Here is a 138,216-nt window from a genome sequence, read left to right on the forward strand (position 1 = left end):
TGGGGCCACTGGGGCCACTGGGGCCCTGCCACTGGGGCCACTGGGGCCACTGGGGCCACTGGGGCCACTGGGGCCCTGCCACTGGGGCCTGCCACTGGGGCCACTGGGGCCACTGGGGCCCTGCCACTGGGGCCACTGGGGCCACTGGGGCCCTGCCACTGGGGCCACTGGGGCCACTGGGGCCACTGGGGCCCTGCCACTGGGGCCTGCCACTGGGGCCACTGGGGCCACTGGGGCCCTGCCACTGGGGCCACTGGGGCCACTGGGGCCTGCCACTGGGGCCTGCCACTGGGGCCTGCCACTGGGGCCACTGGGGCCCTGCCACTGGGGCCACTGGGGCCACTGGGGCCACTGGGGCCCTGCCACTGGGGCCACTGGGGCCACTGGGGCCACTGGGGCCCTGCCACTGGGGCCTGCCACTGGGGCCACTGGGGCCACTGGGGCCCTGCCACTGGGGCCACTGGGGCCACTGGGGCCTGCCACTGGGGCCTGCCACTGGGGCCACTGGGGCCCTGCCACTGGGGCCACTGGGGCCACTGGGGGCCTGCCACTGGGCCCTGCCACTGGGGCCACTGGGGCCACTAGGGGCCTGCCACTGGGCCCTGCCACTGGGGCCACTGGGGCCACTGGGGGCCTGCCACTGGGGCCACTGGGGGCCTGCCACTGGGGCCACTGGGGCCCTGCCACTGGGGGCCTGCCACTGGGTCCCTGCGTGCAGCAGCAGCAGGGCTCACGGCTCGGCCTCAAAACGGCATTCAAGAATCGATTCGCTTCTTTCTCTCATTGATATGGTCTCGATATGTCATGCATTATTGTCCTTCTCGTTAGTCTTGTTCAATTACCCTGAAGGTACATTAACACAAATGAGCATAACATGTGCATAGTTCAACATAATTTGTTCTGAGGAGCACAATTCCACGTACATACCATGGGTTTATTCACTGATTTGATGATTTGCTAATTGTTCCATGCTTATTCAAGTGGACTCGTGGCTGTGTTTGGGAGTCGATATGTCTGGCTCGTTTCATGGAACGAGTAAATTCTCTGTAGCAGAGACGTTGCGAACCTTCTGTCGATCACTCACGCGAGCACGGCTCGACCCTCTGCTCATGCAAGAGGTCACCGGTCGCCTAAGGTCAAGAAGGCGCCATGGCCAGTGACGTGAACGCCACTGCACCTCACCATCACTGTCTTGCCCGCCTCCATCCTGCACAGTCCTTTACTCACCACAAACCTTTTCTCATTACATTTGAACCCAACTACCAAAGCTGCCCCCTCTCACGATCGCCCACGGACCATCCTCTTTTTCTACTCATAACGAAATTAAGCGCCTGCCAGCTGCACGCACCTCGTGGCTTGTACTCACGGAAGGCTGTTCCGTGGGGGGAGGGGGGGACTGGAGTTGAGACACCGCTGGCCTCCAGCAAGGGAGGCAGAGCTCGCCCATGGGGGGAATGCGCGCGAGTGCAGCCCGCACAGCTGTGGGACAGCCGCGCAGCGTTCAAGGCTGCGCGCCCTGCGTGCGGTGAGCGCGTTGCGTGCGAAGGTCACAGCTCTGAAGGATACGTGCAGCTGGTGGTGAGGCTTCACTGCGCTTGAAAAACGTACAACTACAATAACCACAAACAATATCATTACTGTGCAGGGTTTCAAAGACAATGTTAAAAAAAACTGGCATATAATGCGTGTCACCTTAAACCAATAGCATCACTTGTGCCGCAGAGCCAAAAAAAATCGGTCGATTGTAATATAATGCCTTGGGTGCTTTCCACGTGATTCCCACAGCTGATTGGTTTCATGTTTTTATTACAAACCACAAACCTGAGCAATATGATTTACAAAATGATTTACACCAAGTGTCACATACATCTATCGCTGCTTCCAAATGGCACATTATTCATGCCTTGCAGACACCACGTCCTACGCAGCAGCCTGGATGCACTATTGTGGCAATCCGCGTTCTACACGTTACTTTGTAAATATGCTAGATTGTTTACAAGTGAAAACGCATCATGCAGCATCTTGGCGGTGACGTCCTAATGGGGCTCGTTTTTGGCCGTGATCCGTCCTTCCTGCAGAGGCTGGGTCTGGCTGCGAGTGACATCTGCAGCAGCAGCGCTGAGTGATGCATCAAAGTAAGTAGCTGTCAGCTCCGCCTGCAGTGGTCTCCGTCAGGCACCCGCACTGGAGTGTGGCGGGAGGAGACACTCAGCGGCATCGAGCAGTGCAAATGCAGCGGCAAGAGAAGTGTTCCTATCGGAGAACAGGCAGCCAGACTCTCGTCGGACACACGACGAGCTCACGGGTGGAGAGTCGCGAGCACTCTTCACCAGATGAAGCCACGATGGGACCCCACGCGCCACCTTCACAATCCACCAGATGGCGCCTCAAGCAACCCCCCAATTCAGCACTCGACGCCAGACACCAAACCAGGTGAATACCATCCAGAATCGAAGCTCGATCTCCAGAGGTACAGCTCACAATCAATGCTTTACCCCAGTCCATGGTGCAAGGGTTCCGCTTCACGGGAGCACGCAGTTGCGCCGCTTTTCCCTTGTCATAATTCACTGCCCCCACGTGCAAAAAGTCGTAGAAAGTGGCCCCTCCCCCCGACCCAGATGTCGGGGTAAGAAGTTGATCCAATAGGTTTCCAAAAATTATCGACCCCCACCAAATGTTTTTCTCACCCCCCACCCACCCAACCCAAAAAAAGAATAATATCCTTTGCAGGCATATATACCTACACACCCTACATACAATAGAGTCAGACGTATCTGCACACATGGGCAGGGGGGAAGAGGACACACATGGGGCGACGGGCGAGACGTGGAGAGTCGAGAAGCCCTCCCCGCAGGAGCGAGAATGTCGTCAGCCGCAGGCCGATTGTGGACAAGTGACCAGACGAGTACACGTTGGTACGCCGAGACAATACTGTGTACTCACAATACAATACTGTGTACTCACAATACAATACTCTGTGCTCTCTATAAAATACTGTGTACTCTATAAAATACTGTGTGCTCTCTATAAAATACTGTGCACTCTCAAGACAATACTGTGCTCTCAAGACAATACTGTGTGCTCTCAAGACAATACTGTGTGCTCTCAATAAAATACCGTGTACTCTCAAGACAATACTGTGTACTCTCAAGACAATACTGTGCACTCGCAAAAAAATACCGTGTACTCAATAAAATACCGTGTACTCTCAAGACAATACTGTGTATTCGCAATAAAATACCGTGTACTCTCAAGACAATACTGTGTACTCTCAAGACAATACTGTGTACTCGCAAAAAAATAACGTGTACTCAATAAAATACCGTGTACTCTCAAGACAATACTGTGTACTCTCAAGACAATACTGTGTACTCGCAAAAAAATAACGTGTACTCAATAAAATACCGTGTACTCTCAAGACAATACCGTGTACTCTCAAGACAATACTGTGTACTATCAAGACAATACTGTGTACTCGCAAAAAAATAACGTGTACTCAATAAAATACCGTGTACTCTCAAGACAATACCGTGTACTCTCAAGACAATACTGTGTACTATCAAGACAATACTGTGTACTCGCAAAAAAATAACGTGTACTCAATAAAATACCGTGTACTCTCAAGACAATACCGTGTACTATCAAGACAATACTGTGCACTCGCAAGGCGTGCGCCGAGGGGGGGGGGGCAGCAGGGCCCGAGGAGAGGGAGGCGCCACGTGGCGTCTCAACACGTTATTTTATTTGGCACACATTGGCTCGTACAGCATCAATCATAAAGGTTTGCAACATTTTTACAAAAAAATTAGAACAAGGTTGGAAATTATTCAAGCATTAGTCTTGTGTGAAGCAAAAAACCACGTCACGAACTCGGGTCGTCGTTTGGTTTGCCGACAGCCGCTTCTCGAACTCAGGACAATCCCCCAAAGGCACAAAGCACGGAGATCAATAGACCTGCGGTGTTTGCGGACATCCCGTAGAATGCACTTGCGAAATCAAATTCCGTAATATAATGCGGACATCTCGAGCTGTCATTGTATTCTCTTAGACAAAATTTAATTAGTGTTAAAAATACAATTGCATAAAAACACAAGTAGCAGGCAAATAAGGAAAGCGTTAAAAGGGCTTCATCAAAGGCCCTCTCGGGGCGCGCGTCGTGGGCGCACGGCGGCAGCACAAGCTCTGAATCGCCCTCTCCCTGCACATCGACCACGAGCAACGATGCAGGGCCAAGTGACCTCGGACACTTTCCCTGGATGGTCGCCTGAGCCTTTTCGTCTCGAGATTTGCCCATGACGGCTTCCCTCAAACATCACAGCTAATTCACGTCATTGTAAGACGTGGCTGTGATGGCAAGTCTTAAGACGACGGGGCTGAGATGACCATGCGCTCCTGTCGACGGGCAGAAGCACAGCAATATCTTACAATGAGACGAGCGGGCTTGCGACCTCGCTACGCATGTACCTTAGCGTCTGTGCTCTTGGTATGCACCGTGGCATTAGCGAATCAAAACGAATGGCGAACGGAGACAACGTTAGTCAATGGCACATATATACTTGCACAATACTACACGGTAGCAAAGCGTTGTACAGTACATGTTGGATCATAAACCAGAAATACGTTTCCAGCGCCGAGTTTCCAAACACAATGTAACTTATTTCATTCATTATTGCTTTGGTGGGCTGACAGTGTCATTTGTATAAAGGATTTGTGACCAAAATAACAGGATCCGATACGGTGTTTACTTTGATATGCACGTGTAAACCACGCGTGCATGTCGCGTGCACCGACTCGACTGCGGATGAGCGGTTCGCGTAACGCGCGCGAGCTCCGCGGAGCCGCTGCGCGCGTCCTGCTGTAAACAACGCGGGTGTGGGGAAGGGCGTGCGGAGATGACGACCGTCTCATAAAGCCGAGGGTAAGACACCGCTGAATTACCTGAGCTACACGAGTGTTTTACAAAGCGACGCAATAGTTCGGTCGGATTTTATTATTTTAGTTGCTTTGGATTACGGGCAGGCTTCCTGTCATACAAGTCTATTTCAGTATTCCGTTGTGGCGATCTGGCACGTGCAAATTCAGTGTTAATTCAACGATAGCGCACGGCACGAACACTCGGACCGCTCTGAACTCCAGTGGCAGCCGTGGCTCCCCCACGCCACAAGACAACCCAGTTCGACGGAAGCAACGCTGTTTTGGAAATTTGTGATTGTGTCAGTGCATAAAGTCTGAATGCATATTTAGGGCTTCAAAAGATTACGTCATTAATTTTAAGTGTTTGGTTTGTGCAATCAGCGGTGAACATAAAGCTGGTGTGCCGGTGTTCCAGGAAGAAATGGAGGCAGGCACACCGGGTGCCGCCACTGCCATGTAAACGCACGAGGAATGAATGTCCATTGAGGCAGCGAGCCCACTGCCGATGTCACCCCACAACAGGTTATTGCTGACAGCACCAACTCACAGCAGTAGGCATTTACATCAACTACATAAAGTCACGTGGTGGCCCCTGAGAACAGTTTTCCATGGCCTTTGTGACATTACTATCATCGTCTGAATGGACGCAGGGCGGTAAAAGCAGGTTTGTTGTTTGTCCAAAGGATGTCGCTTGCAGATTATGATTATTTTATTGTACGGAACCGTGCGCGTTCTCAACCTCGGCGTGCAATCTCACGGCCCTGATCTCGCCTTGGGCTGGCACTATCTCAGCGGCAGCCACTGGAAAACTCCCTCCTCTGCTGCAGCTCCACGCTAATGAAGATGCGCCTGTGTCCGCACAATGCCCTCCTTACCGTGACCGACTTCCATATATATATTTAATAGTCAATCATACGCCTAGGGTCTGCACCGCAAGAACGAGGCGCAGAGTTGCTGGGTAATCACATGTGCTTTACTTGTAAACGCATTATATGTCGATGTGCTTCCTCGGTGGTTAAATTACAAAATTAAAAATTCGCAAACAGGTCACATGTCATGTCGACAGCGGCCTGGAGAAACTGTGGGGGAGATCTTCTGTGCATGCGGGCGTCCTCATGTTTCCGTCTTTGGCACGGCTCGAAGGCATCGACTGCATGCACGTGCATGCGTGTAAATGGCCGTATGCATGCACGTGTGCGTGTGCATTACAGCTGGGTGGGTTCCAGGCACTTCTCAGCATTTGTACTTCTCCGCGAGCTGCAAAAGGCGAGGGACAGGGAAGTGAGACAGCAGCACAGAAACGTGAAATCTCAAGAACACGACAACAACTACGAGCCTTTAGTCAGAAGCCGCCCACTTGTAAATGACACCGCAAGAAAACATGTTAATTCCCTAATGCCAAACAGTTAATGAGTTACAATAATGTAAATTTTATATCGCATCATCGTTCATTCAAATTTGATTTCACAGTCACTAAGGAACCAGCAACAAGTGGGAAGCCAGCCAAGCTGTGAGCCGACGCCAACAATTGCCCAAGCTCTATGCTCCTATATATATACCGACCAGAAAAAAAAATACATCGATAATGTAACATTTGTTGGACAGAATTCCTGATTTTAACTCCAATGCCCAATAAGAGGCTGAATGACGACACCCTTACTCAAACGGGAAAAGTAGACGGCCGATATAGAGAGCGGCTCATTACACCGTGGGTTCGGAACTACTGCGGGGCCAGTCATGCCCCAAAAAACGAATCACGTGAGCTTCGCGTTAATATTGCTTGGCTTCACATTGCTGAGAAGAGCGGTGTAGGTCAAGGCATTCTATTTTAAGCCATGACCTTGTAATGTGATGTACAATACTGTATACGTTTTGAAATGTATAGATGTGTGGCTGTAAAGCACTGTACACATCGATAAATGCACGCCTTGCGTAACCTGGTCGGGCTACTGGCACTTTAAGCGGCGCTGCACCGTAAAGACACGAGTGCGGCTGGGAGAACGTTGTGAGTGCGTGTCCCGCCGTGATGGGGGGAGTCGCCCCGATCGACGCCTTTCAAGGTCTTCTCCTAAATGCCGAGCGTCATCGATCCAACAAATATTCAAAACAAATGTCGCGGCTTGGGACTGCCGTGCCATCGCAAGGTACAGATCAAACTATCTGCAGTAAATAGAAACACATTACAAATTGGGCTATAAAGTAAATTACATCGTGATTTAAATAGACCAGAATTCAATACAAGTTAAATAATAGTTATAAAGCAGTGCGCATTTGACATTGCCAAGGTATTTCTATAAACCTTGGAATCATCATGGTATACGAAGAACCAGGTAAGGTTTTATTGCTGAAGGAACAAAGCATTCTTCAATTCCGTTTTGCATGGGTCCCACAGCAACACAATCATCCAGTGTAACATTAAAAGAGCGCTTACGATAAGATTTTTTTTTAAACCCAATTTTCCAGATTTATGAGTGACCCATTAAACTCGACTATGGCTGAGAAGAATCTAATGAAGCGTGCAGCTAATGGAGGGAGAGGCTAATGAAAGGAGAGGCGAATGCAGGGACAGGCTAATGCGGGGAGATGCTAATGAAGGGAAGGGCTAACGAAGGGACAGGCTAACGAAGGGAGAGGGTGACGAAGGGAGAGGGTGACGAAGGGAGATGCTAACGAAGGGAGATGCTGACGAAGAGAGAGGGTGACGAAGGGAGATGCTAACGAAGGGAGAGGGTGACGAAGGGAGAGGGTGACGAAGGGACAGGCTAACGAAGGGAGAGGGTGACGAAGGGAGAGGGTGACGAAGGGAGATGCTAACGAAGGGAGATGCTGACGAAGAGAGAGGGTGACGAAGGGAGAGGGTGATGAAGGGAGAGGCTAACGAAGGGAGATGCTAACGAAGAGAGAGGGTGACGAAGGGAGAGGCTAACGAAGGGAGATGCTAACGAAGAGAGAGGGTGACGAAGGGAGAGGCTAACGAAGGGAGATGCTGACGAAGGGAGAGGGTGATGAAGGGAGAGGCTAACGAAGGGAGATGCTGATGAAGAGAGAGGGTGACGAAGGGAGAGGCTAACGAAGGGAGATGCTAATGAAGGGAGAGGCTAACGAAGGGAGAGGGTGACGAAGGGAGAGGGTGATGAAGGGAGAGGCTAACGAAGGGAGATGCTAACGAAGAGAGAGGGTGACGAAGGGAGAGGCTAACGAAGGGAGATGCTAACGAAGAGAGAGGGTGACGAAGGGAGAGGCTAACGAAGGGAGATGCTGACGAAGGGAGAGGGTGACGAAGGGAGAGGCAAACGAAGGGAGAGGTGGCGACCTTTTGGGACTGACCTTGTGGGCGGTGTCAGCGAACTGCTGGGCGCTTTGCGCCATCTCGGCCGTGCGGTCCTCGGCCTCTCCGAGCCGCTCCCCACGCTCGCTTAGCGCCTGGCTCGCCATCGCCACGGCGCTGCTCATGCTGTCCGCCGCAGAGCCCAGGATACTCACCCCTGCATTCGCACACCACACGGATGTGCACCGCAAACAGACACAATAATCTCAGTCTCCGTGTTCACTGAATTGATCTTATAACAGGGTCAGACATCCACATTGTTACCTTGCACACTGCAATCTGTGCAGCGTCCAAATAGAACTGCATCTCAAGACGCTGCAACACCGCAGGGCATGCGCACAAAGGAATTTGGCATTAAAAACTATTTTTAGAATTGGCCTACAGTTTCAAAAGATAAAAAGCCTGCCTCTGAGCATTGGAACCTGAAGGGAAGGTGAACCCAGCGCTCTTAGCGTGGCAGTGCTCGTTCCAGGTCTCGGCGGCGCAGTCGTAGCTCAAGACAACCAGAGTGAAGGTTCGACCCACGCTGCCCTTGTGCGTGCACTACAGTGGGACCTGCGATGACAGCCACTGTAAGCGGCAGCACCAGCGCGTCTCGCCGTACTCCCATACTCCCTCTGGACGAGTCCTCACCAATCCCCATGCTCCCTCCGCCTTTCCATGGTGATCAATTATTTTCTCTTCATGTATGAATGTAGCCAATGCAGCTGACGGTCGGTAACTACGGGAAGCTGTGTGACACTGGAGTCGAGAATGCTTGCTGGAAAGCCCTGCGGTGCTCCTGGGCAAGCTAGGAGGTTTTCTGTTAATTTTCTCCAAGCAGTATTTGACATCTTTCACACCAAAGTGTGAAAGTATGGCCAATTAACACACATGACTGAAAGTGTATGGCGAGGCCTTCGTTCTTAATCAGCTTGCGTACCTAGCAGAGCCTCGCTGACTCTTAAATCTCTCTCAGGAAGGTCCTGCCAAGTCTTGGCAGTCAGGTGCGATGTTGTGGAGTCCCAATTGAGTTTTTCAAGGTTTTTTTTAGCAATGAAATTCAGACAGCAGTGGGTATCTGGTGTGGTGTGTCTACTTCGGCTCTGGCGATGCAAAAGCAGCTGGGCGTAGTACTGGCCAAGTGCTCAGCATCGGCACTTGGGAGGCTGCTGTTGCGTTTTATTGCTTAACAAGGACCACTCAAGGCTAGTCAAGTGGACGATTATTCTCGAGGCCTGCACAGGGGACTGGCAAGTGGAAATGGGTTTGCGCAATGGTTAGGAAGCTCTGCTGAATCCCGGACGCAGACCCCACATCATGGAAACCTGCCATGAGAATCCCCCTGGGGCGACCCAATTGCCTCTCTGAAATGGTTCAACACCAGAACGCTGGAAAACTACCTGCAAATCACTCAACTGGGATTACACATAGCAGCAATGTTGCTGCTCACTGTGAAAATATGTCAGGACAATCCTGAAAGAGGATTGAGACTCTGTGAGGCCCTTCCTGTGTAAAAACAAACGGTATAATGACAACAAATGACAATTTAGTAAATTCGACACAGATGCCATTCGCACGGCCACTGCGAAATGGCGCGCTCGTATCTCAGGTGCCCGTCTCACCTGAGATGAGGCGGGCGGGCACGTTGGTGAAGGCGGGCATGCCGTTGGTACGGTACCGCTGGCACGTGTTGTGCAGCACCTGCAAAAACGTGTTCTTCTCGGACGTCGAGCTGGCCACCCACTGGTCCTGGGCATTATCGAACAGCAGATCCAGCTCCGGACAGTCCTGCACACGACACAAACATATGCACCTTGCATGGCATCACGGTGCTGTTGGTGCTGGCTGCTGTACACGAATGCATCCTCACAATGTCAGTCAGCCTGATTTGCGTGGCCATACTTCACGACACTAGTCGGTACAGGTTTGTGAAGAGAAGTATCGCAGAGGGCCAATTCAGATATCGCTCACCACAGATATCAGCCGTAGCGGTCACTGGGTTCATAGCACAATGTTCTAACCTCAGTGCCACCACTCCCCTGCCTACATATATAGGAACCCAATGTCAAGTTTTATTTGATCAGGTCCCACGTTACGTGAAGCAGATTAATCTCGAGACTTACACAAGTTGTTTAAACGTTTATCGAAGTCTCTTGTATATCTGTACAAGGGTTTGGTTTCATAATACACTTCATCTTCAGCCATTATCTATCCACTGGTGGATTAAGGCCTCCCCAAGCAAACACCACGTGTCATGGTCATTGCAATGTAGTAATCCATCTTACACCTGCACACGTGCCAATTTCATCGCTCCATCCCCACGGATGACATCACGTGTGTCGTATAGTTTGCTAGGTATAGTGTGTATGGTGTATACTGTGTGTGTGGTGTGTGCTGGATGTGTGTGTGGTGTGTCCTGGCTGTGTGTGTGCTGTGTGCTGGCTGTGTGTGTGCTGTGTGCTGGCTGTGTGTGTGCTGTGTGCTGGCTGTGTGTGTGTGCTGTGTGTGTGGGGTGTGCTGTATGTGTGCTGTGTGCTGTGTGCGTGCTGTGTGCTGTGTGTGTGGTGTGTGCTGTGTGTATGCTGTGTGCTTGCTGTGTGCTAGCTGTGTGTCTGCTGTGTGTGTGCTGTGTGCTGGCTGTGTGTGTGGTATTTGCTGTGTGTGTGCTGTGTGTGTGTGTGCGTTGTGTGTGCTGGCTGTGTGTGTGGTGTGTGCTGTGTGTGTGGTGTGTGCTGTGTGCGTGCTGGCTGTGTGTGTGCTGGCTGTGTGTGTGCTGTGTGTGCTGTGTGTGCTGGCTGTGTGCTGGCTGTGTGTGTGCTGTGTGTGTGCTGTGTGTGTGCTGGATGTGTGTGGTGTGTGCTGTGTGTGTGCTGTCCGCGCCGTGCCTGCCACGAGTGCCGGACCTGCTCAGCGCCGATGCCGTTGACTTGCCGCAGCTGCTCGAGTCCCCAAGTGGTGCGCTTCACGAAGCCAGCCGTCCCATCAAACTGCTTCACCTTCGTGATGAACCCTTGCGTCGGTTTTCGGTTCGTTACTGGGTATACACACGCCGTGGGCACGTCGGGAAAACATTTTGTAAACATCGTGAACAAAATATGAAGAGATTGAAACCAAAAATGCAACATGTCATCCTGCCTCATCATTTGCCAGAAACTAATATATCTTAAAGAAATTAATCGTCTATAAAACAGTTGTAAAATGCACCTATACATTGTTAAATCTTACACGCAGGGCCGGGTCTCGCTGTGGCTCCATTGCAAACCCGGCCCTGCTCACTCTGTGCGGTCTGCGTGATGTTCACATGGAGGGAGCTGTCCCCCTCCCCGTGCTTCTGGCTCCCGAGGGTTCCGTGAGATGCGTGACTTGGCGTGAGACCTCCCAAAAGGGGCAGCTGATGTCACCCGGACACAGCGCTCCATTAGCCTTATCTCTTGCGTGGAGATATGTGGCGCGATAAGGTGAGCTGGCGAACGCGAACAACTTCCTGCGCCCTGCGATACCGCAGAACAGGCAAACTGCGCCCCCTTCGGGGTGTGAGGTGCATTTCGTACGCGCGATGTAAAATGACGTGCACCGAACCAGGCACATAACACCATAGCTTGCAAGGTCCACGCACCTTTTGTGTCTGCTCTGTACACACGTGGGCGGTCGTGAATCGCCCAGCATTATTACACACGTGCAATTACTGAGAGCACACACCGAGTACATTACAGGCTTCTCAAATCAGCATCTCTAGAGACTTGGGAGCATGCAATTAAACGCCCAATTACATGTTTCCTGTAGCGTGTAACCGAGCACGTATGTGGTCGCACACTGCAGGCATGCCGAGCCACGCATCGAGAATGGAGGAGAATGCAAGGCGTACAACGTGTGACAATCACGTGGACTTCCACGGCTAGGATAACGACCACTCATTTCGTCTTGGTCTCATGATCTCGACGGGATATGGAAAATCAGCTCCCTGTCACTGGGCGACACAGAGCAGATGTCAGTCCTTGCCTGTGTAGAGGTGTAATTGCGCATGGCTACGGATGTTGAGGTGTGATTATGCATGGCCACGGATGGCCAACAAACACAAGGGGCGGGGTTACGGCCGTACACAAGGGTGGCGCTCGCACCGACGTCCGCATGTGCATCCCCCACGGGCCCCCCCTCGGGGGCGAGTCCTATAAAAGGTGATGAGCTCGAGGGCTCGAGGTCGGGGGCTCAGCTTTAACCAGAGAAGAAGGAAGACCTGCTAGAATAGGCCCCAGAGCTCCCCTGGCTCGCTGTCCTTATAAGAGCCGACCAGGGCAAGCCGGTGGCGTGGCCCCGAGAGCCCAGACTAAGCTGGTCTGGAGACTCAGGGTGCCGGGATCCCAGCTTAACCAGGCTGGGACAGATAGCCTCCCCTAGCCCCGTAGTGGAGGAATGGGCATAGGTTAGAGGGGTTAGCTGTTGTGCAATCCCTGTAGCCAAGTGACCTGTAATTACTGTGTTGGTGTAATAAACAAGTGTGCCTCCGATCCTGTCGTCAAGCCTCCCATATACTTACTACATCTGTGTTGGGTCTCATGGAGCTCCCATAGAATCACAGTTCTGCCGGCCGTGCTAACAAACAGGGGTTGCAGTTAAGAAAAGAAGTTTTTCAAATTATACAAAGAAAAAATATTTTGAAAAAGCAAGTTAAGTATTCCAGAAAAACAGCAGAACCTCAATGTTAAATTACGCCTGGGAATGTAACGAGATCAGAATGGATCAGATGTTCTCCTGTTTCAATAATTCCAGTTTACAATGCATGGTCATGTGCATGCCTGTAAGTATGCACATCCAATGCTCGCAACTCCCAAGCCCTGTTCAAGACCGGGCTCAAGACTCCTCTTTCACTCCGCCTGCGACTGACGACTGCCTCTCGACAAAATACTGCCACTGTTCCTGCACAGCGCATGTAGGTGCTATGCCAATCCATAATACACTATACAAGTGTCTCACCGTTGTGTATGTGGAGAAAGGGTGTATTCAGAATTTAGTCATCTCGTATATGAATGCCATGCGTCCATTACAACGCGATGAGTATGCTCGTGCGTATGAGTTTGCGCGTGTCAGTGGGTGCGGTGCAAAGTGCTTAACGCACGGCGCCACGCAAAACCCAAGTTCAATTCCTGGCCACAGCCAAGTGATATATATAATTGCCTGACATACAGATGGAGGTGACAGTCCCCGTGCGGGCGAGTACCTGACACACAGATGTAGGTGACGTATTCCCCAGGGCCGCCTGTTGCCAGGAAGGGAATGCGCTTCTTGCCACGTCGCTTCACCTGCATGGCAGCCAGCATACGCTCGTCATTTGTCCCAAACACCTCCTTGCTGATCACCGCCTTGGAATTCATGGCCATTCATGCACCTGGCAGCACACTCCTGCGCATCACGCGCACACACACGAGCACAGGCACTCAAGGCGCACGCGCAGGATATCGTGCAACAGGACACGCAAGCACACGTGTACACTAACATCACCCGGCATCCGCACACGGACGCACATGTAGACAAGTGTTCACGCTTCTAAAAGTATGCATGCCCAACAGCAATTCTCCAAGGGCCATCGACAGACCACACCACTCATCGAGTTTGTTTTAATCCCTATTACCCATAACAAATAACTGATCCTGTTGACACAAATGTGTGAGGCTTCTCGAGCTACGTGTGCACGCACACGTACCTCCCGCACCTCCAATTAGTAAGGTTGGCTACATAGAGAACAAAATAAATTCAACTTACATAAACACGCGTGCAGCAGTCCTCATGGCCTGGACTGTAACCATAGAAAGCAACAAGCGTTCCATCACGCACGCCGCGCCGTGCGGCGTGCGCGATGGAACACGGCGATCGTATATCGCAGGATAAGCAGGATTACTGGGCATGTGTGGCCGGGTGACATAACCCACGTGTACAGGCAGAGCTGCCTGTGGGGGTTTTTACCATCATTGTTTTTCGGTAATTGCAAGCAGGGTGCAAGCGTGCATCGCATCTCGTGATGCGCGCCATGTCCCCGGTCACATGGGAACGTCGCTCAGAGGGAAGTTCACAGGAACCGCGCGCGAATCCCAAATGGGCACGGAGAGAACGTCAGCCCGCACGGCAATGCTGGTGCTCTTATACGAGACAGCAGGGATGACAGCTCCTCTGCATTTCATTATTTCACCAGTCTTATGCACAGCTAGTAATTTGTCAAGATTTGGCAGCTTAAGCTAATTTCTCTTGCTCATTTACATAATGGGATTTTTTTACCCATGCATTTTTTTGGTATGTTTTAAGTTCACAGCGTTTTCTTTTCCACCATTGTTTGTAAATTTGCTGTTTTATGCTTTTCAACTTTGGTTAAAAAGCATAAATGCACCAGCTTTCTCCATCTTCCATTTGTGATGGAGGGTGGGGAGGCGTAACCCTCGTAGACACTCAAATGAGAACGACGCTGAAGTGGGACAACTTGCATTGTCAATCGGGACTCACCCGAGAGGAAACTTAAAACACGATTTCAGTGGGTTTGCCCACAACAGGGAACAAACTTAGATCAGAAAGGATGTTTTTGCAAATATTCAAATCAAACTTTGACCTGACAGCTGCCCATCGGCTTCCATACTGCTGATTAAATATGTACCACGTGCGACTGTGTGATTAATCATGCAGCGTGAGCTCTGCATGAACGTGCTGCGTTATTTAGATGTCGCCAAAGCGCTGGGCTAGCCGTGCCAGCATGCCTCTCCAACGCCACGTCACCCCACGGCGTGTCGCACTGCGGGTGCCAAGCAGCCCGTGTTCTCCGCTTCCAGACACTCGTGAGAGATTACTCTGGCTCAGAGCCAACCCCCTTCCCCACGAGAGGACTCTTTGAACCACGGTCGGCTCAACGCATAACCAGGATTAGTGCCCAACACAATCCTTCAGCACACAAACCCGCAAGCAGAAAGGTCAAGCTCACAGCCACGATATCGATGAACACCTGCTGGTGCTGCACTGCAACCACCAACCCTGTCCTCCCAAGGTCATTAGGTCCTTCACCCTCGCGGTCAACATCACATGGAGACATCTTTTAGTCACTCCACTGCTGGATGAGACCCTGCCGACGCCCTGCATGTCATGGGAGTTTATTTGACCATCATTCCCCGGCACTAGTCAGTGTGGATTGGTAACGGTGGAGAGCATTGAGGCGGGAGCATAGGAGTTCACTACAAACATCAGATTTCACTGAAAGTCCACCTGCTGACCACTGTGCCACATGGCCCCGCAATTTAGTAATTTTCAACTCGGGCAGCACAAGGAACCCAATTTTTAGAGCAACAGTAGACGCCACAGGCCATTCTTCTGCAGAGCAACCATGTAGCCCGAGAGATGATATCAGGTTTGTGAGTGGCCCAGTTTTGTAATTTGTATGACTCTTGTTTACCCAGGAGAGCCTCAGTAGGAGGTGATGATGCTGTGCGTAATCCCAACTGGGCACTGCTTGGCAGATGTCACTTTCATAAAACTCCCGAAAGAAAAGGTGATGATGCATGTGCATCCTGTTTGTCAATCCACCGCTGGGTGAGGGCTCCCAAAACCGTGTGGGTTAATGGGGTTATTTAACCATACTTCACCACGGTTGGTAAAGGTGGGGAGGATGAATGTAAGAGTGTACAAGAACAGTTCAACAATGGAATTTTCCTGCACGGGCTGCTGCTGCCCACCACATAGTCTCACATTCCCCACAAGACAGCCTCTTTGTGCGTGGTGGTCACCCGTCCAGCGAGCGATATCCAGGCTCCAACCTGTTCAGATTCCGAGAGCTGATGAGGGTTGACGAGATTGGGCGCATTCCTGCCGATGTGGTCATCGACAAGCGGTAACAGTCAGAACATCAAGCGGCTTGCTGGAGATTGCTAAACAAGGAAACCGCTTCATGAAGGTTTTATGTGAAGCTATTCAAAATATGAATTTCTGCTGCACCCCACCCCAGCGCTCTCCGCGCCGTGCAGAGCGAGAGAGACGTCGCTTCCTCGAGAGCAGCGATGCGAGCGAGGACAGCTCTCCCCATTCCTCAACACAGCCTCGCGTTACTCGACTGCACGAGATACGATCACACATGCGTGAGTGCTGATATGAGCCTCTGCAATGCAGAAGCGAAGGACTATGGACCCTTAATGATGTATTGCACCACAATTGAGTTGAAACCATAAATACCGAAACGTAAAAAAAACCTTTCTTGTTACATAAAGTCTCGGAGAATATCTCTACAGCCACAATGCAAGTAACTCGATAACGAAATGTACCTGGAAATGAGTCAATAGGGATGAAACCCAGCACATTCGCCCCCTACTGCGAAAACTCGACAGGGCTCTCCTGCACAACAGCCCTGAGACTCGGTGAGGTTTTCCTGGGTAAATACAAAACATAACGCTCGCTACTCACAATACACCATTAACACTCCTCACTCGCTACTCACAATACACCATTGACACTCCTCACTCGCTACTCACAATACACCATTGACACTCCTCACTCGCAGCTCTTCACTGGACTCGCTACACGTGGGAGCCCGACCCGTCACTGAACCCATCGCAGCCTCCGGCTCCTCGCACAACATCGGCGCCTCACGCAGAACGCGGCAGCCCCAGGAGGAAAATCGCGGTGGGTGGAGGTGACAACGGTGACGAGGTTAATGAAGAGGTGATGATAATAGTGAATATGATGGTGACCACCCATGGATGACGATGAAGGTAACGGTGATGGTGACGATGGAAACGGTCATGATGATGATGATGGACATAATGGTGAGGTAAATTGTGAGCATGGCTGTCCAAGATGCTGATGGTAGTTTTGGCGATGGTAATCAACAGGATAACGATGGCAATGTGACGAATAATGATGGTGCTGTAGTGATGGCAATGCTGGTGATGTCGCTGCTGATGTTGGCGATGTTGTTTGGTGACACTGGTGATGTTGTTGATTATACTGGCGATGTTGTTGGTGCTGGCGATGTTGTTGGTGATGTTGTTGATGATACTGGTGATGTTGTTGGTGATGTTGGTGCTTGTTGGCGATGTTGTTGGAGATGTTGTTGGTGCTGGTGATGTTGTTGGCGACCTTGTTGGCGCTGGCGACCTTGTTGGTGCTTGTTGGTGGTGCTTGTTGTTGTTGGTGCTTGTTGGTGGTGGTTGTTGGTGGTGGTTGTTGGCGATGTCGCTGCCCCGCTCTCCGCTCCGCACTGAGGCGGCTCCTCGGCCCGCCCCGCCAGGGTGCGCGAGACCGGATGTGGGGGCCGGAACCGGATGTGGACCAGATCTCGGGCACCTGTGCCGGATGAGACCGGAACCGATCCAGGATGTGGGACCGCACGTGGGGCACGGAAGGGCGCGGCGATGTTGGTACCGGGGTCCAGTCACGTGGTGAAAACAACGAGAACGGCACGCACGTGTCACGCGCCACGCGGTTTGACCTGCGTTGGAACGTGCGGAGGAGGCCACGCAAGGGAAGGCCACGCGACTGGGAGCAGAGCTTGCTCCCTCGGGTTTCAATAGGGCGGGAGGGGAGGGGGGAGAAGAGAGGTTTGGAGGGCCACCACAGCAGAAAGCTGCTGTTGGCGAAGAGTTGAACGTGGACAGCGTAAACGCCTCATTCAATAGCAATACATCATAAGCGGAGTTTCACTTCTATTTTGGGGGGGGGGAGGGGGCAGGGGTTCACTTCGTTCCTGACATTAGAAATCGCGGGTGCATATACTTATTTTTTTTACTTAAAACTTTCGTGACTGCAGGAATTCATATTATTGGTTCTTTCGGTAAGGGCCGTCCATAAATGACGTCACGCGATTTTGGACGATTTTTACCCCCCCCCCCCCATTCGTCACGACGTCACAAAACGTCAGACCCCCCTAAAAAAAACCTAAGAGTATAGTCAGACCCCCCCCCCACCTCAAATATGGCGACAAAAAGCTCTGCCCCTCCAAAAAAATAAAACACGCTTCAAATCGCTTTAAACTATTGTCATTGTAGTGCATATTTAATGTGGCGCTGCACTCTCGTGTTGTAGGAACAAACATTAAAAAGTAATTAAGTAGAACGTGTTCATATTTAAAGTTGCGCATTTTGATGTGACGTCACTTTTCTAAAAAAAAAACCCTCATCACATCGTCACAAATGTCTGACCCCCCCCCTAGGTGCGTGACGTCATTTATGGACGACCCCTAAAGTCACGTAGAAAATAAAAATTACAGAAAATAAAATAAGAATACTCAAAACATTTAAATGTTTGTATTATCTGTTATTTTTATTTTCTATCTACGTGACTTTACCGAAAGAACCAAGAATATGCAAATAGTAATGTATTTTTTATCTTAATTGTAAACTACTGAAAATAAATTAATAAAGGTGTCCAGTTCTGGGGGGCGTTGTCCCCATGTACCACCCACCACCAAACTCCGCCCGTGCAAGACATCGCACTTCATGGAATAAGATCGTCTTCCTCGAAGACTGGCGTAACGGTTAACTGCATCAGAACATTCACACATCCGATGCAACCCAAACTGTGCACCATACAGTAGATTTGAAGCGTTGGTGACTGCAAGGATTCATACTCTTAGGTTTTTTCGGTAAAGTCACGTACGTGAAAATAAATAATAAAAATAATAGAAATAAAATAATAAATCACGACGTTTCGGAGGCAGCACAAGTCTCCGTCATCAGGTGGGACCGTCACAGCTAAATTGACTGTATCAAGTGAGCAAAGATCCAATCTCTTAAATACAAGTGAAGGGGAGGGGGGAGGGGCTTATCTGAATGTGGTCGTCACGGAATGGAACGGGGGGTGGGGGGCGTGGCTAGAAGGGAGGAGCAGTTGGTGCACCTGGCCCGGGTTACTGCCCAGACGTGGGCATCAGCAGGAACCCCGGGCTGCCCTCTGCTGACGGAGTCAAATAAATAAGAACCCCGCACTCTCCTGAAGCCCTCTCGTTGTGGCGAGAAGACATCGGCATTTAGCTCCTGAACATATTGCCTAAAGCAATAGCAGTGGCTAAGGGATCTGCAAGTCGAGTTTGCCAACTATTAGACCGCGATTACACTGCATTTGAGGCCTTCAAAGGAAATGCAATAGGCGACGTTTCGGGCAATATCCCTTCATGGCACGTTGGCTATTACCCCACGGAAGCTCCCTGCGTTGGTCAGTTAGTGAGGTAAGGTCATGTTTATTGCTCAAGACAACCCTACATGTGCTGCTAATCAGTGACCGGTGTTCATTTGCGATTAACCGGTTATTACAACAAAACCGGTTTCACCGGCCGAGCCTGCTTGGCTGACGTCACGTCCGCACTGCGCGCGCCTCGACCTCCCCGTGACGTCACGTCCGTCCTGCACGTCCGCAGGATCCGTGACGTCACTTCCGTCTGTCTCGTCCTTGTCGCTGAGGTCGCCGCGCGGAGTCGCACAGCAACAGCAGCAGCACGCGGAGTCGCCATGCGGAGCCTCGTGGTGAGAGGCGCGGACGCGCTCTGCCCCCCCTCCTCCTCCTCCTCTCCCCCCTCCCTTACTCTCACAGAAATCGCTCCGTTGCGGGGTCGCGGCGCTGTGTCCACGAGCTCTCCGGCCTTCCACCCTCGAAGCCGCGGCGAGCCCCGCGCCGTCGTGGGTCACGGCGGCGGCGGCGTCCTCGGGGTCCGCGTCTCGGAGCTGAGTGCGGGCGGGCGGGCCGCGCGGTATCGCGGTGCCCTGCTCCCGGGTCGCGGCGGGGCCTCCCGCAGGAGAGGCGCGGGTCGCGCGTCGTTTGCGCGCCTCAGAGCCGCCAAGTGTCGGATGGGCCCTGGCTCCACATGGACGAATGAACATCGCGACGATGGCGTTGGGCTGTTAACGTGAACCTCTAATCGCAATTGCGTAGCAGTGAAAGCCTAAATTCCACGAATGAGTGTTTGACTTGGTGTGGAAAGAAACCGGACAACCCGGAGAAACTCGCCATGCATACGAGGGGATAACAAACCCCGACATTCAGTCCAATCTTGATTTGGGCAGACGGAATGTGGACGTTACCCATTTCGATACGGTATTGTCATTTCCTGGCACCTTCACGACCTTTTTAAACAACGACACCACCTGGAATGCACTGGCGGTCACCCATTCGAGCCCGAACCAGACTCGGAGTGAAGATCACGAGACGGGTCGCATTAGAGGTGATGTCACCTTAGTCTCGCCTCATACGCATGGTATTTCTCCTTGCGCTCCGGATCCGTGTAACAGGATCCTACTGGAGGTGTTTTGAGGGTAGGACTATGTTGCGTAAATTCGGGGTATGGGATGAGATTGTAAAAATATGTTTCGGGAGAGAGCGGCGTGAAGGAGACAAGGTCATGCCGTCCCGGCGCCCGTGGTGACCCGGGCTGCTGTGAGCGTGGGACTCGGGGACTCGGTGGTCCACTACTGGCCCGCACAAGTACGACTCGGCACATCGGCCGGTCGAAGTTGGTACCACTTTGTGGGAAGTCAGCAGTGGTCGTCCTGAGGACAGCGACTGCCCCTTGCCATTTCAATATGGAATATCCGCAATTGGCTCAGAGCTGCCAACCGAGATCAGTTTTATTCCTCACGGGTTGAGCTTTTGATTGGTGCATAACATTTCCTGTTCGAGCCTTACAGATAGACGCCGTCTAAGAGACTCCGCTCCTAATCGAGGCCTGCCCCACTGGCTTCTGACTTCCGCATCCTCCCTGCCGCGGCCTGCCTCTTACCGACCTCTATAATCATTTCCCGCATTTTCGTAAATGATCCACGTGAACATGCTGCTCCCGCCATTGTCTTATTTGGGTAGCACTTATCACCGACTGCTTCTTTTGTTTGGAATGTTGTGTTTTATGGTCTTGACCAGGAGCTAAAGGGAGAAAATGTAAAAATATATTAGCTTGCACTTGTTTATGATATTTGATTGCTTACTGCTTTTTCCCTTGGTACTTAATGTTATTTTTGTGTGTTCATGTTGATAATGTAAAGCACCTTCTTGGTTCTTTAGGTAAAGTCACGTAGAAGGGAAATAATAAAATAATAAAAATTAAACATAATAAAATAATTCTCACGACGTTTCGGCCACAACGCAAGCAGCCGTCCTCAGGTGAAGACCAGGTCTGTCCCTTCTACGTGACTTTACCGAAAGAACCAAGAAGATGAATCCCTGCAGTCACGAAAGCTTTAAATCGAAATGTAAAGCACTGTTTGAAACAAAGGGCAGCGTTCTGGGTTCTTCAGAAGCAGAAAATGCTGATATCATACTCGTTTAGCAAAATCCGTTTTGGTATTATCAGGGCATCTAGAGTCTGTCAGCTTAACATGGGACGGACACACCCAGCAAGCATGCACTCATATCTCGGCAGAGGTCAAGCTATCATTGACGTGATCAGTCTTGAGTTCACTTGCGTAAAGTTAAGCATTGGGAAGAGGGCTTAAAGACATTTATTTTAACGATAAAAGTAAAAATTGCTAATTTTCGCACATTCAGTAGCACTGGGTTAATAAACTCACAAATGGTCTGATAATGTGAGAGTATACGTTGGATGGCAGATGCATAGCGAAGGATGGAAGTGATAGCAAAAGATGTCGTGATATCAGGTAGAATGGCCGTGATAAACTTTTTATCTTGACATTGGTAGATTCTCACATAACTAGGGTAAGTATTTTTTTTTCAATTACATTTATGGAAATAAAGGTTTAGATCACAAGGTTAAAATGTGTCCTTGGGGATGCTTCAAAAGGTGCATGTGCACAGTGCACTTTCCAGGAAGTGGATGGAGTTATGGAACAGCGGTTAGCTATCACCGCTACAAATCCAGCGTCCTGGGTTTTCTGCCTGGTCACGACAAGTGATATCTGAACCAGCTGTGGGTCCTCCGGCCCTTCACTATATCTCTGACCAATGTGGTGAAGTATGGTCAAACAACAACCCCCATCACCAACATGGGATGGGCAGGCCTTCCTTCACCATTGGATGAGGACAAAGTACAGGAAAGCGCTTGGTGCTGCATGATACCTAGTACAAGGCTTGCGGGGGCTAGAAGCACGTGCGCATGCGGCACGCCTGGTGCCATTCATCCATGGCGCACACAGCTCTGGAGGTGGCAGCAGGGGGCACTGCATCACTCCACGTACGTGTGTGCCTTCAATTTCCAGTGCAACACGTGCGTTTGGGCTGCCAGAGCAAAGTGCAGATTGTTAACATAATTTACGTGTGATCACATCCGCATGGCACAACGCTGTGTCTTTGATAGCTGTCATCCCTGGATTTATCTGGGGATGTGATGCTTATCCAGGGAACAGTTGAGTTATATGAGCTCATGAATCCTACAAAATGTCCAATAATTGGGTTGCTGGTCTTTAGATACACTGTGCATAACACGTATGGACTCTAATCTTCTATAGTTTGAGAAATATGGCTTAGAAATTACACATACACGAAACTGAATGCATCATCACCATCACAGCAGGGATGAAAGTCCGTCCGATTACGTCCACAACTTGATGATGATATTAATGATTAGCCACATCTTACAAGTGTCTGACAATATCTTGGAAAACATGCAACTGCTCTTGATTTGTCTGCGTTTTTATAAAATTAGGAATGGCTTATTTGCAGAGCTGTACGTCATTTCTCAGTGGGTATAGCAAGTGTGGCATTGTACACAACATGGCAAAAAGAACTGTTGAACACATAATGGCTGGTTTTGCAATGCATAGGCACTAAAATATTAATCCAATGCACTCTTGTTTTTGTTTGTGTGTGTGTGATGCCTCGTGTGCAAACAACGCAGGTATTAAGGCAGCTTGCCCAGCGCAACTTCAGCAGCAGTAGCCGCCTCCAGTTAAAAAACCGCGTGCCCGAGCTCCAGAAAGTGTTCCAGGTGAGCTGGTGGCTCTGAGAGCACAGGCACTGCAGCCACCCACAGCACAAACAGCACGGTTACAATGCTCAAACTCAGGCACAGAATGAGACATTTGTACTCACTCAGCCACAACTATTTCATCAGAAACATAATTATCTTTCCTGAAAATATCAATGAGTCGCCTGTGAGCTCTCTCAAAAGCTGATATAGGAACACTGAAATATAACATCACTTCCACATTTTACTGTTAGGATTACATTTTAACAAACAAAACTATTCCATCTGGCTCTCCATGGAAGGCTGCACCATCTACATTGCAAAACATCCACAATCACCACCATACCACCCCTGTTGCACATTCACACCACGTTTAACAGATGAACTCTGCTTGCGCCACCACGCAGAATTCCTGCTTAAATCTGGCACTGTCACACTTCTATCTCTTTTGTCCTTTTAAGAATAAGCTCGACCTCCATGGCTCGAATGTTAATGAGTGGTTGCAAGATGGTCATCAATCTCTCCATAAGCATGCTTCATATCAGAACGAGCACACGGATGTTGACTTTGAAATATCTCTGTTGCCTAAAGCTTTGACATTTATAAATATTGAATGCAAACCCTACTGAGAGAAAAAAAACTCAGAGGTATCACTGGGCTTTCCCCATAAAACAAGTGTGGGCAACTTCACCAGTACTTGGACAATGTTGACCATCCAGGGAAGCTCATTCACCGTGTCTGTCCCACATGTGGGTGAGATGATGTGCATGCCAAACATTTCCTTCAGGCTGTGTTACTGCAGGCCTGGATACTACATGCCCCGCCGAGTCCTACAGACGTGTTATGTGTCCATTACGATTGTGTTCAAATGTGCAATTCAAGACACAACTGTACGTAGATCTTGATTTAAAGCTTTCGTGACTGCAGGAACCCATACTCTTTGGTTCTTTCGGTAAAGTCACGTAGAAAAATGATAGATCACGACGTTTCCATCGCAACACAAGCAATCGTCATCCAGTGGGACAACCACAGCATGCAAAACTGCTGAAGTACGTAGATGTTTTGTTGATGTTTGGAATCTGGTGGTAATGGGTTGGTATGATGCAGATTGGTGGCAGGGCATCAACACATGCATGGTTTGCAGTGCGAGTTGCCAATGGCCTGTTTGACAATCCCCTCATATACCATTAAGTGTTTAACATATACTCAAGTATCTTGGTTATGATGTTATATTTTGAGAACACTTCCTCTCCCTCTGGTATATATTTTTAGGCCTGCGTTTGCCCTTAGGTGATTGGTAGTGAGAAATTAATCTCCGTGGTGTCACCACACCCAGATGACTGTGCGATTCCTACTGCTTTTACCATTCACAGCTGATGATAGCTTCTGGTCATTTGCATTCTGCTTGTGAGTTGGCTCAGCCAGTTCAGGGCTATTGTTGGTGTCACCTTGAGCCATTTGCAAACTGTGCGAGTTATTGTGGCTTGGTTAATGATGACTCCTGCGATGTCCAGGAGGACAACGGACTTCCTGTGCACTTGAAGGGCGGTGTCAGGGATGCCGTGCTCTACCGGGTCACCATGACCCTCACCGTCCTGGGTGAGTCAGACACTCAATCTCATTTTTGTTATTATGGTTGATAAACCCAGGAAAGCCTCACTTCGTCTCAAGACTCTTTTTCAGGAGGGTCCTGCTGAGTTTTCACAGTAGGGGTGATGTTGCTGCTGCTGTGGAATCCTAATCTTTCAGCATTGGGATATGGGGGATGTATGTACTCCCCCCTGTTATACCCACGTTTAACAGGAGGAGTACATACAATCAACACACAGACACCCAAGTCGGTGTCTCACAGATAAAATTGCACTGTAAGAATGGTGTCTGATTTGTTGGTGTTATTGTGTATTGTCAAAGGGAAGTCTGATGTGTTTTTTTTGTATCGGATTGTGTGTTGTCTGCAGGTACGGGCATTATGGCGTACCAGTTGTTCCAGGCTGCGATGCCACAAAACAAGTAGTCAAGATTCTTCGCTGTGTTGGGATGATCGATACAATGCAAGATGCCGTGGCATTCAAATTTAACGAGTATATACCATTAACTATACACAGGCTGCTGGGCATCACGTATACATTTACAAGTGCACACATCGTCTTGTCCTGCCATTTACATCAACATCTGTTCCTCCAGCAAAGTTGTTCATATCAGCCAGAGTTTGATTACAACAGGTACATGTATTGGTTATGACATATACAGGCATGGCAGCAAGCATTTCACTAACTTGTCATCCTAACACTTCTTGTGGACCACGTGTAATGCAACTGTAGATTGTTTCAGGGCATGTTCATGTTTTATTTTTCCTGTACTTGTTTAAAATGTTTGTGGGAGATGAAACTGTCGAGGGATACAATATCTGGAATTGATGTTCAATATTGCGGTTTTGCTTGTTTTAAGCTCTCCACAAAACGCTGTTTCACTGAAATGTGTGCGGTCGTCAAGTGGTCCAATAAAATGTTTAATTTAATCGTAACGCCCCAGACTAGTTTTATTTTCCCATACTGCATTTTGATTCGTAGAAAACATGAGATATCCAGCCCCTGTTACAGATGTAATTTTTGTGTGACCAACTGCAAACAATAAAACATCAAGTCTTGAACCCGTAATGATATTTTAATTCGGGTGTAACAATTATTTTACTTGATTACATTGATGCAGAAGTAAAATAATGATAGGTGGATGCTTTTATGTTTGTAATGCATTTCAGTAAATATGGAAGTGAATACTATAGTCCAGTAAGACAGTTCATCTGAAGTCGATTTAAGTACAGTGGATGGGAATAACTGAACATTTGGGTCACAGCAGCCTTTTAACAATCGATAGTTCTGCAGCATGGAGGTCATTTGCCATAAAATTTCACGAAAATCGAAACAATTTGGTAAATACAGTATAAAGGCCATTCAGTAATTGTTCCCTCAATTACAATGTTCTGCAATTGTGATGCACAAAATGTAGGGATAGGCTTAACCACATAGAGGAAAGGAATCGTACAAAGGATGCATATAGAATACGGCAGTGAGATGCTTGTGTTGTGGAAATGGTAATTGCAGATGTTACCAGACCCCACGTCCATCACCTGAGCACGATAACATTACTTGCACTTCACATGCTCTGAACAAACAACACACGACTGCATCAGAACAAATAACAGTTTACTTTTTACAATAACAAATCAAGATACCTAATTTAAATATTTGTAATAAACATCAGTCCTGAAATGCATCTATTAGGTTTCCGATGTGTAGTGATGGTAAATCGAAGCATTAAAAAAAACTAAGCTCGACGTCAGTTGTGGAAAAACAGTTGGGGGAAGCTGCCACAGAGCGAACACATTTCAGATGCAGCAGCGTCTCCACGTGCGTCAACGCCACATGCAGAACAGCAGCAGCAGCAGGGCTGGGCTATCTCAGCAGGTCAAGCAGCTCATCGGTCGAACCAATGGACAATTGTAGCCAGAGTTCGGCAGACCCTGGCATGACACTGCAGTGTCCTCCCGAGAGGTTGATCAGGGCACTACTCGATGCTTTTGAGGGCACCTGCTGTGCGCTTTTTATCACATTTTTGTGGCAGCGATTTTTGGATGGGTGACCACACCAATATGGACAAATTGCTTCCATGACCTGCAAGGCATGGGGAGGCTCCCATCCAGCAGTGGATAGACAAAAGGCAGCCGGGCAGATGCGCTCTGGGAATATATGGGAGACGACAGGTCAGGATCCTGAGTGAAGTAAAGTGCAGCTGGGCGGGTGTATTGTGGTCTTGAAGACTGGATTAAAATGATCCATCGTAGGTGTTAACTCTCTCTTCCTCGGGCCCAAATAAAAACGATGCGTCTAAAATGTGTCAAGTCCTGTAAGCTTAAATGGAAGAGAAAATGTTTAAACATTCAAGGCGTATACGGTGCCCTAATGAGTGCCATGCTGTGGGCATGGCAGCTGTTGTTCGGGATTGTTACCATCGCTCCTGCATCAGCTGCCTGGTGGACAACCCCTATGCAACATGGCCCCCATGCAACGTGGCCCCTATGCAACATGGCCCCCATGCAACGTGCCCCCTATGCAACATGGCCCCCATGCAACGTGGCCGGCATGACGATCTCGCTCTGCGCTTCAGCCAGCTTGTGGCTGGGTTAAGTATTTGCACTCAGTGTTGATTTTGTTTTTAACACAAATTTCGTCTGCTGATGTGTTATCAGTTCATGTTTTACATTTGCAATCGATGTATAAGGGATCCTGGCCACTCCGAATATTTGATAACTTTACCATGTTTAATTGTGTTAACGCCCTTATTGAATGGGAGTTAGTAGAAGTCTCATCTCTAACATTAATTAAATAATTCTGTACTCAGCCCCCAGGTTCGTAATCCCATGTTTGGTGAGCAGATGACAATGCCTACTTAGAATGCCATCTTACTTGGCGTGGGAGTGTAGCTAGAATTGGACCCTGGAGATGTGCCAGTTGAGCGACAAACGTTTGCCTCAGGAATCTAATGCGTACACACGAGTAGCAGGCGAATTGTCCACTCAGCTATTTTATAATTCCTCATCAATTTGAATTTTGGCATCACAAAAGCGTGCAGGAGGGTAGCAGAGTGGGGAGGTCGTCATCCAGCAGTGGAGAGAGTGGGGAGGTCGTCATCCAGCAGTGGCGATCATGGGGAGGTCGTCATCCAGCAGTGGAGAGAGTGGGGAGGTCGTCATCCAGCAGTGGAGAGAGTGGGGAGGTCGTCATCCAGCAGTGGAGAGAGTGGGGAGGTCGTCATCCAGCAGTAGAGAGAGTGGGGAGGTCGTCATCCAGCAGTAGAGAGAGTGGGGAGGTCGTCATCCAGCAGTAGAGAGAGTGGGGAGGTCGTCATCCAGCAGTGGCGATCATGGGGAGGTCGTCATCCAGCAGTGGAGATCATGGGGGAGGTCGTCATCCAGCAGTGGAGATCATGGGGAGGTCGTCATCCAGCAGTGGAGAGAGTGGGGAGGTCATCATCCAGCAGTGGAGAGAGTGGGGAGGTCGTCATCCAGCAGTGGAGATCATGGGGGAGGTCGTCATCCAGCAGTGGAGAGAGTGGGGAGGTCGTCATCCAGCAGTGGAGATCATGGGGGAGGTCGTCATCCAGCAGTGGAGAGAGTGCGGAGGTCGTCATCCAGCAGTGGAGAGAGTGGGGAGGTCGTCATCCAGCAGTGGAGATCATGGGGAGGTCGTCATCCAGCAGTGGAGAGAGTGCGGAGGTCGTCATCCAGCAGTGGAGAGAGTGGGGAGGTCGTCATCCAGCAGTGGAGATCATGGGGAGGTCGTCATCCAGCAGTGGAGAGAGTGGGGAGGTCGTCATCCAGCAGTGGAGATCATGGGGAGGTCGTCATCCAGCAGTGGAGATCATGGGGAGGTCGTCATCCAGCAGTGGAGAGTGCGGAGGTCGTCATCCAGCAGTGGAGATAGTGGGGAGGTCGTCATCCAGCAGTGGAGATCATGGGGGAGGTCGTCATTCAGCAGTGGAGAGAGTGGGGAGGTCGTCATCCAGCAGTAGAGAGAGTGGGGAGGTCGTCATCCAGCAGTAGAGAGAGTGGGGAGGTCGTCATCCAGCAGTGGAGAGAGTGGGGAGGTCGTCATCCAGCAGTGGAGAGAGTGGGGAGGTCGTCATCTAGCAGTGGAGATCATGGGGAGGTCGTCATCCAGCAGTGGAGATAGTGGGGAGGTCGTCATCCAGCAGTGGAGAGAGTGGGGAGGTCGTCATCCAGCAGTGGAGAGAGTGGGGAGGTCGTCATCCAGCAGTGGAGATCATGGGGGAGGTCGTCATCCAGCAGTGGAGAGAGTGGGGAGGTCGTCATCCAGCAGTGGAGAGAGTGGGGAGGTCGTCATTCAGCAGTGGAGATCATGGGGAGGTCGTCATCCAGCAGTGGAGATAGTGGGGAGGTCGTCATCCAGCAGTGGAGATCATGGGGAGGTCGTCATCCAGCAGTGGAGAGAGTGCGGAGGTCGTCATCCAGCAGTGGAGATCATGGGGGAGGTCGTCATCCAGCAGTGGAGATCATGGGGAGGTCGTCATCCAGCAGTGGAGATCATGGGGGAGGTCGTCATCCAGCAGTGGAGAGAGTGGGGAGGTCGTCATCCAGCAGTGGAGATCATGGGGAGGTCGTCATCCAGCAGTGGAGAGAGTGCGGAGGTCGTCATCCCGCAGTGGAGATCATGGGGAGGTCGTCATCCAGCAGTGGAGAGAGTGGGGAGGTCGTCATCCAGCAGTGGAGATCATGGGGGAGGTCGTCATCCAGCAGTGGAGAGAGTGGGGAGGTCGTCATCCAGCAGTGGAGAGAGTGGGGAGGTCGTCATCCAGCAGTGGAGATCATGGGGGAGGTCGTCATCCAGCAGTGGAGAGAGTGGGGAGGTCGTCATCCAGCAGTAGAGAGAGTGGGGAGGTCGTCATCTAGCAGTGGAGATCATGGGGAGGTCGTCATCCAGCAGTGGAGATAGTGGGGAGGTCGTCATCCAGCAGTGGAGAGAGTGGGGAGGTCGTCATCCAGCAGTGGAGATAGTGGGGAGGTCGTCATCCAGCAGTGGAGATCATGGGGGAGGTCGTCATCCAGCAGTGGAGAGAGTGGGGAGGTCGTCATCCAGCAGTAGAGAGAGTGGGGAGGTCGTCATCTAGCAGTGGAGATCATGGGGAGGTCGTCATCCAGCAGTGGAGATAGTGGGGAGGTCGTCATCCAGCAGTGGAGAGAGTGGGGAGGTCGTCATCCAGCAGTGGAGATCATGGGGAGGTCGTCATCCAGCAGTGGAGAGAGTGCGGAGGTCGTCATCCAGCAGTGGAGAGAGTGGGGAGGTCGTCATCCAGCAGTGGAGATCATGGGGAGGTCGTCATCCAGCAGTGGAGATCATGGGGAGGTCGTCATCCAGCAGTGGAGATAGTGGGGAGGTCGTCATCCAGCAGTGGAGAGAGTGGGGAGGTCGTCATCCAGCAGTGGAGAGAGTGGGGAGGTCGTCATCCAGCAGTGGAGATCATGGGGGAGGTCGTCATCCAGCAGTGGAGAGAGTGGGGAGGTCGTCATCCAGCAGTAGAGAGAGTGGGGAGGTCGTCATCCAGCAGTGGAGATCATGGGGGAGGTCGTCATCCAGCAGTAGAGAGAGTGAGGAGGTCGTCATCCAGCAGTAGAGAGAGTGAGGAGGTCGTCATCCAGCAGTGGAGAGTCGTTGAGTTTCAGCTTTCTACAGTAGCAGGGACATTAACGATTTACGCCCAAGCGATTCATAAAATCGTCGCTATTGTTTCTCTAAAACGATCCGTGAATCGATCCGGGTTTACTTCGCGACGATGCGACGCGGAAACTCCGCGTAGGCAAGGCGCGCGGATCGACAACAAGCGATTCTGCGCGCGCGATCCGATGCGCACATCGCAGGGCAGGGAATCGACGAAGCTGTTCCGCTAATCTCTGGTGGAGGTGCGGCGTCTCCACGACGCTTGGGGCTCATCAGCAGCGCGCCTCCACCCGCCTCGCTCGTCAGCACGGAGCCTCCACCCGCCTCGCTCATCAGCACGGAGCCTCCACCCGCCTCGCTCATCAGCACGGAGCCTCCACCCGCCTCGCTCGTCAGCACGGCGGCACCGCCACCTCTCCTGGGCTGTGCGCGTCTCGCCGACCCAGGTGCGTCCCGCACGGCCGCGAGGTGATCACACAGCGCGTGAACACAGTGAACACGACACACTACCCCGTGAACACGACACACTGCCCCGTGAACACAGTGAACACAGTGAACACGACACACTGCCTCGTGAACACTACCCCGTGAACACTGTGAACACGACACACTACCCCGTGAACACGACACACTGCCTCGTGAACACTACCCCGTGAACACTGTGAACACGACACACTACCCCGTGAACACGACACACTACCCCGTGAACAGTGAACACGGCGCTGGGCGCAGGTTCACAGACGTATCACGTCCGACGGATGCACAGGTGCGAGTTCTCACTGCCAGCCCCGTCCCACACTCGAGTTATCCGACAGCTCCAGCCGATCGAAACGTAATCCCGGCGCGTTCTTCCTCGTGTCTTCATTTGCGGATAAGAGGCAGAGAGATGTGTAGAGTACCTGGGGCAGCTTTTGAAAGCAGACCGTGATCAAAGCGACACAATACGCTTGCAATATTTTAGGACAAAGGAGAGGTAGCCCAAGAGTACATCCACCACGGAGAAGGAGTAACGAACCCAGCTTGTGTTCAGCTGCTACATGGATTCTTTCGTCACAAGATCTTGGCAGAATGACCGCTTGGGGAGACGTTCATCAAACAGTGGAGAGATCTCGGCTGATGACAATGCTTCAAGCCAGGTGCCTGCGAGGCGATGGCGGCTGCTGTGATTGGCTGTACGTGTGCCCTGCTGTGATTGGCTGTACGTGTGCCCTGCTGTGCATTTCTTGAATACCGGGGCAGTGCCTGCATGCTCACAGGTGCTGGTGCTCTTGAGAAGAGCCGTGCGCCAACAGCACTCGGTGGATGGTGTTTTTGTGGATCGCACAGAAGCCACTCGCTACCTTGAAGGTGTTAGCAGGGTTTTAGGTAACTCTCATAAATGCGGAGGTTGTGGGGGCACGTTAAAACCAAAACCTGGTCTTCATGATTTTCATTTGGTTAGTTGGATTGTGTTTCCACAATTGACAGGCATGTACAGTGTAGCAGCAAAGCAGTCCATCTTGATGGAGAACAATGTCTATGCAAACAGATCATTAAAATCGCCAAGATGGTGTGCTAGGCCTGTTGTGGTGGGCTCGACGTACAAGAGAAAGATCGTGAGTCTGGTGGTTTCTACGACAAAGATAAGGGGGACGTTGCGATAGAAATATTTGAACGGTTATTGACGACCAGTGTTCTCTTCTCCAGGGCTGAAGCATGGCGACAGACTCGTCGTCAGACCTCCCTACGTGGTGGAAGGGGCAGGGCATCAGTGCGGAGGTGGCCCAGGCCATGGACTCGGAGCTGGGGATCCGCGACTACGGGCCGCTGCGCGCGTGCGCCGACGACGGGCAAGTCGGGCAAGAGGTGCTGGCCACGGCACGCGACCGCCTGCCCTTCGGTTTCTACGCCGTCCTGCGCCAGGTGCTGAGAACCATGCAGAGCGCCGGCGCCATCAGGGCACGGTCGGACGCGGCCTCGCCCCGAGTGGACACGGCGCTGGGAAGCCTGCTCGATGTGCTGGTCACTCTGCTGAGCACGCTGAGTCAGGAGCTCCTGCTGACCGAGAAGAGGCTGAGCGCCATGGGCAGCGGGATGCCCTCCGACAGCGAGTCTCAGGACGCAGCAGCGGCACGTTCGGAAGACGTTTGTGGAGAACATCCTTGCCTGACAGAAACTCGGCGTTCAAGTGAAGGTCAGTCCTGTGCTCGAGTACAAATGGAAACTTTCGTTTCCATGATTTTGCTCGTAACTTATTTTTACAGGAGTAGGGCAGGCCTTTCCCAGAAATGCATGTTTGCTTGGCCTGAATTCTAGAGTAGAATTTAGACCAGCCACAGAAAGGAAACCATCCATAGTTGAGGCTTCTGCCGAATTGGGATACAACTTGCGCTCTCAACATGGAGAGTTATGGGGGGGGGGGGGGGGGGGGACTCGATTCTGACACTCACAGAACCAGAGAATATGCTTTCCTTGCAACATCTTGCGTCCTTGGTCTTCGGTTTGTGACTTTAACGTTCACGCCAATCTTTATTCATTGTTTATGTTCTGCCACCGGGGTATTGTGCACTGCGTTTTCAGTGGCCGGGTTCTTCCCTGCAGTTTATATGTCGGTGTTGTCTTTAATTAAATAGGCCCCGACGCTGGCAACCTCGACGAGCCGAGCGCAGACTTCCCCACGTGGCTCAAGACGCAGGGGCTGAGCACCGAGGAGGCCGCGGGCTCCGGGCCGCGCGAGAGCGGGGCCGGCGATGGCCGTGGGGTCACGGTGGAGCCACAGGGCACGGCGAGCGAGCGCCCGCCCTCGCGGCTCCACGAGGCCGCGCTGCAGCAGCTCGCGCAGGCCGCGCGCGGCACCGGGAATGACGGCGGAGGCGGCGGCGACGGCGGCGAGGGAACGCAATCGGAGGCTGCGGTGCCGCGGACCGACGCGGACCTGGGCAGCCTCCTCGACGCGCTGGTCGCTCTGCTGAGCAGAGTCAACCATGAGCTGCTGCTCTCCGCACAGAAGCTGGGCACCATTGATCTCTGTGCGGAGTCCTGTGCCACTGCTGCCGTCACTCCCAAGGGCTCTACGGACGAAGGTGACCGACGATCACCAATAAGGCGTGTCCTGGAAAGTGTTGATGAATTTACGTAAATCAAGTGCATCATTGGCATCATTGGTGTCATTGTCGAGCATATAAATAACATTGATAAACTACACTAACCAAGTCATTTGCCAACTTGATGCAAAATAACTGATGATGTAAATAGCTTTTGGTTGGAATCCTATTGTGAAATATGTTTGTGCATCTGGCAAACATGCGATATTTAAATACTATTGGATGCCCCCCAGTCCAGCAGCTCTGGTTGCAGAGGCAGGTCACCGGCTGGGGAGGTGAAGGAGCAGGGGATCAAGTTCCACATTGATTTTGTGTAACCAGGTGAGCACTCAAGAGATCCAGGATAGGAGTCTCATTTGCAAGAGTGACCTGGGTCACCAAAGTGACAAAAGCCAACACCAAACAGAGTACAACAATAAAGTAGCGCAATCAGAACAAAAACATTACTAACTATTATATTCCCTGCAGCTCAAATCGGCTCAGCCAGATCACTTCCAGATTGATCACAACACAAATCATAAATTAGGCAGAGATATTAGGGGGATTAGCAAGTTAATATCATGTCTATGTGTAACACCGCTTGTGTTGCAATGGAAACGTGATATATTTTTTATTATTATTTTATTTTTCTACCTACGTGACTTTACCGAAAGAACCAAAGAGTATAAACTACGATTGTTTTCATATTCTTAGGTTTTCGGTAAAGTCACGTAGGTAAAAAACATTAAAAAGTAAAATAAAATGAAATAAAAATCACGACGTTTCAGAGGCAACACAAGCTTCCGTCTTCAGGTGGTACCGTCACAGCCACGAAAGCTGTATCAAGTAAATGAGAGATTTCCGGAGCTACCACTCCGTTTATATAATGGTTGGAGAAGGTGGTGGGGCAAGGGCCGCATACTTTTTATTAATATGGTAAGGTGAGGCTTAAGACTAAGAATAGACTGCATAACAAACTGAGCCTTTGTTTGGAGAGGCACGGCTTGTGACTCAACCTGTGACAGGGAGACACCACTAAACATGGTAAAACTGTAATAGTTGTCTGTTAAATAAGATTGGCAAATAAGTGTAGTTAAATCTTTTTTGCATGGTTAATCACATCTTTCCAATGATTACTCAGTTTGTAACCGTCATCACGGTTGAAATTATGTCTGTACAAATATACAAACACAGACATAATTTCAACCGTGATGACGGTTACAAACTGAGTAATCATTGGAAAGATGTGATTAACCATGCAAAAAAGATTTAACTACACTTATTTGCCAATCTTATTTAACAGACAACTATTACAGTTTTACCATGTTTAGTGGTGTCTCCCTGTCACAGGTTGAGTCACAAGCCGTGCCTCTCCAAACAAAGGCTCAGTTTGTTATGCAGTCTATTCTTAGTCTTAAGCCTCACCTTACCATATTAATAAAAAGTATGCGGCCCTTGCCCCACCACCTTCTCCAACCATTATATAAACGGAGTGGTAGCTCCGGAAATCTCTCATTTACTTGATACAGCTTTCGTGGCTGTGACGGTACCACCTGAAGACGGAAGCTTGTGTTGCCTCCGAAACGTCGTGATTTTCATTTCATTTTATTTAACTTTTTAATGTTTTTTTACCTACGTGACTTTACTGAAAACCTAAGAATATGAATCCTTGCAGTCACGAAAGCTTCAAATCTAGAATTACGATTGTTTTGTTCTTTTTTCCAAAAAAAAGAGTGACTGGGAATAAACTCTCGCAAGTGCAGAAAACAGACCAAGTTGTACAGATGCTTAGCAGTGAGAATTCAAGCAATTTAACTTAATCAGTTTATAAACAATTGTATATGTACCTGGTCCTGGGGTCCCTGTATACCAGCCTGCACTCAACAGCGTGGTGAAGTAATGTCCAAACAAGCCTCGTCCCGACACTGGGGAGGGGAGGCCTTCCCCACCAGTGCATTGACAACGAGCTGTATTTTGTGTAAGTTAATTTACCCTGGAAAGGTTCGCCAAGTCTCAAGACAAATTTAAAGAGGGTTCTAGATTGGGGTGTTTGGGCACTCGGTGAGTGTTTTGCATGTGGGACAGAACCCGTACGTACAATGGGACATCACTTAAAAATACACACGGCTAGGTCACGGCCGCTCTACCGGCCACCCCGTTGTGAGCGCCTCTTGGTGTCGTGTTTGTCACGGCAGGCAATCACGGCGGGGCGCTTGTGGAGCCAGGCCCGGACTTCCCCGCGTGGCTCAAGGCGCAGGGTGTGACCGCCGAGGAGGAGGCCGCGGTCTCCGAGCCGCGCGAGCGCCACGGGGCCGGCGATGGCCACGGGGCCGGCGGCGATGGCCACGGGGTCGCGGTGGAGCCGCTGGGCCCGGCGTGCGAGCCCCCGCCCTCGCGGTTTCACGCTACGCTGCAGCAGCTCGCCCAGGCCGCACGCGCGGCGCCGGGGAAGACGGATCCGGCGCTGGGCAGCCTGCTCGCCGTGCTCGTGTCGCTGCTGGGCAGGCTGAGTAACGAGCTCGCGCTGTCCGTGCAGAAGCTGTGCTCCATAGAGGGGGCGGCGAGCGGAGAGGCCCAAGGCTGGGCTCCGAGGACTGATGATCCCGAGAGAAATCAACACCAAGACCTCCAGCTCCGAGAGCCACCCGACACGGACGGATACTCAAGTCAGTTTCCGCAGCTCGTCGCGTTGATCCCATGCCCCCCACGCGTCTTGTTATTGGCCTTCAGGAAAACTTAAGACTGCTGATTTTTACGTTTGTTTTCATTTAACTTGGCGAGTCCTTTGTCATAATGTCCTGCAGCTGCTGCTGCCTTTACTGATTGTTGCAGGAGTGCTTGTGCCACTTCATTCACTTGGCGTCACCACATTGGCCAAAGTGTACTCACGTGGGATACACAAGTACCCGCGTGTCTGTCTATAGCTCAAGGGCACCACGTCGTCACGGCTTTTCATACCGTAAATAGTTTCCTACATAAACTTACAGTTGATGTAGGCGTTTACTGACTTCGATACAATCTTGATAAAAAAATACATGTAATATTTACGGGTAGCTTTGCCATTAGTACCATCACTGATGTGGTGTTAGTTGTGCTGCTTGGTGGCACGTGCTGCATATGAACACTGCAACACGCAGTTCCACTTTGCATTATTGCTCATCCATAGCAACGAGAAAGATATGGCAGTCTTGGGTGATTTTTAAAATCTCCGTACGAGGGAGCCATGGATGTAGGTGATTGGGGGTTGTAAAGGTCACAAAGACCGTGATCTTGTGAAAGCCGAGGGAATGGCAGCGCTGCTCGATTGCTTACTGTGAAGCAGTGTCACATGAGACCTGTGGCACGGTTTGATGTTAAACCTGGTTTTGGAAAACACGCTCAGGCATTTCATGCCTCTTCTTGGGACCAATCGCCTCATCTGCTGAGACACGCTTGTCTTGTCAGGAGATGGTCCACAGGACATAATGAAAAAACATAAATGGCTGGTCATGCGACTCACTTATTACTAATCAGCTGGCAACAAAAAATGGGGTATATTTTTATATTCATTGGAACTATAATAACATTGGACATGTGTGTCCTTGGTTTATTTTCTTTTGGACTCTCAGACTCTGAAAGTCTTTACAAACATGTTAACTTCGTTGGGAGTAACTTTCAAGGGTGTGGTTGTGTGTGGTCTCTGCTCAGCCAGTGTCTGGCTGCCTGCTGCAGGACGTGCTGAGCACAATTGTTCAATTTTTTATCTTTTTCTCTTTCGCAGAAACAGTTGCGAGGTTTAAATGTTCCGAATGGCAGCCGTCAGTCCCGGATATGGAAGAGGAGTGGAGTCAGCCTCCAGGTCGGCTCCCAGAGTCGTGCAAGCTCACACCAACTTACTAACAAATGTCTTACGTGATGTTAATGAACACATGCTCTCTCATTGCATTTGATGATGCACTCTTTTATAACAGATGGCTATGTTGGAATCTCTAAAGACGATTTTGTTAGAAAGAAAAGAAGAAGAGCCATGCACGAGCGGTGGCAGGGAGTTTCCGTGAAAGCTGAAACGAGTTTTTCAGGTAAGAGTGGCAGTGGGGGGGGGGTCGTGATGATGATTGCCTTCATCATGCGCGCGCAAGTGATACAGCCGCCCTCCTTTACGTTGGTGGAGTAAGCGACTTTCATCTCCCATCTCGACGCATTTTAAAGGGCACCTCAGCTGCAGCTGTCACTGTGGGCACAAGGTGATTTAGCACCTGGCATGCAATCGGCCTGCCAGTAGGGGGCGTGGATTGCGGAGTGTCATCCCATTGTGCCAGCAACTTCACAACTGTGTCATTTTCATGGCTCGACACTTTCCCCGTTGCGCAGGACTTTGCTTGTGGTGCATTGTTAATGCACAAGCGTGGTGACTCGAGAAGGCTTGCCACACAACCATGCCGCATACCCCACTCACGGAGGATGGGGAGTTCACCTCCCCTACCCTCGCCAAATGTCGTGGTTGCCACTACAAGAGAAGGACTCGGAGCAAACCCTACTTTTGTCTCACATTGGAAACAATTTAGATTGTTGATTTTTTTAACATGTTTCTATGTTGACTTTCAACACATTTTTCACCAAATTTGTGAAAAATCTGCTTTTGGAGTCGGCAATGTCAACATGTGAGCAACGTAAATGAGCGCTAATGTAAGGCCTGTCGTGTTTCACCTTGAATTTGGGCTTCAGCAGAAGTCCTTGGTTGCTGGAGTGGAGCATCTGTGGTGGCGAGGACGGGATAGAATGAGATGAGAGGGAAGAGGTAGGCAGCGACGAGCCCATGGATGACCTCGAACATGGCGAGTGCGATCCTTCAAATTGGGATCCATTGGAAGGATCGGAGTATTGGGGTAATGTGGTCTCGTTTACAGGTGCAGGTGAAAAGTCTGCCAGTGGCATTTTTGAGTTGTCTCAAGGGATTTGGGGAGGCTGTAGAGCAGAGAGTTGCAGGAGTCGAGTGAGACCGCGCTGAAGGCACGGACAAGGGTCCGGCACGGACAAGGGTCCGGCACGGACAAGGGTCCGTGCCTTCATTGTAGGAGATGTTGCGCAGGGTTGGGGTGTGTGGGAAGAGAATGAGAGAGCTCGGGGTCAATGACCACTCCAAGTTTTCAGTGCTTTTCCAGCGTCGTGTCAGAGTTTAGGATGTACAGGCTCAATTTGGAGTTTTCACCATGAGTGGAATGTTGGCCACATTTAGCTGGAGGAAGTTACAACCATTCCGAGACCACGTCAAGGCCGGATGAGAGTGGACAGAGCCGGGTTTATGGCGTCAGTGGTGATGCAGCGTTGCGTGTCCTCGGCATCGACGTGATGGTCGACATTAAAACCAGAGATTAATTTGCCAAGTGGGAGGTGTAATGAGAGCAGGAGGCCTCGTTAAGACATTCGTGATGGTAATTTGTGTGGCGTTCAATAATGGTTCATGTATTCATTTCATGTCAACCCTCTTCTATGACAGATGCTACTGGCTTCCCTAAAGACAATTTCATCAGACAGAAAAGAAGGAAGACTACCCACAACAGGTGGAAAGAAGTGGAGGTTAAGACAGAAACTGGCTTTACAGGTGAGATAGTATTCATGTTGCATGGGCTGCCTTTGGTAATTTTATAGTTTGAATTGATTAGAGTTTTTCAGATAATTTACAATTTTATCTCCCAAACTCACGAATGCACCTTGCTACCAATCCCATGCGTGTGGGATTGGTATCAGGCGGCTCTTTACTTTGACGAACTCCACAAGGCCTTGGTGATTGAGAGGCAGTGCGCTTGCGAGAGTCGGACTGCTTTGTCTTTAGTTTGTAGTCCTTTCTCCGCACCTCCGGATTAGCACGGTTCGCTATGTACAGTGCGAAAGAAGTTTAACAAACATCAACTAGTCATAGCTGTAGGAAATAATGAGGTGATGTGACCTTTTTCTGGGGATTTGAGAGCACTGGTTGTGGGCCTGAGGATGAACACGGCTTCACTGCACCTGGGATTTAAATCGGTGTCAAAAATGTGGCGTCTCATCAGTGTTTTGCCAGAGACGTGAACAGCTGAATTTACTGGAATATCCACATTTCAGTTCATGCCGTGCGAAGGGAGGGAGAAAGCGAATGACCATAGACGACACGGCAGGATATCCCAGGTGATGTGGAGGGAGGGAAGTTCAGGATCGACTTGGATTGTATTGCAGGATTGTAAGGGGGAATGGTGATGTGGGAAGGGCTTCATTCAGCAGTGGATAGATTATGGCTGTGGATTTATTGTAAGGGATGTGTGTGTACTTTTGAAAGGATGACGTAACAAACCGTACTCTACTTTGTTTAATCGTGCCGAATGCTAACCGCATTCCCACATGCCTGCGCTCCAGGGAAACCGTACGTGTGCGAGGAGTGTGGAAAAGGCTTCACCAAGATGTCCAACCTGAAGATGCATCAGAAGACGCACACTGGAGAGAGGCCGTACGTGTGCAAGGAATGCGGAAAGGCGTTCTCCAGGATCTCCCACCTCCAGAGCCACCAGATGATCCACACGGGAGAGAGGCCGTACATGTGCGAGGAGTGCGGAAAGGGGTTTTCTCGCATCTCCACCCTGAAAACTCATCAGAGGACGCACACCGGCGAGAGGCCATTCGTGTGCCAGGAGTGTGGGAAAGCTTTCCAGGTTATTTCCAACTTAAAGATGCATCAGAGGACACACACTGGAGAGAAGCCCTATGTGTGCGAAGAGTGTGGGAAAGGGTTTTCCCAGTTTTGCCATTTGAAGACTCACCAGAAGACGCACCAGCAGACAGTCAAATGAGTTGCTGCGAGCATTAAATGTAGGAGGTTTATAGTTTATTTATTTAATATCGTGATGCTCTGGGAGCAAATGAAAGAATGCTTATTTATTCCAATCTGAGCAAACTATTTTGTTTATGCGACTAGATGATATTGATGCATCTATGTATTTGTGTTCAGGTGAAGCCTTTTACATTTTAACAATGCTCGTAGAGTCGGTACAAATAATCTCGTGTGTAAGACTCTAAAACTCGTGAATTGTGGGTTCCGTGAATTGACTGTGCGAGTGGTGGTCGTTCTGCACTAAGAGCGGTCCTCGGGAGCCCGCGTGACACAGGGTCAGTCCGCAGCTTCACAAGGAACACCACGCACGGGTCAGAGACGCACAACATCTGTAGTTAAGGTGTTTGCCCCACACAGGCTGGGTGGAACTCTGCTCCAGCAGAACTTTTTATGGCGTTCCACTCTTCTAAAGCAAGCTGAGACGGGTTACAAAACACAGCGCCGTTGTGGAGAACGTTAATACAATAACGCCTCCTCCCACGTGTCTCTACGTAAAATACACACAAGTAGTTTTTACACAACCTATCGGCTACATAGCCTTCTGGGAGTACTTGAGACCGTGTTGATTATGGTGACAACCAGAAGCACTTGATGTTATTAATGTGTGAACCACATTTTGTCACGGGATGAAAAAAACTGAAACTTAAGTATTCCCACCCACTCGTCTTCTATGAAGAGAAGTCGCAGTTTTGTGCTGGTGAGAGCTGTCGGGACAAAGCGAGTGCACAGGAACTCGTCCTCGTGCGTCCCTGCAGTCCTTCAGCAACGGTACCAACTGCATGTAACTTTATAACGACCATTCCACAGTGGGACCAAACAGATGGGCAACTTGTCTGTAACGGTCTGTTCGGTAGTAGAATGAAGTTTGATGCAGCAAATACTCGTGCAAGAAACGTGCTGCCATTGTTGCAGTTTATACAGTTGCTGCAATATAACCAGAATTTTATGGTTTTACATTAGGGATGTGTTATTTGTGTACATATAAGTGCACCGTTTTGCTAAATTAGAATTTTACAGTATGTGGTTTGGCGTTTATATAACATGTGTGGTTACTAGATCCAACCATAATAAAAACTTGGCGTATAGATAATGAAGCATCGTGTGGTTATGCATCATTAGTTGGCTGTCGTCCCTAAACGGTGTCATCGGAGCCACAGAGGCCGGCCTGCAACTACGTGCTCCGAATGCCCACGACCCGACAACACAAGCGGCTACGCGGTTTGCTTACGGAGTGAACAAGTTCAACGTTGCCCACGGCTTGCGGGAGAGGGATGGACACAGGTCGACCATTTCTGCCATCTCAACCCTGGCATGGCCTGCAGCTTGATGCACCTGTGGGTGTTGCCATGTTTCCCATCGGCAGTCCGATTCAACGCCTCACTGAAACCGGCCTGCAGCGTCCCTCAAGGACTTCAGATTGGTCGCCCACAGCTTTGAAATGAAATGAGGAAATTAGTAACCTAATATTTAACACAACTCTTTCACAGTTGTGTGAACAAGGAGAGCCCTGGGGAGTGAAGACTCCAGCCTGGTGTCGGGGTTGTACACATCTTTCTCTTTTTCATTACAGGCTCAGGGCGGGGCTACTCGGGTAGGCACAGTGTTCTCATGCTAATCTTAAATCCACGGGTCGTGTGAAAAGCAATATTTTTTTATCCCAAATTTGTCTCATCTACAACGAAACCTACGTGAGGATTTAATTCTGGCTGTGGCTGCTGCCACCACGGCAGGGCGATACGAGACTGCAGTTATTTTGTTCACAAGCGATTTTAATTTTCCAGTTCGCCGTATATAGAGTAACAAAACCGTATATTCAATTTATAAATGTTTTCAAACAAAACTTTACGAAGATCCGACTCCTGCCCTGGCCGTTCTAAACTCAATCATTCCTGACCTCCTTCCCAGGCCTCCACACCTCAACAAAAGGGCATCTCAGTCACTCTCGTGGACCTTCTCATCTGTATGCAACACCCCCACACCAGCTCATGTGCCTTCACAATGATCCTCATGACCTTCACAATGATCCTCATGACCTTCACAATGATCTTCCTGAAATGGCAATGTGCCAACAACTCCGTCTCCATCACTGCTAATACCCGTGTGTCTCTTCAATGTGTGACAAACAGGCGCAAGTGCTGTGCAGTGTCAGAAGATCGGCCATGGCATCGACTCTGAAACCAAGCATGACAAGAGGCAATATATGCGGATTGCTTTAATTACATTGCAGAAATGATCATAACTTGTGTCATTACATTCGGGATATAATTGCACTACAAATTAAAAATATGCTTGCAATGAAAATCTGATTATGTAAGGCAAATGTTAATCTTCTTCACAGGCTCCATCCCCCATCAATCACCATCTCATTCCCAGTAACGTAGGCAGACTGCAGCAAAAAATGAAATATGCATAATTAAACACAATCCGTACTTTGGTAACGCAGGCCTAAACCCACGCAGGGTTAGATACTGTTGGGTGTGCCCAGGACATCCCATTTCCTGGTGGCACTCGTGCGTGCAGGAATAATTATGTTGGCGCTTCATCAGCCAATTACGTTGAATTGCGCTCCACGTGACAGCCTCCCATGTATACGTTTGTACAGTGAGCAGTGTGACCACCCTGCGTTAGAGAGCGGCCCTGGAAGACGACGTCTCCACTACAGGAGGCCTCGTCCAGGGTTGGGGGGGGAGGGCCCAAAAGCTGGGTGGTGCGCGAGGAAGTGCACCAGATTTTTCAACCGTAGTTTTCAGAATGACATTTCACCAACGCTCTGTAACATTTTACTTTTTGCACAAAATCAGTGTTCTAACATTCTGACAGGCAGTGATATAGCACGTGGAATGTTATAACATAAACAGTTTTTCACACAATATACTGGCAAAGGCATGAAATACCCAAATATATCACAGCCACTGATGACGATACATTGGCATTGCTGTTATAGTGATTTAAAGCAAGGGGAATGTTTAATTTCCAAGGTATTTTATTCGACTGCGTTGAAAAGTGATTGTACAATTGATCACATTGAATATATCGTTGAGTTACACTCTCGCGTGATCGTACCTCGTCAGACGCCAAATAGACACAGAGGTGAGCCACCTCCTCTGGCTTGGCGAGCCGTCCGCTCTTCTGCCTCGCCATGAAGTCCTGCCTCGCCTGCATCGCATCCAACAACACGGCACGGACTCACTCCGGGTCTCCGGGTCTCTCAACTTTAACTCAATCATGTGGTCAACGTCGAGCCACGAGGCAGAGACGTTTCCCTTCACAACTCTCCAAAGCACAGGTACAAAGGCCATTTTGTGATCATAAAGCTTTTAATTCTGGTGAATATACTTTATACGTATAAACCAACTCATTCTCAAGAGCCTTCATATCACCAAGTATGCGACAGGCTACCATTAAACATCGTTGGTCTTTGATTATACAAACTAGTGATGAAATAAAATTAAGGAATTCAGATTAGCACAAAATAAGGCATAATGGATACCATGGCGACAGCGGCGCAGCTGGCTGCAGTCCCGGATCGCTCTCACAGTTTATCAACTGTAACCACACCTCGTACCTTACCCACGTCCTTCTTCACTCACCACCACTCTTCTTACTTTCATCTTCCATTACATTTTTCATATAATTTATTTTGTTTCATTATTTTCATTATTACTTTGGCGTCGCCCGAGTTTTGGGTGGCGGCCGATCCCTGCACCCAAACCCGCCCGCCTCCGTGTTCACTGCACACGCCTCGCGGCGCTACAACAGCCGACAAATGCCGTTTACTGCAGTGCCACACAACTCGCCTCAACTGCCGCATCGCACAGCTGTTGGGCAGTGCGAGTAAACGAGGCCTGTTGCTTCGATTCACGAAGCTGGAGGACGCTGGCTGTATTGTTCATGCGGCGCGGCTTAACATCCGCCCCGGGCACGGTTTCTACCAGCAACGTCCTCACAAGGCACCTCTTCCGGTACCATCAGCGACTGTGAGCTTGGCGTGCCCCAGCATCGCCAGCAAGTGGGAGATCTACGTGCTCCGTCCAACGTTCACCACTATCAGCGAGTGGGAACGCGAAGCAGACTGTCATCTCCTCAACACGAGAGAGTTGGCTTGCCTGCTGCCCAGCACCACCAGTGAACGGGAGCTCTGCGAGGTACGTCCATCCTGCTGCACCACCTGCGAGCTGGAGCACAGAGCGTGGTCAGCTAATCCACTGGACTTCGTGTACTTCTGGCTGCTCCATTGTACGCCCCGCCTGCGTGGTTCTGCACGCCCGTGTACGCGCTCAGCGAGTGTTTACACGGGCGTGTTTGCATCCGCTACGTACGGGGAAGTGCTTGCTGATAGCGTGGAGCTTGGACAACGACACCTCGACTTGCTGCTCAGGGCAGCTGAGCCGCTGATTGGAGTCCATCCGAATCCGGGCCCCTTCATCCGCACCATCGTTGCAGCACGGGCTGATATAATAGGGCTACGACATGCACCATCTCTTCATCATCTGCACCTGCAACCCGCACTCCTGAGGACGCTCTCTGTCCTTGGGCTTCTCCGAGGCCAACGTCGGAGACTGCATCGGCACCGTGGTTGCAGAGGTGGCAGGGGCTGCCGTTCACAGGTCGACCTCAAACCAGCCAACTCCTCTGTTCCCTCGACGCCTCACCTGCACGGATCTTCACATCTACCTTCACATATCCGCCTCGGTCTGCTCAACGCACGCTCCATCACCAATAAATCAGCCCTGATTCACGATACCATCTCGGACCACCACATCGACCTTTTGCTCATCACTGAGACCTGGTGCAGGCAAGACTCCCCGCCAGCTATCTCTCTGGAAGTTGCGCCCCCAGGATACAAGGTTCTACATAAACCTCGCGCAACTAACCAGCGGGGTGGTGGCTTAGCGGTCGTTTACAATGCTCACTTGAAAATTAAAGAGCTCCATCTACCAATGGCTCAGGCCACATTCGAGGTCCAGTCCGTATCCCTTACTACTAACAACGAGTGCTTTAACATTATTTCCATCTATCGCCCTCCAGATGGCAGCATCAACACCTTCGTAAATGAGCTTTCGGAATTCCTATATCTGATTCCTAACCCATCTCACAGGCTCGTGCTTACAGGCGACTTCAATTGCCCCGGCAATACCCCAGCCTCCATCGATAGTCACCTTGAGTCAACTTTGGCCTGCCATAACCTGGTCATCACAAACTCAGGCTCCACCAGAGCTTCGTCAACAAACGTTGAGAGCATGCTCGACCTGGTTCTGGAACCTAACCAGCACCGACGCATCACTGCACTGGGAGTTTTCCAAACTGGTTACTCCGACCACCGCCTTATACTTTCTTCCCTCCATTTTCCGAAGCCAATCACCATCAAATTCACCCGCAACTTGCGTAATTTTAAGGGTATCGAATTTTCTGCTTTTCGTCACCTCCTTGCAAACTCGCTTTCAATGTTATCCCCATCATCGGATCCAACCGTCTGCGCTCTCCAACTAGAAGCTGACATGAGGGCGGCGCTGGACAAACTAGCTCCATTAAAATCACGAACCGCTAGGCAGTCTTCTCACGACACTCACTGGCTCTCAAGAGATGCCATCATTGCTAAGCGAACCAGGAGGCGTCTTGAACGTATCGCATCCCGCAGTGGTCTACCTGCTGATCGACTTGCTTACAGAGTCGCCTGCAGGAAAACTAACAAACTGATCCTTGTCTCACGTTCCTCCCACATTGAGGAACGCATCAAAAAAGCAACCGGAAACCCGCGCATTCTATGGAAAACTCTCAAAGATCTTCTCCATCCTGGTAGCACCATGGTCCCTCACCTTAGCGATCCCCTTGCCTCACTGAAACTTGCCACCTCTTTTAATACTTACTTCAACAACAAGCTAATCGCCGTCGCAAACTCGTGCACGTCTACTGACACATTGCACCATTGTACCCCGCTCATGGTACCTAAAATTGTAAGCACTAACCCAGACACTCTTCTAACTATGCTAAAGCCTGTGTCTACAAAAGACGTTTTCGCTTTAATTGAATCACTTCCTTTGAAGTCATCTCCACTCGACGTGCTCCCAGGTTCCTTGTTCAAGCAATGTGCTCCGGAACTCGCCATCATGATCAGGAACATCGCAAATGCCTCCTTCTCTTCGGGGTGTTTTCCGTCCAACCTCAAATCTGGCCTGGTTTCTCCCTTGTTAAAGAAACCAAATCTAGATCCGGATGACCCATCTAGTTATCGTCCCATCACTAACCTCTCAAACCTCTCTAAACTCCTTGAACGACTAGCCCTCGCCCAGCTACAACCACACGTCACCTCCTCCGCAAACTACTGCAACTTCCAGTCAGCTTACCGTCAAAACTATTCCACAGAAACAGCACTCACTAGGGTGCTCGATGACATTTTAACGATCGTTGATTCCGGCTCAACTGTTGCACTTGTAAGTCTGGACATTTCGTCAGCCTTCGACACCATCAACCATTCGCTCCTTACTTCCCTCCTGAAATCCGACTTCGGTATATGCGGCTCAGCACTCAAGTGGATAGCTTCGTACCTTTCTGACCGGCAATCCTCAGTCAGGGTGGGCATGTCCACATCGCCTGAAACAAGAGCATTATGCGGGGTTCCCCAGGGCTCTGTTCTAGGTCCCCTGCTCTTCACAGCCTACACTTCCCCGATCGGCCGACTCATTGCAAGCTTCGGTGTTAAGCATCACTCATACGCGGATGACACGATTCTATTCACCGCCATCGATTCTAGCAATGCATCTGGATTCGAGAGGCTCTCGGAATGTACCACCGCCGTGCAACAATGGTTCACTGCACACAACCTAGCCCTTAATCCGAAAAAGTCAGTGGCCATCATGTTAGGTACCAAGCAACGTCTCAATTCAGCAGCACTCCCCACACACATACACATCTTTGGTCATAGCATCAAGTTCACCAACCACTTCAGCTACCTCGGTGTCATCCTAGATTCAACTTTATCCTTCGACCGTCAAACCAACCATATCATCAGCTCATGTAACTTTCACCTGAAGGCTCTTAGACACATACGTCCTCTCATCTCTACTGAAATTGCCAACACTTTGGCATGTTGCATAGTTGGGTCTCGCCTTGACTATTGTAACTCCGTCCTTGTCCGGACCTCCGCTGGCAACCTAAGGAAGCTTCAAAGACTACAAAATAACCTAGCACGCGTCGTCATTGCCCACACTCATCCCCGCCTCGACTCACTAGCTCGTCTCCGCGCTCTCAACTGGCTCCCCATTGCCAGTAGGGTCACATACAAGACCGCCTGCCTCTGCCACAATGCCTTCATATCCACCTGCCCGCCATATCTTTCTTCATTACTGACAACTTGCAGCTCAGCACATGGCAGATGCCTGCGCAGCGCGACTCACGACCTCCTCTCAATACCAAGATCCAGGATGGTCATGTCTACGCGCCGCTTCTCGGTGGCAGCCCCAACAGTCTGGAACGATATCCCTCTGCACATTCGCAGCATCACCTCAATCGCCTCCTTCAAGAGACACTTAAAAACTCACCTCTACAATCATGCTTTTGAGCGACTCTGAGCTTGGCTCCGCGCCTCTGAGTTGCGGCCACTACGTCTGCAAATTTGCGCGCGTTACAAATTGTATTATTATTATTAATGCTTGTCATAAGCATGGTTTTATGGCTTCAGGGTGCAGGAGACAATGGTCCTTGAGTCATGGCCATGCGCTTTCTGGCTGCGACACAAACTCGTGACAAGAGAATGCAATACATTGAGCACAATCACAAATAATTCTTATTCTGAAATAAATAAATCTTGTTTACTAACGCAGATTTCATCCTATTTGTGAAGGATGCAGAAAAGCAAATCCAATTTCGATTGTGAGATTGAGATTCACTGGAGGTGCTCTGCCATTCCCCTGGTGGTACCGATGTACTCGACAGCGCAAGTGTGTCTCTCCACCTAAGTGTCAAGAGTGTCACTCGGTAACACTTAAGCACAGCTGAGTTTCTACCTTTTCTGGGTCAGGCTGAGCATTGATGCGCTCTTGCAGTGACGGAGTGTCCACCGTGCCTGCAAGAGAACAACCCAACAACGCGTGTCACTCAATCCCATCACAAGACTCAAGCGGAACGACATCTTCCAATTCAGCTGTTATTTCACGAGTGTGGCTATGTCACTTTTCTGACAAGATCGGTCGACTCGAACACTGACGATTGCGTCTTACACAAGACTCCGGGACAACAGCATTGAGGCAGCACGAAGGGAAGCTGAGCGTGAACCCTGTCATATGGAGCTCTAGCCTGATTGAAGTGAGGACATTTAGAATTACTTTGACAGCAAGGCCTTGATACAAGTAAAAAGACTCGCAAGATCCAGGCAAAGGCCTAACCGGTCCTCAAGGGGGCCTGAAGAAATGGCCTGGTCTTGTGAACGACGGGATTAGAACGCTGTTCAGAACGAACTTCACTCACCAGGACAGACAGCATTGCAGCGAATGCCTTCCGTTAAAAAGTCCGCAGCCACAGATTTTGTGAGTCCTATGATGGCCGCCTTTGAGGTGCTGTACACACAGCGGTTGGCCACGCCTGCGAGCACACGAACAAGGGCGAGTTGAACACCAAGCAGCCAGCAACCTTGAGAAGATCCACCGCCACCCATAACCAGAGGTTCCTATCAATAGCAAGACACTGCTCCACACTGGCCCACTTTTTAGACAATTCAGTGAGTGTAAATTTAAATGGGATACCTTACCCAATTCCACAAATGACAATATAGCACAGGAAACAAATTGACATGAATAAGTCTCGGTAATTTATTCTCACCTTTGATGCTGGATGCCACAGATGCCATGTTGATGATGGAGCCCGACTTCTGAGCCAGCATCTGCATGAAAGGAACCAACATGGGTTCTGGGAAATTGGTCGATTGTTGAATCCATAACCGGAGGCCATGATCATCGTCAGCTGATAAACTCTCCGTATGCCCTATACCCCTCACCTCGTAATAGCCGAGTGCCTCATCACACCGACCAGCCATCTCGAGATTATTGATGTCCTATTCGATTAGAACCTGAGTTTCGACTTTCATATTTAGTCCATTGTCAGGATTTCCAATCACCAATGGTGGTCAAGGCACCAGTAAACACATATGTGTAACCAACTCACATCCACGTTCAATGTTCAGGGTACCTTGGGTAGGAACGCACGGATCATGTAGTACATCCCCTTAACGTTGAGGTTCATGGTGAAATCCCAGTCTTTCTCCTCGCAGTCCAAAATAGTTCCATGGTGGACAAACCTGTGCAGAGTACAATAATAAATGAGCACCTAATCAAACTGCGTGTGCTCCAGGGTGTTAAGAGTGGAATGGTTGCGTGTAGATGAATGGTTTACAAGTCGGCCAAGGACGATGTGGTCATGCTGCACCCGGCTCGCAGTCGGAAGGCTGCGAGAGTTCAAATCGTAGCCACGGCTTTCAGGGCCGCTTATCTGGTCAATGAAATGAGTGCCACTTTTTGGGAAGTCAGCGGAGGTCGTCTTGGGTCACGCCGAATCTCCACCACTGATTCAAGGTGCCATCGCAGGCGAGTGCTGCCCAATTGGGCAGACAACTGTTAGACATTGTCCAATAGTTTTATGTTGCCATTGTGGGAGATTGTGTGTAAGCAAGTAATCGACATTGATCTATTTCACCACGATTCTGATGAGACTTATTTTAAATCAGTCCAGAGAATTGTGGAGTTTCCACCACTTGTGCATTATGGTTAACTAGGATGAGGACTGCCTGGGGCAGGTTTCATTACAGTTTGAACAGGGGATACATTTTGCCTCAGTATGGGTTATAAGGCACAATCCGACTGCTTTTGTAAAAATCTATATCAAATTACATTTCGACAATTTTAACTATTACTGAGTTGATTGAGGTTTTATTACAGAGACAAACACAAATTAAGTGCAAGCCTCGTGTTGATGAATATATTGGGAATCAGTGTCGTCTGGTTTATATCAGAACGTTCTTCAGTTAGAGTGTGACGTATGCACGACGATACGGGCTCATTCTTGCATTGTCAGTACCCTGCACAGTTGAACAAGACGTCCACTTTGTCAATATTGGCAGCGAGAGCCTCGATCTGATCCTTGCTCGTCACATTCAGGACTCCAACCTCTATGCCTGCACTTCACCATATTCCAACGCAAAGAGGTACAATGCATTATCCATCTAATTTATAATTACTTTACAAATAACTCCCCATACATTGCCAGCCAAGGGGATTGTCTGACCATACTTCACCATGCTGGTCAGTGTGGGCTGGGGAAAGGGGGGAGAATCCCATAAAGTACCACTTTGTAGCAAGTGGACAGTGGTTATCCTGTGGAGAGAATGGCTCAGTAGGACGTGTAATTTCCACGCGTGGCTCAGGTGCAGAGTTGAGCACCGCTCACCACCAACACAAGCAAGAAGACGGCACTTTGAATCACTGGTTTCTGTGTGTGGTTATGCACGTACGAAGGAATGGTAATTTTACTCATTAAACAAGATTATCCAAGTATCTGCCTTAATCAAATCACCTGGAATGTACCCGTATCTCATCGGATCTCAGAAATAGGACTGGACCTGGATAGTACTGGGATGGGGGCCACCGTGCACAATAGGTGGCCAGCAGAAGGCAATACAGCAACATCATATTTGACTGTACTCCGTGCCGATGCTCCCCACCTACACGAACGTGAAGGATAAAGTATCGTCAAACAATTCCCACGAGCCACAGAGTGTGGACAGTCCCCCAGCCCGCAGTTGACTGACTAAAGGCTGTCCGTGCACACCCAAGTCCACGTACGGTATGAAGACAGCGTAAAAAAAGAAACTTGGCACCTCCGTGTTTATTTATGACCCTCAAAGTGACAAGTCTACAATTTGTGCATGTGATTGCATACCTGGAATTTGCTCCAACTCCTTCAGGGCTTCCCCATTGATGTCTGTGGCAATCACCTTGGCCCCTTCTTTCGCAAATGCCTGTGGTGTTTTTGCAAGCGGTGAGGGAAGCGGCCACATGCAGTGGTGTGTGCATTAGTAGATTGGCCGCATAAGCTCCAAAAAGCACAACGATGTCCATCCTATTAAGAGGATAACAATGAGTTGCAACCGGACTTGCTGCAAGGTAAACCAGCATCTGCAATCTGCGGGTTTTACCGTTGGAGCAAGACGGAATCTTGAAACTGTAAAAACTGTCAACCGCAATAACCAGGGCCCTTGTGTAGGGTCAGCACTCTTGAGGTTGGTGGAGGAGGCAGGAGGTGAGAGACAAGCTTAGATTGACGAGCAAAGAATTGAATATTTGGGCAGAGCCGTCCCTAGGCTACAGCGAATCGGAGCGATCGCCCCGGGCCCGAGCTTTTGTGTGGGGGGGGGGGGGGCGCTTCGACGTCACAGTGCCAGATGTGATACTTCCGATTTAGTGTGAAGGCGTCGGGGGCCCACACAGTGGGATTTCCCACGGCCCCGCACTCCCCAACGGACGGCGCTGGATGTGGTCGAGGGTGCGATGGGGACCCGAGAGTGGGGAGTGGGTGGGGAGTGAGTGGGGAGAGAGTGGAGAGTGGGTGGGGAGAGAGTGGTGAGTGAGTGGGGAGTGAGTGGTGAGAGAGTGGGGAGTGAGTGGGGAGTGAGTGGGGAGAGTGGGGAGTGAGTGGTGAGTGGGTGGTGAGTGAGTGGGGAGAGAGTGGGGAGTGGGTGGGGAGAGAGTGGTGAGTGAGTGGGGAGTGGGTGGGGAGTGAGTGGGGAGTGAGTGGTGAGTGAGTGGTGAGAGAGTGGGGAGTGAGTGGAGAGAGTGGGGAGTGGGTGGGGAGTGAGTGGGGAGTGAGTGGTGAGTGAGTGGTGAGAGAGTGGGGAGTGAATGGGGAGTGAGTGGGGAGAGTGGGGAGTGAGTGGTGAGTGAGTGGGGAGTGGGTGGTGAGTGAGTGGGGAGAGAGTGGAGAGTGGGTGGGGAGTGAGTGGGGAGAGAGTGGAGAGTGGGTGGGGAGAGAGTGGGGAGTGGGTGGGGAGAGAGTGGGGAGTGGGTGGGGAGTGAGTGGGGAGTGAGTGGTGAGTGAGTGGTGAGAGAGTGGGGAGTGAGTGGGGAGTGAGTGGGGAGAGTGGGGAGTGAGTGGTGAGTGAGTGGGGAGTGGGTGGTGAGTGAGTGGGGAGAGAGTGGGGAGTGGGTGGGGAGAGAGTGGTGAGTGAGTGGGGAGTGGGTGGGGAGTGAGTGGTGAGTGAGTGGGGAGTGAGTGGTGAGAGAGTGGGGAGTGAGTGGGGAGAGAGTGGGGAGAGAGTGGGGGAGTGGGTGGGGAGAGAGTGGGGAGTGAGTGGGGAGTGAGTGGTGAGTGAGTGGGGAGTGAGAGTGGGGAGAGAGTGGGGAGTGGGTGGGGAGAGAGTGGGGAGTGAGTGGGGAGAGAGTGGGGAGTGAGTGGGGAGTGAGTGGTGAGTGAGTGGGGAGAGAGTGGGGAGAGAGTGGGGAGTGGGTGGGGAGAGAGTGGGGAGTGAGTGGGGAGAGAGTGGGGAGTGAGTGGGAGTGAGTGGTGAGTGAGTGGGGAGTGAGTGGGTGAGTGAGTGGGGAGTGAGTGGGGAGTGAGTGGGGAGTGAGTGGTGAGTGAGTGGTGAGAGAGTGGGGAGTGAGTGGGGAGAGTGGGGAGTGAGTGGTGAGTGAGTGGGGAGAGAGTGGGGAGTGGGTGGGGAGAGAGTGGTGAGTGAGTGGGGAGTGGGTGGGGAGTGAGTGGGGAGTGAGTGGTGAGTGAGTGGTGAGAGAGTGGGGAGTGAGTGGGGAGAGTGGGGAGTGAGTGGTGAGTGAGTGGGGAGTGGGTGGTGAGTGATTGGGGAGAGAGTGGGGAGTGGGTGGGGAGAGAGTGGTGAGTGAGTGGGGAGTGGGTGGGGAGTGAGTGGGGAGTGAGTGGTGAGTGAGTGGTGAGAGAGTGGGAGTGAGTGGGGAGAGTGGGGAGTGAGTGGTGATGTGAGTGGTGAGAGAGTGGGGAGTGAGTGGGGAGAGTGGGGAGGTGAGTGGTGAGTGAGTGGGGAGTGGGTGGTGAGTGGGGAGAGAGTGGGGAGTGGGTGGGGAGAGAGTGGTGAGTGAGTGGGGAGTGGGTGAGAGTGAGTGGGGAGTGAGTGGTGAGTGAGTGGTGAGAGAGTGGGAGTGAGTGGGGAGTGGGTGGGAGAGAGTGGTGAGTGAGTGGGGAGTGGGTGGGGAGTGAGTGGGGAGAGTGGGGAGTGAGTGGTGAGTGAGTGGGGAGTGGGTGGTGAGTGAGTGGGGAGAGAGTGGAGAGTGGGTGGGGAGAGAGTGGGGAGTGAGTGGGGAGTGGGTGGGGAGAGAGTGGGGAGAGAGTGGAGAGTGGGTGGGGAGAGAGTGGGGAGTGAGTGGTGAGAGAGTGGGGAGTGAGTGGGGAGTGAGAGTGGTGAGTGAGTGGTGAGAGAGTGGGGAGAGAGTGGGGAGTGGGTGGGGAGAGAGTGGTGAGTGAGTGGGGAGTGGGTGGGGAGTGAGTGGGGAGTGAGTGGTGAGTGAGTGGTGAGTGAGTGGGGAGTGAGTGGGGAGAGTGGGGAGTGAGTGGTGAGTGAGTGGGGAGTGGGTGGTGAGTGAGTGGGGAGAGAGTGGGGAGTGGGTGGGGAGAGAGTGGTGAGTGAGTGGGGAGTGGTGGGGAGTGAGTGGGGAGTGAGTGGTGAGAGAGTGGAGAGTGGGTGGGGAGTGAGTGGGGAGAGAGTGGAGAGAGGGTGGGGAGAGAGTGGGGAGAGAGTGGAGAGTGGGTGGGGAGAGAGTGGGGAGTGAGTGGGGAGTGGGTGGGGAGAGAGTGGAGAGTGGGTGGGGAGAGAGTGGGGAGTGAGTGGGGAGTGGGTGGGGAGAGAGTGGGGAGTGAGTGGTGAGAGAGTGGGGAGTGGATGGGGAGAGAGTGGGGAGTGGATGGGGAGAGAGTGGGGAGTGGGTGGGGAGAGAGTGGGGAGTGAGTGGTGAGTGAGTGGTGAGAGAGTGGGGAGTGAGAGTGGTGAGTGAGTGGTGAGTGGATGGGGAGAGAGTGGGGAGTGGGTGGGGAGAGTGGGGAGTGAGTGGTGAGTGAGTGGTGAGAGAGTGGGGAGTGAGAGTGGTGAGTGAGTGGTGAGTGGGTGGGGAGTGGGTGGGGAGAGAGTGGGGAGTGAGTGGTGAGTGAGTGGTGAGAGAGTGGGGAGAGAGTGGGGAGTGGATGGGGAGTGGGTGGGGAGTGAGTGGGGAGTGGGTGGGGAGAGAGTGGGGAGTGAGTGGTGAGTGGGTGGTGAGTGGGTGGGGAGTGAGAGTGGTGAGTGATTGGGGTCCATTGGATGAATGCGCGTGCGGTGGAGGCGGCACTCACGATGGCGCAGGCCCTGCCGATGCCCTGTCCCGCGGCGGAGAGGACCACCACCTTCCCGTCGAGGCGGCCCATCCTGTGGCGCCGCGTACACGCGGATGGGGCACAGTGACTCGGCCTCGTGTCACCCCGGGGAGGTGGACGACACACAGGGAACACGACACTCCCCGTGCCCCCCGAGGCCAGTCAGCGTACTCCACTCTGAAGTGCCCAAACGTACGGGAAGGCCATTCGATATATGGCTGACATGATGCAACAAGTCGTTCCGCAAAACATAATTGAGCGTAAGTTACCACCCTTTTATCACTCCATGTAACGTGGCTATTTGACCATACTTCACCATGCCCGTCAGTGCGGCCCGGTAAAGAGGGTGCCCAGGGCCGGTTCAGATCTCTCTGCCACTGGCGTAGCCACGGACAATCGTCGGACACGGCTCACTGGCAGATACCACATTGCACCAACCACTGCGTCACCGTTCCCCACAATTAATACATTTCATGTGATTAACGGCGTTCTTAGGGGAGAAAACCTCTTGTCTATGCGATTACATCTTTCAAATAATGGATGACTGAGATACAATTAGACTTCAAGACACACAGCGTGTGACAATGCGAGCAGATTGTATGGAACCTACAAGGGGAGAAGTTCCTCTCCGATAGCGCGGGTGCAGCGCGTGCAGTCTCTCTCGTGTGGCCCAATGGCATTCGGGTGCAGCGGACAGAGACCGGTGGTGGTGGGTCTCTGTGGTGGGTCTCTGTGGTGGTTCTCTGTGGTGGTTGCGGGTGTCTGTGGTTGTGGTTGCGGGTCTCTGTGGTGGTTGCGGGTGTCTGCGGCGGGCTGCAGGTCAACAGAGCGCCGCCGAACGCACCTGGCCCAGAGCAGCCCGGGAAGCGCGGCGCCCCGTCTCGGCCTCTCTCCGCCCCGCCCCGTGCCCACACAAGGGCAGGCCCCGCTCACGCCCCGCCCCTCCAGGCGCGTTCTCATCGGTGATTGGCTGCTGCTGTCAGCTCTCCCCCACCCTCCACCCCCCACGGCGACGCGTGTCAATCACGAGTCACGTGACGCGCGCGAGGCTGTGGTCACGTGACGTCGGTGGCGTGACACGACGCGCGGGGCGGAGTCACGTGACGTCCCCGTGACGCACGCGCGAGGCGGGAGTCACGAGGCCGCGTGACGGGGGGGGGGGGTGGAGACGCAGCCGCCTCGGGGTCACCGCGACTTGCCGCCTGCCCCCACCCCACCATCACGGGACAGAACGTGTCCGTGCTGTCACGTGTCCGTGCTGTCACGTGGTCGTAAAATAACATGCTGAGCTGAAACTTGCGAAGGCGCATCCGCGTGTCACCATGGCAGCAACTAATTTTTTAAAATCCGAACGCGAACTCATTCACGTGTTGGCCGCTCGTCCCGGCTGCCGATGCCGCCGCTTTTGATCCTCGTTACCACGGCGACCGCTGTTCCAGGGAAAGTAAACAACCCCGGTTGCCGCGGCGACGACGCGCGTGCTTGCTCACGTGGTCAGCACGTGACCCCCCGCGGCGCGCGCGCTGCACCTGGCGGGGCGGGGTCACCGAGTCGTGTCCCCGCCCCCCCCGGTGCCCCCCCCCCCCCGGTGCCCCCCCCCGGTGCCCCGCCCCCCCGGTGCCCCCCCCCCCCGGTGCCCCGCCCCCTCCCGTCGGGCTGACAGGAAGCGGCGCGCGCCACGCACGGGGCGCGACACGCGCAGTCGCTCGGCATGGCGGGAGCCTCGCGGAGCCTCTCGGCGCTCTACACGCAGTACCTGCTCGTCACGGCGCTCTACATGCTCGAGCCCTGGGAGCGCGCCGCCTTCAGTATCCTCCCGCTGCGGACATCGGGACCCCCCCCCAGCTCCCTCGACCGCGCGGCGCTCTCACGGCTCCTTCCTCGTGCCCCTCTCCCTGCTCACTGGTTCCCCACTTCCGACTCGCGCCCTCCATGCGCCCTCGCCTTGCTCTCGTCACTCTCTCTTCGCTCGAGTCGCCTCTCGCTCCCACTCTCTGCTCTCACCATCCACACGCGACTCTGCTGGCTGAGCTGTCAAGTTGAGGACACTGCGAATGAATGCGTGAGAGAGAGAGAACAGCGCGAGTCTGGCTTGCTGGGCCATGGGCGCGGGGAGGTGTTGGGTGCGAACAGTCGTTGGCGCGGTGCGCTCTGAAGTACACTAAACTAGACTCTGAACTAGACTCTGAACTTGACACTGAACTAGACTCTGAAGTACACTCTGAACTCGACTCGCTGAACTCGACTCGCCCTCACGCCCGCGAGGGTTCCGCACGGGCTCTGTCCCCGCGTGTAATAGCAGCAGCAGCAGCAGCACTGCGAGCGCCGCGGGCAGGGCTCGGATTGCGATGTCGCGGTACGCTGTTGCTGCTGCCCACCACGACGAGAGGGCTTCAGCAGGGAGAGAGTTCGTGTCGTCCTTCTGCCCCCCCCCCCCCCTCGTTGTGTGTCTACGTCGTGAACGTCGCGGCGTGCGCTGTAGCCAGCCGAGCTACTCGGAGGTGCGGACTGCAGTGATAGACCACACGGCCTTGAGTTTGGGTTGCACTGCGCTACTGTTGCTTGCCTTTAATGTCCAATATCTCTGCGGGTGTCCGCGTGTACGCATCTCTGTGTCTGCGGGTTTACCCTACGATGCACAGTGTGGGTAGCATGGCCACAGTCACACTGCTCGCTGTGTCTCTTGCCCTCGCCTCGGCCCTCAGGGGCCTCAAATGGACGTCGTTTGAAAGTCCGTGAGGTTTGGTGGTGGTGGTGCTGATGAGGAGGAGTGGGGAGCGTGAGGTCTGGTGGTGGTGGTGGTGCTGATGAGGAGTGGGGAGCGTGAGGTCTGGTGGTGGTGGTGATGAGGAGGAGGAGGAGGGAACGTGAGGCACACGCCAAGAGCCGTGACATGAGCCTTCTAAAGTTCGTGCCGCACAGGCTGTGCAGTGGTGATAAAGTGACTGTGATTATTGTGGAGAGTGATGAGTGTGGTTGTGATGAGTGCTGTGTTAAGTGATTGAGTGTAGGATCGGGGTGTGGTGGTTGCGATGGTGATGGTTATTATGGGATTAGCAAGATCGGTCGTGTGGCGGTTCGCTCGCTGCGCTACGAACCCTTAACACTCGAGGTCGATTTACAATCACGGCCAACACCAGTGACGATTATTTGAACCAGTCTTGGGCCTCTCCCCTCGGTCGACTCAGCCTCAAATGAGTTCCTGGTGTGACGAGACAAAGGCGGTTGAGTGCGGTGTTGGCCACAAATACCCCCCCCCATCATGTACCATGCCGTCCTTCATAGGTGCTCGCTAACAGCACTTGTCCCAGCAGTGTGTTAAGGCTATAAAGAAGGGAGTTTTGGTATATGGTTCACCATAGGTTTGTGGTGGGAGCGATGTAAGTCAATATTTGTGGCGAGTGATGATTCTGCTGTGAGAGCGGGCTGGGTGTGCTGAGTGCTGGTTCTGACTGCACAGGGCATCCCCGCCATGAGAGGGGGGGGGTGATGTGACTCACCCAACCTGTTCTTGGGTAATGTCACCTGAGCTTGGGTCTTGCTTTGTTGGCCCGCACTCTCTTCCGTGAGTCGTGAGAGAGGTGGCTTCCTTGTCGCCGCTGTGGACGACGCGTCTGGGAGGCTGCATGGCAAGTGCAGCCTTAGCAGGATGAGATAATTGCGGGTAAATTGAATTGAGGATAATAAGATTAGTCGCACGTGATGCCTCTGTCACTGTGACCAAAGGGAAGCCACGTGGTGCTTCACCCTGTCCATAAAAATCACGTTCTGCAGGAGTCTGATGTCGAGGAGGCTTTCTGTTTCTCACCGAAGCTGAGTGAATAAATTACGCGAGGTCCTTTGGCAGGGGCGTGCGGATCAGAAGCCGTTCTCAGCACCTCCCTTGGCAAGCTAACCGCGTGGCTTGTGGCACGAGTTAAACTCATGACATGACAGCGTCTGATTGGGAATGCATCGCTGTTAAATGCTTCGTTGCTTCTGAACAAGCAGGTTTTGCTGCCCATGGTGGATCAAACGGTGCCCATCTGAGTCGTCTCTTGACGTTCAACCTCATCACTGGAGTTATGAAGTAGTGTGAAATATTTATTTGTAGCTGCTCCTTGCATTATAGTAGCAAATCTTCCACTCGAGGCGTCAGTTGTCTAATTTTCATACAGATTTGCATTCACAATTTCCTTCTTTTGCATTCCGTTTGAAAAACGATCAACAGGCTACGATTGTGTGTTGTTAAGTGTTTGCCGTTCCACGGCATCCGTGTAACTGAGTGGACTCCGCTCGGTCCACCAGGATCCGCGTGTTGTATTGGTGCCATCATTGCTGATGGGTTGTACCTCGCTGCATTCACAGATTCCTAATATCATTGCACGAAAACCCAAAACAGGTGTTCCTTTTAGAACTCCTAAACGTCCACAATGTACACAAGTATGACGTTAGAGTACATAATTTATACTCAAGTGTAGACTAATGCATGTTTCTATCTTGATCGTGGAGCCACCATTGGTGTTTTTTTCCACTTTGTGTGTTTAAATTATCTCCGTTATGAATGATCTTAGAAGTGAAGTTTTCTTCTGCCGTGTTGATTCTGCTCTTGCTCGGTGGCGAGCAGAGTGCTCGAGCGCTTTGTGTGATCGGGGTCTGTGGCCGGCACGCGGTCCACGTGGTGGTTGGTACGTTCCCTTGACCGTGCCGCTCAGACCTGCTGCTGGTGATCATCATGGCCATGGTGCTGTACACCACGTTCATCTTCATGCCGCAGCACGTGTCCGCAGCGCTCGGCTACCTGCGCTCTGGGGAGCTGGAGCTGTGAGCGCAGGCGTGCTCGCCGCACGCACGCCTACGGGGGATGATGGGAGGAGAGGGCCGTGGGGATGAAGAGGAGGCCCACGTGCCCTCCCCAGCCACGACCTCAACAACCCAAGCTGACGCACACAACAACTCTTCATTCACAGTGTAACTTCGGCATCTGGGGAACGCGAGAGTCCTTTTGTACAAAATTTTGCACATTGGAGAAATGGGTCCATATGTTATATAAAGTCATGCTTTTGTTTTAAAAACTCTTTGAAACCCTCCCTCTTGGATGGTGTTCATTATTTGTATACAATTTTGTATTCTTTGGAAGCAGGCTCGGCTTCATACTGTATTTTTCATACTGTCAGAAACTCCTATGCATTGCATTATAAGCTGCAGGCACTTGTGTAGGCAGCGCAGCAAGCAGGTGCAGCGAGCATGTGCAGCAATCTGCACTGACCAGCACACAGTCCCTTGTGTCCCGCTCTGCTTGTCCATCGTAACCCCCCCCACCCCCCCCACGTGTGATGGCAGATGTTCGCACCACAATGGGTTTCTTCATCTCATCCCCGTATTTCTTAATCATTTTAACAATTTGTATCTGGGAGGCTGCATGTGCATCGTTATATATATATTAGCGTGCAGCTGGAGCTAAAATGAGGTGTGTGCAGTGGTGGTGCAGTGCTTAGCACACTGCGCTATGAGCCTGGCAACCCGAGTTAAATTCCCCGTCACAACTAACATTGGTGAGTGATTTCCAAACCAGTCCTTGCTTCCCTTCACCAATCCCCACTCACCAGTGTGGTGAAGTATGGTCAAACAACCTTCCCAACCAACACGCCATAAGGGGACCTTGAAATCAGTGGGTTTACAAAACTTGAAATTATATATTTCCCTCCAAAAATCTATCTAGGGATAAAATTAAGGGAAGTAATGATTATATGATTTTAAATCTTGCTTTACCAAAAAAAATAATTATATTTTAAGCCCTACTTGTATTGGGGTACCAGGCCAATGTCACCATAAACTGCCTTATGTGTTCAGACACGTTACGAACCAGAAGTGCCAACATTCCTGACAACGTCACGGTCTCTTGGTGGACAATCTGTTTCCAGCCAGCGCGCCTCACCGAGCGTGCCACCCATGGCTGTCACCAAGCTGACAGTCCTTGCAATGATAGCAGTCATTTGAGTTCCTAAGTTTGCTGTCTTTATTGCACCATTCTGAAAAGAAATATATTTTAGAAAGTCTTTTGGAAGAAATGGAAGATTACGTAGCTTAATTTATTAATATTATTTGGGTCTTTCGGTAAAGCCGCGTAGATAGAAACATAATTGTAATAAATCACGACGTTTCGATCGCAACATGAGCGATCGTATTTTTCACCTGAAGACGATTGCTTGTGTTGCGATCGAAACGTAATTTATTTTTTATGTTTCTATCTACGTGACTTTACCGAAAGACCCAAGAATATAAATTACTGCAGTCATGAAAGCTTTAAGTCAAGATTTAATTTATTATGGCAAGCCTGCTTTTATTCTGTATTTGGTTTGGAATATTTGAGAGTGCAAACATTTGCTGGTGTCACTTGTGGTTGAACTATTTATGATGAATATTAATCCAAAGAGAGATTTACACTGGACACATGTTTATAACTTATAATAGCAGTTTATTAAAGTGCACTTATATTCTGCAGAGAATATTTTATTTTAAGATGGCCCATTACACAATGTTTGAATATTTTGGTTCATTTTATTGATGCTTTGAAATATCTACTGTATTTTAAACATCGCAAGTACAGTGAATTAATGGCTGCAAGTCATCACGGTGTATCTTTGCTGCTTATGCAGTGATTACAGGTCTCTCTCTCTCGCTTTATGCGGGTATGGTTTGTGTGATTTCGCGTATCTGCGGCTAACGTATTTCTACCTTAAATTCCCTTCATGCGGTTTTAATTCACTCGCATGCGGCTATTTAGTCGGACGTGGGGCAACATTGTAGGTACTGTACACGCTACTCAGCAGGCAGCTGTCGTGCGGTGCGCTATGGGTTGCGTGACTGCGTGGTCTATAGTATGCGATTTCACTTTGTGCGCTCTTGGAATGCATCTACTCCCGCATAAAGCAAGGAAATCCAGTATTCCTTCCCGACTGCCCGGGCATATATTGTTTTGCATTTAAAATCATCATCATGTGCATCCCTGGTATAAGCTTGGTAGGTGTGTTTTTAAAGACAACTCTGCAGTGTAGCCAAACCAGAACTGGCATCCAGGTCTCGGTGACGACGATACTGCCCTGTTACGCAGCCATTGAGTTGGCATTTGAGGTGACACGAATTGAGTGCAGATACCAGCAGGGCAGAGCCGAGCTGGGTGACTGGGGCAGGGTGGCAGGCCTGCTGTGTAATGCACGCCAGCAGACGTGCAGGGGTCGAAATTGTACTGTCTCGTCAGCTAGAAAAAGATAACAGTTTGTTGTGATCTCAATAATTTCCGCGGTTTTTAAGAAATAAAATTGTACTAATCCAGATATTTTTATTCCGTGTCACTGATGATGCGTGCTTGAAAAAGGCACAGCCACCCATCACTGCCGACATTCTACAACAACTCAACACATTTCATCATAACACTGCCATGCAAGGGAAGCGGAGAGGTGATGTTTGGGAATGGCCCTTTATTCGTAGCACTCTACAGTAAACTAATTTACCACACAAACATCGTTTGCACCACCGATGAGCACGGTTGGCTACGTACGGTGCAAAAGAAGTTCAACATAGATACAACGAATAGTGCATAGAAAGTCCAGTTATATAGCAAGCGGAACAAAGCATGTTGAGGAAGACGAGAAATATACGGACATGCTACATCAAAGGTTTAACACAACTCTCAAGCGATTAAGAAAATAAAATGGAGAACACAAGACGACCACGATTGAGAATTTCATCAACAATGGTGGCGTGAAAGCGGTGCGGTGCAGTTTTGCATAAACAACGCGATATAAAAACGTAACTATTGTTACTCTCTCTGATTGATCAACTTCCGTGTTAATGCTTTCACGCTCCCGTTCCTGTTGTGGCTAACTCCAGTTATTTTCCTCGCGTTCTCAGAGTTTCCCCAATATTTTCGCGGAGTGCTCTGTGCCGTAGATATTGTTGCCTTTGTGCATTCCTTTTCATTCTGCTTTCTCTTTTATTCTACATACTTGTGGTTTCATATACCCCCTGCCCCTCTACTTTCAGTGTGCTGTCAATTGTTGTGATATCGTTATCTCATTGCATCTGATGTCGACAACAAATTCATCATCTTGCATCTCTGGGGAATTGAATCCATTGTTGAGAGCCGTCTCAGTTCCCCTGCCTCGTGGACTCTGGATATTGGCTGCGTGTTTCTGGCCTCTCATTGTTTAAGTGCAACGAGTGGTGAAGGCCACGTGCGACGCGTGCCAGGACATTGCCACCATTTCATGGAAATTCCATTCGGCCGCAGAGGTTGCTCGACTTGTTCACACGCGTCTGGGCTCCGCCATTTCCTAAACAGTGTCACCTTCGTGTGAGTTTTCCAATGATTAACGTTGTTCGTTTCCAGCGGTTGGAGCTTATCGGATTTAACACTTTGCATTCCAGCGCTTGGCATTCTATGTGACTGGCTACACGGCCCAACACGCGACTCCCCGCTGTTCCCGTGTGTTGTTGAACTCAGCTTTTCCAGTCGTTGACAAAACAATTGTGGACACGTGGAGAGAAATGCAGCCTTTCCGGTTCGGGCCTGGACTGAGAGACTCTAGCGTCGGCGTGGGTTTCTGCCCAACGCCCGGCAGGACATTGGAGCAGCGAGGCAACCACGCTCTCCAGACCAGCCCGGCCCGGCTCGGCCAAGTCCGGTTTGGCCCCGTTCGCGAGTGGTAGCAACGAGTGTGTGGGGTGGTGGGGGTATCGTGCTCGTGCTGTGACCTTGCTGATGTTCGGTGAGGGCGGGGCAGAATTTCCCTCCCTCGATTTGAATCGGGTGAATCCCAGGGAGAGAGATCGGAACGGAGTCCTACGTCACGCGGGCGTGCTTCGTGTTGGTTCTACGTGGATTCCTCGTGCAGATTCACGCGCGGGATGTGGGAGACGTTTCCCAGAGAGCCAGCAAGCTGTGCCACGACGCTGCCCAGCAGCAGGTGGGGGGGGGGGAGTCCACGCCCGGGGGGGGGGGGGGGAGTCGCGAGCCGGAGTCGCACGCCCAAGGTGAAGGCACCGGCGCCATGCGGGGCAGAGTGGGGGGGGGGGGGCAGAGTGGGGGGGCAGAGTGGGTGGGGGGGGCAGAATGGGTGGGGTGGGCAGAGAGGGGGGGGGCAGAGTAGGGGGGGGCAGAGTAGGGGGGGCGGGCAGAGTCGGGGGGGGCAGAGCGGGGGGGGGGCAGAGTTGGGGGGGGTGCAGAGTTGGGGGGGGGTGCAGAGTGGGTGGGGTGGGCAGAGTGGGTGGGGTGGGCAGAGTGGGGGGGGGTGGGCAGAGTAGGGGGGGGCAGAGTGGGTGGGGTGGGCAGAGCGGGGAGGGGGGGTGCAGAATGGGGGGGCAGCGCTGCAAACGTGTAACGAGTGTTCTCTTCGTCGATGCGTGGGTTTGATCTAGTTCCACATTCACCTACAAATTGCGACGGAGCGTCGTGCAATCCGGGAGACGTCGTGCACGGGAGTCATCGCTGCCGACTGCCGCCGCCACCACGCGCGTGTCGTGGTGCCTCGCGCTGGTTCGGGCTTGGGGCGAGGTTCTGGGACGTCCCCTGCACCCCCACGCGTCCCGCTGCGGCACCACCCGCACGGTCACTTGCCAACCCGTCTCGTTTAGGCGTGGTAGCAGATATACAGAGACCGCTCCTTGCCCCTGTCCTCTGCTTCCAGACTGTTGCGGGAAATGCTGTTCGTGAGCACCTATGAAGAAGGCCAGCACAGCACACGAGGGGTGGGTGGCCAACACCGCGCTCTTGCCCAACACGAAGTTGCTCTTCCCCTAGCGCTTGAAAAAAAGCGCTTTCGTGCACCTTCGTTCATTCACAACTTGCTCGGACAAATACTAAACCAAGCGCGTTGTGCAGCCTTCAGTGACGAACGGAGACCGCCAATTCTCCGGTGCCGAGTTCCTAGTGTCATCGGGAGCCTCCCACATGCAGTCAATAACGCTCTCTGACTCATCGTCCCATTCATACACGGACCCCTCTCTCGGTGGCTCTGGCTCACTGCCACACGACGCAGGCGCATCTCTACCCCTCCCGGGTTGCCAGGCAGCTGACACCGGTGGTGGCATTGGTCATCACGTGGCCTCGCGTCCTGCCACGGGTTTGTGGTGCGGAGCGTCGAGCGGCGTCGTGACGTGGGGGTGACCACGTAACGACCCCGGCCACGACAACTCGGACGTGCGAACATCACGTTAGGAGCAGTCCTCTTTAATAAACCGCGCATGTCACATGTACAGCATCACTGTTGGCACATTTGGTAAAAAATTAAACAATCTTGATATTGGCATCATCAATAAAGCCTAATCGGACAAGTGCTAGCACAATTTAACACGATGCAGACTCTCACCAACAACTTGTAAACTGCCCTGATGTCTGCGTGCCAACCACGGAACTTTAACGCAACAGACTCGGGGCCTTTATCGTGAAACATCGCCGAGTTGCTGCAGAGCCGCCACCCGCGCCGCTGAGGTCTGAACAATCCGGTGCTGATTTGCAGACATTTACCAGAGCCTAATCGACTCTGTCAACCTGATAACGCTGCTGCTCAAGTTTTCAAAGTTAAACATGACGTTTTTTTAAAACGATACAAATTCAAGTCCTAAAGGAAACTCCCTTCTCAAAATATTGCTGCTGTGCGGTGTGCATCGCTATTGGTGACCGTGAGCCAGCGCTGGGAATTCTACATTCCTATGGCAGGGGTCAGTCTCTCCAAAGACAACCACTGTTGTTGACCTTCCACAAAGTGGTACTTATTTTTCTGATTCACGAGGTGTGGTGTGATGGGCAAACTCAACCCCAACCGAGACTGCCACTCGTAACCTTCTGATTGCGTTCACTCTTGCCAGATGTTCCTCCAAACCGTCGCCATCGCACGAATCACAGTGGCCGTGCGTTCCCTATTCACGCGCGCATCACGCGAGGCTGCAGCCCTCCGCTACGGGGGCTGCCTCGCACCGCCGTCCCGGGCCACCGCCGCCGCCGCCGCGTCCCCGAGCGCCGTGGCGATCTGGCCCAGGATGGACGCGAGCTGCACGTTGGAGGCGTTGTAGCTCGAGAGCTCGAGCGCCCGCTGCTGCTGCTCGGCCCGCAGCTGCTCTCGCTTGAAGTCGAGCAGCTGCCGGAGCTGCTGCTCGCGCAGCTCCCGGTCGGCGCGCAGCTCCTGCACGAGCAGCGCGCCTGACTCCCTCACGCAGCGCGCCCACACGGAGGCCGCCGGACGTTCGCGCTTCGACCCTGTGGGGCACGGGGAGGGAGCAGGTGCAATGGAGAGGGAGCAGGGGTCATCTGAGAGCTGCCTTCTCGTATGCATGTTGAAATACTTTTGTACCGTATATAGCCAACCGTGCTGATCGTACATATCCAATCATTCCACATTCCTCACCGAGCCTTTATTCACATCTCCACGTCAAAAGGGCCCACGTGCAATCTCATCTCATTGACCCTTTACAGACGGACACGGCTCATAGTTGATGTTTGGCTCTGCCCTTCCGAGTACAACGCCAATGTGCATCATCAGGGGATTCCCAGGGTTGGAGTTAAACTCCACTGCAGGAGTTCAAATCTGGCACTCGCCTAATGATACTAAATGTAATTACCAACGACAAGTCGACCCTAATTGGTAAATGTGTGGATTGCTCTTCAACACACCAGGTGTGCTGAAGACCCGGATTCGAACCCAGGATCTCCAGTGTCTCTGGCTCATTATTGGCCGGCTGCGGTGCGTGAGCACCTCCTCCACACCTCCTCTCCGACTTCTGGATTCCTCACCCCAGTTGTGCCGTCTCGTGACCCCTCGGCGAGTGTTTGTGGAGCTTGAGGCCGAGTTTGGGGGTGGAGCACGAGGAGGCGGGGGGTGGACGACCTCCGGTTTCTTATCCTCCTCCTCCACCTCCTCCACCTCCTCCTCATCCCCCTCCTCTTCGCCGCACTGCGAGTCGGCAGCGGCTGCTGCCTCGGCGCAGCGCGGGTCACGCGAATCTCCTTGGCAGAAAAAACCACGGGCGGCCTCCATCACCACAGCGGGCAAGCGAAGCGAAGTCATTCACAGTCGCGGTGCCTCATCGATCGACCTCCAGACGAGGACCCCCCACGCGGTGTCGTTCAGAGGGGTTGTTTGACCAGACTTCACGTTGGATGATACGAATTGGTGAAGAGAGGAGTGGGCCCAGGACCAGTTAGGGTATCGCCCGCCACTAATGTCCGCCGTGGCCGGGAATTTAATTCGGCTGGCCGGGTTCATGCGCTGACCACTGCGTCACTACTTCCCCTAATATCTCCAGAAGCCATCGTTAGACACCTGTTCCATCACAATATATCCAAGCGAATTTCACCAACGTTCCAAGACTACGGTAATGCTTTAAGGACACTAACTTTTAAACGGATTCTATGACAGCTGAAGCAGGGGCTGTTGTGAGTGACCTCTGAAAATCTGGTGTTCTAATCAAGAAAAACTTTGCCATGTTATTGGCCTTCCCGTGAAAGTGATACAACTGTCTTATCTACCAACGGGAGGCGTTTATAAACAATACGAAACCAAACAACAAAGCACTCAAATTCTGTCCCCATGACCCTCAAGTTCACACCACGCAACACTGCCAAAAGCCGTGAGCTGCTCCATTTGCACAGCGCGACTTCGCCTTGTGACGGTCGTCTCTCATCACAGCCACGGGCGCCTTAGTCACCGCGCTGCATGGGACTCAAGCGGCGTGGCTGCAATGCGAAGCTCATCGCGATAACTGAAGGGAACTCTCTCACTCGGACGCCTTCACAGACCTCCCCGAGGCACAAATCAGACTTGTGGTGTTGCAGCAGTTTCTAATATAAACAACTTAAAATGATATCTTCATTAGGCAATTCACGTTTAAAGAGTCATTTTAACTTTTTTAAACAACAAAACTATTTGGAGAAAAGTATTTTTATTAGACGAACCGCGCCTGAGTTTAAGTGAAATTTGTCCTCACAGAGAAGGAAACAATCTCCTTGTGGTCGCATTGAATTTGGGAAGTATCATCTCACGAAGTTACCATCGTTATCTTGTTAATGTCATCAGGATATGTGCCCAAGCGCGTAACTGCCGAATGCATCTCACGCAGTAAACAATACCATGGTACAAGGTGGTGTTATACGGAGGCTTTCACCAGCTATGATTAATAGTTATTTGTTCATTTTGAGCGCGTGTTCACACGTGATGATGCTGGATATAATCTCCAGCCGAGCGCCGTGTTATATCAGCTGGCGCCTTTCAACTTTCAGGTTTTGTCGATAAACAAAATCATCAATCGGCATATCTGACCACCAGGTGACAACTTCCACGGGTTGGCCGTGTCGCTGGGTGGAGGAGGAGGTTCGAGTTGACGCGCCCACGCGATGGGAGCTGCCCACCCAGGGGTCGGCAAACAAAATAACAAGAGACACTTTTTGTAGAATTCGGTAAAATAAAAAAAACCCTCAATATATCAATCACCACAATGCGTGTCAAAACGAGACGGTGGTCCTTAATACATGACGTCACGAAGGAGTCCTTTAAAGAGCCGCAGGTTGCCCACCCCTGGGAACAACCCCAAAGAGACACCGACGATGAATCGCGGATACGGCAGAGACCCGCGGTGACCCCACGAGGATCTCGCGGGGTCACCGCGTGCCGCAGGTCGGGGAGGGGGGAGGGGTCGACGCACCGTAGGGGGGCTCCGACTTCACGGGCGGCGGCTCCGCGGCAGCCCCCCCCGCCACGCCGCGCGAGTCAGAGACGCCCGCTGGGGGGCTCGGGCCCCCCTCGCGGCCCAGCACCGCGTCCATGAGCTCGAAGTGCTTACACCGAGCGGCGTCTCTGCCCCCCCCTCCTCCTCCTCCACCGCCACCACCACCGCCGGCGCGCCTGCTCTGCTCCTTGAGCCGCTTGTAGTCGGCCTTGAGCCGCTTGATCTTCTCTCGCACCTGCTTCACGCTGCGGCTGCTGCCGCTCCTCTGCAGCAGCCGCATTTGTATTTTGGCGAAGACCTTCTCGTTCCTGACGCACGAGTCCAGCTCGTCCTGGACCACGGGGTCGGCCCAGACGGCCAGGAGCGCCTGCACCTCGCTCGACGTCCAGGGGCGGCTCTCCTCCTCGCCGGGTGGGGGGGCGCCCCCCCCGCCGGGCGGCGAGGCTGGCGCCCTCTTCATGGCCCCGCGGTGCCCGGCGCGCCGTGACCTCGCGGACCGGCACCGGGACCCGGACTGCCGCGCTCGCTCTCCCCTGGCGGCCGCCCCAGCGTCGCGCAGATCCGGCCCGACCCGGCCCGGCCCGGGTCCGTGCCCCCTCCCGTGCCCCCTCCCGTGCCCGCGGTGGCCGGGCGCTGTGAGCGGCGGCAACAACCACACGACTCGGCCAGAGACCGGCTTCAGCCGGCACCGTGCTCCCAGCGTGCGGTCTGTGTACAGTGAACGTGCATGGATCTGTCGCACCTCAAGCCCATAAACCCCGACCAGGAGGCAAATGTTACTCATTTAGAAAAAAATAACTATAAATTCACGTCCAAAATACAATACAAGCCAAATAGTGTATGCATTTGTGGCTCATTACAAGTATTATCCACAGGCATGTTTAAATAAATTAAATGTATTTCCCCTGAGCAATAAAAAACGCGTGGGCTGCAAATTAAACTGCCAAAGTGATCTCCAAACACTCGCTCCGAACGAAGAGGCGATGGGTGGGTGGCTCGCTGAGCCAGGTGTCGCCACTCATTCGTGGGGAGATGACAGTCCGTGGCCCGATAGGAGCGGCTGAAAGCGGCGAGGTTGCTGCACGCCACATTCTCTCTTAATAACAAGCTGCTGGTAGCTACTCCTCCCCTGCCGGTATCTGTGGCGATCGGAGCCGTCGGGAGAAGGAAGCCGATGGCGACGCAGGGGTTTATGAATGGCATTGGCCGTGGTGACCTCTTGACTTTGATCATGGAAAGTAATGCACCTAAAACCAAGCCCTTGTGACACGTGGTGCCAATTAGTGCAGGAGTCAGTTTCCCATCAAACTTAAAATGCAACGCGGTGGCCGGGTGGCTCAAGAGGTCGGGGCGCTGCTGGGCCGCTACGGCTGGGAGTCCGAGTGCGAATCTCGGCAGCTGCCCGTGCTTCAACTGTTCTCAAGCGTGGTGACCTTCTGGTCTCAGCCCGGGTAACCAGTGACTGCACACACAATAGCACATTTGGTTTGGCGCTTGACTGCTGGATTCCGGCTCTGAAAATAATTAAAACTATCGATGTGATCGTCATGCCCAAAACAATCTGGCGGCGGATCTCGAGTGCACTGCGCCCCCTGCTGTGCACAGCGCCAGAGTCGTGCCTGGAAGGGACTGCTCCGCGGGCCCTTCTCCGATACACGGGGCGCGCTGTGCTCTGAGAGAGTTCCGAATTGATTCCTCAGCTCACGACATCGCACCATTGGCACAATCGGAAATGTGCATTGAAAAAGTAAAAAAAAACTCAAAATGCACATCAGAGCGGTGAAGTACATCCACTCGGCAATCGATGGTTGCGATACCAATCTAATCTGTCAAGGATACATCCCGACCATAGCAGACGAGCCACGGGTTTCAGACGGCAACACACACGTGTGAAAAATAAACTCAGCCTTTGTGCATTGGGCAAAAACCATCAACAGTTCCTGAAGTGCACTGTGGTCCTCATTTCTGAGTCCACCATGAGAAAGTGGGGAAATGTGACATGGACTGACAACAGCGATTCGTTGAATTTGCTCAGAAGTGGCTTGGTGGTGGCCTGAAAAAGAGGGCCACAATGCACTTCTTCAGGAACTGCTGATGGTTTTTGCGGAATGCAGAGGCCGTGTGGGGTTTACACATTCGTGTGCTGTTTAAAGCTTACGTCAAATCTGGGTATAATACAGGTGTGATGATAACGCGGGTGTGATGATAACGCGGGTGTGATCGCAGCACGGGCGAGTACATCAGGCTGCGCCCCCCACCACGCCGCGTGTTTGTACACTGACGCTCACACTGCATTGCATATACAGGGCACTTTTATTTACATACTTGTCATAAATTATGAAACTATGTATTTTTTATTATATAGATTTCTGTGGGCTTTTTTTTTACAGCTGTGAATTTAAATCCAATTGAGCTGCTTCCACTGGCCCGGTGTTCACTCGCGGCACCACGCACCCATCAGCTGACCTGCTGACGCTGCTGGGTCTCCCCGTGGATGTGATCCACGTGCTGCTACTGCTGCTGCGATTGAAGCAAGACACTGCACCTTCCCCTTCCAGCCGTCACTGCTGCTTCTCTACCACAGCGATCGCCTGTTTCACCAAGCGTTGTCCTGGTTGGTGCGGTGCAAATCTGTCTCAATGTCACTTTAATCTTTCCTTGGCAGAAATTACACCAAGTACCATGAATTAGTATGATGTTTGGTCACCACTGTTGAATTATATATTTCCTGAATAAATAAATGACACTATCATTGTTTTAGCGAATTATAGCAAATCCAGAGTGATGACAGCGCCTTTGTAAATTTATATTTCTATTCCAGGATCTCTCATGACAGCAGTGGCCCGTCACGCTGTGGAAACCACCCGAGTCTAAACTACTTCACCGCCACTGTCGATGAAGTAAACACGTCGCTCGGTATCCTTCCCGTGGAAAATCCTTCAAACGATGAATACTAATACAGGAGATGTTGTGGTGCCATGAGGGACCATCAACCACCCGACACAGCCAGACATATCGTGATGTGGACAAGCGTTTAGTGACCAAACGAGTACCGTTTCAGCTCTTAATAAATTTAGCGATAAGATACGAGGTTTCTATTGAAACGACGTCCAGCATCATGAGGACAAAGAGTAATAGTCCAGGAAGTCAAGAGTCAGATCATCACGTAGCCTAACATTAAAATCAACTATGAATCACACTGGCTGAAAAAAATCCACGTGTTACGGTAACCCCTCAAATGTTTACATCAAAATGTAACTATTGGTGATTGGGTGGAGGCCATGACAATCACAGGGGCTTTGGCACAGGGTACGGCACACGCAGCATCGGTGCCCTCAGCGGCCTAGCCGCTCTAATACAGCAGCTATCGCCCACGCCGTTCAGCTGACGTTACGACCACGTAATTTGTGTGGGGAGTGGTGGCCCAGTGGTTCGCGCACTGCACCATGCACCCAATGACCTGAGTTCGATTTCTGGCCATGGTTAAAATCAGTGATATCTTAATTGGTTCTGCACCCCCTCCCCGTCATTAACCCGACTTTACCAATGTGGTGAAGTATGGTAAAAAAAACCCGGTTTGACACGTCACGGAAATGCCCACATTCAGAAAGCAAGAAGATTGACAGAGCGTTGCAAGTTATCACGTTATTACTCCTGCGGCTGTAACGCAGGGATAGCGCTCGTTCAGGTGATCGCGCAAAGCACGTCATCATCACGGACGAGGGTGAACCTACGTTGGCACTGCTCCGTCACGTGCAGACGCGTGTCCTTACAGGAGAAGCGCGAATATCAACAAGAAATGTGCGCAAGTGGCATTGGTAGACAGTGTTGCTACACGCGACGGTACATATCGAACACAATCAGACACTGACAATCAGCGCTACATCGCAGTCGATGGGACGCACAGCCAGTGAGCATGACGAGCAGCGGTAGCTCGGTGCTCCGGGTTCAGGAGGCAACACAGTCCGTGTCGGGTTTTCCAGTCTCGAGTGACACGTCCAGGTGGACTAAGTGATCACTGGGCTCTCAGCTGACCAGTTCTGTGTGGGCTGCGTGCGCCCCATCTGCTAGAGAAAGCGCCGACGATGAAGCCACTGCCAGCACATGCCAGTCTCTCGGTGGGTTCACCTGTACACCTTATCACCCGAGAATGAAAACCCAAGGCGGACTGCTTCCTCAACCTGCAGCCGAGCGCCGCCGCTCACGATAAGGATCATCCCGGAGAGGGCATAACAAGTGCACGGCCAACACTGACATTACAATAGACGTAAATAAACTTTGCCTTTACAAGACATCACGTAAACATTTAAATCACACTGCACGTCTGACAAAATGCTATATGTCACAAAGTGAACCGGTGACCACCCTAAACCAGTCTCATAAATGTGTGCACATTGAAACACGGAAACCGATTCAAAACAATCTGTGGACGCATAGTCCCGAACACGAGATCAGCAATTCAAACACTCTCTTGGAATTGCATTCTTATGGATGTCAATGTGCATCAGAAGACGACCAATAAGATGCGGTTAGGTCTCACACCAATGCGCAAAGGCACTTGTCAACAGAACACTGTTCATTTTTGGGATCCATTTAAAAACAGCATGCTTCACTTTTACCACAATGGAATTCACGGTGGCAAACAAAACGACCGTGACTTGGTAGCGAGGAGCTCTCACGGCTTCCTCTTTGCCCTGCCACTGGGTAGAGAGTGGCAGGGCTACTGGGGACGATGCAGCCGTGACTCCACGTTTCTCAACGGCGCTCTGCATTTCCTTACGCAATTCAACGCTCGTTATTGCACACCCTTCCAATCCGGACTATCGCGAAGACATGGATTCGCGATGGTCTCTCAAAACGTTCCACGATTGAAATAAACAGAACATTTAATACAATACTTGCAAAAGCAATGTACCCAAATAACAGAACACTCTCAAAATGCTTGCGGAAAAATGGTTGAATAAACAGCGCATTTTAAAAAATGCATCCATCACATGTTTACATGATATCTGTGTTTGAAAAAATACACGGATTACTGTGGAAGCATTGGCTTCCTTCGTTCAGGGCGAAACTCCCAGTGGTTCGGCGAGTGGGCAGACGCACAGACAGGGCAGTCAGCGTTCTCCACAGAGCCCCAAGGCCAAGGCCGGCACGCGGTGGGGCGGCGAGGCTGGCACCACATCGGCAGGGCCTCGCTCCCCAAGTTGTGACGCTCACACACGAGCGGGCCTACTGGCAGCGCCGCTCCTGGCGAGTAACCATGGGGCTGGGAGTTAACCACTACCCCACTGCTTCACGCGACAAAGACAAGCACGCAGGGTGCTTGCACACAAGTACACTCACAGCACAATAACATACTGAAGGTAAGAACAGTAATAACCACTGCAACACAGCCATATAAAATAACGCACCAAGGATTAAGCAACTCAACACTGCAATGCACATCGGGACATGTGGTTGTGTGGCTCTGCCCACACACGGGGCAATATGCCGAATCGATCAGCACTTTCCGCGGACGTGACCAATGCAAGTTTAATTGCGAGGCCTGCAGTGGGTGTCAGGTCATATGATTGTACAGCAGAGGCCTGCAGACATCTGTCTGGCAACACAACAGACTGTGCATGGATTGAGGCAAAGCTTCCTCAACGCCCAGCACCGGTCCACCAAGCACGACCTATGATACCGATGGCTACGTCACTTAACCAATGCGTAGCTGCCAGCCTGCAAAAGTCAAAAAAGAGCAAACTCTGAAGCCTGTCTCAAACTCGGAAGCTTGCTCCGATTTGCCTTGCATGCTCATGAGGGATGTGAAAGAGAGCACAGGCATGATCACAGAACCCCGATAATCTTAAAGAGCGCCTGAGGCTCTGAGATTGGATGAATATTAAGATGGCAGTTTCTTTGTCAGGCTCGCAGTCGGTGTTTCCCTTATTTTGCACCGATTACAACAGCAGAGAATGCTCAAATCAATTCATAGCGGTTGTCAGCTACGCCAGTGGTGGCTACAGGGCGGTGCGGGAGAAGGTGCACTGTGGGAGTGGGGGGGGGGCCGGCTTGCCCACCGCCCGGGAGGGAGGGAGCCGTCCGCCTCCCCCGCGGTGCTCAGTTGAGGAAGCGGATGCTCATCTTCTGCTCCACGTCCACTTTCTCCAGCACCTGGCAGCAGCAGCAGCAGAGCGGGACGCCGGGGTCAATCCACACACGTGGGGTCACTGCCTCCGCCTCGTCTGCGCCGCCCCAATGCAGCGGCCGCAGATCGTAATCACAAGCCGAGCCACTCAGAGCTACCACGAGGTGACTGTGGCAAGACAATTTCTTATAATACTTGATACGTGTGTTTAGTCTGTTGTCCTTCCCCCGCACCTCCGATTAGCCCGGTTGGCTACGTAGAGTGCGAAAGAAGTTCAACATACATGCGTACATATACCAACCCCCTATTATTATTATCTGCTCGTTTGGCCAGTGGTAGAGTGACAAATCAGCACAGACTCCCTTTGCCAACACAAAATCCAGAAGCCCGATGGGCTTGTTTTCAAGCAGGAGGCATATATTGAGGGGACACAGTGGGCTATGAGTCACGGCTCTTCCCACGTGCTAAAAACCCCTGAGACGTGCAACGCACTCAGACTCTCTCCTCTCCCACTGAGGTGGTTGCGCTTTGTCGAAGCCTATCAGAAGTTGGGAGTCGGCCAGGGACGTTGGCGATTCGTGCCGACTTTCACCAAGACAGCCGATGCTGAATTCAACTATTTATGCTACCGCATGATACGTTCACGGCCTCCACACACACAGAATCAGTAAAAATGCTCTTACTACAATATTGCACGCCCACTTTTTTCACTGGCTGACAACAACACAAAGCGCACAACCAGTTGTTACACGTCGAGTGGCTACTTGGTGGGCGGCAGAGTGCAGCGCGAGAAACTCCATTCCTGTACTGTATTTCTACGCTCCCCGTCTTCGCTGACCCGCTCTGACCAGCGTGGTAAAGTTTGGAGAAATAACCCCCAGGACCCGCACGGCATGCGGAGGCCCTCACCCAGCAGTGGGTCAACGTTAGGGCCACGCCTGCTCGTTCCCCAGCGGTACCGTGGGCTTCTAAGTGGCTACGGCCCCAAGGCACCTTCTGGAATTCTGTGAAGGAGATGGCGTTGTCTCCGTCCTGATCGGCCTCCTGGATGGTGCGGTCGGCGATGCTGCCCAGCTGCTCGTCGGAGATGTTCACGCCCACCATCATGCGCAGCACCTGCACACGGGGCCACGAGCACGGGGAGAAAGTCGCCACGCACACACACACACACACAGGTGATCGTTACAATCATCGCTTAACACATGTGGTATTCGCGCCATCCTCGTAGCGCAATGAAGGAAGAGTGTAGGGTGGTCATGGTGACACACGGTGACACAAGGTGATACACACACACACAGAGTGGAGTGTGGTAATGATGACACATGGTGACTCACACACACAGCAGTGTGGTCATGGTAAGTCACACACACAGCAGTGTGGTCATGGTAAGTCACACACACAGCAGTGTGGTCATGGTAAGTCACACACACAGCAGTGTGGTCATGGTAAGTCACACACACAGCAGTGTTGTCATGGTAAGTCACACACACAAGGCAGTGTGGTCATGGTAAGTCACACACACAGCAGTGTTGTCATGGTAAGTCACACACACACACACAGTGAAGCGTGATCAGTGCTGGGCCTCACCTGTAGGAGCTCGTCTCGCGAAATCTTCTCATCCTTGTCCAGGTCATAGAGCCGGAAGGCGACTGCAGCGACATGGACAGTGGGGACACACGTGAGGACAGAGGCACGCGGATGCTTCTGTATGGCAGGGATATGCCGGTCCATTGTGTACTCTCAGGCATGTGTCACAGTTCGAAAACTATGTTCTTAAACGTGAATAAAACTAATACACTTACTTTACGTGCCCTATGACAGCCTCACTGAATATACATCAAGTCTACTTCAGCAGCATCCTACACTGGGATTTTTGGTTAATGCCATTTTATGTTTTGCCACCTTCTGGCGACGTCGCAGCTCAGCAAGGGTCACAGCCAATGATTAAATCTTTGGAGCTGGGGTCCAGGAATGAGCCACCATACCCAGCTATGGCCAAAACCAAACATAGTTGTGTAGGTGAGAATTTTGTGGCTAAATGATGAATGTTATTATTAGGGGAGTGGCGGCAGAGTGGTTGGGGCGCACTCATGTATGGACAAAGGGCTGTAGATTATTTCATTATAACATTTCCACCGCAAAGTCTTCACTGCAAGACTTGGATCAGACGAGGCAATGTAACAATGCTTATTACATTTTTATTAAATTTATTTAATTATTTAAAAATGCATTTATATTATTTATATGCTGAGTGTCTGCTGCTGCTGTGTCTTGTACAGCGCTTTGAGATCCTTGTTGAAAAGTGATATATAAATGTCATTATTATTCTATTTAACATGATGCTAAACTGTACAAGTGCTCACGTGCATACCGATGAGCGAGTGGCGTGCCTGTGTGCGTGTGTGCGTGTGTGCATGTGTGCGTGTGTGCGTGTGTGCCTGTGTGTGCCTGTGTGTGCGCGTGTACACGTGTGCCTGTGTGCGTGCGTGAGTGCATGCACGTGCGGTAGTGATGGCGCACGGTGCCGTGGCTCCCTGCTCGGGTGCGAGGAGACCCTACACTTGAGTTTGCTCGCGCGGCTGTTGAGGGCTGCGGGGGCGTTCGGATCTTTCTCCTTGACAGTGTCCACCGGCCGGAAATGTGCAAGGGTGCGCATGAACCCACGGAAATTCACTTGGTCCTCCCTACCACATACACGCACATACACACACACACACACGCACGTGAGCTGCGGGTGTGTACGGGCTGCGTAGGTGTGTGCCGGGCGAGTGTGAGCTGGGGGTGTGTGTGGGCAGGGTGAGCGAGCTGGGCGAGTGTGTGACCCGGGCGAGTGTGAGCTGGGGGTGTGTGCGGGCTGCACGAGTGTGAGCTGCGGGTGTGTGGGGGCTGGGAAAGTGTGGGCTGGGCGAGCGTGAGGTGGACGCACCCCTCGGGGAAGAACGCGTTGATGATGCGGTCTCCCAGCGGGTTGATGGCCAACTCCGGAATGCGCTGGAAATCCTCGCGGCTGCACAGGCAGAGGCACAGAGAGAAAATATGAAACCGCTCTCAAACGCCAGCACGGCCTCCACTTTGGTGTTAAGTAACATAAATGTTTCTTTATAATTAGTTGTTATTTATACACATTTATGTTTCTGTAGATTCCATGAGCAAATCTGCCAAGGCACAGGATTAGTTTTGTTGTACCGAGTCGCTTAGGAACCTATGAGCAAGGCCAAGCCACGACCAAAAGGGAGTGAAGGAAAGCTCCACAGGTTCCGCCCTCGACCCATGCGAGGCTCTCTCCAGCGATGGAACCAGAAGTTGAGAAGGAACGTCACATCGTGGGACCGCGAGAGATAGCCGACGGCTTGGGGGTACCTCCATCCAGCAGTGGATAAAGGCTGCCAATGATGATGACGACGAAGGCTGCAATGGTCGCCTGCTGCGTACCTCGTGTCTAGCAGCATGCCCTCTTTAGCAAAAGCCACACAGTGTCCGCTTCCCCCCTCTCTCCGACTCCGAGCGAGCGACCCATCCATCGGTGACCATCGATCATCGTCAACAATCAGGCTCGTGAAACCAATACCGCTAGTGTGTCTCAGGGTTTGTTTCACAAGCCTGAATCTGCTAATGAGGCTCTTGAGGGTGAAACTGGTTTGCTTGCTCATTTAAACGAAGTCTGCTGGCACACACTCGTCTCAGGGATGAGAGAAAGATGCTCTTTGAGGAGAGGTGAGCAAAGGTTTATTTAATCTAATATTCATATTGCAGCACAATGGTGCATTATAACTCTCAGCCGTGTGTTCACTCCGGTGTGGAGCAGCATGGTTGCTCAGGTTTGCCAGGCAGCTATGCGAGTTCTATTCAGATTATAATGAACACTTTTCAGTAATGATGGTGACATTGCACCATTTATTAAAACTATTATTACTAATAAAATGTGTAATTATTGTTTTATAAAAAAAATGCAAAAACATCCATATCCCATGTCAATACATGGGCAGCAACGTGGCGGTGTTTTCCAAAGCCGTCAATAGGCAATCGTGCAGCAACAAATCCCACGCTTTCCTTGCCACCCACTGGCAACAGTGAGGCAATGATGGGAGTGGTAGAGAGCGATTGCCCTGCGATGATTGCGAGCCATGGCATGACAAGTCTTCCCATCTCATTTCCTGCCTAATCCTTTGGGCATTTATGTATGAAGGCACAACCCAGGTTAGAAACCGCACACAGCAGAAGATCCGTTGCTAAAATAATTGCGGTGTGTCGGCAATAACCGCGTGCCTTCCCAGCAGTGGCACCGTGCAGCGTCCTGGACGTATGCGAGTCATCTCATGCCGGGACTCGCTGCGACTCCACTGTGCCACCACCCCCGTCGCCCCCCCCCCCCCACTATGCTCCCGTGTTTCTCGTGGCTGCCATTGTCTCGTGGAACGTGGGCGCAGCGGTTTGACCAGGGCACTATGAACCTGCCAAACCCGAGTTCGATTGCTGGCAACCTCCATTAACTGACGAGCAACATCTAAACCTGTCCTACCCATCCCCCCTCCGCCACCGTCCACCTTAACCAACCCGCACAGACCAGCGTGAAGTATGGTCAAACAATCCCCACAACCAATAAAGAAGCCTTCACCTAGCGGTGGATTGACAAAGGGCTGTATATCATAAGAACAATGTCCTGGCGAAGCCCACTGGTGGTTGACCGTGCATGTAACAGTTCGCCCAACCCACCACGATACAGCATCATGATTAAGGGTGTAATCAATCCCACTGAAATCACAATGCTTGTCCTGTTTTATCACTCCTTATTTTTTATGTCGCTTGGGTAAAGTCTTATTCGCTCATTGAGCCAAAATGTAGCTTGAGCATATAATTTGCACACATAATAAATTACCGATTCTCGCATGCGCAATGTGACACAAGTTTCGTGGGCATGGGAATCCACTTGAATTGGTAAATCGATGTACAATGAATGTAGGCTGAATGAGGGCCAGGCCGGTGAGCTGTCCCAAGGCGTACCTCAGCGTGCCGTTCTCTCCCTTGTCCAGGCTCGTGAAGCGGCTGTAAAGGCGCGTGATCTGGCTGTGGGAAACTGATAGAGACCAAAGGGCACACACACACACGCCCATATACATGCATGAACACAAACACGCACACATTCCGTTAATCAGAATACTCTGCCATAGAGAAGGAACAGATGGTATTAGTCTGCACTTTGCTGTACCGCCTTCTCATGGTGCCTTCTCCAGGGTGTTTCTCGATGCCCACAGGAATGGGAATTTGGTAACATCTGTGTGATCCACAGCCCACGCTGCCTCCACAGTACTGGATTGCAGGCCACGTGCCGAGGCACCACCGTCACCTTTGGCTCGGGCTTCCATGGGACTGACCGCACAGTGCCGGGCCCTAGCAACGTGATGGTGCTGGCTTAGAGTGTTCGTCTGAAAGTTAGAGCTCAGTGTGTTCAGGGTGCATGCATGGTTCAGGTCGTGAGTTTATCCCTAGACATTCCTGCCACCGGTTGCCACGGTGTGCTGACCGCCGTCTTAACCATAGTACACTCATCGTTTTTACAAAAAAACCCAAGTGATTCCTTGTGCAGTGAATTGGTGGCACGGCGATTCGCCCACTGCGCTGCTATGAACCCAATGACCCGAGTTCGCATCCCAGCCACAACTCACATCAGTCGTGAGTAATATCTGAACCAGTCCCGGCCCCCCACCCCGCCAATTCATCAACCCACACCGACCAGCGTGGTGAAGTACAGTCGAAGGACCGCCCATGAGCAACACAGCGCGAGGGGATATTCAACCAGCAGTCGATTGACAAGAGGCTGCAACTATCATAATACATATTTGTAGGCTATTTTAATGATATGAGAGTAAATATTTCAACAATTATTATTTCCAATAAAAATTGTTACGCAAAATTGGGCTTGCTCTGAACGAGGTGTTATATTAACCTGGACCGGTCCAGCACAAATACATTTGAAGTTACCTCAACGTAGCGTGAATTGAATTACAATCGTCATTTGACCCTGTCCCATAGGTGTCTGTAACCAACAACTACTTAGCACCAACGCCCTGGCACCACGCAAACAATGACACTAAACCGCCACCACGCAATTCCCCAACGATTAATGACTGCAAGCGATAGGTGAGAGAATAATCCAGAACGTGAGGTGAAAGGATCATTGTTAAATGCACCTGGATACTGACAGGTCCTGACACATCACGAGACGATAGCATTATGTTACTTATGTCCGTTAGTAATGGGACACTCCAAGACAAATGGTAGCAGATTGTGAATGGACTGACCGGCTGCGCTCCTGCACCGCTTGCGGTTAAAATGTCTCTGCAATTTAATCTAAACTGCGGAATGGTCGTGTGCATAAAGGAACATTGCAAGCTAGATAATTAAAGCTTATTAATTGTACTATTAAAACGTCTGTGGTCAGGAAACAATGAAGGAGAAATGGCAATTTAACCTCCATTGTTTCTTAAGATGTATTTTGGAGTTCGGCCCCCAATTCAAATGTGACAACTCCTGGATCGATTTAAGGTTCTCAGGCAAATAAATTACTTTCACAGGTTATAAGCCCCAGCATCTCTCTCATCTATTAGAATTACAGGTAAATAGGATTAGGAAATTAGGTATCCTATATCTTGTATTGTAGCCACAAACACGGGTTGTATGCGCTGGGCTGTTTGATCCAAGCTTGTAACATCCTGAAGGAAAAATATATTTAAAATCTACGACCAAGCAGGTAATTACGCCAATCTCGTAGCATCATTCGCGTGGTTCGTGTGTTTAATGTCAAGAGGCCGAGGTCACTAAAGTGCTGTTGTGGATACCATGGAGGGATAGGAGCGAGACCCGAGGCTTTGTTTGCATGGTTCCACAGATCTCCTGACCAGTGCTGTACCCTCACCCATTGCTGGGTTCCCTTGAGGATGGCAGCAACAAGAGGCCTCAGAATAGAAGAGGGGCCCAAGAGACACTCCCGCGTCACTCGAGCCTCTGCCAACTCATCTACCCATCCATTGCCTCCCCCCCATCCTCCCTGCTTCTCGTTCCGCGGCTTCTCATGACTCACGGGGGCAGGGGAAGGGGGGTTAATTTCATTGAATCACCCTCGGCCCCTCCCCTCTTGTGAGCCTTATAGACCCCCCCCATCCCACAGCCCCGGGCGCTACTCAGCTCCCCCTTCCCCCATGAGTCACTGGGATCGGAGGCAGCGAGAAGAACTGTAATGGAGACGCATCAGCAGCTAGTGTAGACCGTAGAGCTCATCGTATTGTGACTATGGACTGTGGGAGAGAGAGAGAGGTCAAAGTAGTTATGCGTAGCCGGGCGGGAGTGGCTACGCACACCTGTAATCCAGCACTGTGGAGGCGAGGGTTGATGAGTCGCTCAACTACGTGAAACTCCCTTCCCGTGGGCATCGAGGTGCCATACCCTGGCTTCTTCAGAGACGGAAGGACAGCAAAGTGCGGGTTACATTTATTTCTTCTGAATGGGAAAACTGTTGCCCCCTAGCATGCGTGGGGTTTTCTCCCAGTTCTCAGATTTTCTCCCACAAGTATGATCACTCAGTATACACTTCTGTGTTTTTCGGATTGTGCAACAGTATGAAATGCAGTTTGCACGAGTGATTCTAATTAAAAACACTCGTTGACGGACGCTGTCTCACTCAAGAGTTATGGGACATGCAGAAGTGCGAGTCACAGTTACGTGTTGGAAAGAGAGAAAGAGTGAGGCAGCCATCACGGTGTCCCATATGTTCTGCGTCACTCTCATCAAACTGGCTAATCTACCTCCCCGCTAAAGCGCTGAGAATTGGGCTGCAGTCGTCACTGCTCCACATCTCGCACAGCCAATAAATTTCCATCAGCTCATCATCCCCCCGACTTAGCGCGCCCGTGGGGACACAACGCCCACACCCGGACACCACATTCTGGCCCAGTGACACATTCTGGCTCAGTGACACATTCTGGGGCAGAGGAACATTCTGGCCCAGTAACACATTCTGGGGCAGTGACACATTCTTGGGCCAGAGGCACATTCTGGGCCAGAGAGACAGAGAGACACATTCGACTCCACGCAATAAAGCCGTGCCCCACGTTCACTTAAGGGCACAGCTTCAAGAGTGGGCAATGTTTAGCAGTAATAACGATGGGTAAAGGGGCAGTCCTGCTGGAGAAAGGGCCTCCACTAGAGGGAGCTCAAGAAAGCCAGTCCAGAAGGTATTGGGCCTACTTTTTTATGCTGGTGTATACATTTATACTGCCAGGTGTGCAAAGGTGAAAGGATTTAAGAAACGTTGCGTGGCAGGACCCTCCTGAAAAAGAGACTCGAGCCAAGGTGAAGCTTTCCCAAGTAAATAGCGTGACAATAACAATAATAAAGAGATTAGACTTTGGTCTAGAGGGAAATAAATCTGAAATAGCAGCTGCAAAATAGGCATTAAGCACTGAACATTTGGTAGTTAATCATGTTTTAATTTCGCAACTTGTGCTTTTGGCACCATAACATACATTATCACCTTACCTATATATGCTAACGTCAAACTACAATGCAGTCACACTGTGTACCCATGGTACTATTCCCCCAAGAAGACTTTGTAAACCTTTGCTCATTTGTTAAATGTTTTCACAAAAAAAACCCAATTAAATCTGCACAAAAAACAAGTTTTTTTACAATGAGCATTCCTCAATGAACCAACATCACCTGCTGAACCTACAGATAACGCCAGACAAACACACAGTGCCACCAGGAGCTCTGCCCCATTTAGGTTGCATCAGCCCTGCCTTTGCAGGTGCAGTCTTTGACACCGATTGAACACTCAGCATTGACTGAAACTTACAGCACTTTCTTTTGCAAAAGGAAACTTTCCAAAGCATTTCGGTATTTTTTGTCAGTGGATATTTTTGGAATGCATTCCACACTTGTTAAAGCCCACAACGAGATGTGAAATATCACTGCTGTCGACGGGCTCTCTGGCCTCGCTTCGGCGCTAATTGAGGAGCAGAGGTGAACGGATGAGCGGAGCCCGACTGCTGTTCTCGAAGGGGCTGCAGGCGTAGTGACCCTGCACGCAAGAGGGATTGATTAATCATGTAGAGGCTTACGCATAATAAAAAGGCAACACTCCCTCTGGCTTCATATCTTCACATGAATTCGCTTCTGTTGTTGGGCCAAGTAAAGACTGTCCAATAGCAAAGCAATATTTAAGTTATAATTTACCCACTGTCGATTTTGATGGGATTCTCACGATTGGGGTTGCGATGCAATTAAGAGATTATTTCGTCTATTTACCATCGCATTTGTATTGTTTCTCATATTTTATATTTCACTGTTAAAGTTGTTAGCTCCAGTGACTTAATTGTAATGTAAGCATATGAAATAACATTTATGGCCCTTTTGTCAAGCCACTTCTGGAAGGCCTCCCCACATCTTGTCAGCCACATGGGTTGTTTGACCATACTGAACCACGCTGGTCAATGTGGGTTGGTGAAGGAGAGACTTCGGACTGGTTAAGATATCACTCGACAACAATGTTAGCCGTGGCTGGGAATCAAACTCAGGTGGTCCAGTTCATTGCGGGGTGCAAGAATCGCAGCGCCACCGCGTTTTAATTTGCATACAACGTGCATACAACGTGCATACAATGTGCCTAAACAGTAACTTATCCATTTCCACTGCATCGATGCATTGCTAACTTGCCACGTGTGAAGATGGCGCAAACGTCGGTCCATTCATAGCGGTGCAGTGAGATGTTCGTGCTGTCTTCCCCGCTGTACTCCCGTTACGCACAGTAGAGTGTCCCTAACCCGGGACCCGATCGTCCGAGTCTCCTATTAACCACACTCCTACCTGTACATGGCAACTTACTGTTTTCTCAATTTTGTTTATCACGATCCTGCCCTACAGGGCATTACAGTAGCGCTATCGGGGCAAGCCGACCGCATGCACACAACGCAGCAGTTCCTGCAGGAACCCTATTCCATTCCCACAATTCCAGTCTAGATAATTCATACAGGAACCACGATTATTCTATGGCAGATTCCCAGTTTAAAATCACATTCAGTGGAAATGTTTAACATGAGAATCTGTCATTCAAGATTCCTATTTTTAAAAAAATCCCATGAATGGAGATTTTTTACATGAGAATATGCCATGGCAGAATCGTGTAATAGAATGGATAGGGCCGAGAAGTGCGTGCCCCATGCTACACACACATGAAACTGCCCCGTGAGTCCCCAATCCTACAGACACACGAAGCTGCCCTCTGTGTGCCCCGTGTGTGCCCCATACTACACACACACGAAGCTGTCCCGTGTGTGTCCCATGCTAGACACACACGAAGCTGCCCTGTGTCTGCCTCATACTACACACACACGTAACTGCCCCGTGCCTGCCCCATGCTACAGACACACGAAGCTGTCCCGTGTGTGTCCCATGCTAGACACACACGAAGCTGCCCTGTGTCTGCCCCATACTACACACACACGTAACTGCCCCGTGCCTGCCCCATGCTACAGACATACGAAGCTGCCCCGTGCCTGCCCCATGCTACACACACACGAAGCTGCCCCGTGCCTGCCCCATGCTACACACACACGAAGCTGCCCCGTGCGTTAAAGCCCTCTGTCAATTCGTTGCTGGATGAGGGCCAATGCGGCCCAGTGGCAGTGCGCCAGCCACACGGCCGTGTCAGTCGCGTGCCATGTCCCCAGGATGACACCAAGCAACCAATGCAGCCACAGATGGAGCAGCTGCGAAGGGAGTTGTGCTGTACTCTCTATGTCCCCGTGGTGGTGGTGACCAGGCGAGCTTGACACCACTCACAGGTCAAACCCCAGGCGGAGGTCTCTCGCGCCTCACGGCGCTTCGGGGTCAAGACGACGAGGACCGCTAATCGCGGGCTGCTGCTGCTGCTGCCTCACGGCGCTTCCCGTTGAGTCGCGCGGAGCCTTCACCGCTGTAAGAAGGGCACTCTTACACACACGACGCTTCTAACATTGACGAGTTTGACCCCAAGCTCACGAGAGACGAGAGATCAACAACTCACTCCAGCCCTGGGGCCAGAGCCCGTCTCTGCCTCGCAGACTCCGTGCCGCGGACCCGTCTCTGGTCATCGCTCTCGCTGCCCCCCCCCCCCCCCGTAGATCCCGCTCCCCGCTCGCGGATTATAGGCCCGGCGCGGGTCCCCCCTCAGGCAGCGCGGCGCTACTCACACCCCGTCTCCTTCTTGATCTCCTCGATCTCCTCGTCGCGCAGGAGGGACGAGGCCCGGGAGCCCATGGCGATGGCGACGGCGGCTGCGGAGAGCGAAGGTGACGCTGGGCGAGACGCAGCCAGGAGGGTCCTGGCGACACCGGCAGAGAGAGACCCCGCCCCCTCACCGAGACCACGCCCTCTCACATAGACCACGCCCCCCCACAGAGACCACGCCCCCTCACAGAGACCCCCCCCCCACAGAGACCACGCCCCCTCATAGAGACCACGCCCCCTCACAGAGACCCCGCCCCCCACAGAGACCACGCCCCCTCATAGAGACCACGCCCCCTCACCGAGACCACGCCCCCTCACAGAGACCACGCCCCCTCACAGAGACCCCGCCCCCTCACCGAGACCACGCCCCCTCACAGAGACCACGCCCCCTCACAGAGACCCCGCCCCCCCCACAGAGACCACGCCCCTCACCGAGACCACGCCCCCCCACAGAGACCCCGCCCCCCCACAGAGACCCCGCCCCCTTCCCACTACCGGAAGTGCGTCAGACCGTTTTTTCGGGAACACGCGGGAGAGGCCGCCATTGATCACGTGCGCGAACAGACGAATCGCGGTGCGGTTTGCTGCGACCGCTCGACACGCGCCGACCAATGGGAAGCGCCGAAGCGGGCGAGGGCGGGGCGAGGTGGGAGAGGGGGGGGCGGGGTGTGGGAGGGGGGCGAGGTGTGGGAGGGGGGGGGCAGGCGGCGGTGCAGCCACTCGAGTCGGCCTCTCGGCACCACGCCGGTGAGTCGGCGCCTTCTGCTCCTCCTGCTGCTGCTGCTGCTCCTCTCCGTTGCCTGTTGCTGTGTGCTCCGTCTCCCCTGTCGCTGCCTCGCGCTTGTGCAAGAGAATCGGGCTCGAGCCCCCCGACCTGGCGCCCCACGACGGCGGCCACATCGGGTGGCGTCTTCGGGGCGCTCTGGCGGCGCGACGGCCTCGTTCGGGGAGATTCCCCGCGGCGGGGCGGCACGCGGCCTGCGTGGCCCTGGGGGAGCTGGTTTAACACGCGGCAGGCTTTCGCCACCAAGATTATTCATAATAAACGTTTTTGGGTTTAGATCGCGTTATTTATAAATGTGTCGTAACCCTCCACCACCCGACACGGCCAATCAGCAAACAAGTGTCACGTTGACAAAAGGTTCACTGCTTTAGCCCACCGGTGTGTTGAAGCGTGAAACCACAACATTTACATTTTTTGAGTACGACGTTTCGCAGGTAATTACATCCAGCATCATCGGGCAATTCGTACTCAAACATTGTGAATGTTGTGGTTTCACGCTTCAACACACCGGTGGGCTAAAGCGGTGAACTATTTGTGCTGATTGTCCGTGTCGGGTGGTGGTGGTGGAGCTGCGAGACGCGCTTTCAAGAGCGATCTGCATTGTGAGGTTTTGCCAATTTCCTTGTTGAGGTACGACACGAATGCTGCGTGTGGGAGAAAACTGGAGAATGAGATAACGCTCATAGATCCACACAGATGGGTTCACGAACTCCGTTGTGATCTCTGCGTGATCGAAGTATAATGTTGAAGATCTGATATTTGAACTGTGACCTTTCGCGTTTAATGTCTCGGTTGGATATTTAAGTTGTGAGACCAGCGCTTGTCACGTGTTATGGCACAAACTTTACAAACAACCACACACATTTTGCTCAACCTCGCCACACCTTGTGTAACGATCCTCCGGACTTTTGATTTAAAGCTTTCGTGACTGCAGGGATTCATATTCTTGGTTCTTTCGGTAATGTCACGTAGAAGGGAAATATTAAAATAATACAAATATACAAATATTTTTATATTAATACAAAAAAATCTGTATTTGATCATTTCCCTTCTACGTGACTTTACCGAAAGAACCAAGAATATGATCCTCCGGACGTTAAACTTGTGTATATTGAATGTGGAACCCGCGTTGATAGCCCTGGCGCTGCTGCTGCTGCTGCTGCCGTGTCCGTGCAGGGCACAAGCCGCTGGTGCCCGCACGGAGCGAGCGGTGATGGAAGGCGCGGGCAGCGGAGCCGCGCTGCTGGAGGCCGCCGACCCCAAGGCCACGGCTCTGAGCGATCGCGGGGAGGAGGTGGACGCCAAGGAAGGAGCGGCGGGCGAGGCGGCGGCGGCTGCAGCGCTGGGAGCCGACGAGGAGGACCCGTCCTCGGACCCGTCCTCGCCCGCCGCCCGCGCCAAACTTGAGCGAGAGAAAGCGGAGCGCGCACGGCAGAAGCATGACGAGGACGAGATCCAGAAGATGCAGTGAGTGGTGGGGGTTTACCACTCGGGATCAGCTCAGATATCCCTCGCCACTGTTGTTGTCCGTGGCCTGAAATCCAAACTCAAGACTGGCAGATTCACAATACAGCACTGTGCCGTGCTCACTCACCAGTCTATGTAAATGGATACTGATTGTAAGTTCCGTGGTATTTCAATGTGGAGGTAGAATGAAAGTGGCACTGGGCAGCACTGTCGTATGCCCTCTTTGCTCGTGATGACGGACACGGTGGTGGTCGTGTGCGCCTTCCAGGATCCTGGTGTCGTCATTTTCGGAGGAGCAGCTGAACCGCTATGAGATGTACCGGCGCGCAGCCTTCCCCAAAGCCGCCTTCAAACGGGTACCCAGCCACGTGCCCTCACCCCACGTGCCCTCACCCCACACACTGAGCCTCCTCCACAGGTATAGAAATAATAACACCTCCCCATGTTTTGGGGCGGTGACGTCGCCCAGCGGTAGCGCATTCACCGCTTGTTGCAAAGGCTCGTGGTTTTAATCAAGCAAGACACCCTGTTTATTACTACGAGTATGTTTATCAAAAATACGTGCCATCTGAAGTTACGGTTAACCCAATCACAAGTGCTGTTGATCGGCTGCGTGTAAAACCTCTTGACGTTCACTCCCCACATTGTACATCAACATTGCCTGCAGTTGCATGAGGATTTCAGGTCATTCATTTTCAGTGGATGGCTGATAAATTGATGATGAACAAGTCAGTCCCAATTAAAATCGTAAGTAATCTATGTGACTGCAATTAAACCTGTAATCTATGTTCAAATACTAAAGTATTCCATTACAGAGGCACTGGTGTTGGTCATCCTCTTACCTGCAAGTCCTCTTATCCACACGGCAGATCTCTGATTCTCCTCCGTGCCAGGATTTGGAGATAGAATTGTCGCCGTGAATGTGATAAGCCCTCTTTGCTGCCACGTGCGTGCTTCTGGGTGGTTGACTGTGTCCCAGCACATCGGTGATGTAGGGTGGGGTAGTTGCCCACAGTAATAAAACAGTGTGGATCTACTGTGATAGTCGTGTAATATGGCACTGCTGCTCATTACCCGCATCTCTTGTGAGGGGAACGAGTCGCTCACATTGTCACTTAGTTATAAGATGAAAGTCTTTACATGCATCGGAATTTCTTAGGATTTTGTAGAAATACACAAGCCTGAAACTAATAAACAAATTCATATTTATGATTGTTGGGGTTCAGTGGAAATGTCCAGTTCTCAAATCTCCCAACTAAGACTGTCAAGAATTCCCATTCTCTAAAACCACTTTTTATATTTGTAGCTGTGGGGAAGCGTAACATCCGCAGCACCAGATGCGTCACTCCTGATGTGGTGTGAAATTCTCGCACACAAACGGATTCTTCTCCGCATCGCTTAAGCCTGGCTGTTACTTGAACTTAGTGTTCACCTCACATATTCTGCTGACGTGCAGGACAGAAAACAAACGAGCTCCTGCGTGTGGGCAACAGAGCGGAGGTGTTGCCCATGCAGCATGATTTTTTATTGCGGTGATGCCCGGTGTGGGTGTCCGTAACGTAGCACTGGCATGGAGTTCCCTCACAGCAGTGCGAATTCTCTCCTCTCCGTGATTCGCTGTATATTTACTAATAAGTGATCTGTCTTATTGGTAATGCTGAACATTTACCTGTGCTTGAAATGTATAGCTTTGTTAAACATTAAAAAGGCTGGCAAGTCGAGCTAATGTGTAATCGTGTTTGATTTCAGCTCATCCAGTCAATAACGGGCTGCTCGGTGTCACAGAACGTTGTGATCGCCATGTCCGGCATCGCCAAGGTGTTCGTGGGGGAAGTTGTGGAGACAGGTCAGCCCCATTCTCTCTCCAACACAGCATACCTACCCAGTTGGTAACATTCATTACAAACGCATGGTTAAAACCAGTGAGGTGAGACCGACACATCTTAATAAACAAGCAATATGTAAGGAGGTGGTGTATTGAAGTTTTCTGACAATTCTGACAAGTTTAACAAGAAAATAGACAAGTCTTGAAATATTGTAGCATAACCACATGTCTATCAGAACATGCTTTTCAATCTTTTAACCATAGTTATTACAGTTATTTTAAATCTTAAATGTAGTCTTTGGAACACAACCACCATCATCTTGGCCATTAATTGTGCTTTATCCGTCATTCTCAGAGAAGCGCACGTTCTCATGTTGTGGTTAAGCTAACCGCTACACCGTCACGTATTGAGGTACAACCCATACCTACTGCTGCCAGCCATGAAGATTGTCACCTGGTCATCTTTTAAATGTAACCTGAACATGTTTTTCAAACATTGAGTAAATTGTGTTTAATCCCAGTGTTTTATCCAGCGGATGTAATTGTATTTGTGCCGGCGTGCGTGCTTGCGTGCGTGCGTGCTTGCGTGCGTGCGTGGTGCAGCGCTGGACGTGTGCGAGGAGTGGGGGGACACACCTCCCCTGCAGCCCAAGCATCTGCGGGAAGCCGTGCGACGGCTCAAGGCACGTGGGCAGATTCCCAACACGAAATACAAACGGGTGCTATTCCACTGAATGTACCACACAACACCACCTCCTGCCACCTGTCCAGGGCAACGAGTAGACCGCCATCTACCAGAAAGAGGGGAGCATGTGCACCTCACGACAGCGTATGTAGCCTGCACCGAGCGCAGTTATGCGGCCTTTATTTAACTGCAGTGAGCTATGTAATGTTCCACAAATTTGACTGGAGTACAAATGCCTCCACCATTTGGTGTTCATTTACATTTGTCGAGCCTCAATGTGCAAGAGTTAGTCACACACCCTAACTTAGTTTACCTCCGTCAGGTAAACAAATAGGTGGCAAGATATGAAAGGTCATTAACACGACGTGTCGTGGCGTCGTGTTGTGGTAGACGCTGCGCTGCTAAACGTCCATGCCTTGTGTTGCTGCCCCCCACGTCCTCATCGCTGCAGCTCATGCCCAGCCTCCTAACTCATAATTTTGCCCATCGGACAAAGGGAGGCTAGGGGCCCCAGTTGGGAGCTTGGGGGGGGGTCACGTGCTGGGGGCCCGTACCTTCCCGAAGGATAGAGAAGGGGGGCGTGACCTGAGGTGGAGCCGGCCACGTCGCGGGAGTTATAAGCGGGGTGTGAACAGAGAGCTGGGCTGTTCTACCCCGGGATGAAGACATCAGCAGTCGAGTCGTTTGTGACCAGGCAGCCCGTCTCCTGCCCTGGCCACGCTGTGTAGTATTCCCCGAGTGTTCGTGAGATTGGGATCGGTGGTCACCACCCTGTATATAATGTTCACGTTGGTTGTTATGTGTTAATAAATAGTGTTGCCTTCAAGTTGAGTGTGCCTCAATTGAACCCACTACAGATGTAATACGCTCACATTTTTCCTTTTGTACAAGTGACCATTAGCTATTTCGCCATGAGCTGTTGCATATTTTTTACATGTAATATTTTTTTGTAAATTTCCACAGCCATTATGCCAGTCGCTATGGCGTCTGGCACAGTTGCCGAGGCAGCCCCTGTAACGCGGTCGTGAAGACAGTCTCGATAACAGGAGGTACAACATCGTCTCTGACGCAATCTCTATGACAGCCTTGACAGTCTGTAATGGTCACCATGGTGCAGTCGTTATGACTAAGTAGCGGCCACTGATGCCCTAGACAAGGTTGCTGTGACCCAGTCTGACACATTTTCTCTGAGTCGCTATGAGGCCATTGCTATGACACTTAGTGAGACCATTGCTATGACACTTAGTGAGACGAACTCTTGGTTTGACGCATTCGTGATGTGGTCACTGATGGCGTCTATCACAGCAGCAGCTGTTATTTCTAAAGGAAATTTACACAGACGTGACCTTGCACACACGGCCCAAAAACAGTCCACTGGCAATGAACAAACCTTACTCCAAACCACACAATACAGTTTATATTCCAATAATTTAATATACTTAATTAAAATCCGAAGTTAAAAAGTTTACAAATTACATAAAATCATACAAATGTATCTTACAGTCCTCTTACAACCCTAATTTAAATAAAAAAAAACACTTCCCATAAACCCTACTACCCATTGCGTACACAGTGACACCACAACAATGCCTCGCGGGTAAATGCTAGGACATTTAATCACGGGTAAGGTGTTTTGTGTTCAAAGCTCCATTTGCACATTCCCTTCATTGAAGCAGCTGATTAGTGCTCGTGAAAAACTTGAAGATAAGAGAGGAATTGGAAGAATGCATTGCCCTTACATCTGATGGAATACAATGCTCTTGGGTTCCGTATTGAGATAAAATCTGTCTTGGATCAGGGCTGAGAGCCGGATCGAAGTGTGTTCACACTCAAGGGGCGATCGGTTGAGGTCCAGGGTAGACGATTCATGGAAGAGAGGTCCAGGGTAGACGATTCATGGAAGAGAGGTCCAGGGTAGACGATTCATGGAAGAGAGGTCCAGGGTAGACGATTCATGGAAGAGAGGTCCAGGGTGGACGATTCATGGAAGAGAGGTCCAGGGTAGACGATTCATGGAAGAGAGGTCCAGGGTAGACGATTCATGGAAGAGAGGTCCAGGGTAGACGATTCATGGAAGAGAGGTCCAGGGTAGACGATTCATGGAAGAGAGGTCCAGGGTAGACGATTCATGGAAGAGAGGTCCAGGGTAGACGATTCATGGAAGAGAGGTCCAGGGTAGACGATTCATGGAAGAGAGGTCCAGGGTGGACGATTCATGGAAGAGAGGTCCTGGGGGTGGCTCTCATGCCGTGCCTCCGACGAGGTGCATCCCCCACACTGCATTCCCTCGATTTGCAACCCAGAGCTCGCATCAGGTTGGACGCCTGCCTCGCCTGCACACAGACGTACGTACAAGGACTTGCACGCGGCCTTGCACGCGGCCACGCGAGATACATGCACACACCAGGGCATACACGAGCAAGCGGCTGCAACTCCTCCACCTTCAGCAAGTGCAGTCGGAATTCTAACGCCTGCTAATTGAACTGTGCGATGCACAACCTATTGTGAAGCGTTCATCTAGCTATTGCTTATGAAGGCCTGTTACCACAAGCCACCACACTGAACCATCCCACTCCGGTAATAAGTGGAAACTTTGAATTCCAGGCGTGTATGGGTAAATGCAATCGTTCGCGAATGTAACTTTTAGGGTAATTAATTGAATGAGACAACATACGAGGGAGTGCAAACGAGACAAAAAATAACACGATTTCTCAATCGAATCGTGATCCCGCAATCAACGATTCGTTGAACTTAAGGGGGCTGGGGGTGTTATCTGCACACTCGACACCACACAAAGTAAAAAACCTGGTTCATTAGCATCTCAAGTCTTCATACTGGGAAAAGCCGATGAGGCACAGTGACTTACATATGGATGATGTGCGTGAAAACAGTGGGGAGACAATGCAATAAAAATCCGTGACAAGGGCATTCACAGGCACTGGGAAGAGTCACGCGGGAACACGTAGACGGAGCGCTCGCTTGCCTTGCCGTGGATCTGCTCAACGGTGACGTAAACAAAGATGGACGCCTCGCTCAGGCCTTCCAAGCGCACGTGGCGGTAACCTGCCAGGCGAGAGAGCATCAACCGGCGTGGAGCAGAGAGCCCAACATCAGCCACGGCGAAGAGCGTTGCGGCCCGGCACAGGCGGCAGAGGAAGAACAGTTGTGGCTCGACACAGGGGGGCATGGCGAGCCATCTGTGCGGAGTACGTAGGGTGTAGTGCATTAGTGTGGGGTATGGTTTCAAAGTAACTCGTGCACCGAGTTCGATTCCAAGTCATAGCTAAACTCGGTGGCAAGTGATATCTAAACTTTGGCCCGAGGCCAACCCAATGTACCTCAGCGTGGTGTAAACATCAGCACAGAGGAGAAAAGTGGCCGGGCATGGTGCAGGGGGTGTGCCATCCTGGCCTTTGTGGGTGCTCGCTTACAGATTTAATTTTCTCGTTTGTACTCGTGAGTGGTATATGCATGGTGAGTGGAATTCTGAGTGTCTGCTTGCTGCATGTTGCTGGTGAGTGGTGTGGATATGGCGAGAGGGAATGTTTGGTGAGCAGTGTTTGTTGGTGAGCGGTTGTGCGTGCTGTGTGTACGCTGTGTGATGCTGTGTGTGGCGAGTGCACTGTGTGTGTGTGTTGTGTGTGGCGAGTGTGCTGTGTGTGTGCATGCGCGCGCTGAGAGATTTAGCACGAACCAGGCAGGATGCTGGACAGGGCGATCGTCTTCTGTCCGATGAAGTTTCTCCCAATGGGGTCGTCGTCCCAAACCACGAATCGCACCATGGCCAGCTCCGGCATGTGGATGATAAACACCAGCGTCTCGTCCCACAGTGGCTGAAACCCTGAACACGGCACGCACAACGCGGCTCGTGCACCGACAGACAAATACGCAGATCCCCCGTGGAGCCTTCATGGACTGTCTGTGTATGATGTGTGTATGGTGTGTGTGCGCGTATGGTGTGTGTGCGCGTATGGTGTGTGTGCGCGTATGGTGTGTGTGCGCGTATGGGGTGTGTGTGTATAATTTGTGTATGATTTGTGTGTGTTTGCTCCTTGCCATTATCGTCCACCACCCTGGTGCGCCGCACCGCGGAGTCGACCGGCAGCCCCACCACCTCCACCTCCACGTAGGGGTCGATGATCTGAGCGCAACGTGGAGATGCATCGTGCACAACACTCACGCCCCGCACTCACTCACGCCCCGCACTCAAGCCCGACACATGGTCAGTCCCCGTGCTTCCATTATCAGCGCTTCACGGCTCCTCTCACAGGCGAGGCGGGAGCGTGCGAGTGAAGAGGCATTGCTGCTCTTCACTGCGGACCCGTTCTGGGCCTGGTCGCGGTGGCCTCCCGGGCTTTGGTCTGCAGGAGCCGAAAGCTGCGTGCGTGGGAGTCGCGATCTTGAATTTACAAAAGCGTCGCTTTCCCGGAGTCTTCATTTCATACGTAGACTCTCATTATTCCCCTGTGACCTACGGGGGGAAGCCTACGTATGTGACAGAGCATCCTTCTCCAGGGCAAGACGATTTAACGGAGATTGTGTTGCTACCTCCACTCCCCCGTGTCTCTCGCGGCGTGTCCTCACCTCGTCTCTAGAGGGCAGCCGCGAGACGGCGGGCTTGGGCAGCCGCTGTCCGCTGATGACGCGCACCGTGATGTACGTGCGAGCCCGGCCCCGGGAGGGATCGTCGCTCAGAGGGTTGAAGTGGCCTGAGGGAACAGGTCAAGGGTCGCGAGTGGCAGAGTCTCCGTGTTAGCGTTAGCGTGAGCATTGCCGGGCAGGCCCCGAGCCACCTGTGGAAATTCCACATTTCTTTTGCGGGGGCGATCTGATCTTAATAGAACGGCCAACTTGAATTCACGGGAACAGAGGGAAAGCATCGAGAGCGGGCCAGCGACAGAGCGCAGAGGCACCGCGAGCTGAATGTACTGTGTGATGCTCGTTCCACAACGTGAAACATGCGGTTAGACAGCCCTTCATCAACCCGCTGCTGGATGAGGGCCTCCCCACGCCGTGCAGTCGCGCTCACACGATGTTTGAAAAGGATAACACTCACCCGTGCACATCTCAGCCGGCTTCAGGACGTATCCACAGTTCCCATTGGCTGCAAATTTTGCTCGATTGAGCTGCATGGGCCGCCCCTCCGTCTGGTAGTTGAGAGAGACTGGAATGAAGGGGAAGCGCATGAGGTCACTCCCAAGGTCACGGACGTCCCTTGCGGCATTTACCTGCCGTCACTGCAATCTCCACTTTCCAACAACTGACAGCACCCTAAGTGGAACAGAAGGTATGCATTTATACACACGTACTTTCGTTTTTTCAGCAGTGTTCTGGATCGGAATGTTCGGCCAATTCCATTGTAAGGAGTGATATTGCATGTGCCCATAGAAATCCCGTGTACACGAGCGAATAACATTAAAATCTCCACACAGGTGGATTTAAGAACTCGTTTACACTGTGCTACCATCTTCTGGCCATCTCACAACGCACAGGGTTTTGGGAGTTTCACAAAACGCCACGTGATCCACCAACCCCTGCCTTCAAAGGTCAGCGCGTCGCAGACGGCGCCGCCACGCTCGACAAGAGTGAACCTGGACGCGGCGAGGGCGGCGTGCCGAGAGCCACGCCGGAGCCCACCCACCCATCTGAGTGCCCGCATTCCAGAACGGCTCGGGGCCGTAGTTGCTGGAGGACACGCGGTGGGCCGAGGGGTAGACGCGGGCCAGGCGAGCGCTCGCGAACGCCGCCAGCTCCTGCGCGCGTTCCGACGCCAGCGCGGAGGCCTGCCGCTCCGCAAACGACGTCACGCTCCACCGGGGAGGTGGCCCTGGGGCGAGACGGCGGCCGTTCGGCTCACTCGGTCGGCAACGTATGGAGCCCCCGTCCCTCCGCCCACGGACCCGGGCACCCCGGCGCAGGCCGGACCCCACGCGCGTCTCTCACCGTGCGAGCCGACGTCGATGGCTCCTCGAGCCCGCGAGCACGCCGTGAGCTCGGAGAGGGCGCGCGACAGGCACGGCGGGCGGGTCCGCGGGACGGGAGGCCCCGCGCGCGGGCTCGCCTCGCCTCGTGGCTCCCGCCCCTGGCACGGGGAGCTGCGGGGGAAGGGACTCGTTAACAGCGTCGGCTGCGACCGCACCGAGGAGCGGTCTTTTGCTTTGCCGTTCCTCAATCGGGGCGAACGCCCGTGCGCGCGCACGTACGCTCGTGCGTTTGCCGTGCTAGTTGACGCGCGAGCCCCCTCCCGCTTGCGTCCTCTGACCTGACGGTGTAGGCCACGGGGCGCTTGGTAGAACCCGGGAGTTTGTCGCCACAGCTGCTGCCGATTGCCTTCTCGCGGCAGTTCTGCGCCTACGGGCGACACAGTTTAATCGCGAGAGTGGGGCGCAGGGAGGTGCGTGTCAGATGAGAATGAGCGGCGGAGGCCACGCCGGTCGTGGTCGCCGTGGCGAGAGGCTTTGCTCACCTTGCGCCGCGGCAGGAGACCGAGGAGAGAGCGGCTGCGGCGCACCGTGGCACGCCCCTCTCCGTGCGCCGCCACCTCCTCGGCACAGGGGCACACGCCAGCCGCACCGCCTCCCTGCCGTGGCACAGGGGAGGCACTGGAACAACGTGGCGTGTGGGGAGTGTGTGTGGGGTGAGTGGGGGAGTGGGGGTGTGTGGAGGTGTGTGGGGGTGTGTGGGGTCTGAGCTATGGCAAGCGTGTGGAGTGTGTGTGTGGGGTGTGTGTGTGGTGTGTGTGTGTGTGGTGTGTGTGTGTGTGGTGTGTGGTGTGTGTGTGTGGGGTGTGTGTGTGGTGTTTGTGTGTGGTGTTTGTGTGTGGTGTGTGTGTGTGTGTGGGGTGTGTGTGTGGTGTGTGTGTGTGTGGTGTGTGTGTGGTGTGTGTGTGGGGTGTGTGTGTGTGGTGTGTGTGGGGTGTGTGGTGTGTGTGTGGTGTGTGTGTGTGTGGTGTGTGTGTGGTGTGTGTGTGTGTGGGGTGTGTGTGGGGTGTGTGTGTGGGGTGTGTGTGTGAGGTGTGTGATGTGTGTGTGGTGTGTATGTGGGGTGTGTGTGTGGGGTGTGTGTGGGGTGTGTGTGTGGGGTGTGGTGTGTGTGTGTGTGGTGTGTGTTGTGTGTGTGTGTGGGGTGTGTGGGGTGTGTGGTGTGTGTGTGGGGTGTGTGTGTGTGGTGTGTGTGGGGTGTGTGTGTGTGTGGTGTGTGTGTGTGTGGTGTGTGTGTGTGTGTGGGGTGTGTGGGGTGTGTGAGGTGTGTGGGCTGTGGCCAGCGTGGGAAGACCCCAGCTTGACTGCTGACAGCATATGGCCGGGGCCCGTCCCCCGCTGCGGGAGTTCACCGCGTCTCATGCACATCGCCACAAACACCCCGCGTGCTCCTTGGGACATCTGCACCGTGAGTATAAATCACGTCGCGCCCTTTGTTGGGTTGGGCACAATGTGGCCACGGCCACCACGCACGCGGCACACCGACGACGCCCAACTTTATTCCTCAGCGCGGCCGCTTCACTTCAACCGCGTGCGGTGCGGTGCCACCTCACCTGGGCACGGTGCCACCTCACCTGGGCACGGTGCCACCTCACCTGGGCACGGTTCACGCTCGTCTCGCTCTCCAACTCAGCGTCTTCCACGCCGTCCACGCCCTGCGTTGTCACCGAGATCTTTTTACCCTGCGCTCCCAGTCACACCCGCCAGGCCGTGCATCTTCACTACCATCGCTCATATCACCACTACCATCGCCAACAACATCACCGCTATCATCGCCAACAACATCACCGCTACATGTCATTTACATACCTCACCTTCAGCAAAATCTTTCCCATGAGGCTCTGTGGCGAGGGCCACTGTGCATCATCAGCTGTTGGAAGGTCAGAGGGCAGCAGAAGCAGGTCTCCCAGAATGCTTTGCAAGTAATGGGCCATTTTGTCTTGTTGAGCCAAACTGCAGTGATTCTCCAGGGAGACGATGACCGGATATCTGAAAGTGAAGAATGGAACGTTTCACCACTGTGCAGACAGCAGTGGGGAAATCTCATGAGGAACATTTCCGGACTTTGTTCCATTGTAACAACGAGACGGGTCAATGGCGGTAGGAATTCGGAGAAACTGGCCTTTAATTTTCATCATCCAATTACAACCAACAATTCCGTATTCTAAACAATAACGCCGATCAAGTCTTGCCACCGACACAGAGCGGCGAGAGCAGACAGCCTCTCTCAATTTACTGCTCGATAAATACCACTTCACGCCATGCAAGTCACGGGGGTTGTTTGACCATACTTCACCACAGTGGTCGGCGCCGCTAGGTTCGTAGCGCCGTACACGGAACGTTGCCCCCCAACCGAAACGCGACTGACTGCACATGAACAGGAATCCAAGATCCAGTTCACGTCCGGTGACCGCACTGCACAGAACGCATTTAATTACTAGGAAATGGGGTGAACGCAACCATTCCCACTGATACGCAACAACTTAATCTCGTAAACAATGTCACAGGGGCCCTTCACATCAATCATGTGGCCGTGGGATGACAGGAGGGAGCCGAGGGATTTGGATGACACCACAGCTGATGAGCCCGATCCTGCGATTAGAGAATCCGATGTCAACAGAGCACATTGACATCGGTGAGTTAAACGCCCAGATTTTATCCTGTTACGGAAATCTTGCGTCCCATAAGGGGACTTTACAGGACTGACGCAAGCCGGCTGGTTTGTTTCAAAGCAGATGTGAGACCGCCGCGTGACAACACGGGGAATTCCGTCGGTGTTTGTTGCGCTCTGGCAACGCTCGACGGGGAGGAGACTCAGAAGGGGGAAGCCTCCAGAGCGAGGACTCTCCAGGGCGGCAGACGCCGCGCGGACTCCGCACGGACTCCACACGGACTCCGCACGGACTCCGCACGGACTCCGCACGGACTCCGCACGGACTCAGCACGGACTCCGCACGGACTCCGCACGGACTCCGCACGGACTCCGCACGGACTCCGCACGGACTCCAGCACGGACTCCGCACGGACTCAGCACGGACTCCGCACGGACTCCGCACGGACTCCGCACGGACTCCGCACGGACTCCGCACGGACTCCGCACGGACTCCGCACGGACTCCGCACGGACTCAGCACGGACTCCGCACGGACTCCGCACGGACTCCACACGGACTCCACACGGACTCAGCACGGACTCAGCACGGACTCCGCACGGACTCCACACGGACTCCGCACGGACTCAGCACGGACTCCGCACGGACTCCGCACGGACTCCGCACGGACTCCGCACGGACTCCGCACGGACTCCGCACGGACTCCGCACGGACTCCGCACGGACTCCGCACGGACTCCGCACGGACTCCGCACGGACTCCGCACGGACTCCGCACGGACTCCGCACGGACTCCGCACGGACTCCGCACGGACCCCGCACGGACTCCGCACGGACTCCACACGGACTCCGCACGGACCCCGCGCGGGGTCCGTGCGGAGTCCGTGCGGAGTCCATGTGGAGTCCGTGCGGAGTCCGCGCGGCGTCTGCCGCCCTGGAGAGTCCTCGCTCTGGAGGCTTCCCCCTTCTGAGTCTCCTCCCCGTCGAGCGTTGCCAGAGCGCAACAAACACCGACGGAATTCCCCGTGTTGTCACGCGGCGGTCTCACATCTGCTTTGAAACAAACCAGCCGGCTTGCGTCAGTCCTGTAAAGTCCCCTTATGGGACGCAAGATTTCCGTAACAGGATAAAATCTGGGCGTTTAACTCACCGATGTCAATGTGCTCTGTTGACATCGGATTCTCTAATCGCAGGATCGGGCTCATCAGCTGTGGTGTCATCCAAATCCCTCGGCTCCCTCCTGTCATCCCACGGCCACATGATTGATGTGAAGGGCCCCTGTGACATTGTTTACGAGATTAAGTTGTTGCGTATCAGTGGGAATGGTTGCGTTCACCCCATTTCCTAGTAATTAAATGCGTTCTGTGCAGTGCGGTCACCGGACGTGAACTGGATCTTGGATTCCTGTTCATGTGCAGTCAGTCGCGTTTCGGTTGGGGGGCAACGTTCCGTGTACGGCGCTACGAACCTAGCGGCGCCGACCACTGTGGTGAAGTATGGTCAAACAACCCCCGTGACTTGCATGGACTCCTCACGGCTCTGCAGCGTGATGCCTCCGCCCATTGGAATGTACCGCCAGCCATGGCCCTGGGCGCTCTGCACCTTGTTCACGTAACCTGCCGACGTGCCGGGACTGCACGCTGCCGCCGCCGTCGCTCGATCCGAGCGGGACGGCCGCTCGCTGTGGCACCGGAGCTTGGAGCGCGGGGTGCACGGCTGGAGGGGGGGGGGTGAGGCTGGAGGGGGGGGGGGGGTGAGGCTGGAGGGGGGGCGTGAGGCTGGAGGGGGGGGGGTGAGGCTGGAGGGGGGGGGGGGGGTGAGGCTGGAGGGGGGGGGTGAGGCTGGAGGGGGGGGTGAGGCTGGAGGAGGGAAGGTGAGGCTGGAGGGGGGGGGGGGGGTGAGGCTGGAGGGGGGGCGTGAGGCTGGAGGGGGGGGGGTGAGGCTGGAGGGGGGGGCGTGAGGCTGGAGGGGGGGGGGGGGTGAGGCTGGAGGGGGGGGGGTGAGGCTGGAGGGGGGGGGGTGAGGCTGGAGGGGGGGGGGGGTGAGGCCGGAGGGGGGGTGAGGCTAGAAGGGGGGGTTGAGGCTGGAGGGGGGGGGGGTGAGGCTGGAGGGGGGGGTAAGGCTGGAGGGGGGGGGTGAGGCTGCAGGGGGGAGCGTGAGGCTGGAGGGGGGCGTTCACTCACGGGTTGTGGGTGAAGGAGTGGGCGCCGATACACCGCAGGACGTCCTGGAAGGGGATGCGCGTCGTGAGCGTGCGCCCGTGCGTGACCATCGGCTCGCCGTCCGGGCCGTCCCAGCTGTCGACTACGGAGGTCGTTTCAAAACGCGACAGGAGAGCGAGCGCACGGTCTGCTATGCCCGCTCCGCCAGACACATCTGTGACATTCTCTCCGCATCTTGCGCAGACCACTGACTGAAGATAGAGACTTCACGTCAAAGTGCGGAATGTGGATATTCCTCCGTTACAACGGCGTCACGCTAAAATCGGGCCAGCCAGATTGCACGTTCGAATTACTAACAGACAGAACAGAACTGACTCTATCCCCCCTATTGGCATCCCAGAAGAAGTGTCCGTGCCATTCGGCTGCAGCTAGCACAGCGAACACCACCGAGTTCTCCTCTCCTCTGCTCGTTGCACGCAGAGTGGAAGAAGCCTCCTCCCTGGACAAGAAGTGAAAAGTTAATTTGTTTGACCCTGGTAAGAACTCAAGAAACCAACATGAAACTCAATTGCGAGATTGACCTGGGTCACCAAAGTGACCAGCTCAATACAAATGAAATACATAATACAACAGGGTTTTCTGGGTTAGATCGCGTAAAAATAAATGTGTCGTTAAACCCGCCACACCCGACACAGCCAACCAGTAAGGGATGTCACGTAAACAGAACGTGCCAATATGTTACGAGTACAGCACACCGTATGTTGGAGAGCAAATCCACAACATTTACAATCTGAGTACGACGTTTCGCCAGTAATTGCAACTAGCTTCATCAGTCCACCTCCTGTCTCAGTACCGCGTTGAAGCAAATAGAAATCGGCACAAAAACAAGTGTCACATGGGAATATTGCACGAACATAAATCAATGTTAAATTCTCTGTAGCAGAAGTCTGCTGAGACATTATCTTTAGACCGATCTTAATGTAATTATAATTAAGTTACTGAAACATTTAACAGACATAGGGTGACTGTTGCACGAATATGTAACCAGACGTGGATATACACGAGTCTAATGCACCCTGCAAGTGAAATTATCGCAAAGAATGGAGAGCTCGGCATCAAATCGCGGTTTTCATGGCAGAGCAAGCGGGGACGTTGTTTGTGGATTTCCACAGGGAGTGAGAGCCGTGTGAGCGCTTCGACCTCGGTAGAGAGGAATTGATATACCTATGCAATTTTCACTTCTATCTTTATTTATTTAAGTGACTTGCTTCACCTTTTCTCTATTTAGCACTCCTATAGTGTCGTGTGTTGTTGTTGTTGTAACTTGTGGACCCCACCCCTACTGGGGACATGTGTTAAAGAGGCTCATAGCTCATCGGATTCCTCCTCCAGTCTCAACAGAGATTGTGTTTCACAGCGACCCCACGCGCCGTTCGGTACCTTCCACACAGCGGCAGCCGGCGCGCAGCGCGCTCGCGTACGAGTCGGCGCACGCCCGCGACGTCACCTGGTCGCCCGTCAGGTAGGTGTTGTGCGAGGAGGCGATGCAGTAGCGCGTCAGCGGCAGGCCCATGTCCTGGTGCACGGAGCTGTGGGCCGGGTCCACCGCGTCACCTGCGGGGCCGCACAGGTACGCGGTCAACCCTGCTCGCGCACACACAGTTTGCACCGCTAGCAAACACAACGACGGCAAAGACGGCGCCCCTAACCCCAACCCCTAACGGCGCGGGGAGGAGACGCTTATCATTGCCAACCAGAATTACTCGTGTTCAAAAGCAATTGTGTTCAATCAACCTCAAACTGATCATTCTAGAGATGTCTATTTGCATGAAGCGTGACGAATCAGAGCCTTCGCTGCTTCGGGATGACAGCTCATGGTTCGTGAAATGTTCGTTCATGAATCCTGTATTCTCTCTCACTGCCATTAGCCGAACATCCATTCATAAAATGATATTACCCAAGTGATAACCTGTGGTACAAAAATAATCCAACACAATGTGGAAATAACAAGTGTGATCGGACTTTACAGGTAAATCACACAAGCGATGTTTGCAAGCTGGGGGGTGTAAGCTGGGTTTTAGAGGATGCCGACCAATGTTCACAACAAATATAACCCGAGACTCCCACACACAGGTGCCGCTTCAGCTCAGCAAGTACAACTCAGATTCACTCTGCAACGTGGCGTCTAACAGACTGAGAGCAAGTGCTGCTAGAGCACACCAATGCAGGACAGCACAGTTAACACACCTCACCAGGTACTACTCAATTTGAGGCCGAGTCGACCGAGGGCAGGCCCAGGACCGGTTTGGATATTCGTCACCAATGTTGGCTGTGAGTGAGAATTGAACTCGGGTTGCCACACGCACGCACGCACACGCACCTTCTAAGCTCAGGCAGCCGTGCCGTCTGTTTTCCGCATCTGGCTCCACGCTGTCGATGATCTCCAAGCACATCGCCCTCGTCACACCGGGAACCTGGGAAAAACAACTCTCCGGTGTAAACCGTTTGCGTAAACAAAATCCGTGTGGCATTCGCCACATTGAAACCAGCGAAGCGTACGGATAAACGTTCTAATTCAGCGCACGTGACCGCACCTTTTGTTCTTCCGTCATGAATCTGGCCAAATCACCGACGTTCCACAATGGTTTACGATCAAAATGTCCACTGGCGTCCGATTGCCACGGCTGCGTCTTGTGAACGTGTCTGTTCATCAGCATGAGGAGGTCGCGACGTGACGACATCAGAGCGTAGAACGACGAGAATTCCTCAAACGATAAAAACCCTCGATCGTTGTCCACATCCGTTGCCTGCGTGGCAAACAAAACACACGGGCGCACGCGTCACCGAGCGGAGTTGTCGACATCGTCTTTCCTCGCGATCTCCCGGATGTTGAGCGCCACTCGTGAGCTGGGCACCGCACCGGGCACTCTGTGCCACGGGCATTTCTGCGCGGATCCCGGAAGCGCGAGATGATTCTCCGTACGTCGCCAATCGTGATAATCGGAGGTGCACGGAATGCTGACATTGGGAGCAAATAATCAACTGATGAGACACGGGTAGTGCATGGCCAGAAATTATGGAAAAAACTATGTGGTCGAGGTAAATATACACTTTGGGGGTGATCTGATTAAATAATTGTGTCACTACGTCACTCGTTTTGCTCATGTTTATCTTGAGCCCAACTTTGCAGCTTTATTAAGTTATTCAATAATTTCCTGTCGTTAATTTTCATTGTTGTTAAAATGACTGTGTCCTCAACAAATGTGGCATGGTTAATATGATTTACATTTATGCCTTTATTGCTCTAATCCAGTAAGCAAATAATAATCTTCGAACGTTGCAGAGACGAAACTTTGGCCGCAACCCTTTGCTCGTGAGAAAAATTAGCAAGTTGAATAATCTTCGCCAGAGACGATCTATCCACTGCTGGACAAAGGCTTCCCCAAGCCGCCAACATCTCCCATGGTGTCGCGATGCGGCAGACAGAGGGAAAGGGACGGTGCGTTAGCGAGCGGGAGACTTCGAGGCGAAAGGGAGAGGGCGGCGGAGGCGAGGGTCGCACCTGGATGAGGTCGTGCAGGCGCTGCCGCGACAGCCGCAGATTCAGGCTGCTCAGCAGAGCGCGGACCTCGTCCAGCGCAAGGCGCCCGTCGCCGTTCCTGTCGGCCGCGGCAAACGTGCGCACCAGGAGCCTGGGGGTCACGTCAGGGAAGATCTCTCCCTGGCTCTCCCTCTCTCCGGCAAGCAACGCGTCCAACTCTCACTCACCGCTCGCCACATTCACCCCTCATTCACCTCTCACCTCAATCACCTGATATTCACCTATGGCCACATTCAACTTGCCGCATCGTCCTACACAGTCCACACAAACTATTAACGTGACATCGCACACTGTACGTTCAACATTTCACCGTACAGCCCGTGGAGGCAGTGTTGTTAGCGAGCGCCTGGCAGGGCCGGCACGGCACACCCGGCCACCTGCATCCCCATTTAAGTGTGTGTCAACCTCGGGGAGGCACAGGACAGGTTTAGATCTCACTCGTCACAGATGCTACGCGCACACACACTGCACACCTCTTGGCTCACACACACTCGCACACGTGCCGTCCGAGTGGGTCGGATACTGTTCATGGCAGTGAAACGTGGGCCCACTGCTGGGCGAGCCCACATTCATCCCGGCCATGATCATGGTGAGGCCCACACGCCAGGCCAAGGCCTGCTCTCGGCAAGCGGTCATCAGAACCAGCGGTCCGTCGACGGCTCCGTAGAAAACGCTGAGCACGCACGTCGAGTCGGGCTGCCCGAAAGTGCCACGGCCGCCCGCCGTGGCCTCCCCCGGGCCGAGTGCGGCGTCCACCCCGGCACCACGGCCTCCGCAGAAGTCGTAGGGAGCGAACGTCGACACTTCTGGATGAAAGTCTCCGGACGCCGCTCCGACGGGCCAGCCCTGCCGCACCTCCCGTACGGCGTCGATGCAAACTGCGGGGGAAGAGCGACACGCGCGCACGCGGACGATGACGGCGAGGCGCGCGTCACGCGCGCGTCACGCGCCCGGTCCAGAGTGGTGGTGGTGGTGGTCGTGCGTGCAGCTGGAGCCTGCGGCACGCACTGGCGGCCTTGTGGCGCTTGCGCGAGGGGCGCCAGCAGATGCGTCGCCGGCTCTGGTCGAGGTAGAAGACGCGTGGCACGGGGTGCCAGGCCAGGCTGTGCCAGGCCACGGCACGCGAGCCGGGCCGGAGCTTGAGCATGGTGGAGCCGGCCTGCATGACGCTCAAGCACCTCTCCACTGCACAACAACCCGACAGCACACCGCGTAGCTTGCCAACGCACTTCCCCACCACCAAACCCACCATAACATCAGCGTACGTGCCAAGAAGCTACGCGCAAGGTACACAAACATCACATTTGTGTGGAAACGTAGGAACACAATGTTTGCCAATCACCATCTCAACGCCTTTGCAATTGTTTCAATAAACGGCGGTTGCTGCCTTTGAATTGGACAAATTATGGCCACACGTCACTCAGGAAAGTGGCGCGTTTCAAACTCGTCTATTGTTACACATGTGGAGGTGTTTGGGCCTTGAGTTTGAGACCAGAACACGTGGAAGACAATAAAAAAATGGCCGAGACTCATCTGAAGCGTGTCCCTGTCTCATGACGGGGGAGTTCATGCCAAGTCCGCACCGTAACCCGATGCAACGTGACTCTACGGTGGGCAGAAGTGACATTTAATAAGTGCTGCCACCGCAAAGTATGCAGGCATCGTCAGCCGTGATCTATCCACTGCTGGATGACGGCCTTTCCCCCGCAGCCCCCCTCACGGTTCCGCGATGCCAGTCAGCCGGTACTCCCCCCCCCCCCCCCCGTGGAGACGAACGCGGCAGTGGCAGCCAGAGGAGCGGGACATGCGGCCTCTCCAACCCCCGGGAGTGGCGGCCACTGGCGGCTGCTGCCACCCGAGGCCCAGCCGCTCCCTGGCAGGGCCCGCGCCGCGATTCGTTTTGTGCCAAACGAGAGACGTGGCCCGGGTTTGGGGAAATACCGAGCGCTGGGGGCCGTGGTGAGATCTCGGAGACGGAGTGAATGCCGGACTAGGGCCTCGTGGCTACAGAGTACGCAGGCGGTGCAACTGCGCCGTAATCCAGGCGCCGAGATGCGTGGAGGGAGGCAGAGAGTTGGACAAGGTGGGTGGCCCCATTGAATGCGTGAGGAGGCCACAGGGCCGACGCCGGCTCCGCTCCACCACTGGGACCTCCACGCAAAGCCCTCCGTGGCCACGCTCACGTCCGCCTGCAGCAGCAGCAGCAGCGGCGGCAGCAGCAGCAGCAGGGCGACTCTGCCCACACCCGGCGCGGTATCACCGCCGCAGCAGCAGAACCACTCACAGTTTCCCTCGAAGCATCCCATGTGGAGCAGGCGCTGTGGTGGGCGAGCACGCAGCGGGGGCCCGTGGTGCCATGCGCCGCAGTCACCGCGCGGGCCACGCGGGGGCGCTCGCGACCCCCTCCCCCTGGAGGCCCCCACGAGGCCCCAGAACGCGGCTCGGCATTTGGGGCTCAGTGGGCCACGCGGCTCCCCCCAACACCGCGATTACGACGAGAAACAGTGATCGCACTTGGCCACCATCCACCACCCCCCTGTGAAAAACATTCACACAGCTGTATAGCCACTATTCATCTTCCTCTAGAACAACAGACCAACCTATTGTTATCGCTTACTTTGTGAAGTTGAATAAAGAATGTTAATGCAACACCTGGTTTTTCAGGTTTGGTGACATATTTGAAGTGTAGATAAAATGAGTTGGCTGGTTTGGCCGCCCTGTTTGCTCTGCACTGTGAAGTGTCATGAGATGTCACGGCACGAGGGGACTCCCTCCCTCCCCGTGTGACCCAGAGTCGGGCGACTTACGGGAAGACACCGGATCGACTTGCGGCTCTCCGCTCCGCCAGAACCTCGCTCGGCGAGTGACGGCTTCACTCCGCAGTGGCACTGCGCTTCCTCGTCACCTCCGGGTGTCCTCTCAGACACCGCGATATCCATCCAACTTGTTTTTACATTTCCAAAAATCATTTACAAAGAAGGGCAGAGCCGTGCGTTTCCACGAAATGACGCGCGTGTCTAATTGTATCCCATGAGCTGTAACAAACATCTGTATGCAGTGCATTTGTGTTGTTGTTGTTAAATGATTGCAAGTGACGGCATTTCAGATCCACAAGTGCCGCTGTGTGGACCACCGGTGTGTTTGTGAACATCGCACCAACTTCAATACGCATCAGCAGCATACCTGGGAGAAGTCACGGCCCAGCTCTGGGTGTACACGGAGCTTCTTTTTTGTGCCACACACCTTGCTCGTGTCATGCGACACAGGCCAAGGCCCACATTATGACTTTAAAAATAATGCCACTTTTCACACTGAATCATCTTCACTGTGTGTTTATCGTGCGTCGCATCTCATCACATCGCGAGGTTCATTCAAACGGCTAGAGGTGAACAAGATGCTTAGATCTATAAACCAAAGAACAATGACAACAAAGCAATCAACGTATAAAACACACACAAATAAATACAATATAACAAAACTGGAGTTGAGTACGCACGTATATTTATTTACGGAGCACAGTAAGGACCTGGGCAGACAGACAGATCGGAGGCCGTCTGAGATTTCTTTAAACAGATTTCTGCAGATTGTAGAGGCAGTCGCCCTTCTGTCACCATGCTGACTCAAATATTAACGGGGAAACAAGTGAAGGGAGTTCTCTTTGTGTGTGAGGATGATGTAGGCACGCATCCTCCTCCCAGTGTTGTTGTAGCCATCCCTGCGGCTACAGCGTGTGGCTCCATTCTGGGAAGGCTGCTGTTGATGCTGCTGAGTGTGGAGCATGTCTGCTGGGAGCCGCACTTCCTTTCAGCTGATGTTAATGTAGAGCAATTATACAATTGTACAATGCACGATTAAAAAGTCATGGACACAAATTAAGGCGCGTAGTTATTTTGGAGTCATACGATTTACTTTGATTAGTATTGTATCTTCTCATTGCAATATTTGAAATGTCATAATCGGAATAGCATGTTTTATATCTTATCGTTATCACCATCAGCCATGATCAATCCACTGCGGAATGAAAGCGTGTACATCTCTGTATGGGCCCCGTAGCGGTCACAGAGGGCCCTATAGCAATACCAGTGGTGATGGATGGCCAATAACAAGAGGCGGCCCAGGAATATATTCTTGACGGGTCACGCTCTGCTGATGAGACTCAAAAGTCAAAACGAGCACAGCGTGTGCCTGTTTAAGAGAATACCTACTGCGAGACATTCGTCCAGTGGCCACTCAGGCTGGTGGGCGTGAATACGACTTGCGGGCGAAACACAGCCTCGTCTCGTTACTGTCGATGCTAACGTTTGTGATGAATGCACGCACCATAAATGAGCGGTGACATCCCGTTAGGATGACGACGCGGTTCGTGGCGGTAATCGTGATTACTGGAATTGCGGGATTTGAAATGCAGGTCGGGCCCGTACCGACCAGAGTCGCGCTCTGAATGCAGCTGCACCGAACAGTTGCTAACGTGACCGAGGCAAGAGTCAATAAGCACGCGACACAGCCCCCCCCCCCCCCCTGGAACATTCGACAGCGCGCTCGCATCGTAGTCAACAAAAGCCTCTCACGCGGAGTGCGCCACTGCCAGGCTGCCGCGCGCTGCCCTGTGTGGGACGAATGCTAATGACGCGCTGCTTGCAAATATACCAACTCACAAGTCGCTGTGAGACAACACACAGTGGATGCCCTTCGCCCGGCGCCTTCACTGCCCGAGCCGTGCGCGCTTTGGGCTCACGGTAGGCTAAAGCGCGTCTCGAGAAACGCACGAACGCGCACATTCTCTGTCCACTGCTGGATGGGGGCCTCCGCCAGGCCGGTTGGGTCATGGGGGTTTTATGACCCCGGTGCGGGGAGCATAGACGAACGGTATGAAGTACAGCAGGAGCACAGAAGTGCAGTACAACAACAAATGTGGCCCCACTGCCCTTTGCTCGTCACCACGCAGCATGCAGAGAGAGTTCCAGACCGCAAGAACAAGCAGAGGAGCAGCGCATGAGAAGGGGGATCGGCTCTCCACTGAGTGGAGATCTACCGGTGTCTCGCCTCGGTTACGAGAGTGCGGCGTTCGAGGCGGAGAATAGGGCGAGACGGGAGACTGGAGCAATGTAGTATCCTACAAGTGGCGAGGAGATACGCTGATTTGATCCGACGTGGAGTTGGGGGGATGCAGTATAGGGATCTGAGGCTTGGAGTGATGTCCTCTCACTCATGGGTGCGGGTGAAGAGCCTGGCGGTGGTATTCAGAATGAGAGATTTGGAGAGGCCCTCGGGGTGATGGGCACAGTTGCCATCGCGTGGCCTGTACGATACAAGCAGGAGGTGTAAGTGACCCCGTCTCCTGTGCGGATCACCTTGGGTAGGGCGAGGTGAACCTGCCGTGCCTGGGCCACTCCACGTGTGCACGGGGGTTCACTTCCTCGTGCTGTGCTCCGGGAGGTTGATCTGTTAATCGGGGTGACAGCTCCCACCCAAGGGGACTCCTCTCGTTTGTGAGCCCCGCCGGTCAGTCGCTTTCAGGATTAATTTTGCTGCTTTGAGCAGTTGGTAGAGCTGAGAATAACCAAGATCCCAAATCACCATTCATTGAAGAGGAAGGAGCCAGTAGGAAGTCATAATTTCCATGAAAATTAAAAAAACACGCCCGAGTTAGAGACATCCTCGTGTTAGAGAACGGCCCTCGGAATGGGACATTATAGAACTACTCTTTGAAATCCCTTCAAGTGGCCGCAATACCACGCAGTAGGTGGCAGCACTCTCCCACGCGCCCTGCTGAAGAGTAATGTCGGTGCATTGTAAATGTCATCTTTTACAAATCTCAGAGGAGCCAAATGCAGTGACAAGACACACGCGCGCACGCGTGTTGGTATCATGGATTCCTGTGCAGCGACAGTATTGGTGGCCGGGCCGAGCCCGCGATCTCCCGACACACGAGGAGTCGCCGAGGTCACTGGGGGGATGCTCCCGGGGTTCGAAGACAGAATTTCAGCGGTGCCAGCCCAGCCCTTAACCACCCGGCCACCTCGACTTTCCTATTTACATATTTTAAGTAAACATCACGACATCCATATTAAGATTACTGCTGTCATAATGATGACATTGGCCACCCACTTGTTGATGGTCGTTTGTGATCCCCTACCATAGTTTTTCATTTACATTTCATTTAAATGTTGTTTAAATGTATCAACATATTCTGTAACTATGTTTTTAAACGTGTTTTCATTTCATCAATGTAGACTAATGTAAGGTTATTTAAAGTACAGTAATGCATCTACAATGTGTCCGCCAGGCAATAGACAATGTTTGTGTCTTGAGATGAAGCGATATTAATCGTTTAAAGCCCGTGACAAGGAGCATGGCACCACCCGTGTACAGCTCCTGGCAGCGCCGTGACACAGCCATAGATCTATCGCAGTGCTACTCCCTCTTTGTCTCACAGTGCTGTTGTATTTCAACACAATGCGAAAATAAATCTCCGAATAGGTTTAAAGGAATCTTTATTTGTTTATTTAACAGCTTAGCTTGCTTAAAACATGGTTTACTACTGGTTCATCTATGGCCAACAGTGATACAATTATACGCAGGAGTTTTGTTGTTGTTTTGAAGGTGGCACATTTTACTTGCGAGAGAGTTTCAGCTCTCCCGCACAACCCCTACTTAGGGAACAACTCCTGAGCGCTGTGCGCGCTACGGGGCATCTGCTGCTGGGTGCAGGCCGCGTGCCCATTACGCACGCGCGGTGCTGCACGGCAGCTGCCGAGTGAGCGCCGGTCGCTCCTCCCAGGTCAGCGGGGCTCCGGGAACAATGCCTGCACATGTCCCCCCCCAGCCTCCCTCCCCAGCCTCCCCCCACTGCCCCACCGCCTCCCCCAGGGGAGCAGCCCCCCCCGCCCCGGCTCACGCGCCGCGCGTGCGAGCGGCGTGTATAGAGGCATGGGGAGGAGGAGGAGGTGGTGGAGGTGGAGCAGATGCAGGCCCCGCGTGCTTGCACACGGCGCTCCGCCACTCCCCGCGCTCTGCTGCTGCCCCAGCAGATGCTCCTCGGCCATAACTCACGAGCAGAACGAGCCGTCACCACCACCGCCACCACCATCACCATCCCCACCAACAACAGCAGCGGCAGCAGCAGCAATAATGACGGCAGGGATCAGTCCGCGTTCAGAAGCCTCACTCAATGTTTTAGATTATTTAGATGAGTTTGCTGCTATACATTTCCACATGATAAGCCACTTTGTTGAGCTATCGTTTGTGGCCAGGTGGCTTCTGAAAAAGAAGTTAATCGCTTTACCTTCTAAGATAAAAAAAAATTATTTAGTTTTATTTGTATATTTTTATAATTGGTTTGTTTACTTTTTCGATTATATATTTATTATTTGTTGTTGTTGTTACGTTCTAGCCTCCCCTTATTGGACATCTGTGAAACGAGAGCTTTATAGCTCATCAGATTCCTCCAGTGTAAATACATATTCTAATTGTGAGATTGTGTTGTTATGTTACCGCTTGTTGGCCGTTCGGCGTGATGTCCGACGTTTCACTCCAGGTGCTGCTGGAAGATATGTTCATACGGAAAACCCCGAAGCCCTGTGTGAGAGTGACATAGCACAACCGAGCAAACCCAATGCGCCTTGTTCGATGATAGACGTGGCGCTCGGCACTAACACTGACTGACGCGGCCTCCCAACTCGCAAGGGCGAACCGGAGTCTTGAGACTCTCCGCATGACCCACGGGGCTCGCGTGGTCGGTGTTGGATCACGCAACTCACGACTCCAGTTCTGGAGCTGCTGGTAGCAGAACTCGTTCATGAAATCTCTCACATGGAAGTGAAGCAATGGCTTACGTAGCAATGGCTGGGCATTGTCAGATACAAGAGTCTATGGCAAACCTGGTATTGGACTTTGCCAAAGTATGTATGTTGAACTTCTTTCACACCGTACGTGAACAAAAAAACTGTTTTAAAGAAATTAGTTTTCGAAGTTGCTGCCTGTACTGAAAAAACGCATTTCTCTATCGGCAATAAGAACGTCTCTGGCGATTTCTGGAATATTCAGGGAATGGCGAGGCGCGGGTGACAGCAATTCCTGAATCTAGACTGTGATAGCTCTAGGAATCACCGATCGTGGTATCGCGGGTATCTACTCCGGGGGTTTGATCCTTGACTACTTGTGAGTTCGTGTCTCTGTTGCACTACTCGTCATTGCTGAGACGTGACTGCAGGAGGTGCGAGCGATCGTGGCAGAGGAGGCACACTCTCATGGCATCCACTGCCACGTGTTGTGCTTCGTGGTTGCAGTGAACTGAGGGTGGACGCTGGTGCGAGGGAGGGAGGGAGGTCGAGCGAGGATCCGAGTCGCGGGAAGCAGCATCGGTGCCACTGCCGGTGCCACCGCATGCTGCAGGAGCCGAACAAGGCCTGGGCTGACCCCGTGACGCCGTGGGGACGAGACGGAGCGAGGCTGGAGGAGGAGCCGCGAGGGAGGTGCCATGGACCGGACTCTGCTGCCTGCAATGGGAGGGGCGATGGTGTCGATGGTGGTGGTGGTTCATGGTGGTGATGGTGGTGGTGATTGTGGTGGTGGTGGTGATGATGATGATGTGCGACGTGGGGACAGGGATGATGCCTTCCACACGCCTGCCATTCACGGCTTTGTGAGCTCCTCAATAGGCGCGGGGCGGGGCAGGGTGGGGGTTGTGTTTGTGTGGTGTAGGGGGGTGGGGGCTCTGTTTGTGTGCTGTGTGCTGTCCACACGCTCGCCATTCAGCTTTTCACGGCGTGTCCCTGGGCCAGGAGGGGAAGTGTGTTTGTGTTTGTGCTGCTCGAGAAGGGGGAGGGGCGGGCGGGGTTGGAGTGGAGGCATGGGCTGATGCCGAGCGCACGCCTCGTGGTTCACCCATTGTGGTCCCGCGGCCTGCAGCAAGAGGTGGGACGACGGGTGGGGCGGTGGGTGGGTGGGTGGGTGTTATTTTGATGGGGGATTGGGGACTGTCTGTTGCCATTCACTAATCTGTTATTTGGCCTGGAGGCTGGAGGAGAGGCGGGGTGGTGCAGCAGCAGCAGGAGGAGGAGGAGGGGGCGACGCGAGTGTGTGTTCGCAGGGCCGGGTGTCTGTGGGTGTCTGTGGCCACGCGACTGCCGGGTGGAGGGGTGAGGGGGGTGAGGGGGGTGAGGGGTGGTAGGGGGGGGTGAGGGGGGGGCTCCCTCTCGTCTGGGTCGCTCCGGAGTCCGGTGCGGGACAATTGCTCCTTATCACAAATCACTGCCGCCAAATCTGTTTATGTTTTCTATTTTTTCTCATTTGTAAAACAAAAAAAAAACCTTGCATCGACAAAGAGGAACGTGACGTTTGAATAACACGAAGTTGTGTTTTGAGTAAACGCTGCGCGTGTCGAGTGTGCCCTGGTGAAGTTGTTGTTGTTTCTAATCATCGCGGTGCCGAGGTACCGGCGAGAGTCGCCCGCACGCGTTTTGTCTCCCCGTGCGACACAGTTCCCAGCTCGTACGTTTCAGTAGCAATCTTCTATTTTAAAATCACACAACTCCTAAACCACGAAGTTAAAATTAGTTACAGTCTGAACAAAAAGCACTGACCAAAGGTGGAAATCACGATACGACGCCAGCACAGCTGAGTGCATGCTGGAATAGCCGCATTTTAAAAGGCGTTTCGTTTTAAATCCATCCGTGGAAATCAAACGATGTCCCTTGACCGTTGCACAGTGAACTTGTTAAACATTTCACAACGGTGCGCAATTTAATCTGTGGCGCAGCTGGAGTTAAGATGCTTTAAGCGATTGGGCAATTCTCAACAAACCACGTGGACTTTCCTTATTTCATTTCTCTACAAACCACGTGGCCTTCTTTATGTAAATGTACTACAAACCACGTGGGCGTTCATTATTTCAATTCTCGACAAACTACGTAGACTTCCATCATTTAAATTTTCTGCAGATCACTTGGATTTTCCTTATTTCAATGCTCTACAAACCACGTGGACTTTTGTCATTTCAATTTTCTACAAACCACGTGGATTTTCATTATTTCAATTCTCAACGAATCACGTGGGCTCTCATTATTTCCACACACGCCGTCGCCAGCCCAACAACTCTGCATCATTGCCCCGAGCTGTCGCGGTGGAACCACCCACTGGGCCGCCCAGTACCGGCATTGGTTGTTTACGTTATAGGCCTTTGCATTGTTTGAAGGGTAGCACATGCGGCCTGTCTGAGGGCATGTTTATGTCCACCCATGTGCGTGTGTGCGCTCGTGTGTGTGCGTGTCCGTACCGCGGTGAGGGCAGTTGGGCAGCCCTTGTTTTGCGGGTGTATGGAAGCCTTTGTGTGAGGCTGCACGCGTTATGCTAATCTCGGGTCTGAAGACTCGCTGCCCGGGCTCGGTATTGTTGTGATCATGACCCTGTGACAAAGCCCCTTTATGTGCCGGGCCAGGCCTGGTCAGCTGGTCCCCCTCCAGTGGAAATAGCGGCCCAGCAATTAGTCCTGTGCTGGGGCAGATGGTAAAGGAAGCTTCCACTGCCGCAGGAACGGCTCGAAAACAAGCAGCAACTTCAACAATAAGCCACCCCACAGTCAGACAAAGGAACTTTACCCCGCAACCGGCTTCAACATTATATTTGTGTTGTACATGCTTCGTACACGCCTGCGAAACGTGAGACTGTGTTGTCTGAAGTTGCTCTGTAACTTCAGATGTCGGTGGAAATGCACTCACAAGTGTAACTAATCTTGCTCCGGGGAAGAATAAAACTGGCACTGGAAAAAAAAAACAAGATAAATATCCCCCGTATAGCCTTACCAGACTGTTAAGTGCTGTTAGCGAGCACCTATGAAGGCTGGAACGGCACACGAGGGGGTGGGTGGTCAGCACCACGCGCGTCCGCCTTTGTCTCCCCAGTGGCGATGTTTACACATCGCACCAAGTGCTAACTTGTCAACCTAGAGGAGGCCCAGGACCGGTTCAGATAATCGTCACTGGTGTTGGCCGTGATCGGGAATTGAACTCGGGTAGCCGGGTTCGAAGTGCAGCAATCTAATCGCTCCACTGCCGCTCCCCACTACTCACGCCATCGCACACACACACAACCACACACACACACAATCACACACACCACCGCACACACACACCTCCGCACACACACACAACCGCACACACACACAATCACACACACCATCGCACACACACACAATCACACACCACCGCACACACACCACCGCACGCACATAACCGCACACACACACCACCGCACACACACACCACCGCACACACAAACCACCGCACACACACACCACCGCACACACACACAACCGCACACAAACACACACACCACCGCACACACACACAATCACACACACACCACCGCAGCACCACGAGGACAACACAATGAGAGACGGACGCGGCGTCCCAAAATGATCTCCTGCGTGGCGCTGCACTCGTCGCGCTGTCAGCGTGAGAGTGAGTGGCTCCCCTCCACACTGTTGCTCAACTCCAGTCCTCACCACCACGTGCATGCACACACTGCAAGCATCTGATGGGTGGTAATCACGGAACGCTGTACGCTCGGGGGTTGAGAGGGCCGGAGTTGAAAATCACTCCCCCAAGACAATGCCTGCTGTCTCCTGCTGAGTCTCCAGGCACGACAGGCACAAAGAGGTCCAGGCGTGGATGAGGTTTGCGAGTGACTCGAGCTCTTCGCCGGACTCGATTCTGTGTGCGCATCACAGCACCGGGACGGTGTTGAACATGGACGCCACATCCACCTGTAACGACAATCACCTGTAGCTCGTGCACAAGAGCCAGATCGCGAAGGATGGCCATGGCTGGGGGAGGCCTTCACCTGGCAGTGGAGAGATCATGGCTGACGATGGATTTTCACTTCAATCGGCCCACACATGAGGGTCTCAGTGTCCAGCCTCGGTGACAAATGTTGAAAGATGCCAGCCGAGTTCCTCGCTGACAAAGTTGCATCATCCGCACACTCCACGCCTCTCGGTCGCAGTGACCCATTGGGAGCTCTGTGTGTTTCCCCATCTCTACGCTGTCCATGGTGCTAGAAAACACGTGCTTAACAGCTCCATCGAGCCGAGTGGGTGGCAAACACAGCCCGGCTCAACAGCGGCTCTCCCCCCGCACCACACTGACGGTGAATCTCCTCCAGTCGCACACAAACCCGAGCCCCGTCTCACAGCTCCTATTACCCTCGGTGTCAGATGAACATTTCGTTCCCTCATTAAAGTCTCAGAATTGTTTTGTTGGAACCCTCCACCACCCGACAAGATTGGCACGTTTACAAATATATTGTTGACATCTACACACGCGCCGACTTATTGATCACCTTCTGGCGGTGGCTCGAAACTTCTCACGGCTAAAGTCAACGTCAACGGACATCGACGTTTCGCTCAAACTGCTGTGAGCTTCATCAGGATGTGAGCTCGGGCATCTCTCGCTATGTCATATTTGGGGCTGGAGTTTGGCGTGCAGTGCGTTGCCTGTCTCACTCTCGTCGCCACGCTCCCGTGAGGATGAGCGTGCCACGCGCGTGCCACCCTTGCGCACCACGCTTTTAAAACACAACAAAGGGCATCGCTCGCACACGTTTCTCAAACAAGTGAAGGCGCAAAGCGCGCGGAGCCTCCAGGGACAAGCAGCCCGCAACGCGAGCTCAGCAACACTGTCCCACTGCCGTGTGTGTGTTTTGTTGTCGTGACTGTATTATAAACGCCATGCCGCTGTGTGCGTGGTAATGGCCTGGTTAAGCGGCGTGAAGTCACTGAGCCCCTTCGTGATGGTTTCGTAAATCACGCGGCCGCGTCCCGCCCGTAACGCCGATGAGACGGGGGCTGTGCTCCGCTTAATCCGAATCGCATCTCGTGCAACAAGTGCCCCTTCTGCCAGGTCTGTGCAGCAGATGCGTCCTCCTCCCCCACGGGACCTCTCTCCCTCTTCACCAGTGTCCTGTCGGCACCACGCGGCTCAGCCATTGAGCGGCGTCTCTGGTGCAGCTCTAAAGTGAATCCGATTCGTCGTTCCCCTCCTCGTCCTCCTCACTGGAGGAGCTTCCATTTGCCACTCCGCTCACCTTGGCGAGAGAATGCTTTGTAGCTTGCGGGCGGCGAGGACGGTCACCGGCCATTCTCGATGCACTTCGACACGAGGGCATCTCTGTGAATGCGCCCACCGGAATCTCCCCCCACAGCGGCGATTGACCGCGCCGCAGCACGTGGGGCTACGCATCGCGCCGGTGCCGGTGCAGCGAGGGAAACCGGCCCGAGGCTGCCATCATTATGGGATGGAATGTGCATCAGGGGACAGTTGCGCGGTGAATTCCTGGGTTGCCATTCGGCTTTGGGATTAGCGCCACGAGTCACCGCGCGGCGCAGTAGCCCGGCGCGCTGTCCGCGGCCTTCCGGTCAACTTCCCTGGCCGTTGTAAAAAAAAAAACAACAACAACAACAACATCATCCCAATAACCCCACGAGTTCGTTTTGGCAAAGATGGTCTTGATCCTAAACAGACGTTAGCAGCTATATGCTAGTTGGTTAATGGATTATTTGATTGTATGCATAATTGATTGCGGCGGCAATTGTTGAGGCGAGCAGCGGGCCAGGGGCAGCTGGAGACTGCGGGCTGGGGCGCACGTCGGACCGCACAGCCACTGACCCATGGCCGCATTGCCCCCAGCAGAGATGTAATCTTACCAGCCGGCACAGACGGCACACGCCAGCCCATTATCCCCAGCCATACATACCCTTAGATAAAGCCCTGCTCCCCCCCCCACCGGCCCTGCCACGCCATCTGCCAGCGCGTCTGCCCGCCCGCCCGCCCGCCCGACCGCCCGCATTCCCCCGCCTGTCGCGGGCGGTGAGCCGCCTCGCCACATGGCTCCCAGCAGTAGAGACGGGGCGCACGCTGCTGATGCTGCTGCTGCTGCACGGAGCGCGTGCTGCTGCTGCTGCTGCTGCACGGAGCGCGTGCTGCTGCCGCTGCTGCACGCTGCTGCTGCTGCACGGAGCGCGTGCTGCTGCTGCTGCTGCACGCTGCTGCTGCTGCTGCACGGAGCGCGTGTTGCTGCTGCTGCTGCACGCTGCTGCTGCTGCTGCACGGAGCGCGTGCTGCTGATGCTGCTGCTGCACGGAGCGCGTGCTGCTGCTGCTGCTGCACGGAGCGCGTGCTGCTGCTGCTGCACGGAGCGCGTGCTGCTGCTGCTGCACGGAGCGCGTGCTGCTGCTGATGCTGCTGCTGCGTGCCTCGATGGCCCCTCTCCCCGACGGGCAGAGCTCGCTCCGACATTGTCCGGCGACGCAACGCAGATTTAATCTCATTAGGGCTTCTTAGCGCGGGTTTTTTTTACATGAGCTGCATTTGGGAGAATGATTGTCTCACGAGTAATCAGATATGCATAATTAATTAATTAGCGTCCTGGTTCAGTCGGCATCACCTCCTGCATGCGATGTGGTGGGTGGTCAGGTCGATTGGAGTTTAATGTTCATAGGAGGTCCAGGCGTACACTCGCACGTGTCAGATTTGCTTGAATTCGGGCCATGCCCTGGCTTCAATCGACTTCTACTCATCATCACCTCGTCTGCCATGATCGATCCACGACTGGATGAAGGCCTCCCCAAGACCTCACTATCTTTCACGGCAACTTGTTTCCATCTCAATCTCTCTGGCTCCTCCACGTGAGCTCAATCTCATCGTGCTCTCACAGCGTGTTCGCTCCCTCTGCCTGCCGCTCCGTAATTAGCCTCGGCCACCCGACATCGCCCCTTCGAGTGGCGCGCCCCCTGCAAGAGCCGCACTCACCGCTCTGAACAGTCAACGTGGAGTGTCTCTACCTTGAAGGCGCAAAGCACGCAGAACCTCCAGGGACAAGCAGCCCACAACGTGATCTCAGCAACACTTTCCCACTGACGTGTGTGTTTTTGTCGTGACTGTATTGGTCTCTCTGCCTCTTGGAATCATGTCGAGCGTGCGCCTCTCCACCCACGATTCTTTGCGCACTCTCCCCGTGGTGTTCCATCTATTCGACTATAAACGACGTTGTATGTATTTGACCAGGTGAGGCCGACTGGGCAACGTAGCAGCTTTTTCAGACGCGACCTCTGAGCGCGTGATGTTGATGATAAATGTGGAGGGGAAACCGGAGGACCCGAAGAAACCTCCACGCGACCACGGGGAGAGAGAGAGACACACAAATTCTAAACACATAGCAGCAGCAGGCGCCAGGGTCGATATCGAACCCACGACCTCCTGTATACCAGGCGAGGTAGTTAACATCTCTTCTTGGACAGTGTCCGTGTTTCTGATTCGTGTGTCGTAGTGGGTCACGTGCACTCATTCAAATCACTCTTCTTTCGTCACCTTTGAGTTTTATTCCGACGTTCTGTTTTCCAAAACCACCCTGACAACTTGCTGGCACAAGTTCGACTCCAGTATGTGCCCTCAACACATGGCCGAGGTGCACACAACACTTTGACGTTTTGCGTTCCTGTTGTGTCTTTCCAACACACGTCGACGATTGTTTGGCGATCTGATGTCGCCGCTCTCAGTTCCCTGGGCCTGCTTCACCTGTGGGTTCGACACAAGCGTGACCAGACGCCAGGATGAGTTATTTAAGGGGGGGGGGGGCAGTGGCGAAGCGCACTCCGTTGTGAATCCTCCCACCCGTGAACCGGACAACCTGAGTTCAATGCCCAACTCTGGCTCACATCAGGGGCACGTGATCTACCTGAACCAGTCCTGGCTGCCCTCCGCTTCATCAAACCGCATTGACCAGTGTAGTGAAGTATGGTCAAACAACCCCCACGAACGACACGGCATGGGGAGGTCTGCATCTAGATAGACATTGATCAGTCCCCCTGTACCCCCCCTCCCCCGTCATGGTAAACACACCGGGGGGGGGGGGCAGGCATCACTCATCTCCCTCCCACCACCTCGCGCCGTGACGATCCCTCGCCCCGTCCCGCTGGAGAAGTTCCCACTTTATCCGAAGCGCAACGGCTCCTGGACGGATTCAGTTAATGTGGCAACTGGCTGTGGTGTCTCTAAACAGGGCGCAATTCCACTAAAACAGAGAGGAATGATGACCCAACCGGGCACAATGGTGGCTACAACTTAGGTAAAGCATAAAAACAAAGATACCCCAATAGCCTGAACAGACTTTTGTGGCAAGTGCTGTTAGCGAGCACCTATGAAAGCCAGCACGGCACACGAGGGGGCACACGTGGGAAGTTCCAACAAGACCTACATCTCTGCTTTCATTGACCTGGCCAATGCCTATGATACCATCAGTAGGCCTGGGCTCTGGGTTGTTCTTCGTGCTTTCGCAGTCCCTGACCCTCTGCTCACGATCATTAAGGACCTTCATGATCGTGAGCAGGCCCGGGTAAAACTACGTGACCGGGAGTCAGAGCCATTCGCTGTACACCTTGGGGTGCGACAGGGATGTCCTCTGGCTCCCACATTATTTAACATCTATTTTGACCGCGTAGTTCGTGAAGCCTTGAATAGCTGTACCGGGGGAATTTCCATTTGGTACAGATATAATGGGAGGCTGATTGATGCCCGGGTGCGATCAAGGGATGGCTCTCTATTGGTCAACCACGTTATGTATGCCGATGATTTGGTAATAGCTGCTCATTCAGAGGAGGAGTTGGAGACATTGCTGCTGAGACTGGAGCGTGCCACTAAGAGGTGGGGCCTTACCATCAGCCCCACTAAAACTAAGCACCTGCCTGGGTATTTTGCACCATCGGACACTCCACCCCCACAACTCCCAATCGGTGATGGGGCAGTTGTGGAGAGAGTGGAGAGTTTCCCATACCTGGACAGTGTGCTTATGACCGGCTCCAGTTTAACAGCAGAGGTCTCACTCCGAATCAGTCGAGCGGCAATATATTTCCATCGGTTGCGTAACGCTGTGTGGAAGCTACCTGGTCTTTCGCTCCGCACGAAGATTCAGGTCTTCTCGGCCACAGTCGTTCCCTCCCTTCTCTACGCTTGCGAAATGTCGACCCCCCTAATGGAGCATCTTCGCCGGTTGGAAACATTTAGGCTGGCCTGCCTACGATCCATCCTGGGTTTAACCAGGCTGGATTGTGTGAGGAGCTCACAAATCCTTGAAAGATCCGGGCAAAGCCCCATCGGTGAGCTCCTCCGGCAGGCAAGGCTGCGTTGGCTGGGTCATGTAGCCCGCATACCCAGCCACCGCATGCCGAAACAGCTTTTGTTCGGCCGGATCGAGGGGGCTAAACGGGCGCGACACGGGCTAGAGAAGAGATGGAGTGATGTGGTACAGGAGGACGTGGAGCTGAGTGGACTTGCCGATGACTTGTACCAGCGGTGTCCAGATCGGCCTCTGTGGAGGAGGCTCGTGAAGGACGCTACTGGGCAGTTCGAGGCAGTCGCCCTCCAACAACAACGGAGGGCGGAGGAGCGAAGCTCACAACAACGAGCGGAGCGCCGGGTGGATAAAGCACAGCACGTTGGTACAGTAGGGGGCACAGGTGGTGCATCAGCCAGTCATCTCGGTCATCTCAGTCAGTCGACCCGTGGCACCTGGGTCTGCCCCGTGACCTCCCGCCAGCGGGCGTTCGACACTTCACGTGGCCTCAAGGTGCACATGGCCTGGCACAAGCGTTGTGGTGACGTCACCGCCACTTAGTGGCGAATGGCGGTTGTTGTTGTGGGGCTGTGTGGGGCTGTGTGTGTGGGGCTGTGTGTGTGGGGCTGTGTGGGGCTGTGTGTGTGGGGCTGTGTGGGGCTGTGTGTGTGGGGCTGTGTGTGGGGCTATGTGGGGCTGTGTGGGGCTGTGTGTGGGGCTGTGTGTGTGGCGCTGTGTGGGGCTGTGTGTGCGGGGCTGTGTGTGTGGGGCTGTGTGTGTGGGGCTGTGTGTGTGGGGCTGTGTGTGTGGGGCTGTGTGTGGGGCTATGTGGGGCTGTGTGGGGCTGTGTGTGTGGGGCTGTGTGTGTGGGGCTGTGTGTGTGGGGCTGTGTGGGGCTGTGTGTGTGGGGCTGTGTGTGTGGAGCTGTGTGTGTGGGGCTGTGTGTGTGGGGCTGTGTGTGTGGGGCTGTGTGTGTGGGGCTGTGTGTGTGGGGCTGTGTGTGTGGGGCTGTGTGTGTGGGGCTGTGTGTGTGGGGCTGTGTGTGTGGCTGTGTGGGGCTGTGTGTGTGGGGCTGTGTGTGTGGGGCTGTGTGTGGGGCTGTGTGGGGCTGTGTGTGTGGGGCTGTGTGTGTGGAGCTGTGTGAGGCTGTGTGGGGCTGTGTGTGTGGGACTGTGTGGGGCTGTGTGTGTGGAGCTGTGTGGGGCTGTGTGGGGCTGTGTGTGTGGGGCTGTGTGGGGCTGTGTGACCACCCTTGCTGCACGGTGCCGGTTGGTGCAGGAGTGTTCCCTGGGTTCTCAGGACCAAATGAGACTTCTCTCGCCACTGACGTTCGCCGTGGCCTGGAGTATAAATCGGGTTCCTATCGCAGTGCTCTCACCACTGCGCCACCGGTGCCCCGCATCGCGTGGCGTTATCCATCTTCACAGATCACGCAACTGTCTCATTATTGCGCTTCGTCACGAGAGAATCGACGCCGGTGGCACGCGCTGCTGAATAACAATTCGAGTCCTTCCGAGTTTTAGATTTCCCCGCGGAGCCTCTTCCACTTCTGGTGCGATGGGCTTCCAAGCATCGTCCTCTTTATGCAAAACCACTCCATGATGCCGATTAGGGAACCACGTCCCCCTGCACGGCAGCGTGGGCAGCCGAGGGGGTGGGGAGGGGGGGGCGACGTGGGAGGGGGTGAGTGGCGGGGGGGTGAGACAATGGGCGCTCGGCCACGCGTGCTCGTCCCACGTGGCCGCTGCCGGGCGGGAGCGGCGCGCGCCGCGGCCACCTCGCCCCTCGGCCAGACGCAGAGGAGCACTCGCACGCGCTGCCCGAGCGATTGTGAACAAATGTCTGTACTGCGACGTGACGTCGCTTTATCTCGTATCTAAAACTAACTACAGCGGCACAGCCTCGCCCATCGTGCTCTGGCTTGCTGCCGTCAGCGCTTGCTGCGTCTTAGAGTTGTTGTTTTTTACGTGTCAGATCGTGTCCCTATAAATGTGTCGTAAATCTCCACCCGGCATATTAGAAAGTTTCGTCACTTGAACCAAACGTGCAAATTAGTAACTGCTTCGGCACCACACCGGTTGTGTGTGTTGCAGCGCCAACTTACAACATTTACGATTTGAGTTCACGACGTCTCGCCGGTGATTACAACAGCGAGCCTCTGCCCCCCAGTGTCTGCAACTCGCCCCCCCCCCCCCGACACCCGTGCTGTGGAGTCCCTGCTCCTCTTCGTCCAGACTGAAGACCTTCCTTCCCTCCCTTACCTAATATCGACTCTCTGTACAATAACATATGCCCTCTGTGTCTCTACAGAAGATGAATATTCGATCATATTCAGTATATATAGACGCAAAATTTAAGTAAAATTGCATCGCAAATGATGAAGAAGCTGTTCGTTGTGAGTAAACACGCTACAACAAAACATGATTGCCGATCCAACTACGTGCGAGATGGATTACCTGGTTGATAATCGGGTAATTGGATACAAGATTCTAATCACTTGCTCATTGGATTATCCACCATATCGTGGAGAGCTCGCCAGTCATGCGACTCTCAGGATTATCCAAAGAGCTGCGAATAAACGAAACGTTCTCATGAAGCCACCTGCCGGCAGGTGCCCCATCCAGTTCGCCTCGACCACTGAGGTTGACGCGAACTTGGAGGCGATCACTTTATTCGTATTGATCATGTTTACTTGCGTGTGTGTGCAGGTGGAATCAACTTGTGTGTGTGTGCAGGTGGAATCAACTTGTGTGTGTGTGCAGGTGGAATCAACTCGTGTGTGTGTGCAGATGAAATCAACTCGTGTGTGTGTGCAGGTGAAATCAACTTGTGTGTGTGTGCAGGTGGAATCAACTTGTGTGTGTGTGCAGGTGGAATCAACTTGTGTGTGTGTGCAGGTTGAATCAACTCGTGTGTGTGCAGGTGAAATCAACTTGTGTGTGTGTGCAGGTGAAATCAACTCGTGTGTTTGTGTGCAGGTGGAATCAACTTGTGTGTGCGTGCAGGTGGAATCAACTCGTGTGTGTGTGCAGGTGAAATCGACTCGTGTGTTTGTGTGCAGGTGAAATCAACTTGTGTGTGTGTGCAGGTGAAATCAACTCGTGTGTGTGTGTGCAGGTGGAATCAACTTGCGTGTGTGTGCAGGTGGAATAAACTCGTGTGTGTGCAGGTGAAATCAACTCGTGTGTGTGTAGGTGCATTCAACTCGTGTGTGTGTGCAGGTGAAATCAACTTGTGTGTGTGTGCAGGTGAAATCAACTCGTGTGTGTGCAGGTGAAATCAACTCGTGTGTGTGCAGGTGAAATCAACTTGTGTGTGTGTGCAGGTGAAATCAACTCGTGTGTGTGCAGGTGAAATCAACTCGTGTGTGTGTGCAGGTGGAATCAACTCGTGTGTGTGCAGGTGAAATCAACTTGTGTGTGTGTGCAGGTGAAATCAACTCGTGTGTGTGCAGGTGAAATCAACTCGTGTGTGTGTGCAGGTGAAATCAACTTGTGTGTGTGTGCAGGTGAAATCAACTTATGTGTGTGTGCAGGTGGAATCAACTCGTGTGTGTGCAGGTGAAATCAACTTGTGTGTGTGTGCAGGTGAAATCAACTAGTGTGTGTGCAGGTGAAATCAACTCGTGTGTGTGTGCAGGTGGAATCAACTCGTGTGTGTGTGTGCAGGTGGAATCAACTCGTGTGTTTGTGTGCAGGTGGAATCAACTCGTGTGTTTGTGCAGGTGGAATCAACTCGTGTGTTTGTGTGCAGGTGGAATCAACTCGTGTGTTTGGGTGCAGGTGGAATCAACTCGTGTGTTTGTGCAGGTGAAATCAACTCGTGTGTGTGTGTGCAGGTGAAATCAACTTGTGTGTGTGTGTGCAGATGAAATCAACTCGTGTGTGTGTGCAGGTGAAATCAACTCGTGTGTGTGTGCAGGTGAAATCAACTTGTGTGTGTGTGTGTGCAGATGAAATCAACTCGTGTGTGTGTGCAGGTGAAAACAACTTGTGTGTGTTCTCATCATCACCTGTGCCACCACCGCTCATTGTCCCCATCATCACCTGTGCCACCACTGATCATTGTCCCCATCATCACCTGTGCCACCCTCTCATTGTCCCCATCATCACCTGTGATACCCGCTCATTGTCCCCATCATCACCTGTGCCACCACCCTCTCATTGTTCCCATCATCACCTGTGCCACCCGTTCATTGTCCCCATCATCACCTGTGCCACCACCGCTCATTGTTCCCATCATCACCTGTGCCACCACCGCTCATTGTCCCCATCATCACCTGTGCCACCCGCTCATTGTTCCCATCATCACCTGTGCCACCCGCTCATTGTCGCCATCATCACCTGTGCCACCACCCTCTCATTGTTCCCATCATCACCTGTGCCACCCCGCTCATTGTCCCCATCATCACCTGTGCCACCACCGCTCATTGTTCCCATCATCACCTGTGCCACCACCGCTCATTGTCCCCATCATCACCTGTGCCACCCCGCTCATTGGTCCCATCATCACCTGTGCCACCCAGCTCATTGTTCCCATCATCACCTGTGCCACCCGCTCATTGGTCTCATCATCACCTGTGCCACCACCCTCTCATTGTTCCCATCATCACCTGTGCCACCACCCTCTCATTGTTCCCATCATCACCTGTGCCACCCCGCTCATTGTCCCCATCATCACCTGTGCCACCACCGCTCATTGCTTTCGTGGCTGTCCCCAGCTCACCGAGTCGGCCGGTTGGTCCTGTGTGGGTGGGTGTCGCCGTCAGTGGTGGGCTCCCGAAGGCATGTGCCACTACATCGAGGCTGATGAGGTGGCCGTGGCTTGCGGGGCGGGGGGGGGGGGGTATTTATTTATTTATTTCGGGCGGCTCCGTTTGTGCTGCGCCGCGGAGGGGGAAGCCGCTGGCAGCTGCAAGCGGCGGCACGCGCTGCGCGTCCCCCCCGTGCCCCCTGCCGCCTGGCGGAGCGCGATCTCCATATGAAAGGGGCGCTGAAAGGAGCGGGGCGCGGGGCTGCTTGTCATGCAAACGCACAACAAAGGGGCCCCCATTGTTCGCACTTGATAATCCTTTCTTGCGATATAAATCTGACAAAATCTTAGACTCCACTCCTCGCCACTTTCCGCGGATGTCATCCGCAAGGTGCTGCCGCTGCTGCCGCCGCCGCTGCTGCTGATGCTGCCGCCGCCGCTGCTGCGCTCACGGGAGGTGTCGGGGGCGCTGGGGAGCATCTCGCGGCTCCGGCGGGACACGCGGAGGGGGAGATTGAGAGGGAGGCCGTGAGGGAGTGCGAGAGACTGGGAGGGCGACCAGGGGACGCAGGGATGGGAGGCCGGGACTCAGGGAGCGCGAGGGAGCGCGAGAGGCGGGGATTGTTACTGGGAGGAGGAGGGTGCGGAGAGGGTGAGAGGGGCCGTGTGGCTGGGGGTGGAGCTGCCTGAATGGCAGCTGAGCCACGCGAGTCGCCATTGTGATGCTAATCGCATCTGTGCCTTCCCAGCAGCAAGCCTTGCCGGCTCAGGGCAGCATTCTCACACATTTTTAAAGCTATCAATTTAACGCAAATACTTAACTAGGCGCATTCTTCCGATAACAAGTTCAATGAGGACATGTTATGTATGCATAGTTGCTGCGTTGAGCTGCGAGCGGTGGCCTTAACATCATCCACCGCAATTATCCCGGAGCGGCGACTCGTGGTCACCTTGCCTGGCACGGGGGGCGCACTCGGAGCCACCTCGAGGGAGGCGCGCGGCCACGTGACGTGTCGAAGGGTCGCTGAGAGACCCAGACGCCTCGGGTTGACTGAGCGAGATGATTTTTTTCAGTTTTTATTGATTAGGTGTAGCCCTGTGAGACATTCGGCTCTTGAATCGGGTGCAACCGCAACAAACAAAAAACAAAACATGAACAAGAAAACATCTTAAAATGACTATGCGCAAACTGAAAAATCCAGGAAAAAAACAGCAAAATATTCCAGAAAAAAGCACCGTACACCAACGCTGTGTGCAAAAATCCCAGTCAAACAACAACAACAACCACAACTTAGATTAAAGCCATCAGTCTAACTCCGTACTACAACAAACATGGCCAAACCAAAAAACTTTCGAAATCACCAAAAATTGACAGACATACACACACATTGGTTTTGTAAAACAGAATCTGATCATTAAAAGCATCATACCAATGTTCCTAAAGAGGAACGTTTTAATTCGTGTGTTTGGATGGTAAGATAAATGGATCAGAAACATGAACATTGAAATGCGTAGAGAAGCGCGTAGAGGTGGAATTACACGGAGAGGCGGAAGGATGAACACGCAGACGCGAGCATACGCACGAGCTGATGCTCGAGACGCATGTGGGAGTGACAGCCTAAGGAGGGAGAGGACATCCACAGTGGAGACGGAGCGATGGAATGAGTTCTTGTGCAGGGGTCTCCATGCGTCGTAGCATCGCAGGAGATGGCCACGGCTTGGGGGCGACCTTCATCCTGGCCGGTGATCACGACGACGAGGACGCGGAGCGATGTCGGGGGACTCCGCCGTCGTTCTTGCTGCTCGTTCCCGAGCGGCCCTCGCCGCAGGCACGAGGGCAGTGGGAGCCGAGTCGTGGACGGCGCTCACGAGACCCCCGACCCGGCGCCGCTCCTCCAGCCACAGGGGTGCGGGCGCCTTCAACGCGATCCTGGTGGCGGCTGGAGGCCTTCCTGTGCTTCTCCACTTGCCACAATCCCCACGTCGCGTTCCGCTGGGACATTTGTACGAAAAAAATACTTCTCGCACCCCAAACAGGGAAATCGGCAGCACTGGTGGTATCCCACGCGTGGTATTAAAGGCGTTACGCACCGATTGGTGATGCACAGTTCTCTGCTGGATGAGCATCGCAATCGTCGCGTTACGGTCACTACCGCGGCTGATGATCTCACCCGTGCGGCGCCCCAACTCACCCTGCCGATGAGTGCGTCGGCTGTACAATCACAGCCACGGCTACCGACTTGCAACCTCTACGATGAATTACGACGTTTTTTTATTTATAGAAATTAGTTTTAAAACAACAACAACAACTCCACTCCACTTCACTTGGAGTTGTTGTATTCACCCCTCCCCCTCTGCAAGGCAGCCACACGAGCCCCTCGCCCCGCGTCAGCCGTGGCAGTGTCCACGGAGCCGCTTGAGCCCAGAGGCAGCTGTCACGGCATCATCGTCACGGCTACGTCACAGCATCATTGTTACGGCTACGTCACGGCATTGTCACGACTTCATTGTCACGGCTACGTCACAGCATCATTGTTACGGCTACGTTACTGCTACGTCACTGCTACGTCACGGCATTGTCACGACTCCATTGTCACGGCTACGTCACGGCATTGTCACGACTTCATTGTCACGGCTACGTCACGGCATTGTCACGACTTCACCTGAATATTAAACAGATACAGGATGACTATCGTGCGAATTTGTTAACAGGGCTCCGTGTTAAAATCGCGCATTGCGGAGTCGGCGGCTGCGTAGGTCGCCACCTCAATTTCCGCCTTGAGGTCGACTCAGCCCATCATCAACCAAGAGTCATTAAAATAGTACCACTTTGTGAGACGCCAACGATGGTATAGCGGCTACCATCGGAATTTGGAATGTCCACCGCTAACATCTGGGAAGGGAAACACACTCACTGACTTGTCTCTGGCTTCGAGCAGTGCAGGTGTGTTTCAGTGTCCACTTGCCTTGAGTTCTCCACACTGGGCACGACTCAGCGTTGCCTGCGCTTGTTATGTCGGGAGCAATGACGCACTCAATATTGGGGTCTTTGTAGAGCGACTCAAGTCCCTATCGCCACGTGGACGCTATCCGGGATGTTTCTGTTGGTTGTTTTAAGTGATCCGATACAAACGCACGTCACGTGACAGTGGTTTAGGCCTTGCTTAGACTTCTACCGTGAACGCTGCATACCATGTAGTCTTGTGCATGGGTCTCTATGGAGCAGCTCAGCGTGGAATGATTGTCCCTCTTAAACATGAATTCTAATACGCTGCACCAGAACCTCGGGTTTTTCTCCGATGTTTATAAAAGCTAAGTTCGCTCCCTAGTCCATTCAAATCTTACTGAAAATACGCGTTTCTATTAATTCATTATGAAGGCGAGAGCCATTCATTCCCAAGAAGACCCCCTTTTTTTCAGACCCCGGAGTGACAATTAATTAATTACAGGGGTGATTCTATAGCGTTTGTTGGAGAAGAGCCGGGGCCGTGCGCGTTGAAGTGATGAGAAGGTGCGTTTGTTCCCGGCTGAATGTCGGAACCAGCGGCTCACGCTGGGAAAGTTGCAGTGGGCGGGCCGAGGGCATCAGTCACGGGCCACGCGCGGGCCGCCTGCTCCCAGGGTCCCAGCGTGGAGGGGACCGGGCGCAGTGCACGGGGCGAGGCCGCTTTGGGTGTCCGGATACCGCCCCCCCCCCCAACACGCCTCTTATATACGGCCAAGAGACGGGCACGCAACACTTGGGACATAAATCATGGGCGGTGTTTGTGAGACCGCGGGTTTCTCCCTCTCGACGAGATGAAACAAATGCTGATGGTGGTGCTGACGACGGGACCTTGAATTGCATTCGCTTCGTAAATGTGACATTAAAGTCGCAGGCCACAGTGGCTGTGGCCATGCAACCCAAACTGCACGACCTTTCTCTCTCCTGAAGCCCCCCACGTCTTGGTTCACGGACCTCGACATTGCTGCTGCTGCTATCACGCGAGGGAACGGCGCGCACAGCAACCGCACGCGCGTTCGGCTCAGCACCGACTCGGGAGCTGCGTTCCGCGAAGAGCGCAGAGAGAGAACGCAGAGAGAGCGCAGAGAGAGAGCGCAGAGAGATCAGAGAGAGAGAACGCAGAGAGAGAGAGCGCAGAAAGAGCGCAGAGAGATCAGAGAGCGCAGAGAGCGCCTCTTTAACGCGACGACGACGTCTGGGGCGAATTTCGCAAATCCCATCGGAAATTTACCCAACAGCCACCGGGAACAATTCGCGAGTAGGGAAACCCCCCAACTCAGTGCGGCTGAGCCCCCCCCCCCGACACCTGCAACCCCCCTACACCCCCCTGCACCCCCCCCCCCCGCACTGCGACACCTGAGCTCCCCCGCACACGAGGACCAGGCTGTATGGCGGCGGCGGCGAGGGGGGGGGGGAGATGATAAATGGATGAGAGATGATGCAGCCACGCAACCCGAGCTGGACTCACCGTGGCATCTTTTGTAGAAGTGCATCAAATTATAGCCGCGGCATTAACAGCTCAGTGAGTGTGAGAGCAGCCATCATGCCGGGTGCAACTCGGTCGTCGCCACAGCTGCAAACGGTGGTGCTCAAATATTGTACCAACAGTTCTGATTCGACAATAAAAATTTAGCAATGGGGGAGGGGGGGGGGGCTACTCAGCCCCCCCCCCACCCCAAGCCACGTGGGTTGGGGGACAGAGCGCGTGCAGTTCTCCCCAACCCGACGGACCGTGGAGATGACGACCGTGGAGATGACGACAGTGGAGATGACGACAAGGGTGTGACGGTGATGATGTGCGGCCCAGTGCGCGTGGGGCCTTCATCGGGGGGAGAGGGAGGGGGGGATTTGCCGCGACGGGAGCTCGACGCGAGAGGCGGCGCGCTGCGTGGACTGCCGGGGGGGGGGGGCAGCAGCGCTTCCCAATGCGGTCACGTGCTCAGTGTGCCGCTAGGATGAATGCGGCTGTGAGCACAGATTCAGTCGGTGCCCACGCCCGACAATTATACAACAAACTACAACAAACAACAACAAACAACAACAAACAACAACGACATCGCGGACTTAAAGGACTCCCCCACGCCGTGTTGGTTACGCGGGGGGGGGGGGGTTGTTTAACCATACTTCACCACGAGGGTCCGTGCGGGTTGGCTGAAGGGGCGAGGAGGGCACGGTTCCCAGCCGAGTGGGACACGTGACGGCTGTAGCCCCCCACTATTCACCCCCGTCAAAGAGGTGAACGGGCACGTTGAGCGATGAGTGTCCGATTGGACGCGAGATGACGCGCGCCCATCGTGGGGGCACCGCTGCCGTCCTGCGCACTCGCTACGCGCGCGACGTCGCGGACACGCGGGTCCGCGAGAGGCTCTCCCGCCCTGAGCCGGGGCCGGCTCGGTGGGGTCGCGGGCCACACAGCGCGGTGGCCGTCAGCCACGAGACGCGCTCATGTGCACGCAGGTGACACTCCCAAGCCACGGCTGAAGGTCACCCCCAGGGACAATGGCACCGACTCACTGCGACAAACGGTCACGGACCCACCAGCTCGGGCTGCGTCGCTTCAAGAGGCGCCTCGCAGCGGCCCTCCCAGGCAGCGAGTCGCGCCGGGGTCGCGCCACACGATCCGGCAGCGTTGGTCGTGAGACAACTAAAAGACGTGGAAGTCACGCACAGGCGCGTCCCTGCACTGCCTATACACGCCAGGCTGTTCACCAGCATTGGTTCAAGAAAGCCTTTCTCTGCTGATGAGACATCAAACGTCGAAACCGGCCCAGATTGTTATTGTATTGAACCAATGGAGCTGATAAGATGCACTTCCAGAAGGATCTGCGGTGGATGCATCGTGAAAAATACGTATCGTGTATGTGGAACGAGAAGTATGGGGAGGAGGCGTTATCGATTCTGTTAGCGACACAACGACGCTGGTAATGTGCTACCCACTGTAGAGACGTCATTGTGACGTCATGCGATTGAATGTGACGTCGATGCAGGCCACGTGGTGAGAACAACCGAGGAGGCACGGACAACATCACAACGCAGTGGAGACGGCAATCAGCAAGCACAGAGTGCCAGAGGCCACTACTGGGCAGGAGGCGACAAGGAGAGGAATGGAAGAGGATGGGGGAGGCCTGGCCCATGCAGCAGTCACGAGCTGCGCCTGAGAACATCAACAATGCGGTGACGTCACCGCAGCGCGATGAGAGCACGCCTGGTCCAATGTTTGGTTTCGGTGTTTGCACCTCCCTCGGATCAAAGTTCCATTTGCAATGAAACGGTGGATGGCGACCGAGTCAGCAGCATCCCAATTAACCTCATCGACCGAGTGAAGGCGCGCTGACGTCATCAACATGGAACACGCATCACGATGGGATGGGAGTAGCTCGTCAATCCGCAGGCCCAGACGAGCGTGCAGCTACGCGAAGGCCGTGCCCGCCACGCTGGGGCCACGGCCCGGCTTGGCTCGCCGCGGCACGCGGCCCGAGTGGAACCTCGAGGCGGTCTCATCGTAAGCAGCGCACCATTGCCTGGGTGGTCAGCACACGCCCAGCGTGGCGAGTGTCCGTCGTGCCGTCGTCCCGGGTCGCTCCCCACCTGTTGCGAGCGACTCTGCCCGCTGCTCTGCGCGCAGGGGAGCCGCGTGCGCGAACTCGGCCGCTGATGGCGCGTTTGTTGACGCGGCCCGAGATGAATCGTTTCTTATTTTTCACTTTTACTCGGCGCTTCTGCCACAACCACCGCCACCACCACCGCACCGGGGCGGGGCGGGGCGTATCCTTATCAAACACATCGGCTCATGCTTATTGTGTGCGTGCGTGTGTGGGGTAGGGTGGGGGGTGGCGAGTCCCTGTGCTGGAGTGTTCAACCCACCGGGTGAAGTCGCCTGCCATGCAAATCACGGGCGCCGTGGGGGAACAGATGGCCGCGGAATAAAGGAGCGCGTCTGGGGAGGAGCGCTCCATTGGGAGGCCGAGACGAATCGCGCTCCACACGCCCGCGCTGCGCGCACCTCACCCGGGCCCGCACCCCCCCCCCCTCCCGAGGTGGCACGCGGCTCAGGTGTGGACACGGCACCTACCTGGGGCGCGAGCGGCCACCACCGCCATCGGCCGAGGAACCCCAAACGGGGAAGAAATCTCACGCGCAGGAGTTTCGCAGAGGCTTTCTGCCCGATTACAGGAACACAAAACTGGGCGCACGAATTAGGATACAAAGCCGAGGGGGTTGTCCCTTGACAGAGCAGCGCCTTTGTGCACACTGACACGCTTTGCTGCAGAAATCGGAAAAGCTGGGCAACGTCAGGATAATGTATACAGGCATTCTCTCCTTTGTGTTGATTGTAAACGTCTGTTTCTCATTCTTGGGTTAACTTAAACAATTGCAACTATTTAAATCCCGGAGAAATGGATAAAACAACGCATATACATATTTCAATCACCTTGCACTGCCTTGATGTTGTATTGCACTGTACCAACTCACCGACGCAGATCGCCTGCGATGTCCGAGTCTCATGAAACAGCGGCGCAGCTCGGCTCGGGATAGAGCGGAGCGGGGTTGGATGCCCGTGCGCGGCACCTTTGGTGCGGGTCACACAATCCGAACCGTGCGCGCTGCGGATCCCTCAAGAGCTCCGTGCGGGATGCGCGCAGTGAACAATCACGGAGCGGTGGGCAGGGTGGGCAGGGTGGGCACCGTGGGCACGGTGGGCAGGGTGGGCACGGTGGGCAGGGTGGGCAGGGTGGGCACGGTGGGCAGGGTGGGCAGGGTGGGCATGGTGGGCACGGTGGGCAGGATGGGCAGAGTGGGCAGGGTGGGTAGGGTGGGCAGGGTGGCACGGTGGGCAGGATGGGCAGGGTGGGCAGGGTGGGCAGGGTGGGCACGGTGGGCAGGGTGGGCACGGTGGGCAGGATGGGCAGGGTGGGCAGGGTGGGCACGGTGGGTAGGGTGGGCAGGGTGGGCACGGTGGGCACGGTGGGCACGGTGGGCAGGATGGGCAGGGTGGGCACGGTGGGCAGGGTGGGCAGGGTGGGCACGGTGGGCAGGATGGGCAGGGTGGGCACGGTGGGCAGGATGGGCAGGGTGGGCACGGTGGGCAGGGTGGGCACGGTGGGCAGGGTGGGCACGGTGGGCAGGATGGGCAGGGTGGGCAGGGTGGGCAGGGTGGGCACGGTGGGCAGGATGGGCACGGTGGGCAGGATGGGCAGGGTGGGCAGGGTGGGCAGGGTGGGCACGGTGGGTAGGGTGGGCAGGGTGGGCACGGTGGGCAGGGTGGGCAGGGTGGGCAGGGTGGGCAGGGTGGGCACGGTGGGCAGGATGGGCAGGGTGGGCACGGGGCAGGTGGGCAGGGTGGGCAGGGTGGGCACGGTGGGCAGGGTGGGCACGGTGGGCAGGATGGGCAGGGTGGGCACGGTGGGCAGGGTGGGCAGGGTGGGCAGGGTGGGCACGGTGGGCACGGTGGGCAGGATGGGCACGGTGGGCAGGGTGGGCAGGGTGGGCACGGTGGGTAGGGTGGGCAGGGTGGGCACGGTGGGCAGGATGGGCACGGTGGGCAGGGTGGGCAGGGTGGGCACGGTGGGCAGGGTGGGCAGGGTGGGCACGGTGGGCACGGTGGGCAGGATGGGCACGGTGGGCAGGGTGGGCAGGGTGGGCACGGTGGGCACGGTGGGCAGGATGGGCACGGTGGGTAGGGTGGGCAGGGTGGGCACGGTGGGCAGGGTGGGCACGGTGGGTAGGGTGGGCAGGGTGGGCACGGTGGGCAGGGTGGGCAGAGTGGGCACGGTGGGCAGGGTGGGCAGGGTAGGCACGGTGGGCAGGATGGGCACGGTGGGCAGGGTGGGCAGGGTGGGCACGGTGGGCAGGGTGGGCACGGTGGGTAGGGTGGGCAGGGTGGGCACGGTGGGCAGGGTGGGCAGAGTGGGCACGGTGGGCAGGGTGGGCAGGGTAGGCACGGTGGGCAGGATGGGCACGGTGGGCAGGGTGGGCACGGTGGGCAGGGTGGGCACGGTGGGCAGGGTGGGCACGGTGGGCAGGGTGGACAGGGTGGGCACGGTGGGCAGGGTGGGCACGGGGGCAGGGTGGGCAGGGTGGGCAGGGTGGGCAGGGTGGGCACGGTGGGCAGGATGGGCACGGTGGGCAGGGTGGGCACGGTGGGCACGGTGGGCAGGGTGGGCACGGTGGGCAGGGTGGGCACGGTGGGCAGGGTGGACAGGGTGGGCACGGTGGGCAGGGTGGGCACGGGGGCAGGGTGGGCACGGGGGGCAGGGTGGGCACGGTGGGCAGGGTGGGCAGGGTGGGCACGGGGGGCAGGGTGGGCAGGGTGGGCAGGGTGGGCACGGGGGGCAGGGTAGGCACGGGGGGCAGGGTGGGCAGGGTGGGCACGGGGGGCAGGGTGGGCACGGTGGGCAGGGTGGGCACGGGGGGCAGGGTGGGCACGGTGGGCAGGGTGGGCAGGGTGGGCACGGGGGGCAGGGTGGGCAGGGTGGGCACGGGGGGCAGGGTGGGCACGGTGGGCAGGGTGGGCACGGGGGGCAGGGTGGGCACGGTGGGCAGGGTGGGCAGGGTGGGCACGGTGGGCACGGGGGGCAGGGTGGGCACGGGGGGCAGGGTGGGCACGGTGGGTAGGGTGGGCAGGGTGGCACGGTGGGCAGGATGGGCACGGTGGGCAGGGTGGGCACGGTGGGCAGGGTGGGCACGGGGGGCAGGGTGGGCAGGGTGGGCAGGGTGGGCAGGGTGGGCACGGTGGGCAGGGTGGGCACGGTGGGTAGGGTGGGCAGGGTGGCACGGTGGGCAGGATGGGCACGGTGGGCAGGGTGGGCACGGGGGGCAGGGTGGGCAGGGTGGGCACGATGGGCACGGGGGGCACGCGCTCTCGGAGCACGCTAACTGGGGGACTGCACTGGGATTCACACTTCTGTTGTTGTAGCAACTTGTTGCACGCATGTATGTCGAGTTGCCGCTTGTCCGTGTGCGTAAAATAACTGCACAGGCCTCGGCAGTGCACCGGTATTAGTTGCAGTAACTTTACGCGTAATAGGCTTTCGCATTGCGTCGCAGGCCACTCGCTGTTCCACAATGACCGAGTGTAGGAATGGCAGAGGACAGCACGGTCCACCTGGCGCCCTCGGAACAGAACCCGATTTCTGCTCTGGAACGAAGAGGCGAGAAAACTCATCGCGCTGCGCAGATGTAACGGCAGCGAGCGTGTTCATCTGGGAAGCCTGAACACAACAAAAATCATTCCTTTCCAGAGCTCACGCACTCCTTCCAGCCCTCCCCCCCGCGCACCCCCCCCCCCCTCCCATCTGTTGTGCAGCGCAAGCATCTGTCATTACTACAAGTTAATGTATTCACATTTGTGAATACGGCCCGGAAAGGCAGTTGGGAGCAGGCGGGCCCTGGCTGCTCACGCCGCCCACCAGCCCACGCTGCATTGGCTCGCGGCCTCGGGGCCCTCGCATATAAAGCGGGCGCGAGGTGAGTGCTCAGAACCACAGAGACCCTGACGCTCGCTCGGCCTAGCTCCTCCAGGATCCTACTGGGACATTGCTTCGCACGTTCCGAGTGAAGACAGCTCTTGAGTGAAACGCATGAGCTAGCTTAACCATCGTCGCATCAAAACAGTTTTCTTTTTACAGAACACCCGATTTTTAAACACTGGACAGGAACATCAGTAGGACGCAGCACTGATGTAAATACCACACTGCGACTTTTCCTGGGAAAAGAGACGCTGGATCTAAGGATGGCACTCTCGCACCTCCTCCTCACGTTGGTCGTCTCTCTCTGCCTGGCGCAGCTGGTAAGTTCCTCTCTTCCTCTGGCGTTAAAGTAGAACACGTGCGTTTGAGATTCAGTTCATGTTTTTTGTCACGTCTAAAATACATTTTAGAATAAGTTGTTAAAACGTTGGCTAAAAACGCGGACACAAGTTGGGAAGGCAATGAGAAACAGAGAATCAAGACGCTCATGCACGAAACTGTGAGGGTTAGACAAGATCACTGGATGCCGCGTTACACATCGCGCGCGCAGGAGCACAGCGGACGCATCCCTGTCACTCGGGACCGGTGGCGGAACGCGCCAGGACACGGCGCTGCGTTTCTGCGCGTCCCCTGGAACTAACGCGCGCTGTGATTCACAGGCACTCTCCGCTGGGATTTTCGAACTCAAACTGCAAGAAATCATCAACAGCAACGCGTTCCGCGCCAGCGGCGCCTGCTGCAAGGCTGGCTCTGCGCCGTCCTCGTTCTGCGAGTGCCGGACCTTCTTCCGAGTGTGCCTCAAGCACTACCAGACGCATATCACGCCCGACTCGCCGTGCACCTTCGGCAGCGTCCTCACCCCGGTGCTGGGATCCAACTCGTTTCGCGTCCACGACGTGCGCGGCTTCGCCAACCCGATCGCCTTTCCCTTCAGCTTCACGTGGCCGGTAAGCAGCAGACTCCCCGTCCGCGCAGTTTCCCCTCACCAAATATTCTCGCGTGTTCTCGAGCACGGGCGGGCATGGCACCGCGTGCGGTGACTCTGGGGGTGGTCTGATGTGCGCCGCGTCTCACCGTGATCCCTCCCATCACCGCTCCC

General features: G+C 53.4%; 10 protein-coding genes across 22 annotated transcripts in view; 5 read left to right on the plus strand and 5 right to left on the minus strand.

Moving 5' to 3' along the window:
- Positions 1-4,975: 4,975 nt before the first annotated feature.
- Positions 4,976-17,493, minus strand: LOC133341232 (syntaxin-binding protein 6-like). Of its 4 annotated transcripts, XM_061549703.1 has the most exons (7): positions 17,324-17,488; positions 16,510-16,613; positions 13,440-13,621; positions 11,128-11,258; positions 9,847-10,012; positions 8,242-8,399; positions 4,976-6,171 (listed from the first exon to the last, which is right to left on the minus strand). In XM_061549703.1, the coding sequence occupies exons 3-7, from the start codon at positions 13,597-13,599 to the stop codon at positions 6,148-6,150; spliced, it is 639 nt and encodes a 212-aa protein (XP_061405687.1). In that variant the 5' UTR covers positions 13,600-13,621; positions 16,510-16,613; positions 17,324-17,488; the 3' UTR covers positions 4,976-6,147. The 4 variants fall into 4 exon arrangements, with proteins under 4 accessions (XP_061405687.1, XP_061405686.1, XP_061405684.1 ...); XM_061549702.1 differs by lacking the exon at positions 16,510-16,613 and having other exon boundaries at positions 17,342-17,493; XM_061549700.1 differs by lacking the exon at positions 16,510-16,613 and having other exon boundaries at positions 17,324-17,487.
- Positions 17,494-19,598: 2,105 nt separating this feature from the next.
- On the plus strand, positions 19,599-25,608 carry LOC133341233 (cytochrome c oxidase subunit 7A2, mitochondrial-like). Its single transcript, XM_061549705.1, has 4 exons — positions 19,599-19,704; positions 23,022-23,111; positions 24,605-24,689; positions 25,049-25,608. The coding sequence occupies exons 1-4, from the start codon at positions 19,690-19,692 to the stop codon at positions 25,102-25,104; spliced, it is 246 nt and encodes an 81-aa protein (XP_061405689.1). The 5' UTR covers positions 19,599-19,689; the 3' UTR covers positions 25,105-25,608.
- A 4,563-nt stretch (positions 25,609-30,171) lies between these two features.
- Positions 30,172-41,360, plus strand: LOC133341234 (E3 ubiquitin-protein ligase ZFP91-like). 3 transcript variants are annotated; one of them, XM_061549707.1, is made up of 9 exons: positions 30,173-30,229; positions 30,261-30,768; positions 32,009-32,495; positions 32,935-33,384; positions 35,580-36,050; positions 37,145-37,222; positions 37,335-37,442; positions 38,861-38,965; positions 39,754-41,360. In XM_061549707.1, the coding sequence occupies exons 3-9, from the start codon at positions 32,018-32,020 to the stop codon at positions 40,182-40,184; spliced, it is 2,121 nt and encodes a 706-aa protein (XP_061405691.1). In that variant the 5' UTR covers positions 30,173-30,229; positions 30,261-30,768; positions 32,009-32,017; the 3' UTR covers positions 40,185-41,360. The 3 variants fall into 3 exon arrangements, with proteins under 3 accessions (XP_061405692.1, XP_061405691.1, XP_061405690.1); XM_061549708.1 differs by lacking the exon at positions 39,754-41,360 and adding an exon at positions 39,414-39,735 and having other exon boundaries at positions 30,172-30,768; XM_061549706.1 differs by having other exon boundaries at positions 30,180-30,790.
- A 1,064-nt stretch (positions 41,361-42,424) lies between these two features.
- On the minus strand, positions 42,425-55,582 carry BDH2 (3-hydroxybutyrate dehydrogenase 2). Of its 5 annotated transcripts, none has more exons than XM_061549711.1 (10): positions 55,428-55,582; positions 54,563-54,760; positions 51,152-51,230; positions 50,291-50,387; positions 49,406-49,514; positions 49,040-49,100; positions 48,689-48,802; positions 48,229-48,287; positions 43,289-43,381; positions 42,425-42,611 (listed from the first exon to the last, which is right to left on the minus strand). In XM_061549711.1, exons 2-10 carry the CDS (start codon positions 54,632-54,634, stop codon positions 42,558-42,560), a joined length of 738 nt encoding a protein of 245 aa, XP_061405695.1. In that variant the 5' UTR covers positions 54,635-54,760; positions 55,428-55,582; the 3' UTR covers positions 42,425-42,557. The 5 variants fall into 5 exon arrangements, 4 of the variants coding, with proteins under 4 accessions (XP_061405695.1, XP_061405693.1, XP_061405697.1 ...); XM_061549709.1 differs by having other exon boundaries at positions 54,563-54,635; positions 55,428-55,503; XM_061549713.1 differs by lacking the exon at positions 55,428-55,582 and adding an exon at positions 55,194-55,356 and having other exon boundaries at positions 54,563-54,635.
- Positions 55,583-56,224: 642 nt separating this feature from the next.
- Positions 56,225-61,899, plus strand: LOC133341236 (serine palmitoyltransferase small subunit A-like). Its single transcript, XM_061549714.1, has 2 exons — positions 56,225-56,391; positions 59,278-61,899. The coding sequence occupies exons 1-2, from the start codon at positions 56,295-56,297 to the stop codon at positions 59,388-59,390; spliced, it is 210 nt and encodes a 69-aa protein (XP_061405698.1). The 5' UTR covers positions 56,225-56,294; the 3' UTR covers positions 59,391-61,899.
- Positions 61,900-64,300: 2,401 nt separating this feature from the next.
- LOC133341159 (uncharacterized) lies at positions 64,301-68,852 on the minus strand. The gene is made up of 3 exons (XM_061549610.1): positions 68,261-68,852; positions 66,354-66,566; positions 64,301-65,819 (listed from the first exon to the last, which is right to left on the minus strand). Exons 1-3 carry the CDS (start codon positions 68,742-68,744, stop codon positions 65,521-65,523), a joined length of 996 nt encoding a protein of 331 aa, XP_061405594.1. The 5' UTR covers positions 68,745-68,852; the 3' UTR covers positions 64,301-65,520.
- A 1,726-nt stretch (positions 68,853-70,578) lies between these two features.
- Positions 70,579-85,807, minus strand: CHP1 (calcineurin like EF-hand protein 1). Its single transcript, XM_061549715.1, has 7 exons — positions 85,637-85,807; positions 79,416-79,488; positions 77,341-77,421; positions 76,974-77,098; positions 76,002-76,063; positions 75,408-75,530; positions 70,579-74,440 (listed from the first exon to the last, which is right to left on the minus strand). Exons 1-7 carry the CDS (start codon positions 85,701-85,703, stop codon positions 74,387-74,389), a joined length of 585 nt encoding a protein of 194 aa, XP_061405699.1. The 5' UTR covers positions 85,704-85,807; the 3' UTR covers positions 70,579-74,386.
- A 481-nt stretch (positions 85,808-86,288) lies between these two features.
- On the plus strand, positions 86,289-91,260 carry LOC133341238 (transcription initiation factor TFIID subunit 11-like). Of its 4 annotated transcripts, none has more exons than XM_061549719.1 (6): positions 86,289-86,420; positions 87,634-87,756; positions 87,844-87,924; positions 88,193-88,280; positions 89,674-89,770; positions 90,353-91,260. In XM_061549719.1, the coding sequence occupies exons 2-6, from the start codon at positions 87,671-87,673 to the stop codon at positions 90,481-90,483; spliced, it is 483 nt and encodes a 160-aa protein (XP_061405703.1). In that variant the 5' UTR covers positions 86,289-86,420; positions 87,634-87,670; the 3' UTR covers positions 90,484-91,260. The 4 variants fall into 4 exon arrangements, with proteins under 4 accessions (XP_061405703.1, XP_061405700.1, XP_061405702.1 ...); XM_061549718.1 differs by lacking the exon at positions 86,289-86,420 and adding an exon at positions 86,567-86,891; XM_061549716.1 differs by having other exon boundaries at positions 87,634-87,924.
- Positions 91,261-91,945: 685 nt separating this feature from the next.
- Positions 91,946-106,126, minus strand: LOC133341182 (1-phosphatidylinositol 4,5-bisphosphate phosphodiesterase eta-2-like). The gene is made up of 19 exons (XM_061549636.1): positions 105,795-106,126; positions 105,310-105,664; positions 104,748-104,877; positions 103,780-103,992; positions 103,566-103,659; positions 102,626-102,829; positions 101,207-101,327; positions 98,230-98,404; positions 98,011-98,097; positions 96,901-97,014; positions 96,697-96,785; positions 96,378-96,529; positions 96,076-96,261; positions 95,491-95,598; positions 95,019-95,143; positions 94,491-94,575; positions 94,129-94,275; positions 93,418-93,497; positions 91,946-92,767 (listed from the first exon to the last, which is right to left on the minus strand). Exons 1-19 carry the CDS (start codon positions 106,036-106,038, stop codon positions 92,648-92,650), a joined length of 2,829 nt encoding a protein of 942 aa, XP_061405620.1. The 5' UTR covers positions 106,039-106,126; the 3' UTR covers positions 91,946-92,647.
- A 31,015-nt stretch (positions 106,127-137,141) lies between these two features.
- Positions 137,142-138,216, plus strand: part of LOC133341240 (delta-like protein 1) — a 5,214-nt gene continuing 4,139 nt past the window's right edge. Inside the window, exons 1-2 of the mRNA XM_061549720.1 lie at positions 137,142-137,437; positions 137,777-138,064. Coding sequence (XP_061405704.1) covers positions 137,381-137,437; positions 137,777-138,064 — 345 coding nt within the window. The 5' untranslated portion in view covers positions 137,142-137,380. The remainder of the gene's footprint in view (positions 137,438-137,776; positions 138,065-138,216) is intronic.

Source organism: Lethenteron reissneri, chromosome 11 (genome assembly GCF_015708825.2).
Source record: "Lethenteron reissneri isolate LAM-NWPU_2019-01 chromosome 11, ASM1570882v1, whole genome shotgun sequence".
In the NCBI taxonomy this organism is placed as follows: domain Eukaryota; kingdom Metazoa; phylum Chordata; class Hyperoartia; order Petromyzontiformes; family Petromyzontidae; genus Lethenteron; species Lethenteron reissneri.

Excerpts from the sequence above, each read along its gene's own strand:
- LOC133341232 (XM_061549702.1), bottom strand. The coding sequence starts at position 13,599 with ATGGCCATGAATTCCAAGGCGGTGATCAGCAAGGAGGTGTTTGGGACA. Across the intron at positions 10,013-11,127 it reads ACGGCATCGGCGCTGAGCAG|GACTGTCCGGAGCTGGATCT; the intron begins GTCCGGCACTCG and ends TGTCGTGTGCAG. Across the intron at positions 8,400-9,846 it reads GCCCGCCCGCCTCATCTCAG|GGGTGAGTATCCTGGGCTCT; the intron begins GTGAGACGGGCA and ends GTGCGAATGCAG.
- LOC133341233 (XM_061549705.1), top strand. Across the intron at positions 23,112-24,604 it reads AGCTCCAGAAAGTGTTCCAG|GAGGACAACGGACTTCCTGT; the intron begins GTGAGCTGGTGG and ends TGCGATGTCCAG. Across the intron at positions 24,690-25,048 it reads CATGACCCTCACCGTCCTGG|GTACGGGCATTATGGCGTAC; the intron begins GTGAGTCAGACA and ends TGTTGTCTGCAG.
- LOC133341234 (XM_061549707.1), top strand. The coding sequence starts at position 32,018 with ATGGCGACAGACTCGTCGTCAGACCTCCCTACGTGGTGGAAGGGGCAG. Across the intron at positions 32,496-32,934 it reads AACTCGGCGTTCAAGTGAAG|GCCCCGACGCTGGCAACCTC; the intron begins GTCAGTCCTGTG and ends TTAATTAAATAG. Across the intron at positions 33,385-35,579 it reads CAAGGGCTCTACGGACGAAG|GCAATCACGGCGGGGCGCTT; the intron begins GTGACCGACGAT and ends TTGTCACGGCAG.
- BDH2 (XM_061549711.1), bottom strand. The coding sequence starts at position 54,634 with ATGGGCCGCCTCGACGGGAAGGTGGTGGTCCTCTCCGCCGCGGGACAG. Across the intron at positions 49,515-50,290 it reads GTCTTGTTCAACTGTGCAGG|GTTTGTCCACCATGGAACTA; the intron begins GTACTGACAATG and ends TACTCTGCACAG. Across the intron at positions 48,803-49,039 it reads TGTGGCATCCAGCATCAAAG|GCGTGGCCAACCGCTGTGTG; the intron begins GTGAGAATAAAT and ends GTGTGCTCGCAG.
- LOC133341236 (XM_061549714.1), top strand. The coding sequence starts at position 56,295 with ATGGCGGGAGCCTCGCGGAGCCTCTCGGCGCTCTACACGCAGTACCTG. Across the intron at positions 56,392-59,277 it reads CTGGGAGCGCGCCGCCTTCA|ACCTGCTGCTGGTGATCATC; the intron begins GTATCCTCCCGC and ends CGTGCCGCTCAG.
- LOC133341159 (XM_061549610.1), bottom strand. The coding sequence starts at position 68,744 with ATGAAGAGGGCGCCAGCCTCGCCGCCCGGCGGGGGGGGCGCCCCCCCA. Across the intron at positions 66,567-68,260 it reads GAAGTCGGAGCCCCCCTACG|GAGATTCGCGTGACCCGCGC; the intron begins GTGCGTCGACCC and ends TTTTCTGCCAAG. Across the intron at positions 65,820-66,353 it reads CACGAGACGGCACAACTGGG|GGTCGAAGCGCGAACGTCCG; the intron begins GTGAGGAATCCA and ends CGTGCCCCACAG.
- CHP1 (XM_061549715.1), bottom strand. The coding sequence starts at position 85,703 with ATGGGCTCCCGGGCCTCGTCCCTCCTGCGCGACGAGGAGATCGAGGAG. Across the intron at positions 77,099-77,340 it reads AACGCGTTCTTCCCCGAGGG|GGAGGACCAAGTGAATTTCC; the intron begins GTGCGTCCACCT and ends TGTATGTGGTAG. Across the intron at positions 76,064-76,973 it reads CCGCGCGAGCAAACTCAAGT|TCGCCTTCCGGCTCTATGAC; the intron begins GTAGGGTCTCCT and ends ATGTCGCTGCAG.
- LOC133341238 (XM_061549716.1), top strand. The coding sequence starts at position 87,671 with ATGGAAGGCGCGGGCAGCGGAGCCGCGCTGCTGGAGGCCGCCGACCCC. Across the intron at positions 87,925-88,192 it reads GACGAGATCCAGAAGATGCA|GATCCTGGTGTCGTCATTTT; the intron begins GTGAGTGGTGGG and ends TGCGCCTTCCAG. Across the intron at positions 88,281-89,673 it reads CCAAAGCCGCCTTCAAACGG|CTCATCCAGTCAATAACGGG; the intron begins GTACCCAGCCAC and ends GTTTGATTTCAG.
- LOC133341182 (XM_061549636.1), bottom strand. The coding sequence starts at position 106,038 with ATGGTGGGTTTGGTGGTGGGGAAGTGCGTTGGCAAGCTACGCGGTGTG. Across the intron at positions 103,993-104,747 it reads GCCTGCACGACCTCATCCAG|GCAACGGATGTGGACAACGA; the intron begins GTGCGACCCTCG and ends TTTGCCACGCAG. Across the intron at positions 96,262-96,377 it reads CATCGACGTCGGCTCGCACG|GGCCACCTCCCCGGTGGAGC; the intron begins GTGAGAGACGCG and ends GTCTCGCCCCAG.